General features: G+C 45.5%; 7 protein-coding genes and 1 pseudogene across 13 annotated transcripts in view; 6 read left to right on the top strand and 2 right to left on the bottom strand.

The window, feature by feature from the left end:
• LOC123399161 overlaps window positions 1-2,951 on the top strand; it is a 3,355-nt gene extending 404 nt beyond the window's left edge. Inside the window, exons 2-4 of one of the 3 annotated variants that reach the window (XM_045093588.1) lie at window positions 737-1,049; window positions 1,716-1,904; window positions 2,633-2,951. In XM_045093588.1, the coding sequence (XP_044949523.1) occupies window positions 801-1,049; window positions 1,716-1,904; window positions 2,633-2,710 (516 nt within the window). In that variant the 5' untranslated portion in view covers window positions 737-800 and the 3' untranslated portion in view covers window positions 2,711-2,951. Of the gene's footprint in view, window positions 1,050-1,715; window positions 1,905-2,632 lie in introns of all 3 variants that reach the window. The other 2 variants (XM_045093590.1, XM_045093589.1) reach the window with 2 other exon arrangements.
• A 39,951-nt stretch (window positions 2,952-42,902) lies between these two features.
• Window positions 42,903-45,370, top strand: LOC123399160. 2 transcript variants are annotated; one of them, XM_045093586.1, is made up of 3 exons: window positions 42,903-43,439; window positions 44,069-44,208; window positions 44,897-45,370. In XM_045093586.1, the coding sequence occupies exons 1-3, from the start codon at window positions 43,191-43,193 to the stop codon at window positions 45,030-45,032; spliced, it is 525 nt and encodes a 174-aa protein (XP_044949521.1). In that variant the 5' UTR covers window positions 42,903-43,190; the 3' UTR covers window positions 45,033-45,370. The 2 variants fall into 2 exon arrangements, with proteins under 2 accessions (XP_044949521.1, XP_044949522.1); XM_045093587.1 differs by having other exon boundaries at window positions 42,909-43,439; window positions 44,069-44,277; window positions 44,897-45,064.
• Window positions 45,371-49,731: 4,361 nt separating this feature from the next.
• Window positions 49,732-53,481, top strand: LOC123396913 (annotated as a pseudogene).
• An 8,502-nt stretch (window positions 53,482-61,983) lies between these two features.
• Window positions 61,984-68,234, top strand: LOC123399155 (cellulose synthase-like protein E6). The gene is made up of 7 exons (XM_045093580.1): window positions 61,984-62,463; window positions 64,590-64,908; window positions 65,080-65,220; window positions 65,329-65,460; window positions 66,550-66,762; window positions 66,863-67,435; window positions 67,533-68,234. Exons 1-7 carry the CDS (start codon window positions 62,192-62,194, stop codon window positions 68,076-68,078), a joined length of 2,196 nt encoding a protein of 731 aa, XP_044949515.1. The 5' UTR covers window positions 61,984-62,191; the 3' UTR covers window positions 68,079-68,234.
• LOC123399157 (probable ribosomal RNA small subunit methyltransferase B) lies at window positions 64,081-89,662 on the bottom strand. Of its 3 annotated transcripts, none has more exons than XM_045093583.1 (20): window positions 89,514-89,662; window positions 89,376-89,426; window positions 89,212-89,265; window positions 88,948-88,998; window positions 88,658-88,812; window positions 88,183-88,296; window positions 88,014-88,079; window positions 87,410-87,493; window positions 87,244-87,330; window positions 86,816-86,907; window positions 86,654-86,714; window positions 86,428-86,484; window positions 85,793-85,853; window positions 85,441-85,548; window positions 84,754-84,872; window positions 84,461-84,532; window positions 84,248-84,333; window positions 84,060-84,156; window positions 83,408-83,557; window positions 64,081-64,875 (listed from the first exon to the last, which is right to left on the bottom strand). In XM_045093583.1, the coding sequence occupies exons 1-19, from the start codon at window positions 89,602-89,604 to the stop codon at window positions 83,423-83,425; spliced, it is 1,641 nt and encodes a 546-aa protein (XP_044949518.1). In that variant the 5' UTR covers window positions 89,605-89,662; the 3' UTR covers window positions 64,081-64,875; window positions 83,408-83,422. The 3 variants fall into 3 exon arrangements, with proteins under 3 accessions (XP_044949518.1, XP_044949519.1, XP_044949517.1); XM_045093584.1 differs by lacking the exon at window positions 64,081-64,875 and adding an exon at window positions 74,102-74,189; XM_045093582.1 differs by lacking the exon at window positions 64,081-64,875 and adding an exon at window positions 82,907-83,287 and having other exon boundaries at window positions 89,514-89,660.
• LOC123399156 (cellulose synthase-like protein E6) lies at window positions 70,691-82,953 on the top strand. Its single transcript, XM_045093581.1, has 7 exons — window positions 70,691-71,170; window positions 73,974-74,292; window positions 74,466-74,606; window positions 74,715-74,840; window positions 81,369-81,581; window positions 81,683-82,255; window positions 82,339-82,953. Exons 1-7 carry the CDS (start codon window positions 70,902-70,904, stop codon window positions 82,882-82,884), a joined length of 2,187 nt encoding a protein of 728 aa, XP_044949516.1. The 5' UTR covers window positions 70,691-70,901; the 3' UTR covers window positions 82,885-82,953.
• A 1,915-nt stretch (window positions 89,663-91,577) lies between the features above and the next one.
• Window positions 91,578-101,057, bottom strand: LOC123399154. Of its 2 annotated transcripts, none has more exons than XM_045093579.1 (9): window positions 100,835-101,057; window positions 96,563-99,325; window positions 95,783-96,468; window positions 94,277-95,165; window positions 93,493-93,830; window positions 93,051-93,239; window positions 92,422-92,522; window positions 92,001-92,092; window positions 91,578-91,898 (listed from the first exon to the last, which is right to left on the bottom strand). In XM_045093579.1, exons 1-9 carry the CDS (start codon window positions 100,995-100,997, stop codon window positions 91,861-91,863), a joined length of 5,259 nt encoding a protein of 1,752 aa, XP_044949514.1. In that variant the 5' UTR covers window positions 100,998-101,057; the 3' UTR covers window positions 91,578-91,860. The 2 variants fall into 2 exon arrangements, with proteins under 2 accessions (XP_044949514.1, XP_044949513.1); XM_045093578.1 differs by having other exon boundaries at window positions 93,917-95,165; window positions 100,835-101,044.
• A 1,333-nt stretch (window positions 101,058-102,390) lies between these two features.
• LOC123396912 (protein STRICTOSIDINE SYNTHASE-LIKE 10-like) lies at window positions 102,391-103,417 on the top strand. Its single transcript, XM_045091679.1, has 2 exons — window positions 102,391-102,947; window positions 103,327-103,417. The coding sequence occupies exons 1-2, from the start codon at window positions 102,391-102,393 to the stop codon at window positions 103,415-103,417; spliced, it is 648 nt and encodes a 215-aa protein (XP_044947614.1).
• Window positions 103,418-144,179: the final 40,762 nt, after the last annotated feature.

Raw genomic sequence — 144,179 nt, 5'->3', positions numbered from 1 at the left:
ATTCGAATTCCTCGTCGCTGTTAGCTAGCGGCTATAATCAGTAGTTTCATATATCTTCCGTGAATCTTGATGGATTGATGTACTATTGGCTTTTGTATGCACTGAATTTCCTCACTGAGCTACACATATGCAGTCATTTCCTGCCTTTTTTTTTGTGCATCTGTACCTTACCTTTGGGCTCAGACTTTAAATTGATAGCACATCCATAAAGATCCCAAACTATCTGGTTCATGTCAATCGGAAGAATCACTACAAGAGATTTGGTTTTTTATCACTAGGAATATAATCTACATGTATAAAGTCATCGTCTCATGAGATAGTGGGTAACAAGGCTGTCCTTGATGCAAACACTGTCATGTAGTGTTCGATACATCCGTATCTTGGCAAATCTAAGACAATTAATGTGGGGCAGAGGTACTACTTTAGTGAGCTAAAAGGTCTTATAGGAGTATTAGTTTACAGAGGGAGTAGTAGTTATCATTTATCCATGGCATGCGTGTTAAATAATCTTCTTAAGCTTCCACTTGCGCATTTCATCCATGACATGCCTGTTAAATAATAATGAAATGAACACTGCTTGCATTTTTTATTTTACTAATTTGGAAACATAAAGCTGAGTGTGGGATCGTGGACTGTGGTGTTACAATTTGATGGATTTCCATCCATCATTTCCCCTCCATCTTATCTATTTTCCAGTTAACCTAGTGTTGTAATTTCTACCTTTTGGATTAGGTAGATTTTTTTTTTGAGTGTCCGCACCCTTGTTTTTGTTCCTGGGTCCACCACTGCTGGAGGCAGCGATGCTGCGGGCAGTGCTGCGCCGGGGAGGGACAGCCATGAGGCAGGCAGCGTTGTCTGAGGGATCTACACGGAACCTTCTACGGCTGAGCGTGGCGGAGCGGGAGCGCTCTCGGCGGCGTCGGCGCGACCCAGGGCGCGACGAGTTCTTTGTGCCGACGCCGGAGTCGCTTAAATGGCTCGACTCCGTCACCCTTCCCATGATCCTCACTGCTGCTGCCGTAGCCCTCTTCACCAAGCTGCTCATGATGGTATCCTCCACCCCCACTCCGGTGTTGGCTATGGTTAATTTCAGATGCAACTGCCATGCATTTGATTGAACATGTTTATTTAGTATTGAACACTTAACTAATCATGTGATCTGTATACTGTATACATGTGAAGCACTAAGGTCGATCATTATGCGTTAGTGAATACTTTGGATTTGTAAGATGTGAGGTTTTAGAAATGTAACCTCTAGGATCGAGCTGAATTTTAGAGTGGTTGTTAGTATTCAACAATACATCTAGAGAAGAGACTTACAAGACACTTTTTTTTATTTTGATGAGATGATTCTCTATCCATGGTAGATAAGTAAACAGATCATCTCTAAATGTTGTTATCCAGGTATAGTTGTTTTTCTTCGATATTGCAGTTTCACCTTTTGTGTCCCCTTTTAATGGCTTCATTGAAGAAATGTTCAAACGAATTTGTGTTAGTTGTTTCCTGAAGTAATAGTCACCCCGGTTTTCATGATAAGATGTGTGTGTCCTTGTCTTGTAATCATCAATCCTGATGTTTGCCACATCATCTACCTACTGCATATTGTATATGTTGATCAAATAGTTTAACTCAGCATTGTTTGCATGCATTCAGAAAATCTCTGTCTGTTCTGAATTTGGCATGTTCTGAAGCTTAATCGCATGTTTTCTGGTTAGGAACATGAAGCTACAGACCAAGAAAGGAGAGAACGCAAGATAAAGAATAGTCACCCTGAGCAAGGAACAGTAAGGATGCTTTCACGTGAAGAGTGGGATGAAATCCAAGAAGTCAGACCAAGGACCCCTTTTGAATCAAAGTTAGCTCGTCCACATGCCCGCTTAAGAACTGGAGAAAACGTGCGGCTGGTAAGTAGCAGACATAACTTCCTTGTTATATAATTCTGTGATAGTTGATGGTATATTACATCTCTGTAGAGTGAGTTTACTGGATTCACTGTCTTTCTCCCGTGCTGAAAACTAACGTATTGCTGATTCATAATAGATACTGATGCTTTTTGTTTCAACAACTTGCTGCTACATAGAACTAGCAGCATCACTCGTGCATTTATGCTGCTAGATTTGTTAGATACCATACACATGTTTGGTTTACCTTGTGTCCTCATTAGTTACCTGGTTATATTCTGCATGATTTGAGTGATTGTGGTAGACATTTACTCTGGAGTATAATAGAACCTGAACCTGTGGCCAAAGTACATCTTGAGGAAACAAGCTTGCAGTTTTTGGTATATACATTTTGTTTGATCAGTGTAGTAATTCTCAAAGTCATCAGTCACTCAAACATGCCTTTTATTAGCTTAAGAGCAAGGTTTAAAGCTGTATTGCTTTTCGATATATATATGTTATGTGGGTGTGCGTGTCGGATCAAATTTGTCTTGTTCTCCCTTACCGCACCTCTTTTCACGCCTCAGTGCTCATAGGTTAGGCAACAAGCCGTCTCTTTTCTATTGCGTTGATCTTACACGTGTCCTAGTCTAACTCAGTAGAGTTACAGCCTGCATAAGTTTTTAAGGTTTGACCGACCTTGCGCTTCAGAGCTTGATGCTAAGTCTTATCTTGACATCTCTGCCTTGCAGGAGGATGCCAAGGATTGGGCCGTTGATGTGCTCACTGATGCATTTACTAGAGCGGAAGAGAGTGCTAAGCGGAAATGATTCAGAAGAAAGGCACTTCGAAGTTTTGTTTAGAGGAAACACTGTGGGGTTCTCTTGAATGCACGTTTCTTGTTGTCTTTTGAAGTTTGAGTTCCTGACTCCTGGTAAATGCTAACCTCCGCGGTGAGCTATGGTAGCCGCTTAGAATATATGTTTTCCTTGCTGCAATAAATTTTCCGATATACGATTCTTTCGGTCTGTACAGAACCTTCTCCCTGTCAATTCGATGACCTGAAGTTGATATCGTTTGTTTGGATGCAAACTAACAGTAGTAGTGGATTGTAAGTGAAGGGAAAGAGGGGCTGTATACTTTCAACAGTTCCGTTTAGATCTCAGCCATTCATGCCTTGAGTGACAGGTCTGGGCTAGTAATTTGAGGTACTGTTATGGTTTAAACAGACCCCTTTGTTATCCAGCTTTAAGTACTAACTGCTACTACTCACTAGTGATTTGAAGTACTCCATCCGTTCCTAAATATAAGTCATTTTAGATATTTTAATAAAAGCTACATATGAATGTATATAGACATATTTTTAAGTATAAATTCATTCATTTTGTTCCGTATGTAATCCGCATTGGAATCTTTTAAATAACCTATAATTAGGAAGGGAGAGAGTATATGCCATTGCAAGTTTGTACCATGTGCAACCCAGATGCCTAAGAACATCAATCGTAGTAGTATCAACCGCTTTCGTGCCATGCTGCAATCTTATGAGCTCAAGGAGATTCATCTTCACAATAGACGATTTACTTGGAGGAACGAGAGGGAAAACCCCACCCTTTGTAAGCTTGACTCCTCCTTCTGCAACGGTGAATGGAACACTACCTTCAACACCCACGCGTTGCATGTCCTGCCATCGTCCCTATATGATCATTGCCCTCTGCTGTTGGACGATGACAAGGGTCCTAAGAGGCCATGATCTTTTAAATTTGAGAATGTCTTGGCCTCCCTGTCGGGCTTTCATGAGGTTGTCCATACTTTCATGAGGTTGTCCACACTCCCTTTCTGATCATTGCCCTCTGTTGTTGGCCGATGACAAGGGTCCTAAGAGGCCATGATCTTTTAAATTTGAGAATGTCTTGGCCTCCCTGTCGGGCTTTCATGAGGTTGTCCACACGGCCTGGATCGAGATTGTGTCGCACACGAAGCCTTATCTCATTTTGCACCATAAGCTCAAGAAGGTCGTGTTGCGGCTCACTGCATGGAGCAGAAGACTTTTCTCCAAAGCCAACATTCAGTTCCACGCGGCCCTTGTCGTGATTCTCCCGCTGGATATTGCGCAGGAAGCATGCCTGCTTTCACCGAAAGAGCTTGACCTGCGTGCTAGACTCAAGCGTAGGGTCATCAGTCTGGTGGTTCTTCAGAGGGCCAGGAAAAGTCAATGTGATCGGATTGCCAACCTTAAAGAAGGCGACTCAAACACAAAGTTCTTTCATCATCGCATCAATGCCCGGAGAAGGAAGAATCATATCTACCGCATTAAGCTTGCGAGCGGTTGGGTTACCAACCATGGTGAAAAGGAAAAGGCCATCCATGGCCACTTCTCGGAGGTCATGAGGAAGGGCAACAGTACCGGTGTTGACTTTAATTGGGAGGAGCTCAACGTCTAGACCATAGACTTGCAAACCCTTGATGCCGCTTTTACCGAGGAGGAGGTTTGGGAGGCCATTAAGGAGATGCCGAGTGACAAGGCTCCTCGCCCAGACGGCTTCACAGGTGTCTTTTTCAAGAAGTGTTGGGATATCATGCGAGTCATACAACGGTTTGACTCCCTTCACACGTCCAACCTTCGATGGTTAAACTCTGCCAATGTGGTGCTCCTGCCCAAGAAGGACGGAACATAAGGCATCTGTGACTATAGGCCCATTAGCGTCATCCATGCCATCGCTAAAATTATTGCTAAAGTCCTTCCCTGCGGCTTGCTCCTCATATGGACGCCCTCGTCTCCACCGCACAAAGCGCTTCATAAAAAAGAGAAGCATTCATGACAACTTCATGTATGTGCGAAACTTGCTCGTCGCCTACACAAGCGCAAGACACCCGCACTGTTGTTCAAGCTGGACATTACGAAGGCCTTTGACTCGGTCAAATGGGAATTCATTCTTGACCTTCTGCAACGCAAGGATTCCCTAGCAAATTCAGAGATTGGGTGGTAGCGCTGCTTTGCTCGTCTTCCCCGCGCTTCCTGCTATAGTATTCACGGATCACCTATCAAGCTTGGTAAAGGGTTCCATAGGGAACCGCTCTCCTCGCTGCTCTTCGTGCTCGCCATTGACCCACTCCATCAAATCCTAGAGCTTCCCACTAGCAAAGTTCTCCCCATAAGATTTGCGAACATGACGCTATGATGAGAACCTTCCTGTATGCGGATGACGCAGCTATCTTGATGGCTCCAATTAAGCGTGACATTGACAACCTCTCCACCATCTTGAAGGGATTCGGTGAGGTCGCAAGCATGTACAACAATTTGGAACACATTCTCAGAGGTGTGCTGGTGTCTAGGGCCACATTCCCGGTGAAATACTAGGCCTACCACTCTTGGTCTAGCAGCTAAAGACGACGGATTTCCAATACCTAGAGGACAAAGCGCCCGACAAGCTTGCCACTTGGGACGGGCAAAACATCACCACCATCGGACGCACGCCTCTTGCCAAATCGGTCATTACCTCTCAGGCGGTCTATGCCATTACGCCTCTCATCGTGCCAACACGCTCTCTTCACAACATCAACAAATTAGAGAGGGCTTTCCTTTGGTATGGATCGGGCAGGACGACGGGAGCCAAATGCAAGGTGAATTGGGAGATGGTCTGCCAGCCCAAGGAGTACAAAGGTCTTGGGGTCCTTCAAACTTGTAGGTTTGTCCGGGCTTTGCGTCTCAGATGGCCATGGTTTGAGTGGAAGGAACCAAACAAACTATGGGTGGGGCTCGGGAACCCATGGACGGAGGACGATATGGATTTTTTATGCCTCAACCACCATCATTTTGGGCAACGGAGCAAAAACACCTTACTGGGACTCTCCGTGGCTTCTTGGGCGAAAGCCCAAGTATATCGCTCCTTTAATTTTTGAGGCATCCACGTGCAAGAACTGGAAAGTTCGCGAGGCACTAAATGGGAATGCTTGGATTCTGAAGATCAATAGCAACGTTGTTTCTCCGATGACCTCATCTGCCAATTCTTCACTCCATGGATGCTTGTTCATGACCCGCACCTGGATGAGCACATCGACGATGATATTATCTGGAAACATGCGAACGACATGGCATATTCGGCGGCCTCCGCCTATAAGGCCCATTTTATTGGGTTGACGCTCTCACCCATGGACTTCATGGTCTGGAAAGCTGGGCCCCCTCCCAAGATCAAGTTTTTCGTTTGGTTGGCTATCCAAGATCGGATTTGGATTGCCTATAGATTGGAGCGACACGGTTGGGAGAACTATGGGCTTTGCACTCTCTGTGGGAGGGAGAACGAAACGGGTGCACTCCTCTTCTTCAAATGTCGCTACACCATTCGCCTTTGGAACTCGGTCATCCAAAGTTTCTGGCTAGCACACATGGACACCTCCTCATGGCATCTCGATGGTTCCGTTTTGGAATGGAGGGACAAGCTGTTGGAAATATGCCCTAGAGGCAGTAATAATTAGTTGTTATTATATTTCTTTGTTCATGATAATCGTTTATTATCCATGCTATAATTGTATTGATTGGAAACACAGTGCATGTGTGGATACATAGACAAAACACTGTCCCTAGTAAGCCTCTAGTTGACTAGCTCGTTGATCAAAGATGGTCAAGGTTTCCTGATCATAGGCAAGTGTTGTCACTTGATAACGGGATCACATCATTAGGAGAATCATGTCATGGACTAGACCCAAACTAATAGACGTAGCATGTTGATCGTGTCATTTTGTTGCTACTGTTTTCTGCGTGTCAAGTATTTGTTCCTATGACCATGAGATCATATAACTCACTGACACCGGAGGAATGCTTTGTGTGTATCAAACGTCGCAACGTAACTAGGTGACTATAAAATGCTCTACAGGTATCTCCGAAGGTGTTCGTTGAGTTAGTATGGATCGAGACTGGGATTTGTCACTCCGTGTGACGGAGAGGTATCTTGGGGCCCACTCGGTAATACAACATCACACACAAGCCTTGCAAGCAATGCAACTTAGTGTAAGTTGCGGGATCTTGTATTACGAAACGAGTAAAGAGACTTGCCGGTAAACGAGATTGAAATAGGTATGCGGATACTGACGATCGAATCTCGGGCAAGTAACATACCGAAGGACAAAGGGAATGACATACGGGATTATATGAATCCTTGGCACTAAGGTTCAAACGATAAGATCTTCGTAGAATATGTAGGATCCAATATGGGCATCCAGGTCCCGCTATTGGATATTGACCGAGGAGTCACTCGGGTCATGTCTACATAGTTCTCGAGCCCGCAGGGTCTGCACACTTAAGGTTCGACGTTGTTTTATGCGTATTTGAGTTATATGGTTGGTTACCGAATGTTGTTCGGAGTCCCGGATGAGATCACGGACATCACGAGGGTTTCCGGAATGGTCCGGAAACGAAGATTGATATATAGGATGACCTCATTTGATTACCGGAAGGTTTTCGGAGTTACCGGGAATGTATCGGGAATGACGAATGGGTTCCGGGTGTTCACCGGGGGGGGGGGGGGAACCCACCCCGGGGAAGCCCATAGGCCTTGGGGGTGGCGCACCAGCCCTTAGTGGGCTGGTGGGACAGCCCAAGAAGGCCCTATGCGCCATAGGAAGAAAATCAAAGAGAAAAGAAAAAAAAGAGGAGGTGGGAAAAAGGGGGAAGGACTCCTCCTTCCAAACCTAGTTGGATTCGGTTTGGAAGGGGAGGACTCCCCCCTTGGCTCGGCCGAACCCCTTGGGGGTCCTTGGACCCCAAGGCAAGGCTCCCCCTCTTCCCCCTATATATACGGAGGTTTTAGGGCTGATTTGAGACAACTTTGCCACGGCAGCCCGACCACATATCTCCACGGTTTTACCTCTAGATCGCGTTTCTGCGGAGCTCGGGCAGAGCCCTGCCAAGATAAGATCATCACCAACCTCCGGAGCGCCGTCACGCTGCTGGAGAACTCATCTACCTCTCCGTCTCTCTTGCTGGATCAAGAAGGCCGAGATCATCGTCGAGCTGTACGTGTGCTGAACGCGGAGGTGCCGGCCGTTCGGCACTAGATCGTGGGACTGATCGCGGGACGGTTCGCGGGGCGGATCGAGGGACGTGAGGACGTTCCACTACATCAACCGCGTTCACCAACGCTTCTGCTGTGCGATCTACAAGGGTACGTAAATCGGAAATCCCCTCTCGTAGATGGACATCACCACGATAGGTCTTCGTGCGCGTAGGAATTTTTTTTGTTTCCCATGCGACGTTCCAACAGTGGCATCATGAGCTAGGTTCATGCGTAGATGTCTTCTCGAGTAGAACACAAAAGTTTTTGTGGGCGGTGATGTGCGTTTTGCTGCCCTCCTTAGTCTTTTCTTTATTCCGCGGTATTGTTGGATTGAAGCGGCTTGGACCGACATTACTCGTACGCTTACGAGAGACTGGTTTCATCGCTACGAGTAACCCCGTTGCTCAAAGATGACTGGCAAGTGTCAGTTTCTCCAACTTTAGTTGAATCAGATTTGACCGAGGAGGTCCTTGGATGAGGTTAAATAGAAATTCATATATCTCCGTTGTGGTGTTTGCGTAAGTAAGATGCGATCCTACTAGATACCCATGGTCACCACGTAAAACATGCAACAACAAAATTAGAGGACGTCTAACTTGTTTTTGCAGGGTATGCTTGTGATGTGATATGGCCAACGATGTGATGTGATATATTGGATGTATGAGATGATCATGTTGTAATAGATAATATCGACTTGCACGTCGATGGTACGGCAACCGGCAGGAGCCATAGGGTTGTCTTTATACTAACGTTTGTGCTTGCAGATGCGTTTACTATTTTGCTAGGAAGTAGCTTTAGTAGTAATAGCATGAGTAGCACGACAACCCCGATGGCGACACGTTGATGGAGATCATGGTGTGGCGCCGGTGACAAGAAGATCGTGCCGGTGCTTTTGTGATGGAGATCAAGGAGCACGTGATGATGGCCATATCATGTCACTTATGAATTGCATGTGATGTTAATCCTTTTATGCACCTTATTTTGCTTAGAACGACGGTAGCATTATGAGGTGATCTCTCACTAAAATTTCAAGACGAAATTGTGTTCTCCCCGACTGTGCACCGTTGGTACAGTTCGTCGTTTCGAGACACCACGTGATGATCGGGTGTGATAGACTCAACGTTCACATACAACGGGTGCAAAACAGCTGCACACGCGGAACACTCGGGTTAAGCTTGACGAGCCTAGCATGTGCAGACATGGCCTCGGAACACATGAGACCGAAAGGTCGAGCATGAATCGTATAGTTGATATGATTAGCATAGAGATGCTTACCACTGAAACTATTCTCGACTCACGTGATGATCGGACTTGAGATAGTGGATTTGGATCATGTACCACTCAAATGACTAGAGAGATGTACTTTTTGAGTGGGAGTTCTTATGTAATATGATTAATTGAACTAATTGTCATGAACATAGTCTAATGGTCTTTGCGAATTACGATGTAGCTTGCGCTATAGCTCTACTGTTTTTATATGTTCCCAGAGAAAATTTAGTTGAAAGTTGATAGTAGCAAACTTTGCAGAATGAGTCTGTAAAACCGAGGATTGTCCTCGTTGCTGCACAGAAGGCTTATGTCCTTAATGCACCACTCGGTGTGCTGCACCTCGAGCGTCGTCTGTAGATGTTGCGAACATCCGACATACACGTTTCTGATGACTACACGATAGTTTAGTGCAAAATACTTAATGGCTTAGAAGCAAGGCGCCGAAGACGTTTTGAAACGTCACGGAACATAAGAGATGTTCTAAAGAGATGAAATTGTGATTTCATGCTTGTGCCCTTGTTAAGAGGTATGAGACCTTCGACAAGATTCTTTGTCCACGAAGTAAAGGAGAAAAGCTCAATCGTTGAGCGTGTGCTCAGATTATCTGAGTACGACAATCGCTTGAATCAAGTGGGAGTTGATCTTCCAGATAAGATAGTGATGGTTCTCCAAAGTCACTGCCACCAAGTTGTGAGAACTTCGTGATGAACTATAACATATCAAGGATAGATACAATGATCCTTGAGCGATTTGCGATGTTTGACACTGAGAAAGTAGAAATCAAGAAGGAGCATCAATAGTTGATGGTTTGTAAAACCACTAAGTTTCAAGAAAGGCAAGGGCTAGAAGGGATACTTCGTGAAACAACAAAACAGTTGCTGCACTAATGAAGAGACCCAAGATTAAACCCAAACCCGAGACTAAGTGCTTTTGTAATGAGGGGAACAGTCACTGAGGCGGAGCAACTCTAGATACTTGGTAGATAAGAAGGCTGGCAAAAATCGAAAGAAGTATATTTGATATACATGATGTTGATGTGTACTTTACTAGTACTCCTAGTAGCATGAGGGTATTAGATACCGGTTCGGTTGCTAAGTGATTAGTAACACGAAATGATAGCTACGACATAAACGGAGACTAGCTAAAGGCGAGGTGACGATACGTGTTGGAAGTGTTTCCAAGATTGATATGATCAAAACGTCGCACGCTCCCTCTACCATCGGGATTGGTGTTAAACTGAAATAATTGTTATTTGGTGCTTGCGTTAAGCATGAACATGATTGGATCATGTTTTCTGCAATACGATTATTCATTTAAAGAGAATAATGGTTACTCTATTTGCTTGAATAATCACCTTCAATGGTTTATTGAATCTCGATCGTAGTGTTACACATGCTCATGATATTGGTGCCAAAAGATACGAGGTAATGATGATAGTACCACTTATTTGTGGCACTGCCGCTTGAGTCATGTTGGTATAAATTGCATGAAGAGGCTCCATGTTGATGGATCTTTATACTCACTTGATTTTATATCACTAGTGACATGCAAATCACACCACATGAGCAAGGCCTTGTTTCCATTGAGATGAAACAAGATAGTAACTTGTTGGAAGTGATACATTTTGATGTATGCAGTCCAATGGGTGCTGAGGCACGCAGTGGATGTCATTATGTTCTTACTTCAATGACGATTTGAGTAGATACAAGAGTATTTACTTAATGAATCACAAGTCTGAAATATTGAAAAGTTCAATTCTGTTTCGAAGTGAAGTTCGTCGTAACAAGAGGATAAACTGTCTACGATATGATCATAGAAATGAATATCTGAGTTACGAGTTTTGGTACGCAGTTAAGACAATGTGGAAATTGTTTCGCAGTTCATGCCACCTGGAACATCATAGTGTGATGATGTGTCTGAACGTCATAGCCACGCACTATTTGGTATGGTGCATGCTATGATGTCTCTTATCGAATTACCACTATCGTTTATGGGTTATGCATTAGAGACAACCGCATTCACTTTAAATAGGGCACCGCGTATCTCCGTTGAGATGACACAGTATAGACTGAGGTTTAGAGAAATCTAAACTATCGTTTCTTGAAAGTTTGGGGCTTCGACACTTATGTGAAAAAGTTTCAGTCTGATAAGCTCGAAGCCAAAGCGGATAAATGCATCTTCATAGGATATCCAAAACAGTTGGGTACATCTCCTATCTCAGATCCGAAAGCAAAGTGTTTGTTTCTAGAAACGGATCCTTTCTCGAGGAAAGGTTTCTCTCGAAAGAATTGAGTGGGAGGGTGGTAGAACTTGATAAGGTTATTGAACCATCACTTCAACCAGTGTGTAGCAGGGCGCAGGAAGTTGTTCCTGTGGCGCCTACACCAATTGAAGTGAAAGCTGATGATGGTGATCATCGAGCATCGAATCAAGTTACTACAAATCTCGTAGGTTGACAAGGTCGCGTACTACTGCAGAGTGGCACGGTAACCCTGTCTTTGAGGTCATGTTGTTGAGCAACAATGAACCTACGAGTTATGGAGAAAGCAATGGTGGGCCCGGATTCCGACAAATGGCTGGAGGCCATGAAATCCGAGAGAGGATCCATGTATGAAAACAAAGTGTAGACTTTGGAAGAACTACTTGATGGTCATAGGACTATTGAGTAAAGATGGATCTTTAAAAGGAAGACAGACGATGATGGTGATAAGTCACTATTAAGAAAAGCTCGACTTGTCGCAAAGATGTTTCCGACAAGATCAAACAGTTGACTATGATGAGACTTTCTCACTCGTAGCGATGCTAAAAGTCTGTTAGAATTATGTTAGTAGCTGATGCATTATTTATGAAATATTGCACATAGGATGTCAAAACATTGTTTCCTCGACGGTTTCCTTGAGCAAACATTGTATGTGATACAACCAGGAGGTTTTGTCGATCCTAAAGATACTAACAAGTATGCAAGCTCCAGCGATCCTTCAATGGACTTGTGCAAGCATCTCGGAGTTGGAATATACACTTTGATGAGATGATCAAAGATTTGGGGTTTGTACAAGGTTTATGAGAATCTTGTATTTCCAAAGAAGTGGGTGGGAGCACTATAGAATTTCTGATAAGAATATGTGGTTGACATATTGTTGATCAGAAGTAATGTAGAATTTCTGTAAAGCATACAAGGTTGTTTGAAAGGAGTTTTCAAAGGAATACCTGGATTGCGCTACTTGAATGTTGAGCATCAAAGATCTATGGAGATAGATCGAAAGCGCTTGATAGAAGTTTCAACAAGATGCATGCCTTGACAAGTTTTTGAAGGAGTTCAAAATAGATCACCAAAGAAGGAGTTCTTGGTTGCGTTGTAAGGTGTGAATTTGAGTAAGACTCAACACCCGACCCCGACAGAATAAAGAGAATAGACGAAGGTCGTCTTCTATGCCTTGGCCGTAGAATCTGAAGTATGCCATCCTGGGTACCGCACCTGATGTGTGCCTTGACTCAAAGTCTGTTGAGAGGTACAGAGAGTGATCCATGATTGAATCACTAGCAGCGGTCAAAATTTATCCTTAGTAACTGATGGACTAAGGAATTTTTCTCGATTATGGAGGTGGTTAAAAAGTTCGTCGTAAAGGGTTACGTCGATGCAAGCTTTGACACTAATCCGAATAACTATGAGTAGTGAAACGGATTTGTATAGTAGAGTAGATATTTGGAGTATTTCCGAATAGCACATAGTAGCAGCATCTATAAGATGACATGAAGATTTGTAAAGAACACACGGTTTCAGAACCGTTGACTAAAACCTCTCTCACGAGCAAGACGTGATCAGACCCCATAACTATATGGGTGTTGGATTTGTTGGAATCACATGGTGATGTGAACTAGATTATTGACTCTAGTGCAAGTGCGAGACTCTTGGAAATATGCCCTAGAGGCAGTAATAATTAGTTATTATTATATTTCTTAGTTCATGATAATCGTTTATTATCCATGCTATAATTGTATTGATTGGAAACACAGTGCATGTGTGGATACATAGACAAAACACTGTCCCTAGTAAGCCTCTAGTTGACTAGCTCATTGATCAAAGATGGTCAAGGTTTCCTGATCATAGGCAAGTGTTCTCACTTGATAACGGGATCACATCATTAGGAGAATCATGTGATGGACTAGACCCAAACTAATAGACGTAGCATGTTGATCGTGTCATTTTGTTGCTACTGTTTTCTGCGTGTCAAGTATTTGTTCCTATGACCATGAGATCATATAACTCACTGACACCGGAGGAATGCTTTGTATGTATCAAACGTCGCAACGTAACTGGGTGACTATAAAGATGCTCTACAGGTATCTCCGAAGGTGTTCGTTGAGTTAGTATGGATCGAGACTGGGATTTGTCACTCCGTGTGACGGAGAGGTATCTTGGGGCCCACTCGGTAATACAACATCACACACAAGCCTTGCAAGCAATGCAACTTAGTGTAAGTTGCGGGATCTTGTATTACGGAACGAGTAAAGAGACTTGCCGGTAAACGAGATTGAAATAGGTATGCGGATAGTGACGATCGAATCTCGGGCAAGTAACATACCGAAGGACAAAGGGAATGACATACGGGATTATATGAATCCTTGGCACTAAGGTTCAAACGATAAGATCTCCGTAGCATACGTAGTATCCAATATGGGCATCCAGGTCCCGCTATTGGATATTGACAGAGGAGTCACTCGGGTCATGTCTACATAGTTCTCGAGCCCGCAGGGTCTGCACACTTAAGGTTCGACGTTGTTTTATGCGTATTTGAGTTATATGGTTGGTTACCGAATGTTGTTCGGAGTCCTGGATGAGATCAAGGACGTCACGAGGGTTTCAGGAATGGTCCGGAAACGAAGATTGATATATAGGATGACCTCATTTGATTACCGGAAGGTTTTCGGAGTTACCGGGAATGTACCGGGAATGATGAATTGGTTCCGGGTGTTCACTAGGGGGGGGGGCAACCCTCCCCGGGGAAGCCCATAGGCCTTGGGGGTGGCGCACCAGCCCTTAGTGGGCTGGTGGGACAGCCCAAGAAGGCCCTATGCGCCATAGGAAGAAAATCAAAGAGAAAAGAAAAAAAGAGGAGGTGGGAAAAAGGGGGAAGGACTCCTCCTTCCAAACCTAGTTGGATTCGGTTTGGAAGGGAAGGACTCCCCCCCTTGGCTCGGCCGAACCCCTTGGGGGTCCTTGGACCCCAAGGCAAGGCTCCCCCTCTTCCCCCTATATATACGGAGGTTTTAGGGCTGATTTGAGACAACTTTGCCACGGCAGCCCGACCACATATCTCCACGGTTTTACCTCTAGATCGCGTTTCTGCGGAGCTCGGGCGGAGCCCTGCCGAGATAAGATCATCACCAACCTCCGGAGCACCGTCACGCTGCCGGAGAACTCATCTACCTCTCCGTCTCTCTTGCTGGATCAAGAAGGCCGAGATCATCGTCGAGTTGTACGTGTGCTGAACGCGGAGGTGCCGTCCGTTCGGCACTAGATCGTCGGACTGATCGCGGGACGGTTCGCGGGGTGGATCGAGGGACGTGAGGATGTTCCACTACATCAACCGCGTTTCTTAACGCTTCTGTTGTGCGATCTACAAGGGTACGTAGATCGGAAATCCCCTCTCGTAGATAGACATCACCATGATAGGTCTTCGTGCGCGTAGGAAAATTTTTGTTTCCCATGCGATGTTCTCCAACACAAGCGGACTGACTTGACAAACCTGACCCGACGTGCTCTTGCCTCCCTGACAATGCTTGTCTCCTGGACAATCTGAAACAAGCATAACGCTCGGGTCTTTCACCACAAGAGTGCCCCCCGGCTCCTTTTGCGAAATATCATTGACGCCACCAAGCTTTGGGATATCATGAGTGCTAGGAAGTTAGGAAGTGTTGTGATGCGTGAGTATTTGTCATGCCATGGTTTGGGGTCCGAAAGCTTGGCCCCCTCCCAAGATCAAGTTTTTCGTTTGGTTGGCTATCCAAGACCGGATTTGGATTGCCTGTAGATTGGAGCGACATGGTTGGGAGAACTATGGGCTTTGCACTCTCTGCGGGAGGGAGAACGAAACGGGTGCACTCCTCTTCTTCAAATGTCGCTACACCATTCACTACTGGAATTGAGAAATTTGCCGTCTGCCATGCCTTTGCCGTCTGTTGACGCATGGCAAAGAGGATCTTTGCCATCGGCTGGCACAAAGCAGACGACAAAGAGGCTGCTGATGGCAAAGGTTTTATTTGCCGTCGGCCACCTCTTTGCCGTCTGCTAACGCATGGCAAAGGCCCCATAGGCGGATGACAAAGAGCACCCAGACGGCAAAGGGGCGCCACCCTAACGGCCGAAGCCCGCCCCACCCCACCCACCCCTTTGTCGTCTGCCTCCCAGCTTCTGCAGACGGCAAAGGGGGGCTCCCCCTAACGGCACCCAGCCCCCACCCCCGCTCCCCTAACGGCACGCTCCACCCCCGCTCCCCTCGATCTCCTGCCTCTCTCGCGCGCGCCCCTGCCCACTCCAGGGCCGCCGCCACCACCACCTGAGCTGCTCCAGCCCATCGCCGCCGCCCACGACCGGAGCTCCCCGCTCCCCTCCTCCCCGCGTCCCTCCTCCCTGCGGCCCTCCTCCCCGCGGCCCTCCTCCTCGCCGTCCACGACCGGAGCTCCCCGCTCCCCTCCTCCCCGCAAAGGGGCGCCACCCCCACGGCCGGAGCTCGCCCTCCCATCCTCCCCGCGCACGTCCTCCCCACGCCCCTCCTCCCCGCCACGGAGGGCCGGAGCTCGCCCTCCCCTCCTCCCACTGCCCTCCTCCCACTGCAGGTAAGTTTTTTTTCTTTTTTTCTTTATTTCCTGTTTTTTCTTTTAAACTAGTAGCCTTGCACGTGCACGCACGTCTCTATAAGACACATCTTATGATTCAGTTAAATGACACTTTTGATTTTACATACACAATAGATAGTATATAGTATAGACATATAGTGTGTCATTATTTAGGCTTCACATGTCATGTTTAGGCTTCAACTCAATGGTGAAAATATCCTACTCAATTCAAGCATGTCATGTCATTTATTTAGGCTTCACATGTCATGTTTAGGCTTCACATGGCATGTTGATTTTACATGTCATGTTTAGACTTCAACTCAATCAGAATATCCTACTCTTACTAACCAAGATCAGAATATCGTCCAAACCAACATCTTAACTTCTCAATGGTGAAAATAAAAGAGAAATATGGACAAATTCAAGCATGAAGAAACTGGACTACATAATAAAGACCTCCAAGTTAGTAGTACCTATGAAGAGATGGCTGAAAATATTAAGAGGTTGTCACAATGAAAAATATGAAAGATAATAAATAAAAAAGAAAGATTGCAGCAACAACATTAGAAAAAGTAGATAGAGAAGAAAACAATAGATAGAAAAAAAACTTAGAAGAAAATAAGAGAATAATAAACTAGAAGAAAAAGGAAGAAGAAGAAGAAGAAGAAGAAGAAAGAGGAAAGGAGGAGAAAGATAAAAGAAAGAAGAAGAAGAGGAGGAGGAGGAGGAGGAGGAGGAGGAGAAAGAAGAAGAAGAATAATAATATGATGATCAAGAAGAAGAAGAAGAAGAAGAGGGGAGAGGAGAAGAAGAAAGAAAAGGACCCCGACCCCCGACCCCCGGCCCACGACCCCCGACGCCCGACGCCACCAACCCCCGACCCTCGACCCCCGACCTCCGACGCCACTGAGACCCGACTCCCGACCCCCGACGCCCGACACCACTGACCCCCGACCCCCGACTCCCGACCCCCGACTCCACTAACCCCCGACCCCCGATGCCCGACGCCATTGACCCCGACTACAGAAGCCACTGACCCTCGACCCTCGACCCCCGACGCCCGACGCCACTGACCCTCGACTCCCGACGCCACTGACCCTCGACCCCCGACCCCCGACGCCCCTGACCCTCGACCCCCGGCCCCCTACCCCCGACCCCCGACACCATTGACCCCCAACCCCCGACCCCCGACACCTCTTCGGCCTCTTGTTGACCAAAGAGACCCCAACCCCCGACGCCAGTGATCCTCGACCCCCGACAACACTAACCCCCGACCACCGACACAACTAACCCCCGACTGCCGACGCCACCGACACCCGACACCACCGACCATCGACGCCACCGACACCCGACACCACCGACCATCGACGCCACTAAGCCGACGGGGTCATAATTTTGTAAATTATGAGTTAGGTCACATATTTTCCGATTATGTTAATTATAAAAACATCATATTTGTGTTGATCGGGTGAATTTCAATGTGCAGTTGTTCGACGATCTCCACGTGCGTTGGACGAGCTCCGCCCTTGCGTTTGTTGGTGAGCACAAATGACTTCTCCTCCTACCCCCTTAATTTGCTTTGTCCCGGTCTTCGTGCCGATGAAACTTGCTAGCTATAGGTTTCTTCAATCATGAGTATGCGTGACCAGTATGCGTCTCCCGTTCGAAAGGGCGACATCTATAAATATGCATTTCTTTGCATATTTATAACCGCCATCCTTTCGAATTGTCCAACATTATCCATGGACAACCCGAGTATGTGTAGATTGGGTTTGTTTTCCCGTATGCTGTGCTCCGGATTCGATGCGGAATTTCGTCAGTGCCTCCCCTGTTGTTCTCCGGGTACACATCCTCTCTGCTTATTGCCGAGACGTGTATCAGGAGAACGGCGGGGAGGTGTTGCCGAAATTCTGCGTCGCATCTGGAGCAGAGCATGGGAAAACGAACCCAGTCTACACATACTCGGGTGGGATTAGGACCTATCTTTACCTATTAGCGTGTAGGTTGCATGGACGTAATAAAACTGACAAACTTGATTAGCGTATGAATATAGATGATGAATTATATATTTATTTCTTGTGCCCCCATAGGTAGCTAGGCGACATGAGTGATCGTTCTTGGATGTACACTGGTCACCCTAGTCAGAAAGACATGACCCATGAATGGTTAACAAAAACTAGGGGGTTTGTGAGAGCCGCATTTGCAAATGGCCAACATAAAACATGGTGCCCCTGTCCCAACTGCGACAACTGGAAAAAGCAGACATAGTTTGAAATGGGTAAACACCTGCAGAAGTGGGGTTTTACGCCTAATTATACGGTGTGGACTTTTCATGGTGAGTCTGACCAACGTGCCAGAGCTGAGGTGATTCATCGTCGCACCGACGAGCATGGTACCGGGATTGAAGACATGGTGCAAGACTTTGATGATGCTCGTGATTCGGACGATGAGATGGAGGAATCTGCAAAGGCCTTCTATGAAATGTTGGAGTCTTCAAAACGTCCTCTCCATGAGCAGACTGAGCTTTGTCAGCTGGATGCCATCGCGCAAGTAATGGCTCTGAAGGCTCAATTCAACCTAGGCAGAGAATGCTACGACGCGATGATGACGATATTTGGACGCTTTCTACCCAAAGGCCATGTACTGCCTGCAAACCTGTACCAGTCAGAGAAAATCCTACGTGTACTTAAGATGCCCTATGAGAAGATACATGCCTGTGAGAATGGATGTGACTTATTTAGGCTTGAGTATGCGGCCTTGAACTGTTGCACCATTTGCAATTCTTCCAGGTATATTGTGGTAGACAACGACATGGGTGAGAAGAATCAGACCAAAATCCCCATTAGTATTCTTCGATATCTTCCAATTGTACCAAGACTTCAACGTCTTTTCATGGTCGAAGAGACGGCCAGGCAGATGACATGGCACAAATTGGGCAAAAGAACCGAACTAGATGCGGATGGGAACAAGATGCTGGTACACACTTCAGATGGTTTTGCGTGGAGGCACTTCGATGCATTACATAAGGATAAATCGGAAGATCCAAGGCAACCTAGAGTTGCCATCAGCATGGATGGGTTCAATGTGTATGGTATGACGGCAGCACAATACAGTTGTTGGCCTGTATTTATCATTCCACTAAATTTGCCACCCGGAGAGATTATGAAAAGAAAGAACATTTTCCTGACGTTGATAATTCCAGGGCCCAACTATCCGAGGAAGAATATGAATGTGTACATGCATCCGCTTAAGGATGAGTTGCAAGAAGCTTGGGATAATGGGATCAAGACCTACGACGCGGCTACCAAAACAAATTTCAAAATGCATGTGTGGTACATGTACTCGACGCATGATTATCCGGCGTTTGCGCTATTCGCTGGCTGGTGTGTGCATGGAAGGTTCCTGTGCACCACATGCAAGGCAGCTCTTCAGTTCCGTTGGCTGCAGGCTAGTCGCAAGTATTCTTGCTTCGACATGCATAGACAATTCCTGGATCCTGACCATAAGTTCAGAAAAGACAAGAAGAATTTCATCGAAGGTAGAGTTGTTAAAAACACTGCACCAGCTGCGTTGACAGGCCAACAGACCCTTGATCAGTTAAACGCTCTCGAGCCTGATCCTTTGCGTCCAGGATACTTCAAAGGGTATAATACGGAACACGCCTGGACTCACAAGTCATGCTTATGGGATCTCCCTTACTTCAAAGACCTCCTTTGCCCACACAACATTGACGTGATGCACACTGAAAAGAATATTGCGGAGGCCATTTTTGGTACATTGTTCGGCATAGAGGGGAAGTCAAAAGATAATCCTAAGGCTAGAATCGACCTGGAGGCTCTATGTGATAGACCGTTGCAAAACTTGCGACAACGGAAAGGAAAGCAAAGCATAGCGAAGCCGAAGGCATGGTTCAATCTTGAAAGGCCAGCTATGAGGGAAATGCTATTGTGGGTGAAAATGCGGTTGATGTTCCCCGATGGGTATGCTGTGAATCTAAAGAGGGGAGCGAGTCTTGAGAAATTGAAAATATTTGGGCTCAAGAGTCATGATTGGCACATATGGATTGAGCGGGCAATGCCGGTGATGTTGCGTGGCTTTATCCCTGAGGATGAATGGCTAGTACTGGCAGAGCTGAGCTATTTCTTTCGTTCTCTTTGTGCGAAAGAACTATCGCCTGGCGTGCTAGATGAAATGGAAGAGTTGGCGCCGGAGTTGATCTGCAAATTAGAAAAGATCTTTCCACCGGGCTTCTTTAATCCAATGCAACATTTGATTTTGCATCTCCCGACCGAGGCAAGAATGGGGGGGCCCGTTCAAAATCGATGGTGCTACTCAACTGAGAGGATGCAGAAGACGCTTCGAGCTAAGTGTAAAAATAAACGTAGAATTGAAGCATCGATGGCCGAGGCATTCATTACTGAGGAGGCGGCAAACTTCGTGACAGCACACTATGAAGCCAAAAATCATCATTTGCATAACCCGAAGCCTCGGTACAATGATGGCGATCGAGAAAAAGTTCGATCCAACCTCATCCTATTCAAAGGTAAGCTCGCACCATCCGGTGCTTCGAAAGGGAAATCGTTGGATGTCAAAGAATGGAGGACCATTTCATTGTATATCTTCACCAACCTAATAGAAGTGCGGTCGTACATCGAGTAAGTTCTCGGTAATTTATTGTTCCGCAACTTCTAATTGCTTTGAACTACTCTTATTCCCGGATATTTGATATAGTCGATACGTCGCCGAATTCTCGGATGGAGCGGTCATCGAAAAGGATTTCGTCGAAGAGTATGAGCTTCTCGCAAAGCATGGAGGCGACTATCCCGGTTTCATCTCTTGGTTCAAACAAAGGGTAATTAATTACCATTAAGGGCCCATTTGATTTATTGGTCTAATTTGCGGCTAATGCATCCATTCTTTCGTATTAAACTTGTAGGCTGATGCAGAGTCTATGGACGCCCAGTTGAGACAAGTCGCTAATGGTTTTGACTATAAGGTCCGTTCATTTGACAAATACAACATCAACGGGTATCACTTTCGTACCTTTGGCAAAGAGCTATCTATGCCCGACCTAAAGACTACAAATTGTTCTATCTCTACTATCGGCGAAGGAGACACCGAGTATTATGGAAGAATTGAAGCAATTTATGAACTTTTATTCTATGGTGAAAACCCACCTACCGTCGTAGTCTTCAAATGTTATTGGTTTGAGCCGAGGGAGACTAGAAGGACTCATGAACATATAGGACTAGTCGAAATCAACCAAAACACCCACTTAGATGTTCCCGATGTCTATATTACGACTCAACAGGCGACACAAGTTTTCTATCTACCGTGGGCCTGCCAAACTGATCCAAATCTCAAAGGTTGGGATGTCGTTTATGAAGTGCCACCACATTTTAGACCACCTACCCTCAATGAAGAGGATTACGAACCTCACATTAACCCAGACACATATGAAGGAGAATTCTTCCAAGAAACACGTATGTCCAAGAAACGTTTCAAGAACCGCTCTACTTCACCCCAGAACATTGAAGTAGACAGCGACAGTGAATCCGTCTTAACCCCTGAGCCCGAACAGGAAGAGATGGAAGAAGAAGAGGTTACTGCTGCAGATGACGTGTCACTTCTTGACCGATTACATAATGGTGGCCTTCCACATGTTCTTCGTGATAGTGATGATGATGATGCATTTATTGATGATAGTGATGATCATGATGCATTTATTGACCCCGAAGCATATATAGACGAGGACGATTGTTATTAGTTCATGTCAGGTATTCAACTATTATACTATATATAAATTTTGAGTTCATGTTAGGTATTCAATTTTTATTAGTCATGTTGGTATTTATGACGATAATACACTTAAATTATATACATTTTATTACTCCTGTTGGTATTTATGTTGTACTAATTTCATTTACTCTTTGTCATGACGGGTGTTGAAAGATGGTGGGAAAGGGTCGAAAGCACTCCGCGGCTGCTTCTTCGTCGGCGGGTGATGGGATGGGTACTTCCATTCCTGCCTCGCCTCTTCGGAGAGTGTTGCTCTCTACTTTGCAAGGAGCGCCCCCCGTGAGAGGAGGTCGACCCCCCGCGAAACCGAGAGGCACTAAAGGTACACGTTGTATTCATGTTGGTATTTATGTTGTACTCATGTTGTATGCATATTGGTATTTATATACATTTTATTACTCATGTTGGTATTTATGTTGTACTAAAGGTACACGTGGCCGCGGGAGAGGTAGGGTTACACGGTCTCCGCCACCACCCCAAGCTGATTCACCTGAGCATAGGACTTCTAGGGTGGATTCGTCTGAGGTGGAGGCTACACGGTCTCCGGTTCACGAGCCTCGGGTCGACGAGCCTCAGGTCGACGAGCCTTCGACCCACGAGACTCGTGTCCCAGAGGCTTCCTTCCAGGCGACTCCGGAGCAAAGCAGGGATGAGGGTACGTCCCAAGAGACCCAGTGGGATACCTGGCCTAAGGCAAGTGGCCATGCTGGTAGCGACGAGGAGCTGGGTGAGGGGGCTACCGTCTACCAGCGTGGTAGTTCGGGGCTCCCGCTCGTGCGAGCGACCCCCGAGCAGAGGTGGTCGATTAGGCCAAATGGGGACAAGTAAGTTAATTTACTCTTATTTAACCTTTTGCCTTCGCGTTTTCTCAAATATCTAATGTTTTGGCTTTAATTTGTCATACTGTAGGGGTTGGATTGTTGCCAAGGGTGTCCGCAAGCCCAACAGCGTCCTTGGTGTTCTTTGCCATCAAAACTTCCCAGGGTTTGTTACTTTGCCCGGTCGGGAGCGAGAGGTAGGAATGACCTGGGAGCACTACTTGGGTGCCCCGGCCCCGCCGAAGGTGGAGATCGACGGTGTTTTCTGTGACACGAGTGTTGGGGAACGTCGCATGGGAAACAAAAATTTTCCTACGCGCACGAAGACCTATCATGGTGATGTCCATCTACGAGAGGGGATGAGTGATCTACGTACCCTTGTAGACCGTACAGCAGAAGCGTTAGTGAACGCGGTTGATGTAGTGGAACGTCCTCACGTCCCTCGATCCGCCCCGCGAACAATCCCGCGATCAGTCCCACGATCTAGTACCGAACAAATGGCACCTCCGCGTTCAGCACACGTACAACTCGACGATGATCGCGGACTTCTTGATCCAGCAAGAGAGACGGAGAGGTAGAAGAGTTCTCCGGCAGCGTGACGGCGCTCCGGAGGTTGGTGATGATCTCGTCTCAGCAGGGCTCCGCCCGAGCTCCGTAGAAACGCGATCTAGAGGAAAAACCGTGGAGGTATGTGGTCGGGCTGCCGTGGAAAAGTCGTCTCAAATCAGCCCTAAAACCTCTGTATATATAGGTGGGAGAGGGGGGGCCTTGCCTTGGGGCTCAAGGAGCCCAAAGGGGGTCGGCCGAGCAAAGGGGGGAAGGTCTCCCCCCCCCCCAAACCGAGTTGGACTTGGTTTGGTGGGTGGGAGTCCTTCCTTCCCTTCCCACCTCCTCCTTTTTTTTTCTTTCTCTTTGATTTTTCTTCCAATGCGCATAGGGCCCTTTTTGGGCTGTCCCACCAGCCCACTAAAGGCTGGTGCGCCACCCTCAAGGCCTATGGGCTTCCCCGGGGTGGGTTGCCCCCCTCCCCCCGGTGAACTCCCCGAACCCATTCGTCATTCCCGGTACATTCCCGGTAACTCCGAAAACCTTCCGGTAATCAAATGAGGTAATCCTATATATCAATCTTCGTTTCCGGACCATTCCGGAAACCCTCGTGACGTCCGTGATCTCATTCGGGACTCCGAACAACATTCGGTAACCAACCATATAACTCAAATACGCATAAAACAACGTCGAACCTTAAGTGTGCAGACCCTGCGGGTTTGAGAACTATGTAGACATGACCCGAGAGACTCCTCGGTCAATATCCAATAGCGGGACCTGGATGCCCATATTGGATCCTACATATTCTACGAAGAACTTATCGTTTGAACCTCAGTGTCAAGGATTCATATAATCCCGTATGTCATTCCCTTTGTCCTTCGGTATGTTACTTGCCCGAGATTCGATCGTGAGTATCCGCATACCTATTTCAATCTCGTTTACTGGCAAGTCTCGTTACTCGTTCCGTAATACAAGATCCCACAACTTACACTAAGTCACATTTCTTGCAAGGCTTGTGTGTGATGTTGTATTACCGAGTGGGCCCCGAGATACCTCTCCGTCACACGGAGTGACAAATCCCAGTCTTGATCCATACTAACTCAACTAACACCTTCGGAGATACCTGTAGAGCATCTTTATAGTCACCCAGTTACGTTGCGACGTTTGATACACACAAAGTATTCCTCCGGTGTTAGTGAGTTATATGATCTCATGGTCATAGGAACAAATACTTGACACGCAGAAAACAGTAGCAACAAAATGACACGATCAACATGCTACGTCTATTAGTTTGGGTCTAGTCCATCACGTGATTCTCTTAATGACGTGATCCAGTTATCAAGCAACAACACCTTGTTCATAATCAGAAGACACTGACTATCTTTGATCATCTGGCTAGCCAATTAGAGGCTTGCTAGGGACAACGTTTTGTCTATGTATCCACACATGTAAATGAGTCTTCATTCAATACAATTATAGCATGGATAATAAACGATTACCTTGATACAGGAATTATAATAATAACTATATTTATTATTGCCTCTAGAGCATAATTCCAACAGTCTCCCACTTGCACTAGAGTCAATAATATAGTCCTCACATCATCATGCGAATTACATTGTAATAAATCTAACACCCATACAGTTCTGGTGTTGATCATGCTTAGCCTCTGGAAGAGGTTTAGTCAGCGGGTCTGCTACATTCAGATCCGTGTGCACTTTGCATATGTTCACGTCCTCCCCTTCGACGTAGTCGCGGATGAGGTTGAAGCGTCGTTTGATGTGTCTGGACTTCTTGTGAAAACGTGGTTCCTTTGCTAAGGCAATGGCATCCGTGTTGTCACAGAACAAGGTTATTGGATTCAGTGCGCTTGGCACCACTCCAAGATCCGTCATGAATTGCTTCATCCAGACACCCTCCTTAGCCGCCTCCGAGGCAGCCATGTACTCCGCTTCACATGTAGAATCTGCTACGACGCTTTGCTTGGAACTGCACCAGCTTACCGCACCCCCATTAAGAATAAATACGTATCCGGTTTATGACTTAGAGTCGTCCGGATCTGTGTCAAAGCTTGCATCGACGTAACCTTTTATGGCGAGCTCTTCGTCACTTCCATATACGAGAAACATCTCCTTCGTCCTTTTTAGGTACTTCAGGATATTCTTGATCGTCGTCCAGTGATCCACTCCTGGATTACTCTAGAACCTACCTGCCATACTTATGGCCAGGCTAACGTCCGGTCTAGTGCACAACATTGCATACATGATAGAACCTATGGCTGAAGCATAGGGGACGGAGCGCATATGCTCTCTATCTTCATCAGTTGCTGGGCACTGAGTCTTACTCAATCTCGTACCTTGTAAAACTGGCAAGAACCCTTTCTTGGACTGTTCCATTTTGAACCTCTTCAAAACTTTATCAAGGTATGTGCTTTGTGAAAGTCCTATGAGGCGTTTTGATCTATCCCTATAGATCTTAATGCCTAGAATGTAAGCAGCTTCTCCTAGGTCCTTCATAGAGAAACCTTTATTCAAGTAATCATTTATGCTCTCCAAAAACTCTACGTTGTTTCCAATCAACAATATGTCATCCACATATAATATTAGAAACGCCACAGAGCTCCCACTCACTTTCTTGTAAATACAAGATTCTCCAACCACTTGTATAAACCCAAATGCTTTGATCACCTCATCAAAGCGTTTGTTCCAACTCTGAGATGCTTGCCCCAGTCCATAAATGGATCGCTGGAGCTTGCACACCTTGTTAGCATTCTTAGGATCGACAAAACCTTCGGGTTGCATCATATACAGTTCTTCCTTAAGGAAACCGTTAAGGAACGCCGTTTTGACATCCATCTGCCAGATTTCATAATCGAAAAATGCAGCTATTGCTAACATGATTCTGACGGACTTAAGCATCGCTATGGGTGAGAATGTCTCATCGTAGTCAACTCCTTGAACTTGTGACAAACCCTTTGCCACAAGTCGAGCTTTATAAACGGTCACATTGCCGTCAGCGTCCGTCTTCCTCTTAAAGATCCATTTGTTCTGAATAGCCTTGCGGCCCTCAGGCAGTACCTCCAAAGTCCACACTTTGTTCTCATACATGGATCCTATCTCGGACTTCATGGCTTCTAGCCATTTGTTGGAATCCGGGCCCACCATTGCTTCTTCATAATTTACAGGTTCATTGTTGTCCAACAACATGATTGATAAGACGGGATTACCGTACCACTCTGGAGCAGCACGTGGTCTCGTCGACTTGCGTGGTTCGACAGAAACTTGAACCGGAGTTTCATAATCACCATCATTAACTTCCTCCTCAGTCGGCGTCGCAATGACAGAGGTTTCCCCTTGCCCTGCACCACCATCCAGAGGGATTAGAGGTTCGACAACCTCGTCAAGTTCTATCTTCCTCCCACTCAATTCTCTCGAGAGAAACTCCTTCTCGAGAAAAGCTCCGTTTTTAGCAACAAACACTTTGCCCTCGGATTTGAGATAGAAGGTGTACCCAACTGTCTCTTTTGGGTAACCTATGAAGACGCACTTTTCCGCTTTGGGTTCCAGCTTTTCAGGCTGAAGCTTTTTGACATAAGCATCACATCCCCAAACTTTAAGAAACGACAACTTTGGCCTTTTGCCATACCACAGTTCGTATGGTGTCGTCTCAACGGATTTTGATGGTGCCCTATGTAAAGTGAATGCAGATGTTTCTAATGCATAACCCCAAAACGATAACGGCAAATCGGTAAGAGACATCATAGATCGCACCATCTCTAATAAAGTACGATTACGACGTTCGGACACACCATTACGCTGTGGTGTTCCAGGCGGTGTCAACTGTGAAACAATTCCACATTGTCTTAAGTGAGCACCAAACTCGAAACTCAGATATTCACCCCCACGATCAGACCGTAGGAACTTGATCTTCTTGTTACGATGATTTTCAACTTCACTCTGAAATTGCTTGAACTTTTCAAATGTTTCAGACTTGTGCTTCATCAAGTAGACATAACCATATCTACTCAAATCGTCAGTGAAGGTGAGAAAATAACGATATCCGCCGCGTGCCTCCACGCTCATCGAACCACACACATCGGTATGTATGATTTCCAACAAGTCACTTGCACGCTCCATTGTTCCGGAGAACGGAGTTTTAGTCATCTTGCCCATGAGGCATGGTTCGCACGTGTCAAGTGAATCAAAGTCAAGTGACTCCAAAAGTCCATCGGCATGGAGTTTCTTCATGCGCTTTACACCAATATGACCTAAGCGGCAGTGCCACAAAAATATGGCGCTATCATTGTTAACTCTAACTCTTTTGGTCTCAATGTTATGTATGTGTGTATCGCTATCAAGATTCAATATGAACAATCCTCTCACATTGGGTGCATGACCATAAAAGATGTTACTCATAGAAATAGAACAACCATTATTCTCTGACTTAAAAGAGTAACCGTCTCGCAATAAACAAGATCCAGATATAATGTTCATGCTCAACGCAGGCACTAAATAACAATGATTCAAGTTCATAACTAATCCTGATGGTAACTGAAGTGAAACTGTGCCGACGGCGATTGCATCAACCTTGGAACCATTTCCTACGCGCATCGTCAATTCATCTTTCGCCAGCCTTCGTCTATTCCGTGGTTCCTGTTTCGAGTTGCAAATATGAGCAACAGAACCGGTATCGAATACCCAGGCACTACTACGAGAGCCGGTTAAGTACACATCAATAACATGTATGTCAAATATCTGATTTTTCTTTGGCCGCCTTCTTATCTGCTAGATACTTGGGGCAATTGCGCTTCCAGTGACCCATACCCTTGCAATAGTAACACTCTGTTTCAGGCTTAGGTCCAGCTTTGGGTTTCTTCGTCGGATTGGCAACAGGCTTGCCGCTCTTCTTTGAATTACCCTTCTTGCCTTTGCCGTTTCTCTTGAAACTAGTGGTCTTATTCACCATCAACACTTGATGCTCTTCACGGAGTTCAGACTCTGCGACTTTCAGCATTGCAAACAACTCGCCGGGTGACTTGTTCATCCCTTGCATGTTGTAGTTCAACACAAAGCCTTTATAGCTTGGCGGCAGTGATTGAAGGATTCTGTCAGTGATAGCCTCTTGCGGGAGTTCAGTCCCCAGCTCAGCTAGACGGTTTGAGTACCCAGACATTTTGAGCACATGTTCAGTGACAGACGAGTTCTCCTCCATCTTGCAAGCATAGAATTTATCGGAGATCTCATACCTCTCGATCCGGGTGTTCTTCTGAAAGATAAACTTCAACTCCTGGAATATCTCAAATGCTCCATGACGCTCAAAGCGACGTTGAAGTCCCGGTTCTAAGCCATACAAGACTGCACATTGAACTACTGAGTAGTCCTCCTTACGTGCTAACCAAGCGTTCTTAACATCCTGATCAGCCGTAGCGGGTGGTTCATCTCCTAGCGCAGCATTAAGGACATAATCCTTCTTCCCAGCTTGTAAGATTAGCTTAAGATTACCAGCCCAGTCTACAAAGTTGCTTCCATCATCTTTCAACTTAGCTTTCTCTAGGAACGTATTAAAATTTAGGGTGACTGTCCCGTGAGCCATGATCTACAACACAAATATATTCAAGGTGGACTTAGACTATATTCAAGATAATTAGAGTTTAACTTAATCAAATTATTCGCTAAACTCCCACTCAAAAAGTACATCTCTCTAGTCATTTGAGTGGTTCATGATCCACTTACACTAGCTCAAGTCCGATCATCACGTGAGTTGAGTATAGTTTCAGTGGTAAGCATCTCTATGCTAATCAGATCATCTATATGATTCATGATCGACCTTTCGGTCTCATGTGTTCCGAGGCCATGTCTGCACATGCTAGGCTCGTCAAGCTTAACCCGAGTGTTCCGCGTGCGCAACTGTTTTGCACCCGTTGTATGTGAACGTTGAGTCTATCACACCCGATCATCACGTGGTGTCTCGAAACGACGAATTGTAGCAACGGTGCACAGTCGGGGAGAACACAATTTTGTCTTGAAATTTTAGTGAGAGATCACCTCATAATGCTACCGTCGTTCTAAGCAAAATAAGGTGCATAAAAGGATTAACATCACATGCAATTCATAAGTGACCTGATATGGCCATCATCATGTGCTTCTTGATCTCCATCACCAAAAGCACCGGCACGATCTTCTTGTCACCGGCGCCACACCATGATCTCCATCAACGTGTTGCCATCGAGGTTGTCATGCTACTCATGCTATTACTACTAAAGCTACATCCTAGCAAAATAGTAAACGCATCTGCAAGCACAACATTAGTATAAAGACAACCCTATGGCTCCTGCCGGTTGCCGTACCATCGACGTGCAAGTCGATATTATCTATTACAACATGATCATCTCATACATCCAATATATCACATCACATCGTTGGCCATATCACATCACAAGCATACCCTGCAAAAACAAGTTAGACGTCCTCTAATTTTGTTGTTGCATGTTTTACGTGGTGACCACGGGTATCTAGTAGGATCGCATCTTACTTACGCAAACACCACAACGGAGATATATGAGTTGCTATTTAACCTCATCCAAGGACCTCCTCGGTCAAATCTGATTCAACTAAAGTTGGAGAAACCGACACTTGCCAGTCATCTTTGAGCAACGGGGTTACTCGTAGCGATGAAACCAGTCTCTCGTAAGCGTACGAGTAATGTCGGTCCAAGCCGCTTCAATCCAACAATACCGCGGAATCAAGAAAAGACTAAGGAGGGCAGCAAAACGCACATCACCGCCCACAAAAACTTTTGTGTTCTACTCGAGAAGACATCTACGCATGAACCTAGCTCATGATGCCACTGTTGGGGAACGTCGCATGGGAAACAAAAAATTTCCTACGCGCACGAAGACCTATCATGGTGATGTCCATCTACGAGAGGGGATGAGTGATCTACGTACCCTTGTAGACCGTACAACAGAAGCGTTAGTGAACGCGGTTGATGTAGTGGAACGTCCTCACGTCCCTCGATCCGCCCCGCGAACAATCCCACGATCTAGTACCGAACGGACGGCACCTCCGCGTTCAGCACACGTACAGCTCGACGATGATCTCGGCCTTCTTGATCCAGCAAGAGAGACGGAGAGGTAGAAGAGTTCTCCGGCAGCGTGACGGTGCTCCGGAGGTTGGTGATGATCTCGTCTCAGCAGGGCTCCGCCCGAGCTCCGCATAAACGCGATCTAGAGGAAAAACCGTGGAGGTATGTGGTCTGGCTGCCGTGGAAAAGTCGTCTCAAATCAAACCTAAAACCTCTGTATATATAGGTGGGAGAGGGGGGCCTTGCCTTGGGGTTCAAGGAGCCCCAAGGGGGTCGGCCGAGCCAAGGGGGGAAGGTCTCCCCCCCAAACCGAGTTGGACTTGGTTTGGTGGGTGGGAGTCCTTCCTTCCCTTCCCACCTTCTCCTTTTTTTTCTTTCTCTTTGATTTTTCTTCCAATGCGCATAGGGCCCTTTTTGGGCTGTCCCACCAGCCCACTAAGGGCTGGTGCGACACCCTCAAGCCCTATGGGCTTCCCTGGGGTGGGTTGCCCCCCCCCCGGTGAACTCCCGGTACCCATTCGTCATTCCACGTACATTCCCGGTAACTCCGAAAACCTTCCGGTAATCAAATGAGGTCATCCTATATATCAATCTTCGTTTCCGGACCATTCTGGAAACCCTCGTGATGTCCGTGATCTCATCCGGGACTCCGAACAACATTCGGTAACCAACCATATAACTCAAATACGCATAAAACAACGTCGAACCTTAAGTGTGCAGACCGTGCGAGTTCGAGAACTATGTAGACATGACCCGAGAGACTCCTCGGTCAATATCCAATAGCGGGACCTGGATGCCCATATTGTATCCTACATATTCTACGAAGAACTTATCGTTTGAACCTCAGTGTCAAGGATTCATATAATCCCGTATGTCATTCCCTTTGTCCTTCGGTATGTTACTTGCCCGAGATTCGATCGTGAGTATCCGCATACCTATTTCAATCTCGTTTACCGGCAAGTCTCTTTACTCGTTCCGTAATACAAGATCCCGCAACTTACACTAAGTCACATTGCTTGCAAGGCTTGTGTGTGATGTTGTATTACCGAGTGGGCTCCGAGATACCTCTCCGTCACACGGAGTGACAAATCCCAGTCTTGATCCATACTAACTCAACTAACACCTTCGGAGATACCTGTAGAACATCTTTATAGTCACCCAGTTACGTTGCGACATTTGATACACACAAAGTATTCCTCCGGTGTTAGTGAGTTATATGATCTCATGGTCATAGGAACAAATACTTGACACGCAGAAAACAGTAGCAACAAAATGACACGATCAACATCCTACATCTATTAGTTTGGGTCTAGTCCATCACGTGATTCTCCTAATGACGTGATCCAGTTATCAAGCAACAACACCTTGTTCATAATCAGAAGACACTGACTATCTTTGATCAACTGGCTAGCCAATTAGAGGCTTGCTAGGGACAGCGTTTTGTCTATGTATCCACACATGTAAATGAGTCTTCATTCAATACAATTATAGCATGGATAATAAACGATTATCTTGATACAGGAATTATAATAATAACTATATTTATTATTGCCTCTAGGGCATAATTCCAACAACGAGGGCGAACATGGTGATCCGAAAGTTCTGGGTAATTTCTCTTTCACACAATTATAAATCAACCATAGCTATTTATTGTACTAATCGGTGTTGTCTCGTTTACAGACCTACTACAGGTGTGAGGAGGGATACGAGGAGGACGCGGCAAAGGTTATCGAAACCGAATGTCGCCGCCTACTTCAAAACTTTCGGCACGAGGCTCGGGTGCAGGCTGTTCGAGACTACTATGCCATGCAGTGTATTAGGCTTGACAAGGCGAAATGCCGTGATGCTAAGATGGAGAAGGAGCATTACATGAAGGTAATTACATATTATTAAGGCTTTGTAGTTAGTTTCCTTGATTTGGTTCTTACGTGCTCAAATTTCTCTTTATTAACTTAGGTGCCCCCGAGATGGTGTGTGGATAAGATGGATTGTTGGGAGGCCTTGGTGGATCAGTGGTGCTCCGAAACGTGGGAGGCCAGCCACAAACGCCAAGGAGAGGCGTGGCAAAATGGTTGGCGTGCCACACCATCAAGGGAGCGTCAACTTAATCCAATTTGGCGAGAACTGGGTATGTGGTTTGCTTCATGCCTCATGCAATTCATTCTTAATGCTATCTTGAGCCCTTTACCAATACAACTTTCCTCTCTCTCTCTCTCTTTTAGGCGCGTCACAATAAGACGGAGGTGCCACAGATGTACGACCTGTATGCGATGGCGCATACTGCCTCGTACAAGAAGGTCAAGGCATTCTCTGAGTCTGACCTCGAGCATCCAGAAAACTTCACCAACATCTCCTCCCACGACAAGCTCGTGAAGTACAGAGATCACGGGAAGGCGAGGAAAGGGGAGGACTTTAACCCGAGCGAGGGGCCTATTGATCCAGAGCTGGTGATGATAGCTGGCAACGGGAGGCCCCATGGCTCGATCGCCATTGGAGACGGCCTTATACATTGTCCTAGCTCTCTCCGGCAGATAAAGGCACGCCAAACGAGCTCTTGTCCGGAGATAACACGTCGTCCACGGCCAGTCGAGCTCGCCATCGAGGTTAGTTTAAGGGACTCAACTATCTTTCCGCATTATGTTGTGCGTTGGAACCAATATTATTACATTTCTAACAATGAGTTGTGTTGTAGGCTGCTATTCAGAAAGAGAGAGAGGCAATGCAGGCGGCTATGGCGGAGAAGGATAAGGAAATTAGGGAGATGGAGGAGAGGACGACTGCATTGGTGGAGGCGGAGAGGGCACGGAATGATGCGTCTACCAGGGCCATATACGAGCTCTTCGTGGTAAGTTTCTTCTTCATGTTATTTCAAATCTTGCATTTGAATGTCCGTTTCATTAATAAATAAAAAGTTTGACTTGTCAAAACCAAATGTACAATCTATGTGCGAGAAGAACGGCCAAGTCCCTCCGCCGATGCCAGTCATTAACGTGGCGGGGACGGTGAGTTTCATTTCAGTGGAGTGATCTTAAGAGTGTCCTCATGCTAACTACACATTGCAAACGATGTTTGGTGCAGAATATGTCCCGAAACGCATCGCACGACCCTTCTACAGTCGAGCCTTCTCCAGGGCAGCCTTCTCCAGGTGAAACAAGCCAGAGCCACCGTGCTTGACCCTAACTTAGGTATGTTATTTCTAGTGTTTTAATAAAAGATAGCTAGATGACATAATTAGCTTAGTTAGATCCAAAATGACCTATTGAATAAAAAAATGATCTATACTTAGCTAATTATCCTCGAAATGACATAATTAGCTCCAAAAAGGCAGTCTTAGCCAATTTAGCCCGAAGAAGGGGACAAGAGGAGAAGAAAGAGGAAAAATGAAAGGAAGGAAGAAGAAGAGGAGGAGGAGAAGAAGAAGAAGGAGAGGGAGGAGGATAAGAAGAAGGAGCAGAAGGAGCAGAAGAAGGAGAAGGAGCTCCTCCTTCTCCTTCTTCTTTCTCCTTCTTCCTCCTTCTACTTCTCCTTCTTCTTTTCTTCTTCTTCTCCTCTCCTTCTCCTTCTCCTCCTCCTCCTTCTTCTTTTACTTCTTCTTCTCTTTATCTTCTTCTACGTAGCTTAGACTCATCCAAGAAAGCCTAAATTGGCTAATTATCCATCTAAATGACATAATTAGCTTAGTTAGCTCCAAAATGACCTATTTAATAAAAAATGACCTATACTTAGCTAATTATCCTCGAAATGACATAATTAGCTCCAAAAAGGCATTCTTAGCCAATTTAGCCCGAAGAAGGGGACAAGAGGAGAAGAAAGAGGAAAAATGAAAAGAAGGAAGAAGAAGAAGAGGAGAAGAAGAAGAAGGAGAGGGAGGAGGATAAGAAGAAGGAGCTCCTCCTTCTCCTTCTTGTTCCTCCTTCTCCTTCTCCTTCTTCTTTTCTTCTTCTTCTCCTCTCCTTCTCCTTCTCCTCCTCCTCCTCCTTCTTTTACTTCTTCTTCTCTTTCTCTTCTTCTACGTAGCTTAGACTCATCCAAGAAAGCCTAAATTGGCTAATTATCCATCTAAATTACATAATTAGCTTAGTTAGCTCCAAAATGACCTATTTAATAAAAAATGACCTATACTTAGCTAATTATCCTCGAAATGACATAATTAGCTCCAAAAAGGCATTCTTAGCCAATTTAGCCCGAAGAAGGGGACGAGAGGAGAAGAAAAAGGAAAAATTAAAGGAAGGAAGAAGAAGAAGAAGAGAAGAAGAAGGAGAGGGAAGAGGATAAGAAGAAGGAGAAGGAGCTCCTCCTTCTCCTTCTTCTTCCTCCTTCTTCCTCCTTCTCCTTCTCCTTCTTCTTTTCTTCTTCTCCTCTTCTTCTCCTTCTCCTCCTCATCCTCCTCCTTCTTTTACTTCTTCTTCTCTTTCTCTTCTTCTACGTAGCTTAGACTCATCCAAAAAAGCCTAAATTGGCTAATTGTCCATCTAAATGACATAATTAGCTTAGTTAGCTCCAAAATGACCTATTTAATAAAAAATGACCTATACTTAGCTAATTATCCTCGAAATGACATAATTAGCTCCAAAAAGGCATTCTTAGACAATTTAGCCCAAAGAAAGGGACAAGAGGAGAAGAAAGAGGAAAAATGAAAGGAAGGAAGAAGAAGAGGAGGAGAAGAAGAAGAAGGAGAGGGAGGAGGATAAGAAGAAGGAGAAGAAGGAGGAGAAGAAGGAGAAGGAGCTCCTCCTTCTCCTTCTTCTTCCTCCTTTTTCCTCCTTCTCCTTCTCCTTCTTATTTTCTTCTTCTTCTCCTCTTCCTTGTCCTTCTCCTCCTCCTCCTCCTTCTTTTACTTCTTCTTCTCTTTCTCTTCTTCTACGTAGCTTAGACTCATCCAAGAAAGCCTAAACTGGCTAATTATCCACCTAAATGACATAATTAGCTTAGTTAGCTACAAAATGACCTATTTAATAAAAAATGACCTATACTTGGCTAATTATCCTACGAAATGACATAATTAGCTCCAAAAAGGCATTCTTAGCCAACTTAGCCCGAAGAAGGGGACAAGAGGAGAAGAAAGAGGAAAAATGAAAGGAAGGAAGAAGAAGAAGAGGAGAAGAAGAAGAAGGAGAGGGAGGAGGATAAGAAGAAGGAGAAGAAGGAGGAGAAGAAGGAGAAGGAGCTCCTCCTTCTCCTTCTTCTTTCTCCTTCTTCCTCCTTCTCCTTCTCCTTCTTCTTTTCTTCTTCTTCTCCTCTCCTTCTCCTTATCCTCCTCCTCCTCCTCCTCCTTCTTTTACTTCTTCTCTTTCTCTTATTCTACGTAGCTTAGACTTATCCAAGAAAGGCTAAATTGGCTAATTATCCATCTAAATGACATAATTAGCTTAGTTAGCTCCGAAATGACCTATTTAATAAAAAATGACCTATACTTAGCTAATTATCCTCGAAATGACATAATTAGCTCCAAAAAGGCATTCTTAGTCAATTTAGCCCGAAGAAGGGGACAAGAGGAGAAGAAAGAGGAAAAATGAAAGGAAGGAAGAAGAAGAAGAGGAGAAGAAGAAGAAGGAGAGGGAGGAGGATAAGAAGAAGGAGAAGGAGCTCCTCCTTCTCTTTCTTCTTCCTCCTTCTTCCTCCTTCTCATTCTCCTTCTTCTTTTCTTCTTATTCTCCTCTCCTTCTCCTCCTCCTCCTCCTCCTCCTCCTTCTTTTACTTCTTCTTCTCTTTCTCTTCTTCTATGTAGCTTAGACTCATCCAAGAAAGGCAAATTGGCTAATTATCCATCTAAATGACATAATTAGCTTAGTTAGCTCCAAAATGACCTATTTAATAAAAAATGACCTATACTTGGCTAATTATCCTACGAAATGACATAATTAGCTTAGTTAGCTCCTAAATGGTCTATTTAATAAAACATGACCTATAGGATGAAACTGGTGTAATAGATGAAACTTTGTATGCACGTGGATGCAACTTGAAAGCTGGATATAAGAGGTTATTTTAATATGGTTATGAGTACGGAAAGAAATTTATTTATGTCAAATATATATATATATATATATATATATATTATCCTGATTATTGTTAAAAATGCTGGATATAACAAAAAATAAATAAATAAGGGGTTGGTTCCCCTCTTTGTCGTCTGCCCCCACATGGCAAAGGGGGGAATCTGCCCCCCCCCCCTCTCTCTTCCCTCTTTGCCGTCTACCCCCACATGGCAAAGGGGGGGAGGCAGACGGCAAAGGGGGAAATCTGCCCCCTCTCTCTCCCCTCTTTGCCGTCTGCCCCCACATGGCAAAGGGGGGAGGCAGACGGCAAAGGGGGGGAATCTGCCCCCTCTTTCTGCCCTCTTTGCCGTCTGCCCCCACATGGCAAAGGCGGGGAGGCAGACGGCAAAGGGAGGAGGCCTGCCGTTAACACTTAACGGGGACGTTGCAATATATGTCGTCCCGGTTAATTTGCCGTCTGCCCCCTCATGGCAAAGATTCTTTGCCGTCCGCTTTGGGAAAGCAGACGGCAAAGAACCTCTTCACCGGATTTTTTTTTACCGTCTACTTTGCCGTCAGCTGACCGACGGCAAAGCCTTTGCCGTCCGTGGTTGCACCCTTTGCCATCCGCTTTGGCAGACGGCAAATTTCTGAATTTCAGTAGTAATTCGCCTTTGGAACTCGGTCATCCAAATTTCTGGCTAGCGCACATGGACACCTCCTCATGGCATCTCGATGGTTCCGTTTTGGAATGGAGGGACAAGCGGACTGACTTGACAAACCTGACCCGACGTGCTCTTGCCTCCCTGACAATGCTTGTCTCCTGGACAATCTGAAACAAGCATAATGCTCGGGTCTTTCACCACAAGAGTGCCCCCCCGGCACCTTTTGCGAAATATCATTGACGCCACCAAGCTTTGGGATATCGTGAGTGCTAGGAAGTTAGGATGTGTTGTGATGCGTGAGTAATTGTCATGCCATGGTTTGGGGTCCGTTGTAACACTCTAAAACTCTCCTCTCTTTTTTAATGAATGAACAAATATTTTGCCTCCGATTTAAAAAAGGAAAAGAAAAAACTCAATATGATCTGCTTTCATTTGGTGACAGTGTGGCAGGAAGCTGTACATTACAAGATCTTTTTTGGTAGTTTTAGAATGAAACCTTCGATTGTGTGCAAATAGCCAATACATCACTATGCGCGGGGGGGGGGGGGGCGGGGACGGGGGGGGGTGAAGAGGGGACTGCCCTCACCCCCACCCAACGATCGATTGAACTTCAAGTACATAGTGTACTGTGTCGTTTCACCAGCCGCTAGCTACACTGTATTTACCATGGAATGATCCATCTGCGGCTGAACCTCGCTCGCCAACCCGTGCCACCTTGTTCACGACCCCGACAGCTTGATTGAGGCGGACATTCAGGTTTATTTCGACGCTCAGCCTTGCCCTGATTGGTGATCTCTTAACACTATGCTACTACAGTACTGTCGTATGCCATGATATTGCTCACCGCATGTGCCATGGGCGCGTTTGGTTACCTGCATCGAGCCCAATCAGGCCTACACGGGAAGGAAGAGGCCTATTTGGTTGCGTGGTTTCATTGTTGGGCCTGCATTGCACGCTTCTCAAAGCAGCCCAGAGCCTAGCTCGCTGGAAACACTCGGATCGGCAGTTTCTTGCGAGCCAGGTTGAGTGCGGCGTGAGGTCACACGGGTCGGTGCGAGGCGAGGGCGAGGGGGATGTCGAGAGATGGCTCCCTGTGGCTCTCCTGCCTTGACCCTCAAGTCCCCCGATCTTCTTCTGTTCTGGAAAAATTTATTTCGGGGATTTTATTCCGTTTGGACTCCGTTCCAAAATCAGATCTGAAAAGAGTCAAAAACACACAAAAAAAGGGAACTGGCACTTGGCACTGAATTAATAAGTAAGTCCCAAAAAAGATATAAAAGGTACATAAAACACACAAAGTTGACAAGATAACAGCATGAAACCATCAAAAATTATAGATACGTTTGAGACGTATCAAGCATCCCCAAGCTTAACTCCTGCTCGTCCTCGAGTAGGGAAGTGATAAAGAATGAAATTTTGATGCTTTCATGCTACCTAGCATAGATGTCCTTTGTAACTCCTCTTATGTGACGTGAATGTTCAGATCCATTAGATTCAAAAAAAAATAGTTTGCTATTGACGTGGAGACAATAATACTTCAAGCAAACTAGCAAGGTAATCATGAACTTTTAAAATAATGAGGCCAAAAGAAAGTTATCCCTATAAAATCATATAGTCTGGCTATGCTCTATCATCCTTGCACAGCGAATTTAAATCATGCACAACCTCGGTATTGGCCAAGTAATTGTTTTCACACTTCTACTTTCTCAAACTTTTTCAACTCTCACGCAATACATGAGCGTGAGCCATCGTTTTAGCACTATAAGTGGAATGGAATGTGGTGGAGGTTGCAAGACAAACAAGGAGAAGATGGTCACATTAACTAGGCATATCAATGAGCTATGGAGATGCTCATCAATATATATCAATGTGAAAGAGTAGGGATTGCCATACAAATGATGCACTAGAGCTAAGAGTATGTGAAAGCTCTTAAAGAAAACTAGTGGGTGTGCATCCAACTTGCTTGCTCACGAAGACCTAAGGCAAATTTGAGGAAGCCTATCATTGGAATATACAAGCCAAGTTATATAATGAAAATTTCCCACTAGCTATATGGTGGTGACAAAACGAGAGACTCTCAATCATGAAGATCATGGTGCTTAATAAGCACAAGTGTGGAAGGATAGTAGCATTGTCCCTTCTCTCTTTTTCTCTCATTTTTTTGGTGGGCTCTTCGGCCTCTCTTTTTTTATTTTATTTTTATTTATTTTATTTGGTGGGCATCTTTGGCCTCTTTTTGTAAATGGGCTTCGCTGGCCTCTTTTATTTCCTCACATGGGACAATGCTCCATCAATGATGATCATCACACTTACAACTCAAAACTTAGAGCAATGATGACTCTATATGGAATGCCTTCGGTAGTGTACCGTGACAATGATCTAGCATGGCATAGACATCAATGGAAACATCATGCTAGCTATCTTATAATCATGCAATGGCAATGTAGAAGCTGTGGCACATGTCATGGTGGTAGTTGCATGGCAATATATCTCGGAATGGCTTTGAAAAAGCCATAGTAGGTAGGTATGCTGGCTGTTTTGAGGGAGGCTATATGGTGGGTTTTGTGCACCGACGAAAGTTGCACGACACTAAATAAGATAGTGATGGTGGAAGGTGAAAGTGCATCTAAACCATGGACTCAACATTAGTCGTGAAGAACTCATATACTTGTTGCAAAAGTTTTAGTAGTGATCGAAACAAAGCATTCAACGCATACTCCTAGGGGAAGGGTTGGTAGGTATAAACCATCGCGCGATCCCGACCGCTGCACAAAGGATGACAATCAATAAACTAATCATGCTCAAACTTCATCACATAGCGGTTCACCATACGTGCATGCTACGGGAATCACTAACTTTAACACAAGTATTTCTAGATCCACAACACCATACTAACATAACTTAAATATTACCACAACCACATCTCAAAACTAATTGAGATGAATCAAACTTCTCCAACTACTCAATGCACATCGAGATGGAAGTTTTCATATCCCTTTGGATAACTACCCCTTTTGAGACTACTTTCATAGCATAGATTAACTACCAAGCCACGCGCTTCCGTGCTCTAAAAGATATAAGTGAAGCACATAGAGCAAAATCAACTAGCTCAAAAGATATAAGTGAAGCACATGTGAGCTAAATTGTCTAACCAAAGGATATAAGTGAAGCTCGACAAAATCACGGTGAGTGCATGTCTCTCTCTCTAGGTGTGCAGCAAGGAAGATTGTGACACAACAAAAATAAAAGACTCCTACGATACAAGACGCTCCAAGCAAAACACATAACATGTGGTGAATAAAAATATAGCCCCAAGTAACGTTACCGATGGATTGAAGACGAAAGAGGGGATGCCTTCCCGGGGCATCCCCAAGCTTAGGCTTTTACGGCATCCTTGAATCAACTTGGGGTGCATTGGGCATCCCCAAGCTTGAGGTCTTGCCACTCTTTATCTCTTTGTCCATAAAAACTTCACCCAAAACTTGAAAACTTCACAACACGAAACTTAAACAAAAACTCTTTGTTCATAACTCTTATCTTGACATCTCTGCCTTGCAAGAGGATGCCAAGGATTGGGCCGTTGATGTGCTCACTGATGCATTTACTAGAGCAGAAGAGAGTGCTAAGCGGAAATGATTCAGAAGAAAGGCACTTTGAAGTTTTGTTTAGAGGAAACACTGTGGGGTTCTCTTGAATGCACGTTTCTTGTTGTCTTTTGAAGTTTGAGTTCCTCACTCCTGGTAAATGCTAACCTCCGCGGTGAGCTATGGTAGCCGCTTAGGATATATTTTTTTCCTTGCTGCAATAAATTTCCAGATATATGATTCTTTCGGTCTGTATAGAAGCTTCTCCCTGTCAATTCAATGACCTGAAGTTGATATCGTTTGTTTGGATGCAAACTAACAGTAGTAGTGGATTGTAAGTGAAGGGAAAGAGGGGTTGTATACTTTCAACAGTTCCGTTTAGATCTCAGCAATTCATGCCTTCAGTGACAGGTCTGGGCTAGTAATTTGAGGTACTATTATGGTTTAAACAATCCCCTTTGTTATCCAGCTTTAAGTACTACTACTACTACTCACTAGTGATTTGAAGTACTCCATCCGTTCCTAAATATAAGTCTTTTTAGAGATTTCAATTAAGACTACATATGGATGTATGTAGACATATTTTAAAGTGTAGATTCATTTATTTTGCTCCTTATGTAATCCGTATTGAAATGTCTAAAAAGACCTATCACTACTGGAATCCGAGAATTTACCATCTGCCTGATCTTTGTCGTCTGCTCCCTGATGGTAAAAAGACTATTTGTCATCAGCTGCCAACAAACAAACGGCAAAGAGCTGGCTGATGGCAAAGATAATGTTTGCCATCAGTGCTGGCAGACGGCAGAGAGCCTATGCAGGTCCCACTGCACCGTCAATTAAGTGGGCGGGTGTGCCCCCCTCTTTGCCATCTGTCTCCATCCTCTTTGCTGTCAGCTGCAGCTTTGTTGTCCGCCTCCCCCTCTTTGTCGTATGTCTCCCCCTCTTTTTCGACAAAGGGACGGTCACATAAAGGTCACTTTGCGCCCCCATCTCCCCACCTCACTTCTCTCTCCCTCCAGCCACCTCTGTGTCTCTCTCCCACCCCCTCTCCGTGTCGCCCCACAACCACCACCGCGCCGCCCCCTCCCTGTCATGCACCATCGGGCCAGCCCTCTCCCTACGCCGCCCCCTTCACCATGCCGCCCGCTCCCCGTGTCGCCCCACAACCACCACCGTAGCTCCCCCCTCTCGGCGCCGTCCTCTCCACCGCGGCTCCACCTGCGTTGACAAGCCAATAGATCCTAGATCAGTTAAACGCTCTCGAGCCTGATCCTAACTCTCGAGCCTGATCCAGAGCGGCCACGGTATTTTAAGGGGTATAATTCAGAACACACGTGGACCGACCCACATGAGGCTGCTACGAGCGCCAGCCAAGCCTAATGTCGTGTTGTGCTTGGTTCGTCTCTCTTCTCCCTCCTGAAGCGTCGGCGAAACACGACCGTCGCCGCGGCCGAGGGGAATCAGGCAAGCAGCGGAACATGTGTCATTAGGTGCTCCTAGGAGCGAGCGGACGGTGATGGACGCGCACCTCCTTTAAGACGGCTCCACTTCCCTCGCCCCGTCGTCCCGTCTAAATCGCCGGCGGCGTGAATGCAGCGATGCTGCGGACAGGCTGCGCTGGGGAGGGGCGGCCATGAGGCATGTCGTGCTGGCCGAGGGATCCACGGGGAAGTGAATATGGATTTGTAAGATATGATCTATGGTGTATGCATGTGAACCACCCCTTTCTTCCATTCTCTCAAACGGACGCACACCCCCTCTGTCGCGTTGGATTGATCCATTTTTGATTTATTTTTTCTGTATCTAAATTATGTGAGAGTTGGGATACGATCCCACGATGAGCGGGATTAGTGTAAGATGCGACAACCACCTCGACCACTTGACTTGTCGTGATTACTTACATGTTTTGTTTTGTTTTCTTCTTTCTCCTTTGTTTTTTTCCTTTATTCTATCCTTTTTTTAATTTTATTTTACCTAATTCGAGAAACTTTCTTTCTTCTTGATTTTTTTGGAAAATTTATGAACATTTTTCAAAAATTTATGAACCTTTTTAAATTCGATGAATTTTTCTTTTTAAAATTAGTGAGCTCTTTTCAAATTTGATGTTGTTTTTTAAATTGTGATGAACTTTTTCCAATTTCCATGAACTTTTTTTGCAAATTTGTGAACTTTTTTCAATTTTTCATATCCCATAATTTTGTTTCACATTTGATGAACTTTTTCCAAGTTCGATGAAAATTTTCCAATATTTTGCGAAATGTGTTTCAAAATTGATGAACGTATTTCTAGAATTGATGGAACTTTTCAGTTTTGTGAACTGTTTTCGAATTCATAATTTCTTAATCCACGTTTTTCAGATTTGTGAACAAAGGGCCGAACACCTGCGTCGAACGAAAGGGAAAGATCGAGCGCGCAGCTGGGCCGGCCCACATGAGGCTGCTACGAGCGCCAGCCAAGCCTAATGTCGTGCTGTGCCTGGTTCGTCTCTCTTCTCCCTCCTGAAGCGCCGGCGAAACACGACCGCCGCCGCAGCCGAGGGGAATCAGGAGAGCAGCGCAGCATGCGTCGTTAGGTGCTCCTGGGAGCGAGCGAGCGGACGGCGACTGACGCGCACCTCCCCTAAGACGGCTCCAGTTCCCTCGCCCTGTTGTCCCGTCTAAATCGCCGGCGGCGTGGACGCAGCGATGCTGCGGACAGCGCTGCGCCGGGGAGGGGCGGCCATGAGGCAGGCCGTGCTGGACGAGGGATCCACGGGGAGCCTTCTACGGCTGAGCGTGGCGGAGCGGGAGCGCTCTCGCCGGCGTCGGCGCGACCCAGGGCGCGATGAGTTCTTCGTGCCGACGCCGGAGTCACTTAAATGGCTCGACTCCGTCACCCTGCCCATGATCCTCACCGCCGCCGCCGTCGCTCTCTTCACCAAGCTTCTCATGATGGTATCCTCCACCCCCACTCCGGTGTTGGCTAGGGTTAATTGCAGATGCAACTGGCGTACATTTGATTAAACATGTTCATCTAGGATTTAACACATGATTAATCATGTGATCTGTGTTGTATGCATGTGAAGCGCTAAGGTCGATCATTGTGCGCTAGTGAATAATGGATTTGTAAGATGTGAGTTTCTAGAAATGTAACCTCTCTATGAACGAACTGAATTTTATTGTGGCTGTTAGTATTGTCAACAGCGCATAAAATACATTTGGGGAAGAGACTTTACAAGAAACTTTTTATTGGATGAAATGATTCTCTACCAGTGGTAGAGTAGTGAATAGAGCATCTCTAAATGTTGTGTTATCCACGTATCGTTGTTTTTCTTCCATATCACAGTTTGAGTTTGTGTGTCCCCTTTTAATGGCTTCATTCAAGAAATGTTCAAACGAATTTATGTTAGTTATTTCTCTTCATGAACTAATCACCCAGATTTTTTGCCAAATTATCTACCTACTGCATATTGTATATGTCGATCAAATAGTTTAACTCGGCACTGTTTACATGTATTCAGAAAATCTTCTGCCTGTTCTGAATTTGGCATGTTCTGAAGCTTAGTTGCATGTTTTTTGGTTAGGAACACGAAGCTACAGACCAAGAAAGGAGAGAACGCAAGATTAAGAATAGTCACCCTGAGCAAGGAACAGTAAGGATGCTTTCACGTGAAGAGTGGGATGAAATCCAAGAAGTCAGGCCAAGGACCCCTTTTGAGTCAAAGTTAGCAGACATAAATTCTCTGTTATCATCTCGTCGATTCATTTGTATACAATTCTGTTATAGTTGATGGTATATTACGAACATCTCTTTGGAGTGAGTTTACTGGATCCACTGTCTTGCTTCCGTGCTGAAAACTAATGTATTGCTTGTGCATGGTAGATACTGATGTTCCATGTTTCAACAACTTCCTGCTATATATAACTAGCAGGGTCACCTGTGCATTTCGGTGCTCGATTTATTAGATATCATACACATGTTTGGTTTACATCGTGTTCTCATTAGTTATTTGGTTATATTCTGTTGGATTTGAGTGATTATGATAGACACTTATTTAATTTAGAGTATAATAGAACCTGTAGCCAAAGTATATCTTGAGGAAACTATAGCTTGCAGTTTTCGGTATATATTTTTTGTTTCATCAGTGTAGTAATTCTGAAGGCATTAGTCACTCAAACATGCCGTTATTTTAAAAGCAAGTATTATACATATTGTATTGCTTTTCGATATATACGTGGCTGTGCCTCAGTGTTGGTAGGTTAGGCAGCAGGTCATCTATTTTCTAGTATGTTTATATTACCTTCATCCTTATCTAACGCAGTAGTTACAACCTGCATACATTTTTGAGGTTTGACCTACCTTCGCTTTAGAGCTTAATGCTAAGTCTTATCTTGACATCTCTGCCTTGCAGGAGGATGCCGAGGATTGGGCCGTTGATGTGCTCACTGATGCATTTACTAGAGCGGAAGAGAGTGCTAAGCGGAAATGATTCAGAAGAAAGGCACTTTGAAGTTTTGTTTAGAGGAAACACTGTGGAGTTCTCTTGAATGCACGTTTCTTGTTGTCTTTTGAAGTTTGAGTTCCTGACTCCTGGTAAATGCTAACCTCCGCGGTGAGCTATGCTAGCCGCTTAGAATATATTTTTTCCTTGCTGCAATAAATTTCCCGATATACGATTCTTTCGGTCTGTACAGAACCTTCTCCCTGTCAATTCGATGACCTGAAGTTGATATCGTTTGTTTGGATGCAAACTAACAGTAGTAGTGGATTGTAAGTGAAGGGAAAGAGGGGCTGTATACTTTCAACAGTTCCGTTTAGGTCTCAGCCATTCATGCCTTGAGTGACAGGTCTGGGCTAGTAATTTGAGGTACTGTTATGGTTTAAACAGACCCCTTTGTTATCCAGCTTTAAGTACTACTGCTACTACTCACTAGTGATTTGAAGTACTCCATCCGTTCCTAAATACTCCCTCCGTCCCAAAATTCTTGTCTTAGATTTGTTTAGATATGAATGTATCTAGTCAAGACAATAATTTTGGGACGGAGGGAGTATAAGTCATTTTAGAGATTTCAATAAAAACTATATATGAATGTATATAGACATATTTTAGAGTGTAGATTCATTTATTTTGCTCCGTATGTAATCCGTATTGGAATCTTTATTAAAAGGACCTATAATTAGGAACAGAGAGAGTATATGCCATTGCAAGTTTGTACCATGTGCAACCCAGATGCCTACGAACATCAATCGTAGTAGGATCAACCGCTTTCGTGCCACTCTGCAATCTTATGAGCTTTCGTGCCACTCTGCAATCTTATGAGCTCAAGGAGATTCATCTCCAGAATAGGCGATTTACTTGGAGCAACGAGAGGGAAAACCCCACCTTTTGCAAGCTTGACTCCTTCTGCAACGCTGAATGGAACACTACCTTCAACACCCACGCGTTGCATGTCCTGCCATCGTCCCTATCTGATCATTGCCCTCTGTTGTTGGCTGATGACAAGGGTCCTAAGAGGCCACAATCTTTTAAATTTGAGAATGTCTTGGCCTCCTTGTCGGGCTTTCATGAGGTTGTACACACTCCCTATCTGATCATTGCCCTCTGTCGTTGGTCGATGACAATGGTCCTAAGAGGCCACGATCTTTTAAATTTGAGAATGTCTTGGCCTCCCTGTCGGGCTTTCATGAGGTTGTCCACACTTTCATGAGGTTTATCCACACGGCCTGGACCAAGATTGTGCCGCACACGAAGCCTTATCTCATCTTGCACCATAAGCTCAAGAAGGTCGTATTGCGGCTCGCTGCATGGAGCAGAAGACTTTTCTCCAAAGCCAACATTCAGTTCCACGTGGCCCTTGTCGTGATTCTCCCGCTGGATATTGCGCAGGAAGCATGTCTGCTTTCACCGAAAGAGCTTGACCCGCGTGCCAGACTCAAGCGTAGGGTCATCAGTCTGGTGGTTCTTCAGAGGGCCAGGAAAAGTCAATGTGATCGGATTGCCAACCTTAAAGAGGGCGACGCAAACACAAAGTTCGTTCATCATCGCATCAATGCCCGGAGAAGGACGAGTCATATCTACCGCATTAAGCTTGCGAGCGGTTGGGTTACCAACCACGGTGAAAACGAAAAGGCCATCCATGGCCACTTCTCGGAGGTCATGAGGAAGGGCAACAGTACCGGTGTTGACTTTAATTGGGAGGAGCTCAACGTCTAGACCATAGACTTGCAAACCCTTGATGTCGCTTTTACCGAGGAGGAGGTTTGGGAGGCCATTAAGGAGATGCCGAGTGACAAGGCTCCTCGCCCAGACGGCTTCACGGGTGTCTTTTTCAAGAAGTGCTCGGATATCATGCGAGTCATACAACGGTTTGACTCCCTTCACACATCCAACCTTCGATGGTTAAACTCTGCCAATGTGGTGCTCCTGCCCAAGAAGGACGGAATAGAAGGCATTTGTGACTATAGGCCCACTAGCGTCATCCATGCCATCGCTAAAATTATTGCTAAAGTCCTTCCCTGCGGCTTGCCCCTCATATGGACACCCTCGTCTCCACCGCACAAAGCGCTTCATAAAAAAGAGAAGCATTCATGACAACTTCATGTATGTGCGGAACTTCGCTCGCCGCCTACACAAGCGCAAGACGCTCGCCCTGTTGTTCAAGCTCGACATTACGAAGGCCTTTGACTCGGTCAAATGGGAATTCATTCTTGACCTTCTGCAACGCAAGGATCCCTAGCAAATTCAGAGATTGGGTGGTAGCGCTGCTTTGCTCGTCTTCCTCGTGCTTCCTGCTTAATAGTATTCACGAATCTCCTATCAAGCATGGTAAAGGGTTCCGTGGGGAACCGCTCTCCCCGCCGCTCTTTCTGCTCGCAATTGACCCACTCCATCAAATCCTAGAGCTTCCCACTAGCAAAGTTCTCCCGCATAAGATTTGCGGACGTGACGCTATGATGAGAACCTCCCTGTATGCGGATGACGCAGCTATCTTGATGGCTCCAATTAAGCGTGACATTGACAACCTCTCCACCATCTTGAAGGGCTTCAGTGAGGTCACGGTCATGTGCACCAATTTTTACAACAGCTCGGCCATCCCTATTAGTTGCGCTGGCATCAATTTGGAACACATTCTCAGAGGTGTGCTGGTGTCTAGGGCCACATTCCCGGTGAAATACTGGGCCTACCACTCTTGGTCTAGCGGCTAAAGACGATGGATTTCCAATACCTAGAGGACAAAGCGCACGACAAGCTTGCCACTTGGGACGGGCAAAACATCACCACTATCGGACCCATGACTCTTGTCAAATCGGTCATTACCTCTCACGCGGTCTATGCGATTACGCCTCTCATCGTGCCAACGCGCTCTCTTCACAACATCAACAAATTAGAGAGGGCTTTCCTTTGGTATGGATCGGGCAGGACGACGAGAGCCAAATGCAAGGTGAATTGGGAGATGGTGTGCCAGCCCAAGGAGTACAAAGGTCTTGGGGTCCTTCAAACTTGCAGGTTTGTCCGAGCTCTGCGTCTCAGATGGCCATGGTTTGAGTGGAAGGAACCAAACAGACTATGGGTGGGGCTCGGGAACCCATGGACGGAGGACGATAAGGATTTTTTTTCTACGCCTCAACCACCATCATTTTGGGCAACGGAGCAAAAACACCTTTCTGGGACTCTCCGTGGCTTCTTTGGCGAAAGCCCAAGTATATCGCTCCTTTAATTTTTGAGGCATCCACGTGCAAGAATTGGAAAGTTCGCGAGGCACTAAATGGGAATGCTTGGATTCTGAAGATCAATAGCAACGTTGTTTCTCCGATGACCTCATGTGCCAATTCTTCACTCCATGGATGCTTGTTCATGACCTGCACCTGGATGAGCACATCGACGATGATATTATCTGGAAACACGCGAACGACATGGCATATTCGGCGGCCTCCGCCTATAAGGCCCATTTTCTTGGGTTTACGCTCTCACCCATGGACTTCATGGTCTGGAAAGCTTGGCGCCCTTCCAAGATCAAGTTTTTCGTTTGGTTGGCTATCCAAGACAGGATTTGGATTGCCTATAGATTGGAGCGACGCAGTTGGGAGAACTATGGGCTTTGCACTCTCTACGGGAGGGAGAACGAAACAGGTGCACTCCTCTTCTTTAAATGTCGGTACACCATTCGCCTTTGGAACTCGGTCATCCAAAGTTCCTGGCTAGCGCACATGGACACCTCCTCATGGCATCTCGATGGTTCCGTTTTGGAATGGAGGGACAAGCGGACTGACTTGACAAACCTGACCCAACGTCCTCTTGCCTCCCTGACAATGCTTGTCTCCTGGACAATTTGAAACGAGCATAACGCTCGGGTGTTTTGCCACAAGAGTGCCCCCCGAGTCCTTTTGCGAAATATCATTGACGCCACCAAGCTTTGGGATATTGCAAGTGCAAGGAAGTTAGGATGTGTTGTGATGCGTGAGTAATTGTCATGCCATGGTTTGGGGTCCGTTGTAACACTATAAAACTCTCCTCTCTTCTTTAATGAATGAGACAAATATTTTGCCTCCGTTTTAAAAAAGGAAAAGAAAAATCTCAATATGATCTGCTTTCATTTGGTGACAGTGTGGCATGAAGTTGTACATTACAAGATCTTTTTTGGTAGATTTAGAATGAAACCTTCGATTGTCTGCAAATAGCCAACACATCACTCTGCGCAGGGGCGGGGACCGGGGGGGGGTGAACAGGGGACTGCCCTCACCCCTCACCCACCGATCAATCGAACTTGAAGTACATAGTGTACAGTGTCGTTTCACCACCCGCTAGTCAGGGTGTATTTACCATGGAACGATCCATCTGCGGCTGAACCTCGCTCGCCAATATGTGTCGCCTTGTTCATGCGACGACCCCGACGGCTTGATTTAGGCGGACATTCAGGTTGATTTCGGCGCTCAGCCTTGCCCCAGATTGGCGATCTCTTAACGCTATGCTACTACAGTACTACCGTATGCCATGATATTGCTCACCGCATGTGCCATGGGTGCGTTTGGTTACCCGCATCGAGCCCAATCAGGCCTACGCGGGAAGGAAGAGGCCTGTTTGGTTGCGTGGTTTCATTGTTGGCCCTGCATCGCACACTTCTCAAAGCAGCCTAGAGCCTGGCTCGCTGGAAACACTCGGATCGGCAGTTTCTCGCGAGCCAGGCTGAGTGCGGCGTGAGGTCGCACGGGTGGGTGCGAGGCGAGGGCGAGGGGGGATGTCGAGAGATGGGAAATCTGGCGCGCCGTCCCAGCGCCAAATTAGCCTCACCCCCCTACTCGCTCACCCATAGCCACTTTCTACCCTACTGCCTCACCACCAGCGGCGGCTGTGATTTCAGATCTGCGCTAGAGGCCACGGCGACGGTGGTAGCGGCGGCGGAAAAGTCACCGCCATTTGCGACGGGTCTGGTGTTCCCGTTGTTGTTGGCCATGGCTCCCCCTATGCCGTCCTTGTCTCCGATGCCGGTAAGCAGCACCCCCTCCCCCCTTTGTTAGGTCGGTGGTTAGGCCTTAGGCTTCGACTTCGGCTATGACCAATGCCCCACCTAGCTGAATAGGCGTAACAAAGCTACCTGAAAAAGGCAAGGTGCACCTTAGATTGAAATCGACAAATTTCGTTTTGCCAGATGGATTCTTTATAAAGATTCCCGGATAAAGTTCGGTATAATATTTAGTTAGAATATAAATAAAGGCGCATACGTGGGCGGACAGGGGGGCCCACTACTCTCCCCCTATGTCGTCCTTGTCTCCGATGCTGGTAAGCAGCACCCCTCCCCCTTTGTTAGGTCGGTGGTTAGGCCTTAGGCAAGGTGTATGATCGATTTCTCACTGTACGAACCGTCGATGTCGACTAGGTTATGGACGCAGGGATGAGTCTGATATTTCAGGTAGCACCACTGATAAGTGTGATTCAGGCATGGGTCATGTTCATGCACCAGAGAGCTGTTCGTCGTGTTGGGAGACCTTTGATCCGTTATGGTCCAATGTTTATCCGGGGTCAGGAGAGGATCCAAAATCTGAACTACATCTACAACTGCAATGACGGCGATGCTCTGTGGATGCTTCGAATGAAAAGAGCACCATTTGCCATGCTTGTCTAGACCTTCAAGATCAGGGGGTTGTTGGAAATATGCCCTAGAGGCAATAATAAATTAGTTATTATTATATTTCCTTGTTCGTAATAATCATTTATTATCCATGCTAGAATTGTATTGATTGGAAACTCAAATACATGTGTGGATACATAGACAAGACACTGTCCCTAGTGAGCCTCTAGTTGAGTAGTTCGTTGATCAAAGATGGTCAAGGTTTCCTGTCCATAGGCAAGAGTTGTCACTTGATAACGGGATCACATCATTAGGAGAATCATGTGATGGACAAGACCCAAACTATGAACGTAGCATATTGATCGTGTCGTTTTATTGCTATTGTTTTCTGCGTGTCAAGTATTTGTTCCTGTGACCATGAGATCATATAACTCACTGGCACCGGAGGAATACCTTGTGTGCATCAAACGTCGCAACGTAACTGGGTGACTATAAAGGTGCTCTACAGGTATCTCCGAAGGTGTCCGTTGAGTTAGTATGGATCAAGAATGGGATTTGTCACTCCGTGTGACGGAGAGGTATCTCGGGGCCCACTCGGTAATACAACATCACACACAAGCCTTGCAAGCAATGTGACTAAGTGTAAGTCACGAGATCTTGTATTACGGAACGAGTAAAGAGACTTGCCGGTAACGAGATTGAAATAGGTATGCGGATACCGACGATCAAATCTCGGGCAAGTAACATACCGAAGGACAAAGGGAATGACATACGGGATTATATGAATCCTTGACACTGAGGTTCAACCGATAAGATCTTCGGATAATATGTAGGATCCAATATGGGCATCCAGGTCCCGCTGTTGGATATTGACCGTGGAGTGTCTCGGGTCATGTCTGCATAGTTCTCGAACCCGCAGGGTCTGCACACTTAAGGTTCGGCGACGTTTCGGTATAGTTGAATTATAGGTGTTGGTAACCGAAAGTTGTTCGGAGTCCCGGATGAGATCCAGGACGTCACAAGGAGCTCCGGAATGGTCCGGAGGTAAAGATTGATATATAGGAAGTCCTGTTTTGGTCATCGGAAAAGTTTCGGGCTCATCGGTAGTGTACCGGGAGTGTCGGGAGGGGTGCCGGGGACCATCGGGACGGGTGTCACGCCCCAAGGGGTCTCATGGGCTATGGGAAGAGATAAACCAGCCCCTAGTGGGCTGGAATAAGTTCCCACTAAGGCCCATAAGGTTTGATAAGGAAAAAACACAAGGTGGAAAGAGTTTTCAAGTGGGAAGGTGGAATCCTACTCCAAGTAGGATTGGAGTAGGACTTCTCCACCTTCAATTTCGGCCAAACCTTGAGGGTTTGAGGCTGCCTCCTCCCCTCCCTCCCTCCTATATATACTAGAGGTATTGAGGGTTTTTGAGACACAACTTTGCCACGTGCTGCTCAACCCTATACCACGCAGTTTTTCCTCTAGATCGTATTTCTGCGGAGCTCGGGTGGAGCCATGCAGGATTAGATCGTCACCACCACCGGAGCAACGTCACGCTGCCGGAGAACTCTTCTACCTCTCCGCCCCTCTTGCTGGATCAAGAAGGTGGAGATCGTCATCGAGCTGTATGTGTGCTAAACGCGGAGGTGACGTCCGTTCGGCACTAGATCGGAACGGATCATGAGACGGATCGCAAGACGGTTCGTGGGACGGATCGCGGGACGGATCGTGGGACGGATCGCGGGACGGTTCGTGGGACGGTTCGTGGGGCGGTTCGAGGGACGTGAAGACGTTCCACTACATCTACCGCGTTTTTTAACGCTTCCTGTTGTGCGATCTATAAGGGTACGTAGATCCAAATCTCCTCTCGTAGATGGACATCACCATGATAATCTTCGTGCGCGTAGGAAATTTGTTGTTTCCCATGCGACGTTCCCCAACAGGGGCTGCTACAAGATAACATCAACACCTGTGTGGAAGAGCAAGTGACAATGTTCCTCCATGTTGTTGGCAATAACCAGAGGTTCACGGCCATTCACAACACGTTCAAAAGATCAATGGAAACCATCTCTAGGTACTTCAAGCAGGTGCTTTTTGTTGTTGGGGAGCTTAGAGGAGAGATGATCAGGAGACCATCTCGCCGGACTCCACCCAAGATTCGAGGAAGCCCAAGATGGTATCCATACTTCAAGGTGAGCATTGAAAGTATACACTTTTCATGGCTTGATATGCTTGTATTGTCCAAGTTGAGCACTAACACAGGCTTGTGATGTCATTTTCAAGATTGCATTGGGGCAATAGATGATACTCATGTCACTGCCAGAGTTCCTAGATCACAGTATGCATCATACAGGGGGAGGAAGCACTGCACAAGCCAGAATGTGCTTGTTGCCGTTGACTTTGATCTAAAGTTCACGTATGTGCTGGGTGGCTGGAGGGGTCAGCGCATGATGCTGACATTCTCAGTGTCAGCATTACTCGACCTGATGGGATCAGCATCCCAAACGACAAGTTCTACCTTGGAGATGCTGGCTATGCATGCCGGCCGGGTGTTCTTCCACCCTTCAGGAAAACCAGGTACCATCTCAACGACTTTAGTGGTAGGAATTACCCTAGGACTGCACAGGAGCTGTTTAATTTCAGACACTCCGGACTTTGAGTAACTGTTGAGAGGGCATTTGGAGCTCTGAAGAATAGGTTTAAGATCCACGATCAGAAGCCATTTCACCCATACCCCATTCAGGTTAAGCTTGTTCTTGCTTGTTGCATTCTGCATAACTGGATCCTCCAGTGGGGCTTTGATGAACACGTGCGTGAGAAGGAAGAGGTCGAGCCTGACCATGTTGTTAGCTCCGGCCATGGTGTGGAGGCATTTGACAATGACGCTTGGAAGAACAAAAGGTTGGAGTGGGCAGAGGCAATGTGACTTAACAGAGGTTAGTGCATGATTTGAAGAAGAGGAAGAAGAAGCAGCAGCAGAAGAAGAGGAAGCTAGAGAGGAAGATCTGGTAGCAGCAACACCGATGAACTGTGCCCTATTTAGCCAATGGCTCTTAATAATTTGTTCTGTCATTTGATAATAGTTAGGATGAACTGTTATTTGTTTAACTAGCTGGCACTATATATTCACATTGTGTGGGGTAAGCTCATCACTAGTTACAATTGGTGACAACAACTCATGCAGGTTGCAACCAAACACCGTGTCATATGTGCGCCTAATGCAATGCGGGCAACCAAACACCGGACCAAAAACGATTGTCCCAAAACAACTAAGATACATGCAGACAACCAAACTATATGCATATAGGGTCTTTTTACGTGCATCCCCTCAAACCGGTTCATTAGAGCCAGGCTAACCGAATCTAGCTCGATCGCCGATGTAACCAAACGCGCCCCATGTGTATGGTTCCCGGCCGGTGGTCAGTTCTCAGTTGGGTCGCCAGTCCGGAGTAGCCAGACAGAGTAGCGGCCACATCCGTCCGTGGCCCGTTGCATTTCCCATTTCTCCCCCTCGTCGTCTCTCTCTCTCGATATTATCAACTCTTACTTGCCATTCGCTGTCTAGACCACCAGACTAGATGTGTTTGGGTTTACTCGCTCGACCTCGACGTGGACAAGCACGACTCCGACACAAAACGGATTGGGTTCTTGCGCGCGCGCGCGCGCGGGGGGAAGAAAAATTCCGGGCACGAGCTTTTTACCGGTCTACGGCGCTGCGCGGCGCGTCTCGCTGTCTGGACTGGAAGCAGCGTGGATGGATGGATGGATGGATTGTCCAGAATGGCACGACAGTCGTCAATTACTCTTCCTTTTTTTTATTGACGAACCGCAGGAAAGCTGCGTGATTCATTCAGAGGGAAACGGCTGACAGCCAACTATACAAAGTCCGTCGCCCGACGAGACGGAAAGAGACGAAAAAACGAAAGCAGAACGGTCAAGTACTCTGGCCGTGGAGCGTCTGGCCAGTCGAGATCGTCAAGGGGACAAACAGTTTCATATAGCATTGGTACACTGGACGCCTGGAACGGCGGGTCGGAGGTGGGTCCCCCGGCTGCTAACCGCTGATAAATAACACTGTTAGTTCATGTAAGTACAGCTAGCAAACAAGTTTATCGCTAGCCGGCTGCGACGCTTGAGGAATTCGCTTACCACCCGTAACTCCGGCCTCGCTGACGATGCAGACTTTCATCTTGGCTCCCGGCCCACGTGGGGAGTGCTACCCGATAGCTCGCTCAATTATCGCCCGCATCCGGCAATGCACGCCGGCGCATACGTGGAGCCGGTGCAGGGAAACGGTCCTTGTCTCGGTGGAAAAAGGCGGCTGATACGCAAGCATCCTGAACGGAGGACGGATCTCATGTTGGAGTAGCATACTCCCTCCGTTTTCAAATACAAGTTTTTTTTAAAAAAATATTATGGATTACATACAAATCTCTACCTAATCTCTATCTATCTATATATAATATAAATAATAGTAAATAAAAAATAGTAAAGTAAATAATGTTTCTTATCGTTCGTCATTGAAAATACCCTCAAAGCTATAATAAATTACCCACTATGCCATCCATAAGTAACAGAAAAATGGTTCGTATTTTTTAAATTGTAGCCCGTCGCGTATATTTCATATAAAGCTATCCCTAGCTATGGACATAAGAGAACGTGTGGTCGATTGGCTACATCAATGAAGTTACACTCAGGAGAACCGAGTTCCAGTCCCACTTCTTCTCCTTTTTTCTGTTCGCTTTTCTTTTTAACTTGCAGCCCAAGGATGGTTCACTACTTTCTTTTTTCTGTATTTTGAATCCCAGTTGCACAAAAGTGTTATAACTTCATTCTAGATTAATCTTTTCTTGACAGATTCAAGTACTTTAAATTTTTTTCATATCTTCGAAGCCCTGACTCTAATTTAACATGTTACATCTGAAAATCACCCACAAAATTATGTAGATTCCAAATATAAGATTATCATGCATTTTATCATTTTGATAATTACATTTACTCCTACACATTTAAATTGACTAGCTAGGATAGATTGATACTCTCATAAAATCGATCATCGACACATTAGCAATGTTCATTCCTATCAATTACCATATGCAAAAGGTCACAACAAGCACATAATAATTCTCTCTAATTCGTCGAGTGCACAATAACCAACCCATGTACGATGATGTACACTGAATTGCTAATGTATGTTTGAAACTAAGTTAAGTCTTCACATGGATACAGTTGCAAAAACATATATCAACAAGACAAAAATAATGTTGTTATGCACATGCTATCATTTAGTACTAAAATGTACTTGGCTATTTTCAACCTAACGCACTATTTGTTGGGCATCAGTGAGGAGAAACGCTGGCAAAGGCGTGAATTGATACCAGCAACTAGATGGGTATTTTTTTTGTTTAATAAATTGAACACAACTTCAGTACACTTATAACACCGTATCACCTTCATGTTTTTTGCACAATACCATTTATCATGTTGTTTTAAATTTGACCTTGTGAAAGATTTTATGGGATTTTCTGATAACGTCTAATGTATGTATGATGAATGATATTTTTTTTCCGTTGCAACGTACGGGCATATCTGCTAGTATATACAAATATATCTTATAGTGTAGATTCATTCATTTTATTTCGTATATATTCCTTTTACATCTAAATAATTATAGTTGGAGAGAACTAAATTACTTCGTTTCAACTATAATTATTTAGGTATAGATGGAGTTGTTCTTAGAGAAATCTTTTAAAAGACGTATACTCCATCCCTTTCTAAATATAAAATATTTTAATAATTTTATTATGGACTACATACGAAGCAAATAAATAAATTTATACTGTAAAATATGTCTATATATATGTGTATGTAATCCATAATAATACCTTTAAAAATATATTTAGGAAAGAAAGAAGTATTTAAAAACGGAGGAAGTAACGGTCGAGTACTCGTTTGCGGACACGGATGGATTGGATGCACATAGAGACTTCATTGGCTCTAAACTGTAGCAACTGTGTGCCGCACACATTCTATCTCCACACCACTGGGCTCCTCATGGTTTGTCTCGCTTAAAAGTGCAACACTTATTTTGAATGAAGGGAATAGAATTTTTTTAGCTGTTGATCAAGAACGCACGTGTTTGCCTTACCACTGACGCTAAGAGAGACATGTGAAAGAGGAAGAGGTGTGCCTGGGCAGGTGCACTGTTCCCTATCATAATATGTATGGGCATGCGTGTAGGAGAATCCGTTCTCAACATATGTGCATACTCGCATGATACATCCATCCGTCCATCCATCGCTTGTCTGCATTTACTAGCTCGACGTGGACGCTCAAACAGATGGAGCAGGGGACGAGGAGGCTGATATGGACGACAAACGATCTGATTTGGTGATTGGATGGGGAGGCTGAATTATCGCTTCTTTGCTCGATCGTGGAAGCAAATACTGCATACATTTACCTTTGTCTTTAGCGGCACGAGACTTTTGCTTGCGGTACGATACAGTGACACAGTGTGGACATCCATCTCCCCAAGCAGACTCTCTTATTAATTATCATGCAATAAAAGCATCTACAGTCGGACCCGTTAAATTCTTCTAACACACCGTTCGAACACTGTTCGATCATGAAAATACTCCATACATTTACCTTTCTCTTTAGCGGCACGAGAATTTTGCTTGCGGGTACGGTACAGTGACACTGTGACACACTGTGGACATCCATCTCCTCAAGCAGACTCTCTTATTAATTACCATGCAATAAAAGCATCTACGGTCGGACCCCTTAAATTCTTCTAACACACCGTTCAATCACTGTCCGATCATGAAAGATTGATTTACACAAACTCGCTAAACGTGTCTCAAACGTCCGGGCTGATCGGCACCCCATTTCCAACCCAAATATTGGACAGATATGGGGAGCCCGGGCACGCCAGCCTGACTGCCTGGCCCACCACCGACCCCATCAACACGTCAATCCGGCCCACCACGGACCCCCACTAAATCAAAATGGGGTGCGGTGAGTGGCTGTTGCAACGGTCAGATCGGGATTAGGCGTGGGGTGGATTCAAAATGGGTTGGGTATGCTTCAAAATGAGGCCCCAGGCCGGCCCCACCCGAGCCCCACTCATGAGCGCGATGAGGTGCCCCATGCCGACCCCACTAGTCGGGCCAAGTAACAGTCAAAGGAGGTTGATCCGGCAGAAACGGTCGCTTGGCCGCCTGCGAGAGTGGGATAGAGCGAAGTAGGGCAAAAACGAAGAAACTTAAACGAGCGGGGCACAAACGAGCAAAACTAAGCGAAATGGGGCACGGAAATAAATAACCCAAATATATTATGGTTGATGTACAAACGAATCAGACCTACTACCTTTCTATGCAGCACTCTCCATTCTTCTTTCCTGACTCCTCTCGGTATCTTTTCTTTCACAATTGACTCATACAAATCCTTACAATAAAGTATGTCTTTCATCATGGGCTTCCATAATAAGTAGTTGGGAGAATGAAGTTTTATCACGCCACTTGTGGTAGCGCTTTCGTCCAAAGGCATTGTGAGCGGCACTTTCAACAATAATCAAGCAACTCAGATTAGCAACCTTCTAAGAAACCAAGGCTTTGATGCCACTCTGTTGGGAATTAGCACAAAAATACACTTGTAGTTGACTAAAAACTGCAGCAAAATCAAAGTAATCTCAACATCATATCATGTACTAATTCAAGGATCATTGCTTAGCACGGAAGGAAACATATGCAACAACCTATATGGAGGAAAAATGTTACCCATCACACAAGACACTCTTTAGACAAGTGTCGTATGGCAAGAATAACTTCCTCGACAGCAACAAGCATCAACAAAAGAGACATCAGATTTTTACGTGAAATCCCCTCAACTTGAGAGAAAAAAACCACGGGCCGAAGCCACCCAAATCCTCTTTCACTATTATCAAATGTGGGATACAACAAGTTTCTTCTCTGGGTAGCACTAGACGATCTCATACATCAAGATTTCTGAATCTTGGATGAACACAACAAGATTTGGGGTTCAAGAGCTAGGGATTGGAACAATCTCATCAAAATGGTGGAACCGCAACTTGAAGGAGACAAGGTAGTGGATCTGGATCATCACAACCATGGGGAGGAGCTCCCTTTGCTTCTTCCTTCAATCTTTCTCTTCTTCCCTTTCTCACTTGGTTTTCTCTCTTATTGTCCAATGAAGGCTGAACTGATTTTTCGTCACTCTAGGTGGTGATTGCTGGATTGACGGTAAAGCATCCCCATCCACTCACATACGAAGACCAGAATGACATTGGGTCATAATCCTAGTGGATAGTGGGCTTATGCACCTCTTTTGGAGTGCCTACAAGGTTTAAAATGATCATCTCCTCACAGACCACATGAGTAGGATATCCCAACAGTTATGATGCAAAGAAATATATGCGAACAACCCATCAATATACAGATGATACTTTTTTACGTGCATATGCTCAGCTATACCTTAGTGGGTCAAGCATGCAAATGATAAAGAAAAAAGCCATGCAGTTAACCAAACGCGTCCCAGTCAAACGTCTGGCCCGCGCTGCAATAGTCACTGCAGTAGAGTACTACTAGTACTAGGCATCATCTTTTGTATTGTACTAATCTGGTCCAGGGATTGGGTGACGATCGGGGTGTCCCTCGCCGTCGATGATGGAGAGCTCTTCGTCAGGTAACCCATGCCCCGGGTCCGCGGCGACTGCCCGATCACCGAATCGTGGCCCGCACCCGTAGAAAGAGGCGGCTGGTACACGACGCATCGTAGACGGCGACGGAGTACGTACTCGCGGCCGGACACGGCTGGACGAGCTAGCAGGACGTATGCTTCTTCGTTGGCCGTAGGCTGTAGCGACTGCCTGCCGCACACGTTCTATCGCCCCGTACACACACACCAAGCATGCAGTAGAAGAGAAGCCATATAGCCTTTTTTTTTTTTTGAATGAAGAAGCCATATAGCCGATCACCAGTGACTGAGACATGCAAAATCCGGCCCAGGAATCCAGCAATCATGCATCGACGACGCATCCCGTATCCCCAGGAATGGACCGGCCGGGACCCGGATGATCACTCGATGATTGTTGACCTCCCCGGCCGGCCGCTCTCGCGCGCACGTAACAGTACGTCAGGTAACGGACCCACGGTTTTTATCCGTGGATTCGGTGTGGCTGACGATGATCGGTTCAAGAGCATCATCCATGTACGTATTTCCCTACAAAAAACAAAAACAAAAAAAAGAAAAAGAGCATCCATTTATGTGCATGGCAGATGGCACTGCTGGTTCAAGTTCAAGGATAGCCAGGCTTATCCATTCATGTGCGTGACGTGATCGCGAGCCTCGCAATGAAACACGTACTACGTAGTACGCTGGTCGACACATCCATCCAAGGGACAAGAACAACAATGGATGAGAGCATCTCCCACAACAGCAACATAAAAATATCACGTCCAATAAAAATTTTAGCGCGCCACTCTAGCACTTTTGAAGTGCGGGGATCGAAGTATCTTCAACAGACGCGCACTAGTGGGGCGACCAATCCAGCGACCCCACTGGCAGCGACACAAAGTTTGCTGCGCGCGCAAGCCGGCGAACCAAATGTGCTGCGCGCGATAGCGCTTTTCAACGCGCGCCCAAAAGTTTTTAACGCGCGCATTGTTTTGCAGCGTCTGTTGGAGCTGTCCGGCGCCAAAAAACGAATCTTTTAACGCACGGAGTATTTTTTGGGCGCATGTTGGAGATGCTATGACAACGCAATAAAAAAAACCTTATCCTCCCCCGCGCCGCCCCTCCTCTGGCGACCCGGGGGAACCCCCCAACGCGTCGCCGAGTTCGGCCCCTCCCTCCCGCCAGCCTAGCCGCCACCCGAGGACGCCGCTGGCGAAGGCCGCGCACGCTCCAGTGAAGGTGGTGGCCGGGCGCTTTCTCCTCCCGTCCTTTCCTTCGCTCAAGGAGGGGCGACGCGCCATGCTGGATCTGGAGGCCGTGCTCGGGGTCAGGCGGCGGCGGCTGGCCCGTCGGCGACTGAGGGGTGGTGGTTGGTCCGTCTGCGCAGAGGTGGTGGCTGGCCCGTCTGTGCAGAGGTGGTGTCGGAGGCTTCGTGTGTGGGGCATCTTGGGGCGGCACGGCAGTGCTCCCAGGCACCAGATGGCGTGGATCTGACGAGGCCACGACGGCTATCTTAGCCGACAGGCGGCGCAGGTCATGATGGTGGCTCCTGCGTGGCCATGGCGTGATGGCTTGGTGAGAGGCGTGCTAGCTAGTGGAGGTGTTGTGCGTGGGGTTGTGGTGTTGATCGAGAGGTGCTCCGGGCGAAAGCTTGCCGGGCAAGAGTTTGCCGGCGGATGGTACCGACGCCTGTGGATGCTGTCTAACCTTCTTGGAGGCACCGTTGAGGAGTTCTCTTCCTGCACACCCTCGGATCCAGGTCTTCGGGTGAAAACATTAGCCCCGGTTGGGTCGGACGACGGCGTCGGCATCGTCGCTTCCTCCTTGGTGGTGTCGTCTTGAAGAACTTTGGATCTCGTTTGCACTCTCCAGGGTCTAGACGCTCGCGACATTGCGATCGGATGGGGCTCGTCCGGTAATGTGGTTGATCTGCGTAGCTTCTTGTGTGGCAACGATGGCCCCTTCAAGCGGAGCAGGATTTGTTGTTGGGCTTTGGTAGTCGGTCTCATCCGGCGTGTTCGAGGGGTCGCCGTGCCTCTCTTGTCTTCTGAAGTCGGAGCTGTTTGAGGAGGAACCTTGCGGCAACGATGACGTGAAGACGGATGGTCGGTTCTGGCGCTGGCTCGGCGCAGGTCCAGTGCTTTTTATCCTACAATGCTCGTCGGCTGAGTCGAAGCTGCCTGGTCGCTGGCGCGTGTGGTGGACTGTTTGGCGTTGTCCGACGCAGGCCTCTACGCTCGTCTGCGGTGGAGGTTACATCGGTGGTCGTCGATGGTGAAGTCGAAGTCGCCCTCGCGGAGGCGTGATGACGATGACGCTGGAGTACAACCTCGACGGAGCTCTTCCCCTTGACGGCGTGTATGCGTTTTTGTGTAGGTTGCCACGTCGCCCTGTGTGCCTTGTTATGGCGGACGCATTGTGACGGTTTTAGCCTGGTTATTCGATTATTAACCGGACAACTTTCTTCGACCTTTTTTTAATGAGATCGGTAGGGAGCGTGCTTTAAAAAAAAAGAACAATGTTGGGTTGAGTCAGTCACACAGGGACAGTGGCGGCCGTGAATGGACTCAGAGCCGTGCACTGCGCCAGGACCAGGAGACCGCCGCCACGTGCACGTAACGCAGGCGCACGTTTACGATGGCATCGCAGCACAACACAGAGCGAGCCCAGAGCGAACCGTGTCCTCTTATGGCCATGCGCGGGCGGGTGGCCCCTGGCCACTGGCCAGTTAGACGCGATACGATGGAGCACGCACGGCACCGCACGGTCCATGGACCCATCCAACCATCGAGAGAGCTGGACCGGCCGGCTAGCCGCTAGCGTCACTGCTGATTGCAAGGCCGCCTCCTCCGCGACCATATATGCGCGTACGCGAGCGCGCTCGGCGCCTCCAGCCTCCATACAAGCGTTTGACACAGCTCGACGAGAGAGCTTGAGAGAGTGAGCCAGTGGCAGAGATGGAGGAGAAGGCCACTCGTCTTCGTCTGTTCGAGACGGAGACGCACGGGGGGCGCGCGGCGTACAGGCTCCACGCCGTCACGGTGGCCGCGGGGGTCCTCATGCTGCTCTATTACCGGGCGACGCGCGTGCCGGCCGCCGGCGAGGGCAGGGCGGCGTGGCTGGGCATGCTGGCGGCGGAGCTCTGGTACGCCGCCTACTGGGCCGTCACGCAGTCCGTCCGCTGGAGCCCCGTCCGCCGCCGCCCCTTCAAGGACCGGCTCGCCGCCAGGTACGTACGACCACGAACCACGTCCGTCCGCCCGTCCGTGTTACGACCGGCCGACGACCCACGAACGGCATGATCGATCGAGGGAGATGGATGGCACGCGGTTTTCTTCTTCTTTTCTTCTTTGATTTGAAGCAAGAGATAGTGTCATGCAGATGCGCGCAGGCGTACGTACGTGTTTGCGTTTCCCTTGTTAACTACTGTACTACTACTACTAGTCTGGTCCTTAATCCGTACGTAGCTGTGGTGATACGTCGTCGTCGGACCTACTCCTGTTGATGTGGCGACGAGGAGTACAGTACGTTTTTCATCACCGGGAGTGGGAGTAGAGCTTGTGTAGCACGAGCACGAGAGGTCTGCTCGTCATGCCTTGTGTAACGGCTGCCGGGCAGGACAGCTTTGCTTATTTATTACCGTACGTGCGAGGCAGCGGTCAGCCAGAACGGCAGTAATTAATGGCGTCCAGCGCACGGGAAACTGCCTAGCTAGTCAGCACGTCAGCTGCAATGGATGCAGAACAGACGTGTGCTGTCGTGGCATGACAGCACTGCTGGACGCCGGTAGCTACACGACCACACGAGTGCTGCTGCCGCCGCCGCCTCCAGTGTAGCGCGGCGTACCGATTAGTTTTGCTGGCCTCGTGCACCACGCGGTCCACGCCGAGGCGGACTTGCACGGCCGCGTACGTCAACGCCCAAAAACGATCTTTGGTTAATGCATGGACTGTGTGCCAACGAGAAGGCGACATCTCATCAGTTTCATGCACAACAAGATGGTATGAGTTTCTGTTTCTATTTTTTACTTTCCGACAACATTCCTTAATTTCGACAAGATATATGGGAAATACAAGAGCAGTTGGTTAGGACTTCCGGGAAATAGTGCTTCACAACACTGCAACGACTAATGTTTTAAGATTTCTAAGCCAGTTTTTTGGTAGGCTTCTAGTGGTTTTCCACCTGGTGGATATTAAAAAGAGATTACTGCCATCTGATCACTAGTGGACTCGGCTCAAACGACAAGCAGCTGTTCGATTATGTTGCCCCAAGAAAACAAACAATCTAAAGTAATAAGATGCGCAATTTGTCATAATTCGAATGGAACCAGGCCCATAATCTGCAGTTTTGCACAGTACATGGAGGCTTGGACTTCACCGACTGACGTAGAAAGCCAGTGCGATTTCGGGTTGGAAAAACGACTGAGACCGCCAAAGAAAAAAAGTTTGATTACGTGAGAATTAGCAAAGGCGATAAAATATAGCTAATTACTAATGCCACAATATGACACGCTATAGCATATGATTATTTTGAAATCACGGGTTTATGTTCTTATTTGATCAATTAATTTTGTTAAGTCTCAGTCGAACAAGACTTTGTTATGTATGAGTCGATACTATCTTCATGTGATCTTGCATAGAGATTCACACAATTTTTTTTCCTTCTTCTTTTTACAAAAAAAAAAATAAAAAAAAAATGAAACTCCATGGGCATTAGCACCCATGGTTTTATTAATATAGAAGAAGCATCCCTCATGAGAAACCAGAAATTCGTCTCCGACGTGGATCAAACCCTGGTTGCTGGAGACGCCACTGCGTTCCCTTGCCACTAGGCTACAGCCTAGTTCTCCTTCTTCTTTTTACATATTGTATCACTGAGGATTGGTTAAATCGTTGTCGACTGAGACCTAGCTACACCTTGATCAATACACGGCAATAAACTTTAAACATGCCAAAAGCATTGTTAGAGAGGCAAAGATTGCTTTTGACACTAGATTAATCTTGTGAAAATGATGGAAGCTGACGGTGATGTCTGTTAAGCCTGATGTATACAAAAACTCCTAGTAAACTAGAGCAGATGCGTTTAACAAGTCGGGGGTACGACTGAACGACGCATGCCACCCACCAGGTCGAAATCAGCGCGTAACACGCTGCACAATTTAAATTTCAGCACGGTTGGCTGATCTGGCCCAAGCTCCGGGACTCATCAGCTGATAGGCACACGGTCCCATTATTTTTTCTAGGATTTAAAACCCAGTTAACCAGAGACCTGTTTTCAGATACTTCATCATTCAAACACATAGTACTGTATTTGTCATGCTCAGCATTAACACGGTTAACTTCTCATTTGCACAAGGCACGGAGAAAGGCTACCTTGCGTGGACATCTTCGTATGCACCGCGGACCCCTATTCGGAGCCGCCGAGCCTCGTCGTCTCCACCATCCTATCGCTCATGGCGTACAATTACCCACCGGAGAAGTTAAGCGTGTACCTTTCTGACGACGGAGGCTCGATTCTCACTTTCTATGGCATGTGGGAGGCCTCCTTGTTTGCGAAGCACTGGCTGCCATTCTGCAAGAGATATAACATTGAGCCAAGGTCGCCGGCCGCTTACTTCTCGCAGTCCGATGGGCATCAGGAACTGTGCACCCCAAAAGAATGGACATTGATCAAGGTAAGCAGATATTGCAAACACCTCCTTTTTTCAAACAAAAAAAACACGTGCATCAAATGGCTATTGAACAGGGAATGAATTGTGCTGACACGCTGGCCATGACAAGATTATTATGTATATATAGTGCTCAACATTTGGTATGCAACTGATACTGTTTCATCTTTTGGGCAGGACATGTTTGACGAAATGACCGAGCGAATAGACACGGCTGTCATGTCGGGCAAAGTTCCCGAAGAAATCAAAGCAAGGCATAAAGGATTTCATGAATGGAACCAGGAAATCACCTCGAAGAATCACCAGCCAATTGTTCAGGTAGCTTTCACGCCATCGAGAATGGAGCAAAGGTTTCCATGATTTTGGAGTAAATAAATGTCATGGTATTTGGGAGTTTGAAGTTCTAAACTTGTTTTCTTTTGATAGATTCTGATAGATGGCAAGGACCAAAATGCAGTTGATAATGAAGGAAATGCGCTACCAACACTTGTTTACATGGCGCGTGAGAAGAGGCCTCAGCACCACCATAACTTCAAAGCTGGGGCCATGAATGCTCTGGTACTCACTAAACTTTTCCCCATGACACTAAGTAGACAGTTTACTCTAAGCTTTCATAGTTCTTGGCGACATAATAATGAAGTGAATGTGTGCTTAATATATGTTGGTACAGTCTGGAATCCTCAATAGGAAAATAGTCCCTGGGCTGATTGTCACTGGATGTGTTCGCAACGAGATGTGTGCCAGAATCAATTAGAAAATGTTGATTGATGCCCCATTATTCCCTTACCAGATGTCTACAGTATAAAGCAACACAAAGCACAAGGACTACATGCCTCTCGTCGCATTGCTCAAGTTAGGCGTGCTGGTTCTAGTATGCATTCATACGAGCAGCCCCTGCAATCAAATCAATGTCTGCTGCACAACGCTGAAATCCAAGTTTCTAGCCGGTCTACTTTTATATACACACAAATATAAATAGATGTTCTCTGCTCATCTTCTAGTAGTGACTCAAAAGACAGAGTAAAATCCAAAATAGTCACCATGTTCATGGATGCATACAAAGTTACAAACACAATTGCCAATGCATGAAGGCAAAGGTATATTTGGCATCACACATCGAATACTTTTTTTTTAGGAAGACAGTAGGTTTCCTTACTGTTTTTTTTAAATTGTGGGTTTTTGCTTTACAAATGCTGTAAAGAAGCTAGCTAATACCATACACCCAATGTAAGCACTCGGTGTGATGCACTGATTCCAATATGTTCTTCTGCCTTCCGCAAAATAGAAGAGAGTGAGAGTAGCTTCACAACACACTAACTTAAGCTTAGCGGAGTGGAATCAATGTCTTTAAGTATCCTTCAATCCCGATGTATAGGGTTTGCGTGTGCTTCTAGGCTAATGATTTGACTAATCAAATACCCTGTCATATGAACCACAGTGTTTAACCATGGTATGTGTTGCACAAATCTCTATGTATAATTGAACGGTACATGAAACGAGGGGATCTATCCCCCCAGGGTAGGAAATCCACACTCATCCTCAATAACATCATGGCCAATTAGATGACAATTTTATTCCATGAAAGGTTGCAATGCTTTCGTCATAATGGACTTAAATAAAATGTGTCAATTTTCTACTGAAATGCAGATAAGGGTATCATCAGTGATAAGCAACAGCCCTATCATCATGAATGTGGACTGTGATATGTACTCCAACAACAAAGATGCGGTCAGAGATGCGCTGTGCTTCTTCCTCGACGAAGAAACAGGTCACAAGATCGGATTTGTGCAGTACCCTCAGAACTACAATAATCTGAGCAAGAACAATATATATGGGAACTCCCTCCATGTCATCAATGAGGTCAGCAGTGCCAAATTGTAACTTCAGTTACATTCTCATGTTCTCCATAGTCCACATATATTATATTATTGGCACTAACATGGCTACTTCAATCTAATAGGTTGAGATGGGTGGTATGGACAGTTTGGGCGGCCCTCTGTATATTGGCACCGGATGTTTCCACAGAAGGGAGATCCTTTGCGGCAGGAAGTTCACCAAAGACTACCAGGAAGACTGGAATGCAGGAATCAAGGACAAATTACAAGAGAGCATAGATGAGACTGAAGAGAAAGCAAAGTCTTTGGCAACCTGCACATATGAACACGGCACGCAGTGGGGAGATGAGATTGGGGTAAAATACGGTTGCGCAGTGGAGGATGTGATCACCGGATTGGCAATACATTGCAGAGGATGGGAGTCGGTCTACAACAATCCTGAAAAACCAGCGTTTATGGGTGTTGGTCCAACAACGCTTGCTCAGACGCTACTGCAGCACAAGCGATGGAGCGAGGGTAATTTCTCGATTTTCCTTTCCAGGTACAACGTCTTCTTGTTTGGGCATGGAAAAACCAAGCTACGGCATCAGATGGGCTACCATATCTATGGACTGTGGGCACCTAATTCACTCGCTACACTGTATTATGTTATCATCCCTTCACTGGCCCTCCTCAAAGGCACCCCCCTTTTCCCAGAGGTAAATGGTTCATACTACGGAAAAGCCTCACCTTGGTTGCATATAGGGGTATATGTTTTGTATTGAAAAACTGATGCAATATTCATGTGTCATTCAGATTACAAGTCCATGGATCGCACCCTTCGTATATGTCTTCTGTGTGAAGAACATGTACAGCCTATATGAGGCGGTCTCATCTGGAGACACACTGAAAGGATGGTGGAATGGACAGAGGATGTGGCTGGTTAAAAGAATGACCTCGTACCTCTTTGGAGTCCTTGACAATCTCCGGAAGTTGCTTGGACTGTCGAAGATGACATTTGTGGTTTCACCTAAGGTGAGCGATGAAGACGAGTCCAAGAGGTATGACCAAGAGATTATGGGATTCGGGTCGTCGGAACCGGAATATGTGATCATCGCGACTATCGCGTTGCTCAACCTTGTTTGCCTGCTGGGAGGGCTAAGCAAAGTCATGAAAGGTGGATGGAATGTACACCTGGATGCACTTTTCCCCCAGCTCATTCTCTGTGGGATGGTGGTGATCACCAGTATCCCATTCTATGAAGCAATGTTCCTGAGGAAGGACAAAGGCAGAATACCATTCCAAGTTACACTAGCTTCTATTGGCTTTGTGATGTTGGCCTTACTGGCTGCAATGGTTTAAGGCCCAACAAGAAGCACAGTGTGTGATTAGGTACTCAAGTTGGTATGGTTTATGGTTCTCTCGAAACACATGATCTGATAGTTTCATGTGCAACTGTATTCATATGTGGCTATCACCAGGTTGGGCAGAGGCAATTTGCGTAAGCCCTTCGACTCAGGATTAACCATGGATCAAATTACCCCTGTGAAAATTAAAATACCCAAACAGAAAATGTCAAGAAGGCCAATGCAATTCAGGACAGATCTAACTTAATCTCCTCTAGCACTAGTAAAATCCCAGTGTGGGAGCAACTTGTGCAGAATCAGGGCTTTAGGTGGACACATGAATACATAGGATCCAATCGTCTGCACCATTGCATAATGAATGAGCTGTCCAGATTTAGCAAGGTGGACACATGGACATTTCGCTTAAACCCTCTATTTTATCCACAATGCTGCACCTAACTCCTTCTCATCCCACCTGTGCCCGCCTCAAATTATGATCCCCTTTCAACCACCTCTCCATCTCTTGTATCCTGTCATTTCTTAGATCTTGCCAACGAGAGCGCTAACGAAGAAGAAACTCTTCACAATAATTAAGCAAAGTTGTGCCAATGAAAATAGTTTCACAATACACTTTTTTCTATATTTTCTTACCAACATATTTGTGTGAATATTAACTATGAAAGTAACTTGTTGAAGATTGTGCAGTGCCCAAAATCACCAAATCTATGTGAATCGAAATAGTAGAGATTTCTTCACGAAACATTTTACTGTGGAGCAACTTGTATAGGATCAGACCATTAGGTAGATACATAGGATCTAGACATTTGGACCATTGGACAACGATCCTAATGCAGAGACAAAGGAAGGTGGCACTGGGTTGTACATATCACATTCGAATCAATGAGTGTTCTCACTGTGGCTTTTAGATCTTTCTCTCACTTAGTTTTGTTGAATGAGTGTAAGGTGCCTGTTGTATATTGCACTCTATGACCAATTTGACGTGTCCAAAGCTGTCTCCATAATTTCCCCCGTCCAGAACATTTCAAACACGAATTACACATGAAATTAACCCTAGTGTGATATACAATATATTACATGCATATTACTCCCTCCGTTCTTAAATATAAGTCTTTTTAAGGTTTCACTAACGGACTGCATACGGATGTATATAGACACATTTTAGAGCGTAGATTCACTCATTTTGCTCCGTATGTAGTCTCTAGTGAAATCTCTAAAAAGACTTTTATATTTAGGAACGGAGGGTGTACATAAGATTTAACAAGTTCCATCCAAAATACTCAGAATTTAACTTAACATGACTAAACTAAAACTAGGCTAAGTAGCGCACGACCACCTCGTATGCATGGCCTCCAAGCCCACCGGCACCGCGGTATTCGCCGCCATCTGAGTCGTCATAGTCCCGCCAATGGAGGTTACAACCCCAACCATCACGGCATCCGTCCACGGCCAGGGCATCGCGCTCACGGCGCACACGCTCGGCCGCCTCTTCCACCTTGGTTCACTTCCTGTTGGCTCGGAGGCAGATCGAGCACTCGGTCTCGGCCAGCCCAACACGGAGGAGCTGCTCGTTAAGACAACGCCAACAGAGACAAACCATCTTATTGGTGGTCTTGCACCGGTCGGAGCCCCAAGCCTCCACGACGACCTAGGGCGGCGACACGTCGGTCTTGGCAAACACCGCCAAGCGCTGCAACCGGTGCCGCTCTGGCACGCCTCCGCCTTGGTGAGGCATCTCACCACCCCCCGACAACGAGGATGATGCGCACGCAAGTCACCATTGCTCAGATAGTAGTTGAGGCGGCTGAGCAGCTTCAGCTGGGATGACTCTTGCTTCACTAAGGTCGGGCACCATTTGGCATCCGGGTGGAAGGGACGACTGCATGTGGGGTCCGATCTGGACATCGCGGTTGCATAGAGGGGATGACTGCGCCAGACCCTAGTTGATCATCGAGTTTCGCAGTGCGATCTGCATATTCTAATGGAACTCGCCATACATCGCCGTTGTGGCGGCTCCTTCGCCGAGTCCTCGTCGCAAGCTAGGCCTAGTCGATCTCCGCCCCGTCAACCCGATTCTCCTTCACAACGGACGAAGATGGACATGGCGACAAGGGGCATCGCCACATATTGGATCCGGAGCTCTCCTTGGATCCGGAGTCCTGGCATGGCGGAGGCTGCATTAGCCGCCGAGCAGCCACCATGCTCGGGTGCGCTCCTTCTCCTCGGACATCTTATTACCCATCATGGTGGCCATTGAAGGTGCGACATATTTGGGAGAAGGGGAGGACTGGCTGAGGATAGGGTTTGGGAGGGGAGGTTCACCGACTTTAAAGCTACTTTATTACTTTATTACTGGCTGAGGATAGGGTTTGGGAGGAGAGGAGGATCACCGATTCAACGGGTTAACCGGTCATGCAGGTCCGTACTCAGACGGCAAGAACATTGACGTCTCCCATGCAAACCAGACGTTACAGACGTTGGCATCATTAAAAAAAAATCAGATTTGATTTTTTTCAAATAAGATCAATTTCAAAATTTGTTAAGCCAAAAGGTTATAAAAAAAAATGTCCGTGTCACCGTGTAGGGGAGTGTGCGTGGGGTGGGTGGTTGGGCGGGCACTCGAGTCCACCAAACCATTGGAGCGTGAGGTGGGTGAGGTCCACGCCTCCACCTGGTCGGCTGCACGCAACAGCTACAGGAGTTCCAGATCCTCCCGAGCAGGCCCCTCACTACATGCGTGTGCTCCTGCCCATCATCATCTACAGGAGTCCCGAGGCAGACACAACACCAGGCCGAGAGAGCGACAGCGCGAGCGTGGGAGATGGAGAGGACTAGTCGTCTTCGTCTGTTCGAGACGGAGACGCGCGGTGGGCGTGCGGCGTACAGGCTCCACGCCGTCACGGTGGCCGCGGGGATCCTCCTGCTGATCTACTACCGGGCGACGCGCGTGCCGGCCGCCGGCGAGGGCAGGGCGGCGTGGCTGGGCATGCTGGCGGCCGAGCTCTGGTACGCCGCCTACTGGGCCGTCACGCAGTCCGTCCGCTGGAGCCCCCTCCGCCGCCGCCCCTTCAGGGACAGGCTCGCCGCCAGGTCAGTACGCACGACGTCATCCCCCGGTGGCTGTATGCTCCGGCTGTGTCGTGACAAAAAAAATGGGTTGTTTCCCAAAATTTCAGATTTTATATGCGTATATATTTGACATAGACAGACTGTTAAAAGCCAAACTAGTCCTGCGATGGTGATGGAGCTGACAGTGACGCCTATTTGTTTTTTTTTTGGGGGGGGTTTTAGGACAAGTAACGCCTGCTGTATTTGTTAGTCTACTGTGAGTTTGTGACCATAGCACCCACCAGGCCAATAATGTAAACAGTGAACATGCTTTTTTTAGCAAAAACGATGAACGTGCCGCGTATTTCAGTACTACTAAAGTTGGCTGATTTTTTTCTAGCTCCTGGACTCAGTTAGGTACACACGAGCCAACTGTAACAACTCACAATAACGAATCACATATATTCAAGAAAAAAAATGTACCAGGTTCAACAAAACACAACGGACAGTTTCTAAGGGTGTTTTGCATAGGTATTCTAATTCTCGTAATTTAGTATTCCCTCTGTTCCTAAATATAAGACTTTTTAGAGATTGTACTATAAACTACATACGGATGTATATAGACATATTTTAGAGTGTACATTCACTCATTTTGCTCCGTATGTAGTCTTCTAATGAAATCTCTAAAAGGTCTTATATTTTGGAACGGAGGGAGTATAAGTCTTTTTAGATGTTTTAATAAAAAACTACATACGGATGTATATAGACATATTTTAAAGTATAGATTCATTCATTTTACTCCGTATGTAATACCCTAGTGGAATCTTTAAAAATACTTATGTTTAGGAGCGAATGGAGTATTATTATATACTTGTAATTATCTTCAGCGTTATTCCTAACTCTCTAAAACAACGACACTTATTTTAGAATGGATGGAATATCTTTTACTCCTTATGAACACGATACTTGAGTGCACTGAGAATCTGCATTAGGCTGGCTTTTTTTTTTTTTGAAACGAGGCAAAAGCTTTGCCTTATATTGATAAAGAAGGAGCAAGAACAACAGCAAGGTGGGGATGGCTTAGGCCATCCCAAAGGAAAAGGAAAAAACAAAAACAACAAACAGATCAGCCCACAAGATCCGCCAGGTTTTTTGCTCCCGCTAGAATCCAATCTTTTGCTACCTCTCTTATCTTGTGCATGACCACCACCGGCAGAGAGGATTTCTTGTTGAAGACTCTCTCATTTCTTTCCTTCCAGATTTCCCAGGTGATGAGCATGATAGCCGTTTTTAGACCTTTGGGAGAGGAAGAGGGCGACCTAGCTAAGGCCTGCCAGTAGTCCACCACCTTGGGGCGACCAGAGCCCATGCTAAGCAGTAATTCCGGGCAGGAGAGCCAGGATGCCGCCGCGGACCAGATCCTCTTGGAGTAACGGCATTCAAAGAGCATGTGTCTCGCCGTCTCAGGGGAGCACCGGCATAGCTGGCAGGAGGGCTGGTGTGGCCATCCACGTTTGGCCAGGCGATCCGCGGTCCAGAGGCGATTTTGGACGGCGAGCCAAGCGAAGAAGCGGCATTTGGGAGGCGCCCACGTTTTCCAGACAATCGAGCCGAAGGAGCAAGGCAGCGCGGTCATGAACTGCGCCTTATAGGCGGAGCTCGCAGAGTAGCATCCATTTGGGGAGAGGGTCCAGATGATGGAATCTTCTATATCTGGGGAGAGCTGGATATCTGAGATGAGATCCCATAGCTGGACGAACTGGCCAATGTGCACTTAAGACTTAGGCTGGCTTTAAAGTGACGCAGCCAAAGAACAGAGCCGTCTTTCTGTTAACAAATTAGACAAAAGTGCACTTAAGACTTAAGTATCGTGTGGTATGGAACTCATTGGCTACCATCTTGTCAAAGTAAAAGATATTAGGAATCTCGATGATGCTTTTGATTTGTGAACTTGGAGTCCAGCACAAAGGTTTCTATTCTATGGTACAATGGTAAAAAGCAAATGATCAGATTGTTGAGAATTATGATTGCCAAGATAGAAGACATATTATCAACGGCAAAGGGCTTACATTGATGATCAGACATCACTAACTTAGAAGGTGAATAAATAAGCTGGACCAAGAGGCCTTTTCTCTATAAACAAAAGAAGGTAGATAGTTTTTTTTTAACACTCAAGGTAGATAGATGATAAAGGTAGCAAAAATACAAAGGTGAACATATTGGTTCCACACACATCCACGTGAATAGTAAAATCAGAAAAAGAATACTAGAAGAAATAAAAAAATTATGAAATTTTGGGGCATCAAATTTGGTCGACCATTCTACTCATGTGAGAAGTTTCGTGAGTGAATGACACCCGTGGTATTCTTAGTGAAGAAAATACAATAAGGTTCTTACTATTCATTCAAACAGTGTTTATAATAGCATTGATTTTGTCATTTTGCCTAGAATACTACGGATGACATTTCTTCGTGAAACTTCATACGCGAATATACCGGTCGACTACAGAAAAAACAGTTTTATTTTATTTTTTCTAGTATTTTCTGAATTAACTATTCATAAGGGGTTCCTGTGGAACCATGTTCCAAAAGTCCGTAAAGGTAGGGACTAAATCAAGGGATAGTTTCTTGTAAGAATAAGTCCATTTTAACAGCTCCACTCTTTCCCGACTCTGGAATAAACCCTCAACTAATAAACCAGGTACTTCAGACTCATTCATGTCAAAGCTGGGTCCAAAAGTAGGGACCTGTTTTGATAGTTTAAGGGTGTCAAGTGTACGGTGTTACTGCTTTAAGACATGTGTTACTGCTGAGGATTAACACAGTTACTATGTCATTTGGAGAAGGTACGGAGAAAGCCTACCTTGTGTGGATATCTTCGTATGCACCGCAGATCCACACTCAGAGCCACCAAGCCTTGTCATCTCTACCGTCCTATCGCTCATGGCATACAATTACCCAGCCGGAAAAATTAGTGTGTACCTTTCTGACGACGGAGGTTCGATTCTCACTTTCTATGCTCTGTGGGAGGCCTCCATATTTGCAAAGCATTGGATACCATTCTGCAAGAGATATAACATTGAGCCAAGGTCACCAGCCGCTTACTTCTCAGAGTCAGATGGGCATCAAGATTTGTGCACCCCAAAAGAACGGTCTCTTATCAGGGTAAGCAGATTTTCCAAACTTCTTTTTTTTAACACATGTAATCAAATGGCTATTGAACAGGGAACGGCATGGCACACACATGTGACTAGATAAGATACTTAGTGCTAAGTGCAGTCTGTCCTTGGTGCTCAACATTTGGCATGGCAACTGAATTTTATTAAAATTTTGGGCAGGAGATGTATGAAGATATGACTGAGCGAATTGATACGGCTGTTTCGTCAGGTGATATTTCGGAGGAAATCAAAGCAAATCACAAAGGATTTTATGAATGGGGCCAAGAAAATACCTCAAAAAATCACCAGCCAATTGTCCAGGTACCTTTCATGCTCTCCAGATCCGAGTAAAGGATTGCATGATTCTGGAGTAAATAACTTGCATGCTACATGGGAGTTTTCCAGTTCCAAATTTCTTTCTTTTGCTAGATTCTGACAGAGGGAAAAAATGCAAATGACGACGAAGGAAATGTGCTGCCAACACTTGTGTACATGGCACGTGAGAAGCGGCCTCAACACCACCATAACTTCAAAGCTGGGGCGATGAATGCTCTGGTGCACTCACTGACCTTGCCCCATCATATACTAAGCATACAATTTATTGTTAAATTCTGTAGTTTTCATTAGCTCATTTCTTATACTAATGCAACATATTGGTTGTAACATATTCATTTTCAATTTGGAGGTTCTAGTGAACGGTGATGTTAGCAAGAGTAACCAAATTCGCAAAATGTTGTCATGCAATTTCTTGTCCTTGGAGAAAATTGTACTACCACCGAGTTTTTTCGAGAAAACGCAAAAGACTTTTGCGTTTCATTGTATTGAAAAGATAGGGTTTAGGTTACAATTCTCCTAGGAGGTGGTTACAGGGCCAGGAAAAGAAAAAGAAAATCAGTGAACATCCCAAGTCTGCGGGATCGCGGCTTTGAGGCCTAGCGCGCCTGCCCTGGCCCAAAGCGTCGCTTCCTCCTTGATCTTCGCAATCAAGCTCGTGGTTGAGGGTCGTTCATTGTCAAACACGCAGCCATTTATGTGTTTCCATGTCATCCAAGGTACGAGCAGTGTCATTGATGTGAGTCCTTTGCGCATAAGCGTCGGCGCGGCTCGTCTCGCGGTGGACCACCAAGCATTGAGCGATTCCTCGCCATCAGGTGGGCGACAGGGGATCCTTAGCCAGGCCAGTGTCTCATGCCATACTTGTCGGGAGAATGGGCAGGCGAGGAGGAGGTGGTGCATAGTTTCCGGTTCTTGGTCGCAGAGGAGGCATCGTGGGTGGTGCTGCAGCCCTCTCCTGGCTAGCCTGTCTGCCCAACAACGATCGAGCCGGGCGAGCCAGTGGAAGAAGCGGACCCACGGCGGCGCCCAACACTTCCAGGTGAGCTTCCAGGCATCGCATGGGATGGAGCCGTGGAAAGTGGCCTTGTAGGCCGATTGCGCGGTGTAAGTGCCGCTAGTGGTCCACTTCCAGATCAAGCGATCAGGCTCAGCAGAGAGTGCCGCGGGTTCGATCTTGTGCCATAGCTGAAGGTATTGTCCAACCTCTTGGATCCCAAGCACACCATGGATATCACGTGCCCACTTATGAGCCTGCAGCCCATCGGCCACAGTTCGCATCTTGCGGCGGTGTTTGGGGATGCATGCATATAGCTGGGGTGCGATTTCTCGGATGGCATGCCCCTCCAACCATCTGTCCTCCCAAAAAAGGGCCTGCTGGCCGTTGCCGAGCTGCATGGTGGTGGAGGCGAAGAAGAAGTCGCGCTCCTCCGTCGAGAATTGTAGGTCGAGGCCGCTCCAGGCTCTGGTGCTGTCAGTGCGACTAAACCAGAGCCAGCGCAGGCGCAGTGCCAGGCCGGAGCGCTCCAGGTCCCGGACGCCGAGGCCACCCAAGGAAATTGGCCGCGCGACGCGTTGCCAATTGACATGGCAGTTACCGCCCTGGGCATTGGCGCGCCCCGCCCACAGGAACCCTCGCTGGATTTTCACCAGCGCTTGGACTGTCTTCTTCGGTGGAGCTAGCACGAGGAGCTGGTGGATAGGGATCGCGCTCAGGACGGCTTTGACGAATGCGAGGCGACCCGCCTTGTTCATGAGGTGTGCCTTCCAGCACGGGAGCATACCGGCGGTCCTGTCGACAACGGGCTGTAGCTGGGCAGCAGTTGGGCGCCGTAGTGTCAGTGGGATGCCCAAGTAGGTGATGGAAAGGTCCACGATGGGGCATCCCAGCAGGTTGACAACAGGCGTGGCTGTGGCGGGGTCGCAGCGGATCAGCGTGGCCGTGCTCTTCAGGAAGTTAACCTGGAGTCCAGAGGCGCGCCCGAAGAGTTGCAGGATGCTCTTTATCACCTCGATGTCGTTGTGCGAGGGGTGGCATAAGAGGATCACGTCGTCGGTGTAGAGCGAGACGACGGGGAGTGAGCGGCGGGGGTGAAGTTGCCATAGGATGCCGAGCTCGGTGGCGCGGTGCAGCAGGCGCCCCAGGGTGTCGACCGCGAGGACGAAGAGCTGGGGCGACAGGGGGTCGCCTTGTCTCAGGCCGCGACGGTGCCAGATTGCAGGGCCAGGCGCGCCATTCAAGAGCACCTTGGTGCTGGCTGTGGAGAGGAGGATCGCTAACCAGTCCAGGAAGCGATTGCCGAAGCCGTATTGGCGCAAGACCTCGAAGAGGAACGCCCAGCTGATCGAGTCGAAGGCGCGTGCCAGGTCCAGTTTCAGGAGCACGCGCAGGGCTCCGAGTTGGTGTAGCAGGCGCGCAGATTGCCGGACGAGGACGAAGTTGTCGTGCAAGCTGCGCCCAGGGATGAATGCGTTCTGGTTCGTGCTGACGAGGTCATTGAGCTTGGGGGCGAGGCGAAGAGACAGGGCCTTAGCAAAGACCTTGGCCACGAGGAGAGCCTGGTTCATGGAGAGCCTGGTTCATGGAGCCTGGTTCATGGTTCATGGAGAGCCTGGTTCATGGAGAGCCTGGTTCATGTAATCGGCAAGGCCAGCTGCATCCGCGCGCTTGGGAAGCAGTGTGAGGAGAGCCTGGTTCATGGAGCTGAAACCGCGCCCCCTTAGCGCGTATAACTGCTGGAAAACGTCGAGGAAGTCCTGTCGAACGGTGGGCCAGCAGGTGTGCAGGAACTCGGCAGTGTAGCCATCTGGGCCTGGCGCCTTGCGCGCCGGCAAGCGCTTGACCGCCTGCCAAATCTCTTCTGCGCAGAATGGCGCATCAAGGTCGGCCAGGTCAACCGGCGTGATGAGGTCTGACAGGTCGAGGGTGCACTCTCGGTGCACTGTGGAGCCAAGCAAGTCGTCGAAGTGCGCAAAGGCCAATGCTGCCATGTCGCTCAGGCTGGTGACCGTGCCATCGGCCACGGCGAGGCTGTGAATCCTGTTCTTCTGCTTCCGGTATGTGCATTGGCGGTGGAAGAATGATGTATTGGCGTCGCCGTCTTTGAGGAACGCGACGCGTGCGCGCTGGCGGGCGATGGAGCGCTCGAGGGAGGCGAGGCCAAGGTAGGATGCTTTGATCTGTCGGCGGAGCCAGTCCTCATGCGGGGAAAGCATCCTGCTCTCCTGCGCAGTATCGAGCTTGAGGAGGATTTCTCTAGAAACTGCAAGTTTCAGGTGCACGTTGCCCACAGTTTTGGAGCTCCAGCTCGTCAGCTTTCGTGCAGTAGCTTGCATGCGAAGCATGAGGCGTCGGAAGGGATCGTCGTCGTGGACAGAGACCCAGGCCTCCGCAACTATGTCCTGGAAGCCATCCAGACGAGTCCAGAAGTCCTCGAAGCGGAAGCGCCGATGGGCTGGCGCAGCCGGGGAGCAGTCGAGCAGGAGAGGGCTGTGGTCGAAGACGACCGAGGCGAGGCAGCGCAGGTGGCACTCGCCGTGGAGCTCCTCCCAGTCTACAGTGCATAGGATTCGGTCCAGGTGAACAAGTGTCGACGGCGATTGCCCGTTCGACCATGTGTAGCGGCGTCCATTGAGGTAGATCTCTTTGAGCGCTAGGTCATTGAGCACGCGACGGAAGCGGCCCATCATCCGGCGGTTGACGTTGCCATTGTTCTTGTCTTCGTCCCGGTAGATGAGGTTAAAGTCGCCACATAGCATCCACGGACCAGGGCACTCGATGCGGGCGTCACGGAGTTCCTGCAGGAAGGCGATCTTGCCAGCATCGTCTTGCGGGCCGTAGACGGCAGTGATCCACCAGGGAGTGCTAGCTCCGGCCGTGGTGGAAACTTTAGCAGATAGCGTATTGGCAGTGAAGGAGGGATCAGTGATGACCACCTCGCGGCTTTTCCATGCCAGCAGGATGCCGCCCCGGGTTCCAACCGCGGGGAGGTAGACTTAGTCATCGAATTCCGAGCCTAGGGTCTCGAGGACAATCGACGAACAGATCAATTCCATCTTCGTTTCTTGAAAGCAAGCGATGGAGGCAGTAGTGGTTACAAGCAGAGATCTAATGGCGAGGCGGCGGGCGCGCATGTTCAAACCACGCACGTTCCATACAAGAATCTTGGGGCCGTAATTCATGGGACAAGGTATCGACGGGAGGGCAGGCCGTAGGGCGCGGCTACGCCTCGATCGGGCTGCCCGCGATCACCGTGGTGATCGGCGCCGTTGTGGGATTGGAGGGGAGCTCACGATCAACCAGCGCGGCTATGGCGGCGAGGACGGTGGTGGGGAGCGGGGTGGCGAAGAGCCCGTCGTAGGTTTGCATCTCGGCGTCGGTGATCCTCTGATTGATCCCGACGATTCCCAGTGTGTGCAGGATGTGGACTTGTGCACGCCGCTCAGCCGTAGGGGGGGCGGCTACCTTGCATGGCACAGATGATGCAGAACGCCCGCGACGAGGGGTGGAAAAGCTTGGCGGGCGGCCACGCTGCCTCTTTCCTGGGGTCGGCAAAGCTGCGCAGAGCTGCCTGGATGCTGCAGCTAGGAAGTCGCCGAGCGTCAATGCCGTGATGGGCGCGGTGCGCGGGCGGGAGCGGCGCATGGTGATCGGAGGCGATGCGAATCGTGCAGGGGATCCCAGAGTGGGCCTTCCGCTGGTGTGGCCGGACTGTGGGTTGTCCAGCAGAGGCGGCGTGGTAGGCCTGGTGCTTGGGCCGCTCTGGGTCGCGGGCTGTGTCGTGGTGGGGCTACCAGCGCGCAGGCACGTCCCAGCGGAAGCATCCAGAAGATCCTCGTGTGGCGGGGCATGATCCGCGTTTTGAAATACATTCGCCTTTTCCCGCGCATTCTCCCACGGTGGGCTGGTTGGCGCCGTAGGTTGGTCGTGGGTGGGCCATGCCGCTGCAGGGGCTGATGCAGGGGGAGCAGGGGAAGTGTCATCTTGCCGGGCCAGCAAATTTGCATCAGGGCCCAGCGGCAGAGCTAGGGATCCCACAAAAAGCGGCGGAACCGGCTGGGCAGGAGGGGCTGGCGCGTCGCTACGCGGTGTCTCGTTGTGCGCCACGACCGCATCGTGCAACTGTTGATGCGAATCTGCGCTGGGGTCCTGGCCAATGACGGAACCCAGCGAGCAATCCTGGCCCGCGGGGGTCATGAGGGTGGGCTCCACCACTGCGGCTTCCGATCCTGTCGGCCCGGGGATTGTTGGCAGCGTCGGTTTGACCGCTTTATCCAGCGCTTTTGCAGGAGGCTGATGTGGGCGGTTGGTACGACGGGCCCCGCGTAGGCCAGGCCATGGCCGGATGATGCGGAACGGCCGGGGCACCGCAGGGCGCGCGGCCGTACGCCGGGCATCACCGTTGGAGGTCCAACCAGCCACCATGGCGATGTTGTCGGCACGCTGCGGGCGCGGGTTGCGCGGCCAGGGGAGGTCATCCATTTGCATGCCGTCGGCGCGGCCGGCAGGGGTTGAGCCGGTGCGACGTCTCTTTCGACCGCGGCGGCGCTGGCGGGCGCGTCTGGCGGGGTCGTCGTCGCGGCGCTCATGGCCACCGCCCTGGCCATCATCGGGGTCATCCGCAGGGGTGGCGCTGCATCGCGCTGGTGCGTCGAGCTCGACGCGAGCGAGCGTGATGAACACCGGGTACGAGAGGGTGGAGATGGCCGGGGCGTCCGACTGGTGGCGTGAGGGGTGCATCTCGACGATCTCCAGGATGGCGTGGCGGCGAATGCTTGCCGGGTCCGCGGTGCGTGCAGAGAGCCGGAACGTGGCGAGATCAGCGCGGGAGCGCGTGCTCGGGTGAAGCCTCTCGATCCAACAACAGCTGCCCAGGATGTGCTCCGCCGTGGATAGGTGCCAGGCGTGGGCGGGGATCCCGCGGAGCTCAAGCTCAACGCGGTATGCCAACCTGCCGGAGCCGGCATGTGCAAGCTTGCATCATGGGCGCAGCGAGAGGGAGAAGTGGGGGCCGGAGATGAAGTGGACACCGGCAAGGCGGTCCTTGAGCTCGCGGGAGGCGAGGACGATGAGGAAGTCTTCCGGGCGGTGGAGGTGCACAGAGAAGTCGTCGGGGTGCATGTCGAGGGACGCGTGCAGCAGCTCGGACACTTCTTCCGCGGAGACGGCGGGCCGCGTCCCGGTGATGGTTGCCACCATGGCTCGGCGCAGGACGCCCTCCGTCTCCTCCATCTCAACGGAGCGGGCGAGGATGACCCGCACCGCAGCGGACGAGGTCTCGGGACGATCCGGGGTCTCCATGGGGGGGAGCAGCGGCGGTGTGGTGGTCGCCACGGTGCGCAGCGGCCACAGAGTTGACACGCTAATGATCCATTTCGTGTCACTGGATCATCTGTTAACAGAGAGTTGAGGAAGTGTAAAAATCTCCACTTCTTGGCATTTTGTGAAATACATGCAATGATGTAAGCTTAAATATGTTGGTTTTAGATATAAACAATAACTTACTCACAACTGCTAGTCATTTTTTTCTCGAACGCGCACCCAAGTGCACATCTTTTGTATTAGAAGAAACACCAAGATGGTGTCGGTCTTACAGTGAAAACAAGCAAAAGCTAAACGGACACCAAGGCACAAAAGACAGGGCAAAATGAAAAAAAAAAAAACTTATTCACAAGTGTTCCATTAAAGGTTTGAATGCTATGACCATAATGAGTATTTCTAAATGTATCAATTTTTCTACTGAAATGCAGATAAGAATATCATCAGTGATAAGCAACAGCCCTATCATCATGAATGTGGACTGTGATATGTATTCCAACAACTGCGATACAATAAGAGATGCATTGTGCTTTTTCCTTGATGAAGAAGTTGGTCACAAGATTGGATTTGTGCAATTCCCCCAGAACTATAAAAATTTGACCAAGAATAATATATACGGGAACTCCCACCAAGTTACCAATCAGGTCAGCGGTGTCAAACTGTAACTTCAGTTTCATGTTCTCTATAATATGAGCAATCATTATGCATGTATGTTCTACCACTAACATAGCTACCCAATCTAAAGGTGCTGATGGGTGGTATGGACAGTGTGGGTGGTCCTATGTATGTTGGCACTGGATGTTTCCACAGAAGGGAGATCCTTTGCGGAAGGAGGTTTACCGAAGACTACAAGGAGGACTGGAACGGAGGAATCAAGGACAAAACACAAGAGAGCATAGACAAGATTGAAGAGAAAGCAAAGTCTTTAGCAGCCTCCACTTATGAACATGACACACAGTGGGGAGATGAGGTTGGGATAAAATATGGTTACCCAGCAGAGGATATAGTCACCGGACTGGAAATACATTGCAGAGGATGGAAGTCAGTCCACAGCAATCCTCCAAGACCAGCATTTCTGGGTGTAGCTCCAACAACACTTGCTCAGACACTACTGCAGCACAAAAGATGGAGCGAGGGTAGTTTCTCGATTTTTCTTTCAAAGTACTGCCCCTTCATGTTTGGGCATGGAAAAATCAAGTTACGGCATCAAATGGGCTACTCAATCTATGGATTATGGGCACCCAATTCAATCCCTACACTATATTACGTTATCATTCCTTCACTAGCTCTCCTCAAAGGCATCTCCTTGTTCCCAGAGGTAATGTTTCATAATAGGAAAAGCCTCACTTTAGTTTCATATCCTTTCTATTAAAACCAATACGATCTTCCTGTGTCATTCAGATTACGAGTCCATGGATCACACCCTTCATATATGTCTTATGTGTGGAGAATATGTATAGTCTGTATGAGGCATTATCATGTGGAGACACATTGAAAGGATGGTGGAACGAACAAAGGATGTGGATGGTAAGAAGAATAACCTCATATCTCTATGGCTTGACTGACACTGTCCGGAAGTTACTAGGACTGTCGAAGATGACATTTGCAGTTACATCGAAGGTAAGTGAAGAAAATGAATCCAAGAGATACGAGCAAGAAATCATGGAATTCGGGTTATCAGCTCCAGAATATGTGATCATTGCAACTGTCGCATTACTCAACCTTATTTGTCTGGTTGGAGGGCTTAGTCAAATTATGACAGGTGGCTGGAATGTACTCTTGAATGTATTTTCCCCCCAGATCATTCTTTGTGGAATGCTAGTGATCACCAATATTCCATTCTATGAAGCAATGTTCGTGAGGAAGGACAAAGGCAGAATACCGTTCTCAGTTACATTAGCTTCTATTAGCTTTGTGATATTGGCCCTGCTGGTACCAATAGTGTAAGGTCCTACAAGAGGCATTGATGTCTAACAAAGTAGCATATATTTATGGAATTATGGTTCACTTGAAGTACACTTCATCTGATAAACTTCTAGACATACTTCTATGTATGATCATCTACCTTGAGATTATCACTTGGTACTGCACAAGAGACATAATACATAACAAACACACTTTATCAGGGAATTTCACTAGGGCCTACCTAATACAGATGCTCAGGTATCGACCAGGCACAACTCCAGGTATATCTAGCTCGCAACACACATTATCGTGGCACTCAACATCAAAATGGTGGAGCGTGCCTATAAGGATGACCTCAGCATTACTGTCTATGATACAACTTACTATATGCAGTCCAAGAAGCAAGATGGACCGCAGAGCGCAGAAGACTACCCCCTTCTAAAAACTGTAAATAGGAAAGGTAATTTTTAGAGCATGTGTCGATAAACATCTTGAAGGGGAAATTCAGTTCATATAAACATTAGGAACTATATTTAGTTTTTGGTTCTGCTTATCACATGCTCACCTAGTTGTACGAGTCCTAGTGCATTGACCGGACAAGACGAGCAGCAAATGCCCCATCCAGAGAGTGCTTAGTTGGACTTGAGGAATAGAAACCATCACCTGTGATGAATTCTGCAGGAACATATCCATGTACACCCTGTAGGGTAAACTCCTGTAGCATATCATAGTAAAATGAATATACAACATGATTAGATGTCAGTAAATGTTGTCTAACATGCAATAATCACTGAGTAAGAAAAGGATAAAAACAAAAATATTCCATTGCCATTCTTTTGATTGTATATATGTAGAACTGATTTGACGGACAGTGAACATAACCAACCAGTAAGGTTGCAGAGATGATATAGATTATAACCCTCGTTTTATCTGTAACTGAACAGTCTATATCATTGTTAAACCTGAAATGGTAGGGCTTACATATAGTAGGAATGACAGCAACTTTCAGTTGTTAGATAAGGATTGAAGTTCAGTTCATGCTAAGACTAGAAGACGACTAGAAGTTTGGTGATAATAATACTTGGGAGAATGCTTAATAGTACCAAGTTACCAACAGGACCCCAAATTGTAAGGACAAACATATTGCCTATATCAATTGAACTTTGAGTTTGTATCTTTGGTGATGGATCATGAATAATTTAAATATGAACTCGTACCGGATGCCTCTGAACAAAATCAGTAACCCGGTTCTCATTTTCTTCATGATCAATGGAACATGTACTGTAGATTAGTACGCCACCAGGTTTTACCAACCTGCAAGTAAAGTCATTGAAAGTAATCTTAGATGCTGTCAATATGAATTTGCTTGCACAAATTTTTTAACTTGTAACAATAAGAATCTCACAATGACGCTGAATCAAGGAGCTCATCTTGCAAACACACCAACTCCTCCAGATCTTCAAGTTGCCGATTCCAACGCAAGTCTGCCCTCTTGGGAAAAGAAAAGGTGACTTTAGTTCATCACAAAATTTGCCAACTTGTACTTCCAGATTCGGATAAGTGCAATGCTCTGTGATGGAAGTTCTCGAAAAAAAGTGAACTTGATAAAGAGAGTTACCTTGGAAAGGACACCCAGCCCAGAGCATGGAGCATCCAATAATACCTTGTCATATTTGGTAGTGCTTTCCTTCTGCAATACAAGTCTACATGTGCATAAATTTTCAAAAAAAAAAACATGTGCATAAGCCTCCTTGCCATATGTTTGGATAAAACATTAACCATAAGTCTGTAACGGTCAATAGGCATATTCCTGATAAATATTTCCACTGGAGGTGCATTATTCTTGGATATACGGAACTTTCTCTTTCTGCTTTTTATGGACTAGTAACTATGAAGTTCTTGCAAACTTACAGCATATAGTCGAAGATCACCATGGATGTCAGTGATTATATCATCAAGATTGTGGCACTTTGCTGCCTCCATGAGAATTCTCAAGCGGCCTTTGTTTATGTCAAGAGCCGATACCTTCCCTGTATAATAGTACATGATCAAGTCAAGTATACTATGTATTCCATACTTAGAAGCTCGCTCCGCATCGATGACATAATGTGTTAACAAGATCAGATCTGGTAAAACTTAACTATTCTGGACCTGTGAGTACTATTTTCTTGTTGGTGTTGAGTGTATAATTTCACAAATGCTAGTTTTCAGTGGAGATGAAAGAATGAAGAATTTTTATACCAGATAACCATTAAATAGCATCGGATGTTACGTTTGAAGGACATAAACGTAATAAATTGATTGATTTATATCTGACAAAAAGTTAACAACGGCAGCCACTGGCATACGTTACTGGGTCATAACAACCAAATCTACCTGCGGTGCGCGGCACCCCGAGCAGGTTGTCAAGAATAACATGTGAAATGTGATTCATTTGAGCATTTGCTCATAAGTTTTTTTGCAAAAATCATAGCATGCTAACAGAACACATTATAGATGGATGGCCAGAAAGGAAAAGATAGACACTAGCACAAGATCTCACAGTTCTCCAGTTGCAATATCAACAAAAGATTGAACTCCCTCATTTCAATCTCTCACCTTGTCCTGCCAGCCGGGATGCCATGAACAAAGTCTTCCCGCCAGGTGCAGCACAACAATCCATGATTGTTTCCCCAGGTTGCGGATCAACCACAGACACAACAAAACCTGCAATAGGTTCTGTAAATCTTAGTATGGGTTATCTATAGGATCTTCAATGAAACTTGCTGTTGTTACCAAAATTTGGAACCGTATAAGGAAAAGGGGTAAATACTTAACGTAATGGAGTATAAAGCATAATAGTGAATAGTTCTTTCTACATCAGCATGTAGTCATAGTGAAAATCATTTGAATATCATGATCCCATTTACAATAAATAAAAGGTGGTCAACAAGTAACGTTCACGACTTGCCTGCACTCTCATCCTGCACGGCACACATGCCTTCTTTCAGTAATCCAGCTTGTAAGACTGCCTGCAAGGAAGAAATTAAGATATCAAGATACCAGCCAGTATCTCGGGAGGCATTATAAGAAAAGGTGCAGACCTAATGCAATATTCCAATTAAAAATCACTAGAGTTTCTTATGGATTAAGGGCAAATTGGGGAGACTGCGCACACAGATGCTGCATAGGTTACTTCTTGAATATGAATGAAATTGTATGATACACAACTAAAATTTTCCAAAATGAAATGTATGGTGGGTTATAGTGCTTTGCATTCCATAGTAATAGCATCAAAATAATATCTAAAGACACCAGACGTATAACACTATCCTTTCCTTTCTAGCTAATAGTATCAAAATGCAGCATTTCAGTTTTATTTCTTAAACATTCATTTTTAGTAGCTCTCGGCGTCTCACTTCCTTGGACTGAAGTCAAGCATGGTATCTGTCTAGATCCAATTTAGAAGGCTTTGAATAGTGCTATTTATAAGCATCCTAAACAGATTGTGTTTAAAAAGAAATTAAGAGGATATGAATAGAACAGATTGGTCTGGCAAACACCAGTTGAGCAGTGATCACGGAATTAACTATTCAGCTTCCTTACCTGCATGCCCTCACGAATGCGGACAAATTCATCCATAATTGACTTTTCATAGTGAACCTACACAAGAAAATCAAGTGATGAAACCCAATGCAAATAATCAAGGCAGAGTATGACCCCAACATGACTACTAAATTGGATAAATCCTATGTAGCTAAATAGCATGGCTCTTATATTTTTCCTACCTTAGTCATGAATAGGATGGAGTACTAAGAATTATCTTAAGTACCTGCAAATCTTCCAATCGGGTAACAAGATCATCCCTTGTGTAGCCATTTGTTGTGTTCACCCTATGGCACAAAGATCAGTCAATCAGAGAAACCCATGCATAAAAAGAGCAGCGGAGCAGGTAATTTGCAATTCGCAGAAGAGCACGCTTAAGAATTAAAACCTTAGACTGAAATAAGGGTCACTGTTATTCCAGTTCATCAATTTTAGAGCTTCTTCTTTTCCAAGAAATCGAATCCACCTTCTCACCATCCACTGCAGAGCAGAAAACATATTACAGTTTTCTTTTAAGATGCATATTACAGTTTACAAAACATGTCTACCAATCTTCTATATTATGCTCTTAAGAAATGTCAGAAACAGCAAGTACATTGAAGTCCCCACAGGTACATTACTCCAGTTAACAAGGACATTGGTTGATAACAGGCATGAGTTCAAGTGGAATGTTATCAACAGAGCAGTAAATCTACTGATTGTACAAACAAAAATTTGATGCTTTAAAAAATTAAAACAGAAGTCAACTAAGTTTAGGAAGTAAAGCAAACTTACAACATGATGAGAACTAAAGCTTAGGAAGTAAAGCAAACTTACAACAGGATGAGAATAAATTATGGAAAGAGCACGAGCTTGGGCACGATCATCACCTTCTATCTTTGGAAGAGGAAGAGAATCTGTCTCCTAATTATAAAAGCAAAACAATGACGTTACAGGCTTACAGCATAACCCTACTGATAAGTCTGAGTAGACCAGGTTTTACCTTCAGTAACAGAAGTTTACGCAGAATCGCATTCACCATGTTCCCAGCACCGGGCCTTAAAGCTACTTTTGCAAGCCTTACGTTCTAAAATTCGGTTTGCAAGACACATTATCAGGTTCCTTTTGAAAATAAAGCGAATATATTGTCTGGTGACATTGGCTTCAGACTTTAGTAGAACTGACAACAATAATATAATACTACATGTCAACCTCAAATAATGGACACACCAAGTTTGAAAACCACCATCTAACAAAGACCAGTAACAAAGTAGATCTTCAGGATATTAAGATAGGAACGTAACCACATCATCCTTTTGGGGGTTCGGGTGTAGCATACTGGCTATTGTCGTAATAATTTATATCCAGCATGCCAACTACCAGAGAACAGAAACACAACCATCTACATCATTTAACTTTAGTGTTATGAAATGATAAGAAAAAGAGCTCAGTATCACATGCCCACATTTTTCTTTGGAACTTAAATAAACAGGAAGGAAACCACTTTAATTAAGCAATACCAGTTGCCACATTTAACATTCTGGTCAACCAAAAACCAAACGAAGGGGTAACTTAATTCCAGTACATGTTAAATACTATCAACATACCTCATCAACGACAGCATAAGCTGGTACGTTAAGTTTGAGAATTTCATAGAAGCCAATTCGCAATATCTGAAATCAGAAGTATTAACCTCAAATATTTTACAAGCAGTAGTAAACTTCTACAATAGGTATTCAATGAGATTATATACTGTATAAGAAATATAGGACAAACCTGCAGCAGCAGTGGTTCCATGTTGCTGAACACCTTCTCTTCACTACAGAGTGACATGATAAGATAATCAATGTAGCGTTTCCAACGTACAGTTCCAGCTACTATGACAGTAACCTAACAATCCAACCATAAGAGAATCAAAAGGTTTGAATTCCGACACAGGCATAGACAAGCTGTCTTAGGTGTGCTGTACTGTTACAGTGTTGCTGAGCCATTTGTGCAATATGTTCATCATGACACCCTATATCACAGGTAGAGTGATAAAGAAAATGAAGAAACAAAACTGACAACTAGTTAGCTATGTGTTCATCAAATATAAATAACATCATTATGTTGCTGCAATAAAAGAGTCATTTCTCTCACAGCATCACATTCATATTTCCCAGCAATAACCCAACACAGTGTAAGTGCCCGTAACAAACTGAAATTCATAGACAGAACAAACATTTCAACATGTGAAATATATGAATTTTACCAATCTTATATCCCTGTCATCCAAATGCCGTGTACTGAACCCTAACGTCCTTTCTACATAGCCCATCTCATTTTCCCCAGAATCGTTTGCTTTCTCATTTAAAAGATCAACAAACGCCTTCCCCTTATCAGCTCTTAGCAACCTCACTGCTGCAACTGCTCCAACATGGCAACAACACAAACATTACGAATGATTAAAATAATTCCAATCAATTAGATCATCGCCAGAGATTCATACAAGTAAGGCAAATATGATTAGCAAAATAAAAAATCATAACATCAACATTTTACCTGCTCTGTGATGAGAAACCTCGAAATTAACAATTGGAACCTTACTCGTCCCTGCGTAAACACAGAAAATCCCTGTTATGCTAGGTGAGGCCCTTTGGTTATTTACTCTTTCTTGCACATATAAAATAGTTTATCACCGTGTGCATCACGATGATGCAGAGGCCTCCTTTTGGGAAAAGAATGTATATAAAGTTATATGAATAAGGGGTAACAGGCGTCAGGGATAAAATACAGCAATTTACCGCCATAGCAGCATTTTGTTACCTGTTCGTCGAGGTGGAGCCTCCGGATCATCGCGCTTCCAGGCCCCGCCCCTCCCTTCAGAAAAAGGAGGAAATTCACGGCGATTCATCAGATAAGCAGCCTGCGGAGCAACTGACCGAACAAACAGCAAAATTAAGCCGCGACATCGGTTCCCCCCACTGTACCTGCCCTGCTCGGAGGCGCTCCCGCGTCGTACCTCGAGGCCCTGCTCCTCCCTGCCCAAAACACGCACGGCGAAACAGTCCCCCGATTAGCCCCGCGCAAAACAACAGCCTGCGATTCCACGGAGGAATGCGGAGTACCTGGCGCGGCGGAGCTGGCGTCCGCGGAGAGGAGGAGCGGCGAGCCCGCCCGCGCGCGGAAGTGCGAGAGGGGGAGCGCCTTTGCCTCCATTTCTGCTGGGGTTTTGGAGGGAGGGAGCGGAGTGGAGGGAGAGAGGGGACAGGGAGACGAGGAACGAACGAAGGCGACGGAAGAGGATAATATGAAGATGGGCCTGGGCCGGGCCTCGTGGAGGTCCTGTTGGACTTTGTTCTCTCTATCGTCTACTCAATACAGCTGATTCTCAAAATTACCCCTTAAAAAATGATTCTCAAAATTGCCTCGAAAAAAATGATTCTCGAAATTGCCTCGGAAAAAAAATGATTCTAAATAAAAAACATTATTCTCGAAATTGCCTCAAAAAAATGGTTCTCAAAACTGCCTCATAAAACAATGATTCCAAAAAAAAAATATACTCGATATAAATTATCACTAAAAACATTATTCACAAAATTTCCTAGAAAAAAATGATTCTCAAAATTGCCTCGTAAACAAAATATTGTAAAAAAAAAGGCTACTCAACACAAATTCTCTCTAAAAACATTCTTCTCAAAATTGCATCGAAAAATATGATTCTAAAAAAATTCTACTCGATACAAATTCTCTCTAGAGGTCCCCTCGAAAAAATAAAAACAGTTTACAACGAGCCCCAACAATCTTACCTGGAAATCCAGGTAACGAAGTTATTTGATTAACTTTTTGAATTTAACCAACTAAACCCATTCTTCATTTTTGATTATTTCAATGAGATAAATTTTGGAAAAATGAAGAATTCCAGTATTTTTTCTTATTCTTTTTATTTATTCTTTCAGAAAGAGATAAGAATAGTTTAGAAAAATTGAAGTAAAAATTGCAATTTCTTTTCTTATGGAACATACTTATCAATATGCATGGGTAATCCCTCTTTTCCCACTTCCAGTTATTATGTCAATGGAATTTGGCCTTATTCTTATTCCGACAGCAACAAAAAATGTTCGTCGCATATGGGCTTTTCCTAGTGTTTTACTCTTAAGTATAGCTATGGTATTCTCAGTTCAACTGTCTATTCAACAAATAAATGGAAGTTCTATCTATCAATATCTATGGTCTTGGACCGTCAATAATGATTTTTCTTTATAATTTGGATACTTGATTGACCCACTTACTTCTGTTATGGTAATACTAATTACTACTGTGATGGATAATTTCTGTCTTAGGAGAGAGTAGATGCAACAAGAAAAGACTGTCTTCTTTTAACTAGTATATGTAACAATTGTTTTGAATGAGAGATACGACCATTCTCTCTATTATCAGGTGAAAAGCACAAACAATGGGTTCTCTTCTATGCGTTCTGCACATCAAATGGAGTGGGAGTCTCAGTTCGGTGCTACACTCCGACGTGCTGATGGTTCTGGCTCAACTGGAAGAACGAGTAAGGTTTGCCAAGAATTGTGGAAGTGTTGGGTTCCAGCAAAAAAAAGGTATTTGGGTGGAAATGTCTACTGTACATGGCATTTAGCCGTGTTTTGGTGTTCTTGCCAACCATCCCCTGACAAAATAAAAATATTGTCCCCGGATTGTTCTACTCATTGCGAATACATAACACATTTCATTTTTTTAGTTGATATAAAACACACTTCATTCTTATCTGAAGGAGATAGGAAATCTGGTGAAAGATTGGGTTGTGGGTAATACTCTCTGAAGCATGTGCTAGAGATAGATCAGCAGGTATTATTTTTTTTCGTTGCTGCTAGCTCCTGTCCAATTTCTGATGTGCTCGATGCGGCAACATCGGGAGCACATGCTGTGTTAATAAATGGTGTTTACCCATCAAATCAGCTTGGCTGTCAGAAGTTAACTATCCAATCCGACTGCATGGAGGTCATCATCAACCCACTGAAAGAGGGTGGATTCTCGGCGACAGCAGCTGCGCCAATATTACCAGGATATTTGCATCCAGGTCTCGTCTTTCGTCAAACTGGAGTTTTTGTTCTGCCCAGGAGAGGCTAATTTTGTTGCACACACACCTTGGCTAGCAACTCTACTGATCGGACAAAACAGCTCCCTTCCCTGGTACGTACATACTAAATCCGCGTCAAATATAATGTGACGGGAGCCGTTATAAACAAACAATAAGTTTGCCGAGCAATGATCGATGCTAGGTAAGTAGTCAAGTGGTACAGCAATGTTCTCCTACATACTAGAACATTCTTCCTAGCTTACGGGTTACTAAAGATAGAGAGACTGCTGGTCAGCTTATACACATCACTGACTGCCAAGGGCGAAACGGAGGCCAGCAGAACAACGGTAATGACATATTGCCACTACTTCATCAAATGCAATGGAAGGCTATCTTAAGCCGCGCTGCGGAACGGGCGCCGGAAGGACTGCACACAACAGGTAGGAAGGAGGCAACAAGGTCAACACTAGCAATTATAGGAATAGATAGATTTGTTGGCAAAAAAACAAGAATGGAATGGACATATTACCTTCAGGTATGTTGAAGGACAGCTTCCGTGCAAAAATTTCTCTAGGGTTTAATGTTTTGTTGGATAGTAAGATGTTATCCAAGTTTTCTTTCCTGCAAATTGAACATGAAGACTGATTAATAAGCTTAATATGCAATACCAAGCAAAATGGAACACCAAAAAAAAATTATACTCCCTCCGTCCCAAAATAACTGTCTTAAGCTTAGTACAACTTTATACTAGAGCTAGTATAAAGTTGAGACAGTTATTTTGGGACGGAGGGAGTATTAAAAAAAGTTAGCAAAAGGTAGACACCATTGATTGAAGGATCACAGTGGAAGATACTTTTAGTTTGTCGTTCACATCAAAGTGCTTATATCAGTATTAAAACAGAGAATCCTGCTTTCTATTATGTGCAAAATTCCGTAGTCAGTTCACGTACCGAGCCCAAGAAGGAACAAATTTCCTTCTGCGCCTTGCTTCTTGTTCATGTTCGTCGTAATCATCATCATCAGAATCTTTATATGGAGTCATTGTGTAGGACTGGCAAAAGTTCCATTAACATCAGAGCATATGATTCAAAAATTAGAGTGATTGCTGATACTAGAGTGAAATCAATGAAAAGCACTACAAACTGATACTATTGTCAAACGAGAAACCAAAAACAGCTCAGGTTGACAACCTATTTCTGCTTTGTCCCAGCTGCTATTACACTACAGATGTTTGTACATTCTAACAATTTTGCCGCTTTCTAGGAATTATGGCCTCAAATTGAGAAAAAAATATTTAGGGTGCCATTACTCATGTCTTCCAAAGTCTTCTCTTAGCATGTTAATAACAAACTGATGAGCATGCATTATGGCGTAGAAGCCACTATCATGTGACCATTTCAAAAGAACTTCCATTAATATATCTGTATACGAGTATATTGACTTGTGATACTGTTATTGTTTGCACGCATTTTACATATCAGTCGTGGATCAATATCAAAGATGAATGAGTAGTACCAACATATGCAGATTTACAGACAACAACATTCTGCATGATGAAGTTTTAAATAAAAAAGCATACCTCCTCAAGACTGTTCAGGATATTTTCCTTAGCATCAGATCCAAAACTTGCATTCCTGTCCTCTACAACAACACCTTTCTCATCCTTACTTTCATTGGCCTTGTATCGAAGGGCGTGTTCAGTAGTCTCATCAGATTTAACTTGGTTTTTGCCTACATCAACCAAATTCTTCCTTGGCTCCATATTATCCTGCCATGATTTTAAATATTAAAAAACAGATACCTCCTCTGTTCAAGAATATATCACATGATGCTTGGGAAAATACATTTTTAAAGCCCTATGCACAAATTTCATATGATCAATCTGAGAGTTTTGCCACTTAAATTACGAAAATAACATATATTTTCTAAACAGCATACTATCTGAAGAGGGAAAAGGTAGAAATAAGATATTTTACACACACACACACACACACACACATATATATATAGCTTATACTCACAGAAACTTTTTGACGAGCATCTTTCCCATCCTTCATGGCTCGTTGTCTTTCCATAGGCTGCTTCTGTTGCTTTCGAGCTTCATCCATGCATTTTCTTTTTTTCATTGTTTCCCGCTTTTCTCCTTCTTCCCTCTGCCGCTTCTTAGTGGCCACATCAACTTCCCGTTTCTTTTTCCGTTCGTCTTCAAGTTTTTGTTTTAATTCCTTCTCTTGCTTCAGTCTTTCGCGCTCTGCTTTTGCAGCCGCTTTGCGTTTTTCTTGCTCTTTTTGTTTCTTCTCTTCAAGACGTTTTGCAGCTTCAGCTGCCTTAAGTGCCTTCACCTTGACATCTTTTTTCACTGCAAGACAGCAACCCCAGTTCGAAATAACTAATGCAATTAAACAGATACACTTACTGCATTCGCGGAAAAAAAAATACACTTACTGCACACTGTTGTAGATTGCATCTTTTGTTTTACAAGAGGTACAAAAGATGTCACATTGGCAACAATATTGCTAGGCTTAGGTTGTCTGTCAACATTGGCTTCACTCCTGTGTCTTCCGTTTCTGCTCTTTAGTTCTGTTGTGCCTTGTTTGTCAACATTTACTTCACTCCTGTGTCTTCCATTTGTGCTACTGATTATTTCTGTCGTGCCTAATCTGCCATGAAGAGAACGGGATGCTTTCCCTTCTCTCTTAACTGAAGTAGGGTGATTGTATTTTCGCTTAATGCTATCATTTTTTATATTTGAATGATGAATGAGCTCACTACTGACAGATTCTGCACTCAAGTCTATGTTTTTACCTTTATCCATGCATCTCATCGAAAGAGACGGAGAATTTCCATTGTTTTGACATAATCCAGTAATATCCTTAAGTGCTGTTCTCTCAGAGGGCCGCTGGCATGAGTAATTCACATCCACAGATCCAGGAGTCCTGTCTTGGTACTCATCTTCTTCCAGAATGCTGTTATCTTCATCAATTTGGAAGATTTTAAGTTCAGGAATAGAACCCATATGTTTTGAACCAGATCCAGATCTTACTGAAAATTTCTGGAGGCTATATTTTTCAACTGATGGAGTCAACGGAGTTTCACTAGTCTCTTGTCTGCTGCTAGCATTTGAAGACCATGAGGCTACGTCATCAGAAATGAAAAACGAATCAAGTTTCGATCCATATCTGAAAGAGTCCATAATGCTAAGGCTGTTTTTTGGTGGCATGGTTGTCAATAGCTGATGCAAACTACTTGCTGTGTTGGTATTATACTTGTTTGGAGGATCTGAGCTGATGGTGCCTAATTGGCGAGAATCATGGAAGGACTCAAATGACCTTTTTCCGATAATTGGGCTGTCAAATTGGCCAGGAACATCAAATCTCTCGAATACTGGCATTGAAATGGCAGCACCAGGCAGCAAATGTCCATTTGCATCGTAACTTTTATGTTTCCTACCACGTTTAACATTGGATTCATAACATAATTTCCTAGGAAACAGTGCATTCGGAGCAGATGCTTGTTCACCATGTTGATCTAAAGCATAACCCGGGAATTGAGTAAATGGCTCCCTTCCAGAATAGTTTTCTTGATTTAATATTGCAATTGGAGATGATAAGCTATCCGTCTCAAGAGCCATTTCCTGGTCTGCCATACTTGCAGCAGTGACATTTAGGTCCTGACCTTCTAAGCAAGTACCTTCCTGCCAACAAAAAGAACAACAGTAAATACGCTGAGGACTTAATAGTAGCACACATAAAATAGCAAGTGCAATATAGCCTGATGAGTGGACATTACCCAACTCTACTAATTATAAATGCCAACAAAGTCAAATCTAATACTAACGGGTGCAGTACTACTGTAGAATGGCCATCAAATCAATATGGATGTTACAAACTTGCCAGGCCATATACAGAATTTGTATGCTCATCAGTACAAAATCATGATGAAATACTCATGGATATTCCTATCAGCTATCCCTTAGAGAGATAATTAAAACAAGAAATAGAGAAGCTACATGACTGGATTCGAATTTGTCAGACCAAAGCATCCAAAGAAAAGGCTCCACTAATAATGCAGACAGATTGAGCATTACCACTAATAATGCAGACAGATTCAAATTTGTCAGACCAAAGCATCCAAAGAAAAGGCTCCACCAATAATGCAGACAGATTGAGCATTACCACTAGTTTACTACTTCATGACATATTTTGAAAGGAAAAAGAATACAACCGATTCTTCCGTAATAAATAAATAAACATTTATACTATTCAGAGAGGAAAGGGAACTGGTGGTCCGGTACACTTGCTGAGCACATACCTGTTGTGTGCAGTTTTCCTCGTTATGAGATAGGATGCCAGAGCAATAAGGCAAAGCAGCAGCCGTCGTCATAAACTCAACTTCCAACTTATTTTGTTTCTGTTCTTGAGAAGTTTTGAAGACCATTCCCTCAAATGCACTCCTGCTGGTGCTTGCAGTAGGAGAGTTATCAAGGACAACATTTAATAGGCTAGTTGCATTTCTTCTTCCCCGTGAAGAATTCCCATCGCCACAAACGTCACTTGCAGCATTTCCCCCCTCTGACTCCAGAGACATGCTCTTGCAAGATCCTGAACTCCTTGAGAAGAAAGGACTCGAAGGATGGGATTTCTCTGAGAAATTTGTCGCGGTTAACATAGGACCAGAAATGTCAACTTGGTGGTTCAGAGACAATGAATTTGTGCAAGGTGTCCTTGAAAGGTCAAAGTCTGATCGGCGCCTTATTCTTCTTCTTTTAGATGACAAACTATCATTTACTTTAACTCCATCTTGAACAGACCTCTTCTGGTCACAAGCAGCACTGCTTATGTCTGACTTGAGCAAATTAATTTTCTCATGCGATGCTGCACTACCTAAGAAATACTGAACAGAAGGTTGTGAAGAATTCTGCTTATCGTTTTCTGCTGTACATGAATCAACATTTTCTTTAACAACATTCTCAAGAAGAGAGGTCTTTTGTTCTGTTCCTGCAAGATAAGAAACGATGTAAGGACATGGCACAATAACTTCTGCTACCAAAAAACTTAGCAAACATATATTCTACAAATAGAAGCATGGTACCATTTTGTTGCAGATCTTCGGCCGAAGTTATACTGTTCCTTTCAGTTGAGTGCATTTCGCTGGTTCTTCTAACTGAAGCACTGCTGATAACTTCTGGCACTGCAGACTCGTCTTTTTTGTTGCTGACAGAAATGTTGCATGCTTTGGTCAAAGCTGAGAATTTTACCTGAACATCATCCAACTTTCCTGAATGGCAGTTGACTGCATCATATGCTGCCTTCCCATTGAGCGTCTCATTTTGTGTGACCGGGGAAGCAGGGCCAAATGGAGTTTCCACATCGGTCTCCTTGAATTCTAAAGATGTTCTGGCCAACAAATGTTGCTCCTGAGATAAGTCATTTTCTTCAGATACAGAGACATTTACAACAGGACAACCATTGGAATGTGTGTCATTACTTTGTATTTCGAAAGGGGAGAGGCTTGTTTTATAAGCATCATCCAAAGGACCAGTCTGAGGTTGAAGCTGCTCAGGGCATTCAACAGACTCCAATTGGGAGCAGTGGTTATCCACATCATTTACAGGTGAATGTGAGAGGTCCTCACAGTCGGCCTCCTCTAACAGACCATCCAGCAATATTTGTGATGACGCATGAGCCCCAAAACTAGTACCAGCTAGTTGGGTAAGTGACTGCAGAGTTTCACTGTATGGAGGATGTGAAACATAACTATCAGAGCACTGTTGTTCGAAAGACAAAGAACTCCAAGTGATGATCCCATCTGAAGAACTGTCAGGTCTCGTCATTCTTTCAGTATCTTCTATAGTCTGAGGTTGAATCTGCTCTTGGCATTCAACGGATTCCAATTGGGAGCATTGGTTATCCACATCATTTACAGGTGAATGTGAGAGGTCCTCACTGTCGGCCTCCTCTAACAGACTGTCCGGCAATATTTGTGAAGCAGGAGCCCCAAAACTAGTATCAGCTAGTTGGGTAGGTGACTGTAAAGTTTCACTGCATGGAGGATGTGAAACATGAGAATCAGAGAACTGTTGTTCGGAAGACACAGAACTCCGAGTGATGATCCGATCTGAAGAACTGTCAGGTCTCTTTATTCTTTCAGTATCTTCTACAGTCTGAAGTTGAAGCTGCTCTGGGCATTCAGCAGACTCCAAGTGGGAGGATTGGTTATCCACCTCAATTACAGGTGAATGTGAGAGGGCCTCACTGTCGGCCTCCTCTAACAGACTGTCCGGCAATATTTGTGATGCAGGAGCCCCAAAACTAGTATCAGCTAGTTGGGTAGGTGACTGCAAAGTTTCACTGCATGGAGGATGTGAAACATGAGAATCAGAGAACTGTTGTTCGGAAGACACAGAACTCCGAGTGATGATCCGATCTGAAGAACTGTCAGGTCTCTTTATTCTTTCAGTATCTTCTACAGTCTGAAGTTGAAGCTGCTCTGGGCATTCAGCGGACTCCAATTGGGAGGATTGGTTATCCACCTCAATTACAGGTGAATGTGAGATGTCCTCACTGTTGGCCTCCTCTAACAGATTGTCCGGCAATATTTGTGATGATGCAGGAGCCCCAAAACTAGTATCAGCTAGTTGGGTAGGTGACTGCAAAGTTTCACTGTATGGAGGATGTGAAACATGAGAATCAGAGCACTGTTGTTCAAAAGACACAGAACTCCGAGTGATGATTCGATCTGAAGAACCGTCAGGTCTCGTTAGTCTTTCAGTATCTTCTACAGTGTGCAGTGTATCGCTTTCAATCAGTATGCCAGTAGGATTAGGTGCTTCAAGTGAGCTGGTCGGAGATTGGTCCCCCTTTCTAGAATGCACGCCAGTAAGATCAAGAATGGCACATTCCAAAGCACTTTTCTGCTGCTGCTTCACTGGTGCACTGTAAGGGTTCAAATATCCTGATTCCACACCATCAAGCAATAATCTGCCCATAAAACGAGGAACTTGAGAATAGCTGGTAGAAGATGGGTCTTCATTTAAGGGATGTGCCTCAACAAGATCAAGATTGGCACCTTCCAGGGCACATACTGGTTGCTGCATCATCTGTTCACTTGCAAGATTCATGCAAACTGATTCAACACCATCGAATTGAAGTTTTTTCGGCTCAACTGATAGATAAGTTTCAGGGAGTGCATGGCACACACTGCCTGTAACTTGCACTCCAAAAGAACTTTGAACAGAAACCTTGACATTATTATCAGAACTGACAATCTGGTTTTGAGAAGAATCTAACTGAACTCCTTGATTTCCAAGATCACCATCTTTACAGCACATAACGAATTCAGCTGATCTATCCTGATTGGCATAAAAACCTTTCCCCTGACCTGGCAACGAGGTCTTTGTTCCAGCATTGTTTTCACCATCACCACATGGTTTGGAGGATAATGATGCAGTTGTTTTGTTCGAACCCGCAGTTGCAAGTTCAGACCTCTGCATCCTGTCTTGCATAACATCATTGGTTCCAGTATTTGTCGCTTGACCCTTCTCACGCGAGCGATCTTCAATATGCCGCTGCCTTGACCTGGAACGCTTTACCACAGAGAACATGTTGATTCCAGAACCAGCCTCAACAACCTCCTGGTCAACTGAAACCTGCTTTTGCTGAGACACTTCATGTTGGTTAGTATCTACCGTGTCACAAATAGTCTCCAGACCAGCATATCCATTTGGAACCTCCACATTTCTTAGTGAAATACTAGGAACAGCTGGTGGCTGAAATACAGTTCTGTTGGTTGCTGGTGTAGTAATCTGGCTTCCAGAGAAAAGTAACCCCGGAACAATTGGTTTACCATTTAGCTCTACAAGTAAACGAGCGGTTCAGTTAACGAATAAAAGGTGTCAAAAGCAATGTGTAAGGATTAAAATCGGATATCAATGGTGAACAAAAGGCTAAATAAACAAAGAATCAGTGTATTTCCGGCAAATTTCTGAATCACTAGCCAACCAGTTAGCAACCCATGAGTGTTTATATCATGCACCCTGCAGGTGTGTTCCTCCGGGGTTCTAATAAACAGACAAGATGTAGAACCAACAGCACTAAACTGGCACACTCGAGATTTCCCAATGCAACACATAAAAGGATTGCTGAGCAAAACAAAGCAGCTAATCCTGTACAAAATATTGAACCATGCTAAACCAAAGACATATAAGATGGCCTGCTAAAATGAGCCTGGGTGGTTATTTGCATTAAACTGCATCCGTAAATAAGTGGTACTGGTTATGTAGGCCGCTAATTACGTGGGATTAACTACCAATCTGCACCTTTGGTGCTTGGTCTTAGGAAACTAAGTAATTGCGAATTTGTATTTGTAGGAAGCAAATCTTTTGGGCTCAGGAAACTACTTGCAGTTTTGAGGAAGCAAATCTTTTAACTAATTTTATTCAAACTTGCTTCAGATGCAACTAATACTAGAAGAACAAGTGCGCTTTGCTGCGGCCGCTTGTAGCTTCATTTAGCCTTTCTTCTCGCAGATAACAACACGGCCGCAATCATGAAATCGCCGCAGAGTTACACAGTATGTCCCAAACTTACAGTACATCACATGAATAATGCAGGTAGTTTCTCTAACAGTAGATGGCAAGCAGGTGGTGATGAAACATGAAAGCATTGACAATGGACGAGCAGACAACAACAGAAAAATAGCTAAGATCCATCATTGAGCCAGCAATATAACACGAATTGCACCAGCTAAAAGGAAAGGCTACTGAAGAATATGAGCATATAGCATGGCATCTTTTAGTTCATTTATTCATTGACACCTAGAACCATTACAAGTTCATATCTGGGGTTAGCCAGGAAACAAAATGGTTTCTGTAGACACGATTTAGAGGAGAAACATAGTACCTCACAAAGTCACCATCAAATCAAGAGGATGGTACCATCCGTGAAGTTTCTAATCATAGCCTGACAGAAGTCTGTTCCACTAGCTTTCAAACACTCATGTTTTCTTGCTCCATTATATGCCGCAGGAAAAAGTAGTATAAAGCATACATTGCCCAAAATAAACATCTTAATAACCAAATTAACATTAGGACATTGTCGAATCTCGTTAGCACAACCAACATGCCCTTGGCATGCATGGCCATCGGTCCTACTGAGATTTGTTGCAGGGAAGGTAGCACGAGCAGTTGGGTATAGTCGCTTGCACAGAACACCATACTTTCTCCTCGTGTGGCTAATACGGGGAAGTCTAGGCTTGCATCACCGAGGAGCTACTCAGTCCCCTACCCCAACCCAATCCAACCCTGAGGAGCGAACGAGCAGAGCGCTAACGACCATGGGGAGGGAGGGAATACCGGACGCGCACCTTGCGGGCCGGCGGCGCAGGAGGGGAGGAGCCACGGCGGGGGGCGGTGGCCGGCGGCGAGGAAGGCGCAGGCGAGGGACTCGGCGTAGGAGTCGACCTGCTGCCGCATCTGCCCGGTGACCCAGTCCCGGCGCTCGAAGACCTGCATGAAGAGGTTCTCCATGGTCGGCTGCCGGAGCGGTGGCGGAGGCGGACGGGGGAGGGGGGGCTAGGGTTTGGGCATGGAGGTGGATCGGCAGCGGGGTTGGGGGAGAGGGAGATGGGGAACGGAATTTTTGAATCGGGGCGAGGGGGAAGAGAGAAATCTGATGAGCCGGCCAGCCCCCCCAAGTGGAAGTGGGTGGTGCTCCAGTGCCAGCAGGTGGGGGTTTTCGTCTTGGCCAGTACTACGCGCCGGTCGGCCGGCTAGGGGTTCGGCCAGTCGCTTCCGAACGGTCGGATGCAAGCACTGGTAACGGTCAGATTAGCCTTATCCCTTCACACAAAATCATTTTCTTTTCTTTTTTTTCTCCATGCGAGCACTCCTGGCAAGAAGGGAACGACTCGGCACGTGCGGCCCGTACACGCCACCAACCGTGCATCTCTCGGCCATGGCCACGGCACCGCTTTCTCGCATGTGTTAAACAAGATAGATAAGATAGGATTTTTGTTAATCTTTAGTTTAAACTCTTCTCTTCAACTCATAATGTATAACTAGCAAAAAGGGCCCGTGCATTGCAACGGGAAAAAAAAATATCACACGCTTTTAATTTTTTTATAATCATTTTGATTTATTAAAATAATAAGCTAACTAACTAATGTAGTCAGTTCTATTCTATTTTGTTGAGAAATCAACCCGACCATTGTTAATTCCACCATGATGAGAAATTGAGCGGGACAAGCAAAGCAAAACAAAGAGGCTACGTGAATTGATCAATGGACTGTTATCTTATTTCACTCATGGGGTAGAGAATGTGGGATCAAATGACAAACTGAATGTGGTGTTCCATTCTCTCTCTACAGCAATGCAATCTTACATTCAATACATTAATTCATCAGCAAACAAATTCCCACAAAACAAAATTTATTACCGGTGCTTGGCACACGGTTGGAGGCATGGGGAGGGGATCTCACCAGATGATGAGTTCCTGTCGGAGGAGGGGATACGATGAGGGGAGCAAGGGTTAGACGCCTCTATCTCGCCATAAGGAGTCGCCGTTGCCGCACCATAACCTCGGAGTTCCCCGTGTGAGCCATGAAGGCCCGTCTTCACCTGCAAGTACTTCGCTCCGTCGCGCCTTATCCGCGCCGCCGCCGTTCTGCATCGAGCAGACGCATCATCCCAAGTCGTTGTAGCTGTCGCGTTGATTTGATCCAGAAGCTGTGCTCGAGCGCCGAAACGAGGGCAGCAAGCGGACAGAGGTACGACCGCGGAGGCAGATGGGTTGAGATCGACAGCAGTGGTGGTTGAGGTCGGCCGCGGGCGGAGAGTGGTGTGGCAGCGGCCTGGGCACGAGCGCCGCAACGGGGGCAGTGTCGCAGCGCTTGTTCCGACAAACCCACCGGCGCCGCGGCTCATGGGGCGCCGCGGGTCCGCGAGCGGGTGGCTCGTCCTCCTGGCCGCTCTTCTCGCCGCCTCTCTAGTCCCGTCGTGTGCAGCCGCTGAGGTGAAGACCAGCCCGACAGAGTGGAGCATGAGCCTGAGCCTCCCCCTACCCAGCGGCGTCACCGGCGCCGAGAGCCTGGCCTTCGACGCGCGCGGCCAGGGCCCCTACACCAGCGTCTCCGACGGCCGCGTCCTCAAGTGGGGCGGCGGCGTCATCGGTTGGACGACCTTCGCCCACCACGCCAACTACAGGAAGTTCCCCATGTGCACCATGCCCGTGGCGCCGTCGCAGGACACGGAGGGCCTGTGCGGGCGGCCGCTGGGGCTCGCGTTCCACCGCAAGTCCGGCGACCTCTACATCGCCGACGCGTACAAGGGGCTCATGAGGGTCGGCCCCGACGACGGCGAGGCCGAGGTGCTCGCCACTAGTGCCGACGGCATCCCGTTCAACTTCGTCAACAGCATCGACATCGATCAGGACACCGACGATGTTTACTTCACCGACAGCAGTGTGACGTATCCACGAAGGTACGTACAATACAATGAGGACTGGTGTAATCGTATGTGCAATGTACATGCTTTAATTCATCATCATAGAACTAATTAAAACTACTGACCCATATGCAGGTTTAATACGGAGAGGAAAGGACAGCTCTGGCTCGGCTCCGTCGAGCTCGATTATATTGGCCTAGTTGCCTGGCGACGAATCTTTTTTCCTTTTGCGTTGCAGATAAATGATGGAGCGCGGGTTGAATAACAAAAATTACAGGGTTTTTTTTATAAAAATGTTGTTGTGGGTTTTCCGACGGAAGCAATAGCCGCTTTATTATTAGGTATAGATATATTTGGACGCATCCCTGCGATAGTCCACAACTTGTAAGTCAAGGCAAATTTTCTATATATTCAGATGTGGTCCGGACGAGGGGTTTAATGCTTCCAACCAAATTCTACATGGTAATCAGAGCATCTTCCTCTTAGATCACGGAGATCGCATCTAGCTATCAAGAGTCATGTCTTTCGTCGCGCCCACGCTAGCCACCGCTCCCAACACGCTCGTCATAAAGAATGCATATAGTTATTGCAAAGTTTTATTACTCTTATCACAGATCAAAGTACTATTCGCATGCCCCGAGGGATAGGGTTGGTAGGAATTAGCCATCGTGCGACTCCTACTCGAACCAATACTAGGTTTTCAACGAGGAATAGAAATGCTCACACATCATCACCATGCCCTTTTAATTTTTTAGATGTTCAAGAAGTTTTGAGATCTATTAATATCGACACCTCTCTGAATTAATGATTATGCACTCACACCCTTTCATATCACCACATCAATATCATTAACCATAATTTCTCCATATGTGCTACATGATGGTTTAATTATCATTCATTGAGCACTCATTATTTTTTATCTAGTCTTATGACCCATGCAAATTATTGTCATTATTTATTAACTCTCAAACAAATATAAGTGAGGAACGAGAGCATATTATTTCTATAAAATCTACATGCCACCATGCTCAGAAAGATATAAGTGAAGTACTAGAGCAACTGCTAAGCTCAAAAGATATAAGTGAAGCACATAGAGTATTCTAACAAATTATGATGACGATCTCTCTCTCTGAAATAGGTGTGTCCAGAAAATAGTGATTGTGGCAAACATAAAGTAAAAGTAAACAAAAGCAAACAACTCTCCAACAAAACTCATATCATGTGATAAATAAAAATGTAGTTCCAAGTAACATACCGATGGATTGAGACGAAAGAGGAGATTCCTTCCCGGGGTATCCCCAAGCTTAGACACTTGAGTCTTCCTAGAATATTACCTTGGGGTGCCTCGGGCATCCCCAAGCCTAGTCTCTTGCCACTTCTCATTCCTTTGTCCATTGAGATAATACCCAAAACTTGAAAACTTTAACCATATAAAACTCAACAAAAATTCGTGAGATCCGTTAGTATAGGCAATATAATAGACAATTTTAGGTAATGTTATAAATTTACTCTTCTTTTATTTTTTGCATAAGATACTTTATTCTAACTTCTCCATGGCTTATACCCCCCTCCATATAATCCATAGCTTAATCAAAACAAGCAAACTATGCATGCAAAAACAGAATCTGTTTAAAACAGAACAGTTTGTAGTAATATATTTAATTGCCATATTTTTTAAACTCCAAAAATTATGAAGAAAATAGGAAGATCTGAGAAATTTGTATATTAGTTCTATGTATAAAATTCAGCTTAAAAATATATTCTAGTAAAATCAGAGAAATTCTGCATTGGGCGTCAAAGTTTCTGTTTCTACACCGTATCAATTCTACTCATCATGCAAATCATCCCAAAGGCTTTACTTGGCACAAACACTATTTAAAACATAAAAACACAATCATTATAGAGGAAATAATCATGTTATCACACATTAACAGAAAGTGGAAAGCAAAAATAAAGATAACTATTGGGTTGCCTCCCAACAAGCACTATTGTTTTACGCCCCTAGCTAGGCATATTGCATAGTTTCAAGTGTTGTCATCCTTGACATTGAATCCATAAGTGGACCTCATGATAGATTTGTAAGGTGGTTTTATATATTTCTAGGGAAGTGTTCCATCCCTTCCTTTAATGGGAATTGGAACCTTATGTTGCCTCTTTCATATTAATGATTGCACCTATAGTTCATAGGAAAGGTGTTCCAAATATAATGGGACAAGTAGGATTGCAATCAATATCAAGCACAATAAAATCTACAGACACATAATTTTTGTTTGCAATGATAAGTACATCATTAATTCTACCAAGGGTTTCTTAATAGTAGAATCCGCAAGATGCAAGTTAAGGGAACATTCTTAAATATTAGTGAGACCAAGCACATCACATAAAGCTTTAGGTATAGTTGAAACACTAGCACCAAGGTCACACAAAGCATTGCATTCTTATTTATTTATCTTAATTTTGATAGTAGGTTCCTACTCATCATGCAACTTTCTAGGAATAGAAATTCAAGCTCAAGTTTCTCATCATAAGCTTTTACCATAGCTTCTACTATATGTTGAGTAAAAGCTTTATTTTGTTCATAAGCATTGGGTGAGCTAATAATGGATTGCAACAAGGAAATACATTCTACTAAAGAGAAATTATCATAATTAAAGTCCTTGTAATCCAAGATAGTGGGCACATCACTAGTTAAAGTTTTGACCTCTCCAAACCCAGTTTTTTCAATTTTATCATTTGAATCATCACCCTCCAAGCAAAGGGAATGCTCCTTAACTAAAGTTGACTCATATCCAGTACCTTTATCTTAAGTATTCACATAACTAAGGGTGTTCCCTCGATGGAAGGTCCGTCGATGACTTCTTCGTCTAGATATGCTGTGGCGGGGGGGTGGTTTGCTCCGCCCTGTCGGCTGTTTTGCCTCCCGAATCATCCTTCCATACCTCGGACGGCTTAAAGAGCCTTTCCAGGTATATGTTATTGGGGACGGGGTCGCGTGCTGCGCCTAAACGGGCGAGGACGTCGGCGTCTTGGTTATTATCCCTTGAGACGTGATGGAATTCTAGCCCCTCGAATTATGCTGAGATTTTTAGGACGACATCTGTTGGGAATGTGGCAGTAATTCAAAAAAAATCCTACGTCACACAAGGATCTATCTAGGAGAGACCAGCAACGAGCAAAGGGGTAGAGCATCTTCATACCGTTGAAGATGCATAGCGGAAGCGTTACTGAACGCGGCCGATGGAGTCGTATTCGCGGCGATTCAAATCACTGAAGATCCGATCTGAACACCGAATGTATGGTGTTTCCATGTTCAACACACCTACAGCCCGGGGACGTCTCCTCCTTCTTGATCCAGCAAGGAGGGAGGAGAAGTTGAGGGAGAACTCCGGCAGCATGACGGCGTGGTGGCGGTGGAGTGTGTGGCTCTCCGGCAGGGCTTCGCCAAGCACCGCAGAGGAGGAGAAAGAGGTGGAGGTAGGGATGCACCATGGGGTGATCAAATCATGTGTGTAGCAGCCCCAAAACCTAGCATATATATAGGAGGGAGGGAGAGGGGGTGTGCCAACCCTAGGGAAACCCTAGGAGGTGGTGGGGCAGCCCTAGAGGAGGAGGTGGAGGCGCCCTAGGTGGCTTGCCACTCAAGGCAACCCCTAGGGTTTAGCCTTGGGCCCCTTCCCTTGCGCCTTGGGCCTCCTCCCCTTGGCACACCAGCCCACCTGGGGCTGGTTCTTCTCCCCTTTCAGCCCATGCGGCCCTCCGGGACAGGTGGACCCTCCCGGTGGACCCCGGGTACCCTTTCAGTGATCCCGGTACAATACCGATAAATCCTGAAACCCTGCCGGTGACCGAAACTGAACTTCCCATATATAAATATTTACCTCCAGACTATTCTGGAACTCCTCATGACGTCCGGGATCTCATCCGGGACTCCGAACAACCTTCGGTAACCACATATACGATCCCCATAACAACTCTAGTGTCACCGAACCTTAAGTGTGTAGACCATAAGGGTTCGGGAAACATGCAGTCATGACCGAGACATCTCTCTAGCCAACAACCAACAGCGGGGTATGGATATCCATGTTGGCTCCCACATGTTCCACGATGATCTCATCGGATGAACCACGATGTCAAGGATTCTCAATCCCGTATGCAATTCCCTGCGTCTACCGGTATGACACTTGCCCGAGATTCCATCGTCGGTATCGCTATACCCTGTTCAATCTCGTTACCGAGAAGTCTCTTTACTCGTTCCGTAACACATCATCCCATGACTAACCCCTTAGTCACATTGAGCTCATTATGATTATGCATTACCAAGTGGGTCCAGAGATACCTCTGTGTCACACGGAGTGACAAATCCCAGTCTCGATTCGTACAACCCAACAGACACTTTCGGAGATACCTGTAGTGCACCTTTCTAATCACCCAGTTACGTTGTGACGTTTGATACACTGACGACCCACAAGTGTAGGGGATCAATCGTAGTCCTTTCGATAAGTAAGAGTGTCGAACCCAACGAGGAGCAGAAGGCTCTGATAAATGGTTTTCAGCAAGGTAATAACTGCAAGCACTGAAAGTAGCGGTAACAAGTGATGGTGTAGTGAGGTGAAACGTAGCAGATGAGTAGTAGCAACGGTGCAGCAAAGTGGCCCAATCCCTTTTGTAGCAAGGGACAAGCCTGAACAAAGTCTTATAGGAAGTAAAGCGCTCCCGAGGACACACGGGAATTTCTGTCATGCTAGTTTCATCATGTTCATATGATTCACGTTCGTTACTTTGATAGTTTAATATGTGGGTGGATGCTACTGCGACAACAGACCTTCCCTGGCAACGGCGCCAGGAATCGTTCTGTCACGGGCTACGCCTGTAGGGACTTCCTTGGCAAATATGCAAAGGATTTCCCCGCGGTCTTGTAGCCTTGTGTTGGTGTTCCCTTGAAGAGGAAAGGGTGATGTAGCACAGCGGCGGTCAGTATTTCTCTCAGTTTGAGAACCAAGGTATCGATCCAGTGGGAGGTGCACGTCGAGTCACAAGTACCTGCACAAACACAAAGAGCTTGCACCCAACGCTATGAAGGGGTTGTCAATCCCTTATAGATTGTTTGCAAATTGAGAACTGAAAGCAAAAAGTAAACAAAGCAAAGTAAAAGTGAAAGTGGAGACGATAGTTGTGAATATACCCGGGGTCGTAGTGTTCACTAGTGGCTTCTCTCATGAAAGCAAGTAGACGGTGGGTGAACGAATTACTGTCGAGCAATTGATAGAACCGCGCAAAGTCATGACGTTATCTAAGGCAATGATTATATCTATAGGCATCACGTCCAAAACAAGTAGACTGATACTTTCTGCATCTACTACTATTACTCCACATGTCGACCGCTATCCAGCATGCATCTAGTCTATTAAGTTCATAAGAACAGAGTAACGCCTTAAGCAAGATGACATGATGTAGATGGACAATCTCATATCTACGATAAAAGCCCATCTTGTTACCCTTGATGGCAACAACATGATGCGTGCCTTGTTGCCCCTTCTGTCACTGGGAAAGGTCACCACACGGTATGAACCCCAAACCAAGCACTTCTCCCATTGCAAGAATCATAGATCTAGTTGGCCAAACAAAACCCAAGACCCGGAGAGACTTACAAGGATATCAAATCATGCATATAAGAAATCAGCAAAGACTCAAATATAATTCATAGATAATCTGATCATAAATCCACAATTCATCGGATCTCGACAAACACACCACCAAATAGGATTACATCGGATAGATCTCCATGAAGATCATGGAGAACTTTGTATTGAAGATCCAAGAGAGAGAAGAAGCCGTCTAGCTACTAACTACGGACCCGTAGGTCTGAAGTGGACTACTCACGAGTCATTGAAGAGGCGATGATGTTGATGTAGAAGCCCTCCAACTCCAAAGTCCCCTCCGGCAGGGCACCGGGAAGGGTCTCCAGATGAGATCTCGCGGAAACGGAAGCTTGCAGCGGCGGAAAAATGTTTTCGTGTATGCCCTGATTTTTTTCTGGATTTTAGGGAATATATAGGCGCAAGAGCTAGGGCAGGGGAGCGCCAGGGAGGCCACAAGCCTGGAAGCCGCCGGCCCCCTGGTGGCGGCTACAAGGCTTGTGGGCCCCCTGTGGCTCTCCTGCCTTGGCCCTCAAGTCCCCCGATCTTCTTCTGTTCTGGAAAAATTTATTTCGGGGATTTTATTCCGTTTGGACTCCGTTCCAAAATCAGATCTGAAAAGAGTCAAAAACACAGAAAAATCAGGAACTGCCACTTGGCACTGAATTAATAAGTTAGTCCCAAAAAAGATATAAAAGGTACATAAAACATCCAAAGTTGACAAGATAACAACATGAAACCATCAAAAATTATAGATACGTTTGAGACGTATCAAGCATCCCCAAGCTTAACTCCTGCTCGTCCTCGAGTAGGGAAGTGATAAAGAATGATTTTTTGATGCTTTCATGCTACCTAGCATAGATGTCCTTTGTAACTCCTCTTATGTGATGTGAATGTTCAGATCCATTAGATTCAAAACAAGAGTTTGCTATTGACGTGGAAACAATCATTCTTCAAGCAAACTAGCAAGGTAATCATGAACTTTCAAAATAACAAGGCCAAAAGAAAGTTATCCCTACAAAATCATATAGTCTGGCTATGCTCTATCATCCTTGCACAACGAATTTAAATCATGCACAACCCCGGTATTGGCCAAGTAATTGTTTTCACACTTTTACTTTCTCAAACCTTTTCAACTCTCACGCAATACATGAGCGTGAGCCATGGTTTTAGCAATATAAGTGGAATGAAATGTGGTGGAGGTTGCAAGACAAACAAGGAGAAGATGGTCACATTAACTAGGCATATCAATGAGCTATGGAGATGGTCATCAATAGATATCAATGTGAATGAGTAGGGATTGCCATACAAATGATGCACTAGAGCTGGGAGTATGTGAAAGCTCTTAAAGAAAACTAGTGGGTGTGCATCCAACTTGCTTGCTCACGAAGACCTAAGGCAATTTTGAGGAAGCCTATCATTGGAATATACAAGCCAAGTTATAAAATGAAAATTTCCCACCAGCTATATGGTGATGACAAAACGAGAGACTCTCGATCATGAAGATCATGGTGCTTAATAAGCACAAGTGTGGAAGGATAGTAGCATTGTCCCTTCTCTCTTTTTCTCTCATCTTTTTTTGGTGGGCTCTTTGGCCTCTTTTTTTTGGTGGGCATCTTTGGCCTCTTTTATTTCCTCACATGGGACAATGCTCCATCAATGATGATCATCACACTTACAACTCAAAACTTAGAGCAATGATGACTCTATATGGAATGCCTTCGGTAGTGTACCATGACAATGATCTAGCATGGCATAGACATTAGTGGAAACATCATGCTAGCTATCTTACGATCATGCAATGGCAATGTAGAAGTGGTGGCACATGTCATGGTGGTAGTTGCATGGTAATATTGTTGGGTAACGTAGCATAAATTCAAAATTTTCCTACGCATATTTAGATCTTCCTGTGGAGAGACCAGCAACGAGAGAGGGGTAAGAGCATCTTCATACCTTTGAAGATCGCTAAGCGGAAGCGTTGCTAGAACGCGGTTGATGGAGTCGTACTCGCAGAGATTCCGATCTAGTGCCGAACTACGGCACCTCCGCGTTCAACACACGTGCAGCCCGGTGACGTCTCAGTCGGTGTAGGCGCCACAGGAACAACTTCCCGCGCTGCGCTACTATCCTGTTCGAGAGGGGGTGTAATTACCTCATCAAGTTCTACCTTCCTCCCACTTACTTCTTTCGAGAGAAACTCTTTCTCTAGAAAGGATCCGTTCTTTGCAACAAAGGTTTTACCTTCGGATCTAAGATAGAAGATATACCCAATAGTTTCCTTAGGGTATCCTATGAATACGCATTTCTCCGCTTTGGGTTCGAGCTTTTCTGGTTGAAGTTTCTTCACATAAGCATCGCAGCCCCAAACTTTAAGAAACGACAACTTAGGTTTCTTGCCAAACCATAGTTCATACGGTGTCGTCTCAACGGATTTAGACGGTGCCCTATTTAAAGTGAATGATGCAGTTTCTAATGCGTATCCCCAAAATGATAGCGGTAAGTCGGTAAGAGACATCATAGATCGTACCATATCTAATAAAGTGCGATTACGACGTTCAGACACTCCGTTGCGTTGCGGTGTGCCAGGCGGCGTCAGTTGTGAAACGATTCCACACTTCCTTAGGTGTGTGCCAAACTCGTGACTCAAATATTCTCCTCCACGATCAGATCGTAGACATTTAATTTTTCTGTCATGTTGATTCTCAACCTCACTCTAAAATTCCTTGAACTTTTCAAACGTCTCAGATTTGTGCTTCATCAAGTAGATATACCCATACCTACTCAAATCATCGGTGAGAGTGAGAACATAACGATAACCACCGCGAGCTTCAACGTTCATTGGACCACACACATCAGTATGTATTATTTCCAATAAGTCGGTTGCTCTCTCCATTATTCCTTAGAATGGAGTCTTAGTCATCTTGCCCATGAGGCACGGTTCGCATGTGTCAAATGATTCAAAATCAAGAGACTCTAATAGTCCATCAGTATGGAGCTTCTTCATGCGCTTAACGCCGATGTGACCAAGGCGGTAGTGCCACAAGTATGTGGGACTATCATTATCAACTTTACATCTTTTGGTACTCACACTATGAATATGTGTAACATCACGATCGAGATTCATCAAGAATAAACCATTCACCAGCGGAGCATGACCATAAAACATATCACTCATATAAATAGAACAACCATTATTCTCTGACTTAAATGAGTAGCCGTCTCGCATTAAGCAAGACCTTGATACAATGTTCATGCTTAAAGATGGTACTAAATAACAATTATTAAGGTTTAAAACTAATCCCGATGGTAGATGTAGAGGTAGCGTGCCGACGGTGATCACATCGACCTTTGAACCATTCCCGACGCGCATCGTCACCTCGTCCTTGGCCAGTCTCCGCTTATTCCGCAGTTCCTGCTTTGAGTTGCAAATGTGAGCAACAACACCGGTATCAAATACCCAGGAGCTACTACGAGCGCTGGTAAGGTACACATCAATAACATGTATATCACATATACCTTTAACGTTGCCGGCCTTCTTGTCCGCTAAGTATTTGGGGCAGTTCCGCTTCCAGTGACCCTTTCCCTTGCAATAGAAGCACTCAGTCTCAGGCTTGGGTCCGTTCTTTTTCTTCTTCCCGGCATCTGGCTTACCGGGCGCGGCAACAACTTTTCCGTCTTTCTTGAAGTTCTTCTTACCCCTGCCTTTCTTGAAACTAGTGGTCTTGTTGACCATCAACACTTGATGCTCTTTCTTGATTTCTACTTCTGCAGACTTGAGCATCGAGTACAACCCGAGAATGGTCTTCTCCATCCCTTGCATGTTGTAGTTAAGCACAAAGCCTTTGTAGCTTGGTGGGAGAGACTGGAGGATTCTGTCAATTATAGCATCATCCGGAAGTTCGACTCCAAGTGAAGTCAGACGACCGTGTAACCCAGACATTTTGAGTATGTGCTCACTGACAGAACTGTTCTCCTCCATCTTACAGCTAAAGAACTTATCGGAGACTTCATATCTCTCGACACGGGCATGAGCTTGAAAAATTAGCTTCAGCTCCTGGAACATCTCATATGCCCCGTGTTGCTCAAAACGCCTTTGGAGCCCCGTTTCTAAACTGTATAACATGCCACATCTAACCAGAGAGTAGTCATCACTCCGCGTTTGCCAGACGTTCAGAATGTCCTGGGCTGCTGCGGGAGCGGGAGGGTCACCTAGCGGCGCATCAAGGACATAAGCCTTTTTAGCTGCTTCAAGGATGAGCTTCAAGTTGCGAACCCAGTCCGCATAGTTGCTACCATCATCTTTCAGCTTGTTTTTCTCTAGGAATGCGTTGAAATTGAGGTTGACGTTGGACATCTACAATATTTATAAAGACAACTTTTAGACTAAGTTCATGACAATTAAGTTCATTTAATCAAATTAAGTATGAACTCCCACTTAAATCGACATCCCTCTAGTCATCTAAGTGATACATGATCCATGTTGACTAACCCGTGTCCGATCATCACGTGAGACGGACTAGTCACCATGGTGAGCAACTCCACGCTGATCGTATTCAACCATACGACTCATGTTCGACCTTTCGGTCTCTTGTATTCGAGGTCATGTATGTACATGCTAAGCTCGTCGAGTCAACCTAGGTGTTTCGCGTGTGTAAATCTGGCTTACACCCATTGTATGCGAACGTTAGAATCTATCACACCCAATCATCACGTGGTGCTTCGAGACAACGAACCTTCGCAACGGTGCACACTTAGGGGAATACGTTCTCGAAATTTTAAGAGGGATCATCTTATTATGCTACCGTCGTTCTAAGCAATAAGATGTAAAACATGATAAACATCACAATGCAATCATATAGTGACATGATATGGCCATTATCATCTTTGCTCTTTCGATCTCCATCTTCAGGCATCGCATGATCATCATCGTCACCGGCGTGATACCATGATCTCCATCATCGTGTCTCCGTGAAGTCGTCACGCCAACTACTACTATCACTACTACTATGGCTAACCGTTAGCAATGAAGTAAAAGTAGTAAGCACATGGCGTTGCATCTCGTACAATAAATTAAGACAACTCCTATGGCTCCTGCCGGTTGTCATACTCATCGACATGCAAGTCGTGAAACCTATTACAGTAACATGATCATCTCATACATCATACATGCAACATCACAACTTTGGCCATATCACATCACATGTCAAACCCTGCAAAAATAAGTTAGACGCCCTCTAATTGTTGTTGCAAGTTTTACGTGGCTGATTTGGGTTTCTAGCAAGAACGCCTTCTTACCTACGTGACAGCCACAACGATGATATGCCAAAGCTATTTACCCTTCATAAGGACCCTTTTCATGAAATCCAATCCGACTAGAGTAGGAGAGACAGACACCCGCTAGCCACCTTTATGCACGGTGTGCATGTCTGTCGGTGGAACCAGTCTCACGTAAGCGTACGTGTAAAGTCGGTCCGGGGCGCTTCATCCCACAATACCGCCGGAAAAGAATAAGACTAGTAGCGGCAAGCAAATTGACAAATCATCGCCCACAACTTTTGTGTTCTACTCGTGCATAGAATCTACGCATAGAAAACCTGGCTCGGATGCCACTGTTGGGTAACGTAGCATAAATTCAAAATTTTCCTACGCATATTCAGATCTTCCTATGGAGAGACCAGCAACGAGAGAGGGGTAAGAGCATCTTCATACCTTTGAAGATCGCTAAGCGGAAGCGTTGCTAGAACGCGGTTGATGGAGTCGTACTCGTAGCGATTCCGATCTAGTGCCGAACTACGGCACCTCCGCGTTCAACACACGTGCAGCCCGGTGACGTCTCCCGCACCTTGATCCAGCAAGGAGGAGGGAGAGGTTGGGGAAGAACTCCAGCAGCACGACGGTGTGGTGTCGATGGAGAGACGAGGTCTCCCGGCAGGGCTTCGCCAAGCACCGGCAGAGAGGAGAAGAAAGAAGAGCAGGGCTGCGCCGAGGGAGAGGGAAAAGTCTCGTCCCCAATGGCCAAAAGTACCCACTATATATAGGGGAAGGGGAGAGGGGGTGCCACCCCTAGGGTTCCCACCCTAGGGGGTGTGGCAGCCCCCCCAGATGGGAGGTGCGGCGGCCAGAAGGGGGAGGAGGGGGTGTCGCACCAACTCGTGGGCCTTAGGCCCACCTGGCTTAGGGTTTGCCCCCCCCCTTTTCTCTCCCTTGCGCAATGGGCTGAGTGGGGAGGCGCACCAGCCCACCTAGGGGCTGGTTCCCACCCCCACTTGGCCCACCTTACCTCCCGGGGTCGTTGCCCCCCTTCGGTGGTCCCCCGGGGCCACCTCCGGTGGTCCCGGTACGTTACCGGTGATGCCCGAAACACTTCCGGTATCCGAAACCATCCGTCCTATATATCAATCTTTATCTCCAGACCATTCCAGAGCTCCTCGTGACGTCCGGGATCTCATCCAGGACTCAGAACAACTTTCGGTAACCTCGTATGATAATTCCCTATAACCGTAGCGTCATCGAACCTTAAGTGTGTAGACCCTACGGGTTCGGGAGACAGGCAGACATGACCGAGACACCTCTCTGGCCAATAACCATCAGAGGGGTCTGGATACCCATGGTGGCTCCCACTTGCTCCACGATGATCTCATCAGATGAACCACGATGTCAAGGATTCAATCAATCCCGTATACGATTCCCTTTGTCCGTCGGTATAGAACTTGCCCGAGATTCGATCGTCGGTATACCTATACCTTGTTCAATCTCGTTACCGGTAAGTCTCTTTACTCGTTCCGTAGCACGTCATCGTGTGACTAACTCCTTAGTCACATTGAGCTCATGATGATGTTCTACCGAGTGGGCCCAGAGATACCTCTCCGTCACACGGAGTGACAAATCCCGATCTCGACTCGTACCAACCCAACAGATACTTTCGGAGGTACCCGTAGTGCACCTTTATAGTCACCCAGTTACGTTGTGACGTTTGATACACCCAAAGCACTCCTACGGTATCCGGGAGTTGCACAATCTCACGGTCGAAGGAAAAGATACTTGACATTAGAAAAGCTTTAGCATACGAACAATACGATCTAGTGCTATGCTTAGGATTGGGTCTTGTCCATCACATCATTCTCCCAATGATGTGAGCCCGTTATCAATGACATCCAATGCCCATGATCAGGAAACCATGATCATCTATTGACTAACGAGCTAGCCAACTAGAGGCTTGCTAGGGACACATTGTGATCTATCTATTCACACATGTATTATTGTTTCCTGTTAATACAATTATAGCATGAACAATAGACGATTATCATGAACAAGGAAATATGATAATAACCATTTTATTATTTCCTCTAGGGAATATTTCCAACACTATGTGGGGGTTTGGTGTGCTTCCATTGGACTTGCGTCAAAAGGAAGATCTCATACAACCCATGAAGGATGACGTCAAGTGGTGATCGTCATCAAGATTGTGGTGTGCAAGTTCAAGCGGATCAGCACGAATATATCATTGAAACTATTGCCAATGATCATGTGCTGACAAGGACAACCTCATGTGCTAACAAGGACAAGATCAAGATAAGCATTCCTGAGCTCTACATGCTTGATTCTTGTGGATGTTCACATGGTGGACAGGACAAGATCAAGATAAGCATTCTTGAGAACTTCATGCTTGATTCTTGTGGATGTTCACATGGTGGACAAATGAAGATGAATACATAAGCTAGGCTTTCCGCATTGTGTATGGGAAAGCTACTTGAAGACTTCATCATGTCTTGCTTCCAACTTGAGCCAAGAAGGTGCAACAACATCAAGCTCAAGTGAAAGGGCTAACTCAAAGGTATCAGTTCCTTTGACGTTAGTTGTGCGGAGTGATGATCAGCGAATAAAAGTATACACTCAAGTATGGATCATCCGTACTCTTTTATGATTATTGAGTCCTTAGGGATCCCGCACTATTAAGAGGGGATCACAGGTTTTGCGATGAACTTGCTCAAACTACATCTTCACTTTCTGTTCAGACCACATCTCCACTGCTCTGCTGTTATCTGAAAACAGAACCAGTTCCTTGGACATCCGGCCTCCTCCGGACGTCCGAGGACCGGACGACTGACTAGTTCGGAAATCCGGAATCCTATACCAGAGAAATCAGAGCCATATAACTCGGACTTCCGGCTACCTCCGGACGTCCGAGGCACGGATGTCCGGCCAAGTCCCGGAAATCCGGAACCTACCACCAGTAGAAGTTGAGTTCTATATCTCGGAAATCCGGATGAATTCAGAAGAGTTCCAGTCATGCCTAAAAGTCTCGAACGTCCGACCCCTGTCGGACGTCCGGCCCCTCACGGACGCCCGGACTTCCGACAACTGTCGGACGTCCGGACCCTGTGTGACTTAAAGTGTCCCCAACGGCTCTTTTTCTCTCCGCACTATAAATACCCATCTCCCACTTCGTGAGAGGGTTTCCCAACACAGCCTTATCCTCATAAGAACACATTTCCACCTCACACACATTTGCTCACTCCAAATCTTAGATCCCAAGAGCATTTGTGACCTCCTTTGAGAGTTGTTCCAATCAAAAGATAGATCTTCTCCCTCTCCTTCTCTCAACCCAAGCTATTTGTGATTTGAGCAAGTTTTGAGCATTCCCCGTGATCTTGTTACTCTTGGAGGTTGGAGACTCCTAGGCGGTAGGAGTTCTTCGGAGAGGAATCAATCCGTGTGATTTCCCCCGGAAAAGTTTGTGAGGGTTTGGAAGCCACCTCAAAGGCTTACCACTAGTGGTTGAGAAACGCCTTCGTGGTGTTATCTCAAAGGGAGAATAGGGTGAGCCTTCGTGGCGTTGGTGTGCCTTCGTGGTAACATCCACCTCTATAACGGTGACTAGCTTCCCTCCAAGGAAGTGAACATCGGGATACATCTTCGTCTCAGTGACCTTGGTTATCCTTAACCCTAACTCCTTACTTGTGGTTTACTTGTGTTATTTGAGCTTACATACATTGCATATTGTTTGTGCTCATTACATTGTGTTGGATATTTCTTGTACAAGATTAACCATTCAAGCATACCCTCTATATTCACATGTACATACTTGCACCCCTTGATATATCGTGTGATATAGTGTGATCTAGTATCTTGTGTTGTTCACCTACTTGTCGTGTGATATAGCTCAAGTAAGTTTGTGTAACTTACTTGTGCTTGTTAGTAACTGCATTGTGTCCATCTTAGTAGATCGTGTTGTTGATACACGTTGCAGTGCCTAGTGCATTTAGGATTTGTGCTTGACAAGTACCCTCTTACTTTATTTCCGCATTAGTTTCAAGCCAAATCCGAAGAAGTTTTTAAATAGCCTATTCACCCCCCCTCTAGGCGTCATCGAGGTCTTTTCACACCCCCTGGCCGCGGCAAGCAAGCTTGTGGGGCCCACAGGGGGCCCCTCCACTCATTCCAGCTCCCATCCTCTTCTTCTTCCTCCAGAAAAAATTGTTTCGCAGCTCAAACCCGTGTTCTTTCTCATTTGGCTGTGATTTTCGATCTCCTTGCTCAAAGCATCATTCTTCGAACTGTGTTGGGGAAATTGCTCCTTGGTAAGTGACTCCTCCATTGGTCCAATTAGTTTTTGCTCTAGTGCTTTATCCTTCGCGTATTCTTGCTACCTTGGTGACCCTGTTCTTGAGCTTGAAATGTTGATTTTAGCTGGTCCCAAGTAGTTTTAGCGCATGATACGGTCTCTAAGCACTAGTAGGAGTAGTTGCTACGAGTTGGGTTAATCATTATTCACTTTTGTTTCGAAGTCTCTAAAAATTTCAGAATTTTTCAGAGCTAGAAAAGGAAAAAGATGAGGAGGTTCTTCAGAGGCTCTTCAAGCCGTAACCCCAGGGAGGATGAGAAGAACCACCCCAAGTATGTGGTTCCTCGAGTCACAGAAGTTCGAGCGTGCGAGTGGCCAAGTGATGAATTTTTGCGCGCCGTCGGGCTTTATGAAGCTTTCATTACTTGGTGGAGAACGCAGGTCTTACCGCGTTCGTTGAAGATAAGTGCTCACAATACCTCCTCCTCACCAATATTTTCGTTCAAAGCTTCAACTTTTATCCGAGGAAGAATCCTCCCATGGTTGAGTTCATGTTGTACGATATCCCCCAGCGCATGACACTACAGGACTTTGCAATGCATGCAAATTACCTTATGTTGGGGATATTCATGATCCTCGTCCACGGGACCTGGAGGATTGCATAGGTACTATTGCTGTTGGAGAGGAGAGAGGAGTGTCTCGCGCTAGAATTGCTAGCATACATTTTCCTGTGCTTCAGTACTTCTCATTATTTGTGGGAAAATGTTTGATTGGCCGTGGGGAGGTTGGATCACTTAGCTCTCCATACCTTGCGGTTTTGCACGAAGGCCTTTATAGCACTAAGACTTATAGCCTAGGTGCTATAGTAGCTCAGCGGTTGAACACAAACCGTTCCAAAGGTGTTGTCTATGGAGGTATCTATGCTACTCGTCTTGCTAGACACTTTGAGATACCCATTAGACTTCGCGAGGAAGAAGAGATGCTTCTTCCTGAGAAATATATGGATTATGACAGCATGGTTCGCCATGATTTGCTGGGTAGAGATGCTAGTAGATGGATGATTTATAACCTGGTATTTAGTCAGGGTACTCGATGTTGGAATTATGCCCTAGAGGCAATAATAAATATGGTTATTATTATAATTCCTGTATCAAGATAATCGTTTATTATCCATGCTATAATTGTATTGAATGAAGACTCATTTACATGTGTGGATACATAGACAAAACACCGTCCCTAGCAAGCCTCTAGTTGGCTAGCCAGTTGATCAAAGATAGTCAGTGTCTTCTGATTATGAACAAGGTGTTGTTGTTTGATAACTGGATCACGTCATTAGGAGAATCACGTGATGGACTAGACCCAAACTAATAGACGTAGCATGTTGATCGTGTCATTTTGTTGCTACTGTTTTCTGCGTGTCAAGTATTTATTCCTATGACCATGAGATCATATAACTCACTGACACCGGAGGAATGCTTTGTGTGTATCAAACGTTGCAACGTAACTGGGTGACTATAAAGATGCTCTACAGGTATCTCCGAAGGTGTTAGTTGAGTTAGTATGGATCAAGACTGGGATTTGTCACTCCGTGTGACGGAGAGGTATCTCGGGGCCCACTCGGTAATACAACATCACACACAAGCCTTGCAAGCAATGTGACTTAGTGTAAGTTGCGGGATCTTGTATTACGGAACGAGTAAAGAGACTTGCCGTTAAACGAGATTGAAATAGGTATACGGATGCTGACGATCGAATCTCGGGCAAGTAACATACCGAAGGACAAAGGGAATGACATACGGGATTATATGAATCCTTGGCACTGAGGTTCAAACGATAAGATCTTCGTAGAATATGTAGGATCCAATATGGGCATCCAGTTCCCGCTATTGGATATTGACCGAGCGGTCTCTCGGGTCATGTCTACATAGTTCTCGAACCCGCAGGGTCTGCACACTTAAGGTTCGACGTTGTTTTATGCGTATTTGAGTTATATGGTTGGTTACCGAATGTTGTTCGAAGTCCCGGATGAGATCACGGACGTCACGAGGGTTTCCGGAATAGTCCGGAAACGAAGATTGATATATAGGATGACCTCATTTGATTACCGGAAGGTTTTCGGAGTTACCGGGAATGTACCGGGAATGACGGATGGGTTCCGGAAGTTCACCGGGGGGGGCAACCCACCCCGGGGAAGCCCATAGGCCTTGAGGGTGGCACACCAGCCCTTAGTGGGCTGGTGGGACAGCCCAAAAGGGCTCTATGCGCCAAGAACAAGAAAATCAAGAGAAAAGAAAAAAAAAAGGAGGAGGTGGGAAGGAAGGGGGACTCCCTCCCACCAAACCAAGTCCAACTCGGTTTGGGGGGGGGGAGTCCTCCCCCCTTGGACTCGGCCGACCCCCTTGGGGCTCCTTGAGCCCCAAGGCAAGGTCCCCTCCCTCCCACCTATATATACGGAGGTTTTAGGGCTGATTTGAGACGACTTTTCCACAGCAGCCCGACCACATACCTCCACGGTTTTTCCTCTAGATCGCGTTTCTGCGGAGCTCGGGCGGAGCCCTGCTGAGACAAGGTCATCACCAACCTCCGGAGCGCCGTCACGCTGCCGGAGAACTCTTCTACCTCTCCGTCTCTCTTGCTGGATCAAGAAGGCCGAGATCATCGTCGAGCTGTACGTGTGCGGAACGCGGAGGTGCCGTCCGTTCGGCACTAGATCGTGGGACTGTTCGCGGGATAGTTCGCGGGGCGGATCGAGGGACGTGAGGACGTTCCACTACATCAACCGCGTTCACTAACGCTTCTGCTGTACGATCTACAAGGGTACGTAGATCACTCATCCCCTCTCGTAGATGGACATCACCATGATAGGTCTTCGTGCGCGTAGGAAATTTTTTGTTTCCCATGCGACGTTCCCCAACACTCGAGAGACTATTACTTTGCCTGCTCCTTCTTTGTTCGATCTTCATGCAGGCAGGTACACTATTATGCCCTCGGACATCTACGCATATTGGGGCTTAGCCCAACCACACGTGCCTGTACCCGAGCCGCCAGTCGAGTACCAGACGCCAGTTTATCAGTGGGAGCCAGAGGAGCTCACACAGCACTGGCATCAACAGTCCGCTCCGGAGTATCCCGGAGCTGGTTATTTCCCGCCTTGGGAGTAGACCAAGCTAGGCCAAAAGCCTAAGCTTGGGGGAGTACGTGTTCTCACCGACCTTACATTCATGCTTATGCTTTCACTTTGTTCGTCGGTGTTTACACTTTGCCAATGTATTATCCATGCTAGTCTAATTTCGTTTTCTTGTTTTCTTGTTTTTTTGTGTCCTTTTGAGAAAACCCAAAAAGATTTTCCTTTCTTCTTTTGCTTGTTGGGAGCTTTCCCGTGTAAATAGTTTTCTTTTTCTTTGGGTCAAGGTAGAATATATTGGTTACAATGTTTAGTGGCTCTTGCATGCATACCTGTTTAGCTTTCAAAGAGCCATATTACTTTGTCTTCTCCTTTGTGTTTGCCTGCAGATTCAGCTCAGTCCAATGCACGAGCACTCTTATTATTGTTCACATCGTTCGATCGTGCAAGTGAAAGGCAATAATGATGATATCTGATGAAGTGACTAAGACTGGAAAAGCTGGTATGAACTCTATCTATTTTGTTTTTGTAAATATGACTAGCTTGTCGTCCGAGATTAAGCTTTGTTGTGAGAGAACCATGTTTGCAATGACAACTTAGAGATCATAGTTTCTGATGCCATGCTTATTTAGCTAGGAGCTTATAATGGTTTGTCTTGAATGCCAACATAGATTTTGGGATGACTATGATGTAGTATGATAGGATGGTATCCTCCTTTGAATGATTCAAGTGGCTTGACTTGGCGCATGTTCATGCATGTAGTTGAAACAAAATCAACACAACCTCTATGACGTTCGAGTTCATGGTGATTTATATCAGGTTCATGCTTGCACTCCATGTTAGTCAAACTCATTGCATCTTGATGACTGTTGTCGCTCTCTAGTTGGTCGCTTCCTAGTCTTTTGCTAAGCCTTCACTTGTACTAAGTGGAATACTGCTTGTGCATCCACTTCCATAAACCCAAAAGTTTTTCCATGAGAGTCCACCATACCTACCTATTTGCGGTATTTACTTGCCGTTCCAAGTAAATTTGCATGTGCCACTCTCTAAACCTTCAAGAAATAATCTGTTTTGCATGCCCGAACCGCTCATGTGGTGACAGGGGCTATTGGTATCTTCCATGTTAGGCGTGTTATCCTCGAAATGTGTTTATTAACTGTCATTCACGAGAAAGGGGCGGGTATTTGGAATGCCCAGTTCCACACTTAAATCGAAAACATAACTGTAAAACAAGACTCCCCCCGGATTGATGTTAGTATGGACGGTACCCGAGGATTCGGCTAGCCGTGGAGTGTGATTGATTGGTGGTGGGGGAGTTAAAACTTTACTTTTCTGTTTGGGAACCGCCTATAGCATGAGTAGCGTGGAAGATATTGAGAACTCTTGGTCATTGCGTTGACAATGAAAGCATGCCACCCAAAATTATTATCTCTGTTTTCAAAGCTTGAGCTCTGGCACCTCTGCAAATCAATGCTTCCCTCTGCGAAGGGCCTGTCTATTTATTTTCCTGTTGAGTCATCCTCTTCTTATATAAGCACCAATTAGAGAGCACCTCTGTCATTTTTATGCTTTTGCTTTTGATTGATATTGAGTATGACTGTGACTGGATCTTCGTTGCTATGAATTACAATGTTTAGTCAGCCCTTGATCTTTGAAAGTGCTCTGCATTTATGTTCTGCGGTCTCAGAAAGAGCTAGCGAGATACCACCTATTCATATTGCTTCACGCTTGTTTTGATTGAATTGTTGGTATCTCAAACTCATTATTATTTGCTCGCTAGCTGATTATGCCATTGATATTAGTTTAGCGTGAGACCTTTGTGTCGCTTGCTTATGTGGTTAATTTGTGATCTTGCTGAAATTCTGGTTACGAGTTAGACATAGTTGCAACAACAAGATCAAACAGAGTTTGTCAAAGTTTTTCTTTCTCTTTCAGTTTGTCAACTGAGTTGCTTGAGGACAAGCAAGGTTTTGATCTGGGGGAGTAGATACGTCTCCATCGTATCTACTTTTCCAAACTCTTTTGCCCTTGTTTTGGACTCTAATTTGCATGATTTGAATGGAACTAACCAGGACTAACGTTGTTTTCAGCAGAATTGCCATGGTGTTGTTTTTGTGCAGAAATGAAAGTTCTCGGTACGTCCTGAAAATTTACGGAGAATTTTTCTGGAAAATATGAAAAATACCTGGGGATGGGCCAGTGGACCACAAGCCCTGTTGCCACGGCCTCCCCCGTGGCCGCGACAACCAAGCTTGTGGGGCCCACGTGGCTCTGCCACCCCCAAACTCAGCTTTACAAATTTACTTTCGCCGAGAAAAAAAAATCAGAAGAGAAGATTTCATCGCGTTTGCGATACGGAGGCGCCGCCACATCCTGTTCTTCATCTGGAGGACAGATCTGGAGTCCGTTTTGGGCTCCGTAGAGGGGAAATCGTCGCCATCGTCATCACCAACCTTCTTCCCTCTCCAATTCCATGAAGCTCTTCATCGTTCGTGAGTAATCTATTCATAGGCTCGCTGGACGGTGATGAGTAGGATGAGATCTATCATGTAATCGAGTTAGTTTTGACGAGGATTGATCCCTAGTATCCACTATGTTCTGAGATTGATGTTGCTACTGCTTTGCCATGCTTAATGCTTGTCACTAGGGCCCGAGTGCCATGATTTTCAGATCTGAAATTATTATGTTGTCACCAATATATGTGTGTTTTAGATCCGATCTTGCAAGTTATAGTTACCTACTATGTGTTATGACCCGGCAACCCCGGAGTGACAATAACCGGAACCACTCCCGGTGATGACCATAGTTTGAGGAGTTCATGTGTTCACCAAGTGCTAATGCGTTGTTCCGGCTCTTTATTAAAAGGAGAACCTTAATATCCTGTAGTATCCTTTTGGACCCCGCTGCCATGGGAGGGATGGACAATAGATGTCATGCAAGTTCTTTTCCCTAAGCATGTATGACTACACACGGAATGCATGCCTATATCACATTGGCGAACGGGAGCAAGCCACGTATCTCTCCGTGTTATAACTGTTGCGTGATGAAGTCATCCAAACAATCACCGACCCATTGCCTACGAGTTTGTTCCACTGCTGCTGTTACTTGCTCTGCTGCTACTGCTTTTACTACTGTTGCTGCTATTGATACTTGCTACTGCTGTTACTTGCTAGTGTTGCTACTTGCTACTGCTGTTACTTGCTACTGCTGTTACTTGCTACTGCTATCACTACTGTTGTTCCTTTGCCACTGTTGTTACTCGTTACACTGCTGCTACGTGCTACAATACTTGTTTGCACGACGTTGACGGGGAAGAATATTTCCCGTCCACGGGCAACTTCTGGCGCCATTGATACAACAGTTAGGAATAGTCTGCCGTCAACAGATCGTTTCTGACACCGTTGTTATCATAATACTTTGCTGCTGATACCTTGCTTGCAGATACTAATCTTTCAGGTGTGGTTGAATCTGACACATTCAGCTGCTAATACTCGAGAGTATGCTCTCACTTCCTGCCTGGCGAACCAACAAATTTGGGTTGAATACTCTACCCTCGAAAACTGCCGCGAACCCACGCGCTTGTGGGCCATTGCAAGACAATTGTTAATTGTTGAGCAACTGGGAGCAGTTCTGGCTCTGTTGTCGCGAAGGCATCAAGCCAGGGACACGTCAACAACATTTTTCTAGTGTCGTTGTCGGGGACTGCCGTTAGCACCTCCCAACAAGCGCTATTGTTTAACGCCCTTAGCTAGGCATTGATAATTCAATGATGCTCACACAAAAGACAAGAATTGAAGCACGACGAGAGCATCATAGAGCATGTGAAAATCACATCTAAGTCTAACATACTTCCTATGCATAGGCATTTTATAGGAAAACAGATTGTCAAGACTACCAATAGTTACCATATGCAAGGAAGGAGAAAGAGACAATATCAATCTCAGCATAACGAGAGGTGGTTTAGTGATATGAAAGTTTCTACCACCATATTTTTCTCTCTCATAATAATTACATGTGGGATCATATTCGAATTCAACAATGTAACTTTTACATAGGATATTGTTTTCATGATCCACATGCATGCAAAGTTGACGCTCTTCAAAAATAGTGGGATTATCATCAACTAAAGTCATGACTTCTCCAAACCCACTTTCAATATTATTGCAAATATCATATTCATCATGAGGTTTGAACAAATTTTCTAGATCATAAGAAAGATCATCACCCCAATCATGATTATTGCAACAAGCAGTGGACAAACCAAAACTAGCATCCCCAAGCTTAGGGTTTTGCATATTTTTAGCATGATTGTCACTAATAGGATTTATAGTGAAATCATTGCAATCATGCTTTTCATCCAAGGAGCCCTCGTGAATCATTTCATAAATTTCTTCATCACGATTTTCAGATTCACGCGTCTCAAGCAAAACTCCATAGAGAAAGTCAAGTGCACTCAACTCACTAGCAATTGGTTCCACATAAGTGGATCTCTTAAAGAGATTAGCAAGTGGATGAGGATCCATATCAATGGATTTTCAGCAAGCGAAGATGCAAGCATATTGAAGGCACATAGCCCACAAGCGAACATAAAGCAAGCGAGAAAAAGGGCGAACGAAAAGGCGAACGAAAAAGGCAAATGAAAACGACAAAGGAGAAAGGCAAATGAAAACGGCAAATGTGAAGTGGGGGAGAGGAAAACGAGAGGCAATTGGCAAAAAAGGTAAATGCAAGAGATGAGTTTGTGACACCTACTTGGATAGATCTTGACTTGATCTCTCCTCGGCAAGCGATCCTCCTCCCCGGCAACGGCGCCAGAAATCCTTCTGCTACTACGACAACAGACCTTCCCTGGCAACGGCGCCAGGAATCCTTCTGTCACGGGCTACGCCTGCAGGGACTTCCTTGGCAAATATGCAAAGGATTTACCCGCGGCCTTGGAGCCTTGAGTTGGTGTTCCCTTGAAGAGGAAAGGGTGATGTAGCACAGCGGCGGTAAGTATTTCCCTCAGTTTTAGAACCAAGGGATCGATCCAGTGGGAGGTGCACGTCGAGTCACAAGTACCTGCACAAACACAAAGAGCTTGCACCCAACGCTATGAAGGGGTTGTCAATCCCTTATAGATTGTTTGCAAAGTGAGAACTGAATGCAAAAGTAAACAAAGCAAAGTAAAAGTGAAAGTGGAGACGATAGTTGTGAATAGACCCGGGGCCGTAGTGTTCACTAGTGGCTTCTCTCATGAAAGCAAGTAGACGGTGGGTGAACAAATTACTGTCGAGCAATTGATAGAACCGCGCAAAGTCATGACGTTATCTAAGGCAATGATTATATCTATAGACATCACGTCCAAAACAAGTAGACCGATACTTTCTGCATCTACTACTATTACTCCACACGTCGACCGCTATCCAGCATGCATCTAGTGTACTAAGTTCATAAGAACAGAGTAATGCCTTAAGAAAGATGACATAATGTAGATGGACAATCTCATATCTACGATAAAAGCCCATCTTGTTACCCTTGATGGCAACAACACGATGTGTGCCTTGCTGCCCCTTCTGTCACTGGGAAAGGTCACCACACGGTATGAACCCAAAACCAAGCACTTCTCCCATTGCAAGAATCATAGATCTAGTTGGCCAAACAAAACCCAAGACACGGAGAGACTTACAAGGATATCAAATCATGCATATAAGAAATCAGCAAAGACTCAAATATAATTCATAGATAATCTGATCATAAATCCACAATTCATCGGATCTCGACAAACACACTTCTCCCATTATATCGGATAGATCTCCATGAAGATCATGGAGAACTTTGTATTGAAGATCCAAGAGAGAGAAGAAGCCGTCTAGCTACTAACTACGGACCCGTAGCTCTGAAAGTGGACTACTCACGAGTCATTGGAGAGGTGATGATGTTGATGTAGAAGCCCTCCAACTCCAAAGTCCCCTCCGGCAGGGCATCGGGAAGGGTCTCCAGATGAGATCTCGCGGAAACGGAAGCTTGCGGCGGCGGAAAAGTGTTTTCGTGGATGCCCTGCATTTTTTTTTCTGGATTTTAGGGGATATATAGGCGCAAGAGCTAGGGCAGGGGAGCGCCAGGGAGGCCACAAGCCTGGTAGCCGTCGGCCCCCCTGGTGGCGGCTACATGGCTTGTGGCCCCCGTGTGGCTCTCCTGCCTTGGCCCTCAAGTCCCCCGATCTTCTTCTGTTCTGGAAAAATTTATTTCGGGGATTTTATTCCGTTTGGACTCTGTTCAAAAATCAGATCTGAAAAGAGTCAAAAACATAGAAAAAATAGGAACCGGCACTTGGTACTGAATTAATAAGTTAGTCCCAAAAAAGATATAAAAGGTACATAAAACATCCAAAGTTGACAAGATAACAACATGAAACCATAAAAAATTATAGATACGTTTGAGATGTATCAGTGGACCGGCGCTTGGGTATTGCCCTTACTTGGACAAGCATCCCACTTATGATTAACCCCTGTCGCAAGCATCCGCAACTACGAAAGAAGAATTAAGACAACGTATAACCATATCATTAAACTAGTGGATCCAAATCAGCCCCTTACGAAGCAACGCATAGACTGGGGTTTAAGCTTGTGTCACTCTAGCAACCCATCATCTACTTACTACTCCCCAATGCCTTCCTCTAGGCCCAAATATGGTGAAGTGTTATGTAGTCGACGTTCACATAACATCACTAGAGGAAAAACAACATACAACATATCAAAATACCGAACGAATACCAAATTCACATGACTATTATTAGCATGACTTATCCCATGTCCTCATGAACAAAAGTAACTACTCACAAAGCATAATCATAATCATGATCAGAGGTGTAATGAGTAGCATCAAGGATCTGAACATAAACTATTCCACCAAGTAATCCAACTAGCATCAACTACAAAGAGTAATCAACACTACTAGCAACCTTACAAGTACCAATCGGAGTCGCGAGACGGAGATTGGTTACAAGAGATGAACTAGGGTTTGGAGAGGAGATGGTGCTGATGAAGATGTTGATGGAGATGACTCCCCTCCGATGAGAGGAGTGTTGGTGATGACGATGACAATGATTTCCCCCTCTGGGAGGGAAGTGTCCCCGGCAGGATCGTCCTGCCGGAGCTCTAGATTGGTTCTGCTCAAGTTCCGCCTCGTGGCGGCGGAGAATCCACGAAAAAGCTCCACCCTGATTTTTTCTCGGACGAAACCCTTCATATAGCAAAAGAGGGGGCCAGTGGGCCACCAGGGTGCCCACAAGCCCTGTTGCCGTGACCAGGGGGGTAGGCCGCGGCAACCAGGCTTGTGGTCCCCTGGCAGCTCCCCTCTGGCACTTCTTTCGCCCAATATTTTTTATATATTCCCAAAAAATTCCACGTTGATTTTCAGGGCATTTGGGGTTGCGCAGAATAGAGGACTCAGACTTGCTCCTTTTCCAGTCCAGAATTCCAACTGCCGGTATTCTCCCTCTTCAAATAAACCTTGCAAAGTAAGAGAGAAAAGGCATAAGTAAGGTACCACAAAGTATAATAGCAGTCCATAAAGCGATAAATATCAACATGAAAGCATGATGCAAAATGGACGTATCAACTCCCCCAGGCTTAGACCTCGCTTGTCCTCAAGCGAAAACCAAGATCCATAAACATGTCCACATGTTTAGGGATGAAGGTGTCGATAAAACATAATACGGGCATGAGGGCATCATGATCACACATAGAACAACAATACATCATAAAGATTCTTATGGGAAAGTAACAATTCCTTCACAAAGCAAAGTATGAAACAAAAACCTTACCGAGAAGTAGCCAACAACAGTCCATAGTCATTGAAGCAATTGCAATTTATCATATCATCAGAAAGAGTCAAATAAGAGCTTGTAAGGCAAATCCACATACTCAATCATCTCTTTTGTTTTCCACAATTGTTACAACTCACGTGGTACTCATGGTATCAAAGTTTCAGTTGGACACAGAGAAAGATAGGGGCTTATAGTTTTGCCTCCCAACCATTTACCTCAAGGGTAAAGTCAACAATAATAAAGCATAAGTACTCATCTCCAAGTTGATATATGAATATAGATCTTTCCCAAGCATATGACGTTCACCAAGAAAAAGGCTAAATAAGGAATTGGTGAAGATCACCATGACTCTTACAAGGGCAAAAAGTAAAGGTACAAGATAGGCCCTTCGCAGAGGGAAGCAGAGGTTGTCATGCGCTTTTGAGGTTTGGATGTGTGTCCTCTTAGTGCGGAGGAACGTCACTTTATATTGCCTCCTGTGATAAAGAAATTTATTATGCAGTCTGTCGCTTTTATGCCTTCCTCATCACAGGTTCGTATAAAGCTCATTTTCCACACATTAATAGATCATACATATTAGAGACCAATTTTTATTGCTTGCACCGATGACAACTTACTTGAAGGATCTTATTCAATCCATAGGTAGGTATGGTGGACACTCATGGCAAAACTGGGTTGAAGGTTTATGGATGCACAAGTAGTATCTCTATGTGCGGGAGTTTTGGCTAATATGAGGTGGAAGCAATCGTCAGATGCTAAGGGATTTCTAATCATATAACATTGTTCAGAGCCAAGCAAACACAATTCATTATGTTGTCTTCCTTGTCCAACATCTACTTCTAGGCATGCAATAGTTTGGTGAGTGTTCACAATCATAGATGGTGTCAGAGATGATATATGTATATATGAATCTCTCTTTCCTTATTACTTCTTATTAATTGCAACAATGACTGGGGTCTATGTTGGTCTATTCTCAACAAGTTTCAATCAACATACTTGTTATATGTGAAGCTATCACTTTCCATAAGATCATCTCATGATCTTTCATGCTATCGTTCTTTTCATACTTTTGATCACGGCACAAAGCAAAGCCCTTGACTAAGATACTCTTTATTATATAGCTCGCAAGCTCGAATACATCGGGTGAGACACAAGGCAAAAGACTCAAACTAAACACTAAAGACTTATTCCACTAAGAGAAGAAATAAAAACTGAAAAGGAAAGAACTAAAACAAAGGTAAAAGCAAAAGATATAAAGGTGATACGATACCAGGGCAACTCCCCCAAGCTTGGCAAAAGCCAAGGGAGTTGCCCATACCAATGCTTAGTTGTCTTCCTTTGGTGGTGATGGTGGTGGAGTCTTTGCCTTTGATTCCAAGAGAGCTATCAATCTTTGATTTATACCTTGGAGATCCGCGACATGGTTTTCCAGCAAAACAACTTCACGAGAAAGGGAAATATTGCGAGCACGAGTTGTTTCACAAAACCTCAAGAGTTCAATCAAGGATGGAGATAGCACGTGGAGGAAGGGTTGGAGAAAATCCACTCCTTCAACGTCTTCAATGTTGAACATAGGTTGAACTTCCTCCCTAGCTTGGGTTTTCTCCTTAGCTTTGTCCCTGGCTTCCGTGCCTTCTACTCTTTCCAGATTAGCATCTACTTCTTCATGAACTTGAGGGAGATTATTCTCCCCAACAGATTCCTGAGACATCTTTGCTCTAAATCTGCGGCAGACAACATGCTCGAAACGAAAACAAAGGAAAACTGCGCGATACGAAGATCAAAACGCTCGGGCGTATATATAATGATTTTTTCTGAACCAGAAGGAGTGCTCCGCAAGAAAACGGAGTCCGGGAGGCACACGAGGTGCCCACAAGCCCTGTTGCCACGGCCAGGGGGAGGCCACGACAACCAAGCTTGTGGCCGCCTCGTGCGCTCTTCGGACTGCTTTTTATTTTTCTATTTTTCCATAAATTCCAAAACGTAGAAAATTTCCTATTGGAAAAGTTTCGGACTCCAATTACTTACCGGAACACATACCTCTTCGTTTTCAGGGTCTGAAACAGGCTGATAAACATCCCTTATGTACTCCTCAGGAGTTAGGATATTGGTCTCAACATTTATGGGAGTACCAGAGATATAATGCTTGATTCTTTGCCCGTTTACCACCCTAGGAAAAATTACCTTCCGTGTTATTGATTTTGATGGCACCGGAACGATATACTTCCTCGACAACGTAGGGACCTTCCCATTTGGAGAGAAGCTTTCCTGCGAAGAATCTTAAGCGAGAATTGTATAGCAGGACATAATCACCTACATTGAACTCTCGTTTTTCTATTCTTTTATCGTGCCATCTCTTAACCTTTTCCTTGGACAACTTGGCATTCTCATATGCCTGGGCCCTCCATTCATCTAATTGATGGGGAACGTAGCATAAATTCAAAATTTTCCTACGCATATTCAGATCTTCCTATGGAGAGACCAGCAACGAGAGAGGGGTAAGAGCATCTTCATACCTTTGAAGATCGCTAAGCGGAAGCGTTACTAGAACACGGTTGATGGAGTCGTACTCGCAGCGATACGGATCGCGGTGTGATTCCGATCTAGTGTCGAATTACGACACCTCCGCGTTCAACACACGTGCAGCCCGGTGACCTCTCCCGAACCTTGATCCAGCAAGGAGGAGGGAGAGGTTGGGGAAGAACTCCAGCAGCACGACGACGTGGTGTCGATGGAGAGACGAGGTCTCCCGGCAGGGATTCGCCAAGCACCGGTAGAGAGGAGGAGGAAGAAGGGCAGGGCTGCGCCGAGGGAGAGGGAGAAGTCTGTCTCCCAAGGGCCAAAACCCCTCTCTATTTATAGGAGGAGGGGGAGGGGCTGCGCCACCCCTAGGGTTCCCTCCCTAGGTGGTGCGGCATCCACCAGATGGGAAAGGAGGGCGGTGGCTAGGGTGGGAGGGGGTAGCGCACCACCTGGTGGGCCTAAGGCCCACCTGTGCCTAGGGTTTGCCCCCCTTTTCTCTCCCCACGCATTGGGCTGAGTGGGAAGGCGCACCAGCCCACCTAGGGGCTGGTTCCCTTCCCCACTTGGCCCACCTTACCTCCCGGGGTCGTTGCCCCCCTTCGGTGGACCCCCCGGGCCACCTCCGGTGGTCCCGGTACGTTACCGGTGATGCCCGAAACACTTCCAGTGTCCGAAACCATCCGTCCTATATATCAATCTTTACCTCCGGACCATTCCGGAGCTCCTCGTGACGTCCGGGATCTCATCCGGGACTCCGAACAACTTTCGGTAACCTCGTATAACAATTCCCTATAACCCTAGCGTCATCGAACCTTAAGTGTGTAGACCCTACGGGTTCGAGAGACATGCAGACATGACCGAGACACCTCTCCGGCCAATAACCATCAGCGGGGTCTGGATACCCATGGTGGCTCCCACTTGCTCCACAATGATCTCATCGGATGAACCACGATGTCAAGGATTCAATCAATCCCGTATACAATTCCCTTTGTCTGTTGGTATAGAACTTGCCCGAGATTCGATCGTCGGTATACCAATACCTTGTTCAATCTCGTTACCGGTAAGTCTCTTTACTCGTTCCGCAGCACGTCATCGTGTGACTAACTCCTTAGTCACATTGAGCTCATGATGATGTTCTACCGAGTGGGCCTAGAGATACCTCTCCGTCACACGGAGTGACAAATCCCGATCTCGATTCGTACCAACCCAACAAACACTTTCGGAGGTACCCGTAGTGCACCTTTATAGTCACCCAGTTATGTTGTGACGTTTGATACACCCAAAGCACTCCTACGGTATCCGGGAGTTGCACAATCTCACGGTCGAAGGAAAAGATACTTGACATTAGAAAAGCTTTAGCATACGAACAATACGATCTAGTGCTATGCTTAGGATTGGGTCTTGTCCATCACATCATTCTCCCAATGATGTGATCCCGTTATCAATGACATCTAGTGCCCATGGTCAGGAAACCATGATCATCTATTGACTAACGAGCTAGCCAACTAGAGGCTTGCTAGGGACACCTTGTGATCTATTTATTCACACATGTATTACTGTTTCCTGTTAATACAATTATAGCATGAACAATAGACGATTATCATGAACAAGGAAATATGATAATAACCATTTTATTATTGCCTCTAGGGCATATTTCCAACACTAATGAGCTGATATCAAACAACCGCTTCTCACCGGTAAGTTTGAAATCGAAGTTGAGCTCTTTGATTGCCCAATAAGCTTTGTGTTCTAGCTCAAGAGGTAAATGACAGGCCTTACCGTAAACCATTTTATACGGCGACATGCCCATGGGATTCTTATAAGCAGTCCTATAAGCCCATAGTGCATCGTCAAGTTTGCTAGACCAATTCTTTCAAGATCTATTGACAGTCTTTTGTAAGATCAATTTGATCTCCCTATTGCTCAACACCACTTGACCACTAGACCGAGGATGATAAGGAGATGCAACTCTATGGTTGACATCATACTTAGTGAGCATCTTGCGGAAAACACCATGAATGAAGTGTGAACCGCCATCAGTCATCATATATCTAGGGACTCCAAATCTTGGGAAAATGACTTCTTTAAGCATCTTAATAGAGGTGTGGTGATCAACATTTCTAGTGGGGATAGCTTCTACCCACTTAGTGACGTAATCCGCAGCAACTAAGATGTGAGTATACCCATTGGAACTCGGGAAGGGTCCCATATAATCAAAGCCCGAGACATCAAATGGTTCAATGACAAGTGAATAGTTCAAAGGCATTTCCTGACGCTTACTGATGTTCCCTATTCTTTGGCATTCGTCACAAGACAAGACAAACTTACGGGCATCCTTGAAGAGAGTGGGCCAATAGAAACCTGATTGCAATACCTTATGAGCAGTTCTGTCTCCAGCATGGTGTCCTCCGTAGGCCTCGGAATGACACTTCTGCAGGATCTGTCCCTGTTCATGTTCAGGCACACAACATCTAATAACACCATCTACTCCTTCCTTATAAAGGTGAGGATCATCCCAAAAGTAGTGTCTCAAATCAAAGAAGAATTTCTTCTTTTGCTCGTAGGTGAAACCGGGTGGTATGTATTTGGCTACGATATAGTTTGCGTAATCAGCATACCACGATGCACTATGTGAAGTACGGATGACATTCAGTTGCTCATCGGGAAAGTTGTCATCAATAGGTCGTGGGTCATCAAGGACATTCTCTAGCCTAGACAAGTTATCTGCTACAGGGTTATCAGAACCCTTTCGGTCAACAACGTGCAAATCAAATTCCTGTAGCAGGAGAACCCATCCGATTAGCCTAGGCTTAGCATCCTTCTTCTCCATAAGGTACTTAATAGCAGCATGATCAGAGTGAATAGTGACTTTGGAGTCAACTATATAAGATCTGAACTTTTCACATGCAAACACGACTGCTAAAAACTCCTTCTCCATAGTAGCATAGTTTCTCTGGGCACTGTCTAGAGTTTTACTAGCGTAGTGAATAACATTCAACTTCTTGTCAACTCTTTGTCCTAGAACAGCACCAACAGCATAATCACTAGCGTCGCACATGATTTCAAAGGGCAAGTTCCAATCAGGTGGTTGAACAATAGGTGCGGTTATCAAGGCCCTCTTAAGTATTTCAAAAGCTTCCTCACAATCCTCATCAAAAACAAAAGGAACATCCTTCTGCAAGAGGTTTGTAAGAGGCCTAGAAATCTTAGAGAAGTCTTTAATGAACCTTCTATAGAAACCTGCATGACCTAGGAAACTTTGTATACCTCTGATATATGTGGGGCAAGGCATTTTCTCAATTGCATCAACCTTAGCCTTATCAACTTCAATGCCTTTCTCAGATATTTTGTGTCCTAAGACGATGCCTTCATTAACCATGAAGTGACACTTCTCCCAGTTCAAGACGAGGTTGGTATCTTTGCATCTCTGTAAGACTCGATCAAGGTTGCTGAGGAAATCGTCAAAGGAAGAACCCTAAACGGAGAAATCATCCATGAAAACCTCAACAATCTTTTCACAAAAGTCAGAGAATATTGCCATCATACATCTTTGAAAGGTGGCAGGTGCATTGCATAAGCCAAAAGGCATACGTCTATAAGCAAAGGTACCAAAGGGGCAGGTGAAAGTGGTTTTCTCCTGATCTGATTCTACAACAGGTATTTGCGAGAAACCTGAATAACCGTCTAGAAAGCAGAAGTGTGTGTGTTTAGATAGCCTTTCTAGCATTTGGTCGATAAACGACAAAGGATAACGGTCTTTCCTGGTTACCTTGTTCAGTTTCCGGAAGTCTATCACCATCCTATAGCCAGTAATAATCCTCTGTGGGATTAGTTCATTCTTATCATTAGGAACAACGGTGATACCTCCTTTCTTAGGTACGCAATGTACTGGAATTACCCAATCACTATGAGCAACATGATAAATGATTCCTGCTTCCAGAAGCTTTAATATTTCTTTTCTCACGACCTCTTTCATCCTCGGATTTAATCTCCGTTGATGATCAGCAACTGGCTTAGAATCATGATCGATTTTAATCTTGTGCTGACATAGAGTGGGACTAATACCCTTAAGATCATTAAGAGTATATCCAATAGCAACACAATGTTTCCTCAAAGTTTTTAATAACTTCTTCTCTTCGTGATTCGAGAGGTGAGCACTAATAATAACAGGATATATCTCCTTCTCGTCAAGATAGGCATACTTAAGTGTATCTGGTAACTGTTTTAGCTCGAACACAGGATCACCCTTTGGTGGGGGAGGATCCCCCAGCAGTTCAACAGGCAGATTATTCTTGAGAATAGGATATTGTTCTAAAACAGTTTTATATATCTCATCTCTTTCATCCATATGCATATCATTTTCATGCTCAAGCAGATATTGCTCCAAAGGATCCGTAGGAGGTACGGCAATAGAGGCAAGAGCAATGATTTCATCCCTACCAGACGACTCCTTTTCATGAGGTTGTCTTCCAAACTTGGAGAAGTTAAATTCATGAGACACACCCTCGAAACTAACAGTGACAGTCAGTTTAACACAATCAATATGAGCATTGATAGTGTTGAGAAAGGGTCTACCAAATATGATGGGACAAAAGCTATCTTGTGCAGTAGCAAGGACGAGGAAATCAATAGGATACTTCGTCTTACCACACAGGACTTCTACGTCTCTCACAATTCCCATAGGGCAGATAGTATCTCTATTAGCTAGCGTAATAGTGACATCAATGGGTTCTAACTCAGCAGGTGCAATCTCATCTTTGATTTCATCATATAGGGATCGGGGTATTGCACTAACACTAGCACCCATATCACATAAACCATGATAACAGTGATCTCCTATCTTGACAGAAACAACGGGCAGGCCAACTACAGGTCCGTATTTATCTTTCGCGTGAGGTTTAGCAATTCTAGCGGAGTCCTCACAGAATTTGATAACATGCCCGTCTATGTCTTCGGTTAAGAGATATTTGATAATAGAAACACTAGGTTCAACTCTAATTTCCTCAGGGGGTGCAAGTGGTCTAATGTAACCCCTACGTATCAAAGTTGGAGCTTTAGAATAATCCTTTTTCCTAGCAGGGTAAGGTGGTTTCTCGTGTAGGCACAAGGAACAATAGGATCACTAAAGGCAATGACTTTCTCTCCAACTAGATTGGGTTTAACTATGTTGACTTCTACAGGAGGATGATACTTAAACCACTTCTCTTTGGGAAGATCAATATGAGCAGCAAAAGATTCACATAGAGAAGCTACTATCTCAGAGTCAAGTCCATACTTAGCGCTAAAATCTCTAGAAGTGCTTGTTTCAACAAAAGATTTAACGCAATCAAACTGGAAATTCATACCTGACTCCTTACCTTCTTCAAGCTCCCAATCTTCAGAGTTACGTTTGATTCTTTCCAATAAATTCCACTTGTGGTCAATATCCTTCTTCATAAAAGAACCGGTACAAGAAGTATCAAGCATGGTACGATCTTCATGAGAAAGCCGAGCATAAAAGTTTTGAGTGATAATTTCTCTCGAGAGCTCATGATTGGGGCATGAATATAGCATTGGTTTAAGCCTCCCCAAGCTTGAGCTATGCTTTCCCTCTCACGAGGCCAAAAGTTATAAATATAATTCCGATCACGATGTACTGAATGCATAGGATAAAACTTTTGATGAAATTCCAATTTCAACCGATTGTAGTTCCATGATCCAGTATCATCACATAGCCTATACCATGTCAGCGCCTTATCCTTCAAAGATAAAGGAAAGACTTTCTTATTTACCTCATCCTCGGGAAACCTGCAAGCTTAAATAAACCACAAACTTCATCTACATAGATTAGACGCAAGTTTGGATGTGAAGATCCATCTCCTGTAAAAGGATTAGCCAACAGTTTCTCAAGCATACCTGAAGGAATTTCATAAAAGATATTTTCAGTAGGTACCTCAGGTTGAGGAGCAACTCCTCGTGCCTCCGTTCGTGGTGAAGATACCCCGAACAAATTTCTCAAAGGAACAATTTCCATAGTGACAAGTGACAATAAATTTCAGCACAATATATAAATGTTTCCTTACCAAATTCCACTTACCAAAGGCGCGTCACTCCCCGGCAACGGCGCCAGAAAAGAGTCTTGATGACCCACAAGTATAGGGGATTAATCGTAGTTCTTTCAATAAGTAAGAGTGTTGAACCCAACGAGGAGCAGAAGGCTCTGATAAACGGTTTTGAGCAAGGTAATAACTGCAAGCACTGAAAGTAGCGGTGACAAGTGATGGTGTAGTGAGGTGAAACGTAGCAGGTGAAAAGTAACAAGTAACAAGTAGTAGCAACGGTGCAGCAAAGTGGACCAATCCCTTTTGTGGCAAGGGACAAGCCTGAACAAAGTCTTATAGGAAGTAAAGCGCTCCCGAGGACACACGGGAATTTCTGTCATGCTAGTTTCATCATGTTCATATGATTCGCGTTCGTTACTTTGATAGTTTGATATGTGGGTGGACTGGCGCTTGGGTACTGCCCTTACTTGGACAAGCATCCCACTTATGATTAATCCCTCCGCAAGCATCCACAACTACGAAAGAAAAATTAAGACAACGTCTAACCATAGCATTAAACTAGCGGATCCAAATCATCCCCTTACGAAGCAATGCATAGACTGGGGTTTAAGCTTCTGTCACTCTAGCAACCCATCATCTACTTACTACTCCCCAATGCCTTCCTCTAGGCTCAAATATGGTGAAGTGTTATGTAGTCGACGTTCACATAACACCACTAGAGGAAAAACAACATACAACATATCAAAATACCGAACGAATACCAAATTCACATGACTATTATTGGCATGACTTATCCCATGTCCTCAGGAACAAAAGTAACTACTCACAAAGCATAATCATAATCATGATCAGAGGTGTAATGAGTAGCATCAAGGATCTGAACATAAACTATTCCACCAAGTAATCCAACTAGCATCAACTACAAAGAGTAATCAACACTACTAGCAACCTTACAAGTACCAATCGGAGTCGCGAGATGGAGATTGGTTACAAGAGATGAACTAGGGTTTGGAGAGGAGATGGTGCTGATGAAGATGTTGATGGAGATGACTCCCCTCCGATGAGAGGAGTGTTGGTGATGACGATGGCGACGATTTCCCCCTCCGGGAGGGAAGTGTCCCCGGCAGGATCGTCCTGCCGGAGCTCTAGATTGGTTCTGCTCAAGTTCCGTCTCGTGGCGGCGGAGAATCCACGAAAAAGCTCCACCCTGATTTTTTCTCGGACGAAACCCTTCATATAGCAAAAGAGGGGGGCCAGTGGGCCACCAGGGTGCCCACAAGCCCTGTTGTCGCGGCCAGGGGGTAGGCCGCGGCAACCAGGCTTGTGGGGCCCTGGCAGCTCCCCTCTGGCACTTCTTTCACCCAATATTTTTTATATATTCCCAAAAAATTCCACGTTGATTTTCAGGGCATTTGGAGTTGCGCAGAATAGAGGACTCAGACTTGCTCCTTTTCCAGTCCAGAATTCCAGCTGCCGGTATTCTCCCTCTTCAAATAAACCTTGCAAAATAAGAGAGAAAAGGCATAAGTAAGGTACCACAAAGTATAATAACAGTCCATAAAGCGATAAATATCAACATGAAAGCATGATGCAAAATGGACGTATCATACACCCAAAGCACTCCTACGGTATCCGGGAGTTGCACAATCTCATGGTCTAAGGAAATGATTCTCGACATTAGAAAAGCTTTAGCACACGAACTACACGATCTTGTGCTATGCTTAGGATTGGGTCTTCTCCATCACATCATTCTCCTAATGATGTGATCCCGTTATCAATGACATCTAATGTCCATGACCAGGAAACCATGACCATCTATTGATCAACGAGCTAGCTAACTAGAGGCTCAGTAGGGACATGTTGTGGTCTATGTATTCACACATGTATTACGGTTTATGGTTAATACAATTATAGCATGAATAATGGACAATTATCATGAACAAGGAAATATAATAATAACCAATTTATTATTGCCTCTAGGGCATATTTTCAACAGTCTCCCACTTTCACTAGAGTCAGTAATCTAGTTCACATCACTATTATCATGGAAATTTGCATGGAAATTTTATTAAAAATATTAAAAATCTTATAATTTCCATGGAAATTTTATTTAAAAATTTAGTAATTTTTTAACTCTCGAGGAAAATCACATAATTCATGTACTGGACGCAAAAGTTTCTGTTTTTGCACGGAATCAAACAAACAAGTATCCACACTATCCCAAAGGATTTACTTAGCACTTTACTGAAATAAAAGCTATAAAACATGATTACCACAATATCTTAATCATGTGAACACACAAAAACAGAAAGTAAAAATGTTGGGTTGTCCCGAACAAGTGATTTTCTTTATTTCCTTTTAGGTAGGCATGATGATTTGAATGTTGCTCACATAAAAAGTAGTAAATTGAAACATGCAAGAGAGCATGATGAAGCACATGACAGGCACATTTAAGTCTAACCTAGTTCCTATGCATAGGTTTTTGTGAGCAAATAATTTATGGGAGCAAGAATCAACTAGCATAGCAACGGAAAACAAGCATGACTTTGAAACTTTGAATAGATAGGGAGGAAACTTGATATTATTGCAATACCTACAAGCATATGTTCATAATAATTTTCAATAGCATCATGAATGAATTCAACAATATAATTATCACAAAAAGCATTATTTTCCTAATGCACAAGCATAGAATTTTCATTACTCTCCACATAGGCAAAATTCTTCCCATTCATAGTAGTGGGAGCAAACTCAAAAAGATAACTATCATGAGATACTTGATTGATATAATCCAAAAGAAAATTAAAATCATGATTACAAGTCTCATGTTTATCATTATTCTTTATAGCATACTTGTCATCACAATAATCATCATAGATAGCAACTTTGTTATCATAGTCAATTGAAACCTCTTTCAAAATAGTGGACTCATCACTAAATAAAGTCATGACCTCTCCATCCACTTTTATTATGATGGAAAGATTCAACACCCTCGAAAATAGTGGGATCATTAGTACCTAGAGTTGACACTCTTACAAACCCACTTTCATCAATATAATAATCATAAATAGGAGGCATGCTATCATCATAACAAATTTTCTCATCAAAACTTTGGGGGCAAAAAATATCATCTTCATCAAACATAACATCCCCAAGCTTGTGGCTTTGCATACCATGAGCATCATGGATATTTAGATAATTCATACTAACAATATTACTGGCATGCTCATCATTCAAGGAATTCACATTAAGCATTTCAATAAATTCGCCCTCTAGCAATTGTGCACAATTTTCTGAAGCATCATTTTCACAAAAGACATTACACAGACGAAGCAAATGAGGCAACCTAAATAACCTCCTTTTGTAGTTTTCTTTTATAAAACAAAAATAGTTAAAAAAAACTAAAAGATTTAATTGCAATATCTAAAGATATACCTTCAAGCACTCACCTCCCCGGCAACTGCGCCAGAAAAGAGCTTGATGTCTACTACACAACTTTATTCCTGTAAACTATGTTCGGCCTCCAAGCGCAGAGTTTTGTAGGATAGTAGCAATTTTCCCTCAAGTGGATGACCTAAGGTTTATCAATCCATGGGAGGTGTGGGATGAATATGATCTCTCTCAAACAACCCCGCATTCAAATACAAAAAATCTCTTGTGTCACCAACACACCCAATACAATGGCAAATTGTATAGGTGCACTAGTTCGGTGAAGAGATGGTGACACAAGTGTAGTATGGATAGTAGATATAGGTTTTGTAATATGAAAATATTAAAACGGCAAGGTAGCAAGTCTAAAACAGCAAGCAAAATGTTGTATAAATGCTTGGAACTAAGGCCCAGGGTTCATACTTTTACTAGCGCAATCTCTCCACAATGCTAATATAGTATATATAATCATATGATCATCCCTCAACGTGCAAAAAATAATCAATCCAAAGTCCATAAGAAACGGAGAACATAAGATGAAATTGGTGTAGTTTAGGTAGTAGAACCACCTCAAAGTTATTCTTTCCGGTCAATCTTTTGAGCTATTCTAGTATGTGTCACAAACAACCCTAGAGTTTGTACTAGAATAACAACCATGATACATATCAATCAACCCTAATGTCACCTAAATACTCCAACGTCACCTCGAGTATCCGTGGGCTAATTATACGACATGCATCAAACAATTTCACATTCATCATATTCAATACAACACAAAGAACTTCAAAGAATACCCCAAGATTTCTATCGGAGAAAGTAGTATGAAAACGTGTAATCAACTCCTATGCATAGATCTCCAAGGTCACTGAAATCCGCAAGTTGACACCATAACATATATCAAGTGAATCACTTGAATACCATAATGTCACTACGGGTATCATGCAAGACATACATCAAGTGTTCTCAAACCAAAATATTCAATCCAACATAACGAGAACTTAAAGGGAAATATTAAATTCATCACAACAAGGTAGCAAGGGAATAACATCATATGATCCAAGTAGATTAACAAGGCCCGTGATACATCAAGATCGTGCCATCTCAAGAACACGAGAGAGAGAGAGAGAGAGAGATTCAACACATAGCTACTGGTACATACCATCAGCCCCGAGGGTGAACTACTCCCTCCTCGTCATGGCCTCCACTAGGATGATGTAGATGGCCACCGGAGATGATTTCCCCCTCCCACGGGGTACTGGAAAGGCTCCAAATGATTTTTTTTTGTCGAAATAGAGAGTTGCGGTGGTGGAGCGGAAGTTCTCTTCTTATTTCTGAGATTTCTGGTATATATAGGATTTTCAGCGTCTGAATCATGCCAAACGAAGTTACATGGCCCCACAAGCCATCAGGACGCGGCCTAGGGGGCCCTGTTGGGCTGTGGCCCACGGGTGGCTCCCCTCCGATGGTTCTTCCCTCCAATATTGCTTATTTCCTCGAGAAAAAAATATAAAAAAGTTTTGAGCGATTCTGAGAACTTCCATTTTCTGCACAAAAACAACACCATGATAATTCTCCTGAAAAAAATGTCAGTCCGGGTTAGTTCTGAATAAATCATATAAAATGCATCAAAACCATATAAAAGTATTGTAAAAATAGGCAAACATTGCATGAATACTTCATAAATTATCGATACATTGTAGACGTATCATGATGCAGGCCCAATAGTATATGCTAACAATCAATCAACCTGTTTTCTTCTCGGACGGGCTGGTTGGACCTTATGCGGGCAACCAAACACGCCCTTAGCGCAACTCCAAGCGGGGCGCATTCATCGTCTCGCGTCCATTTGGGTCCACGTGGCCACAAACCACGACCCAACGTGACCACCCATTTCATTAATCTATGAGTTTCGTATTTATGAGGATGTAAATCTTTTATAGATTTTGGTCACGTTTGCGTTCACATGGACACGAGACAGACATGTCGCGTGTCCGCTTGGTGGCCTCCACGGCCCCATGCTCCAGCCGGCCAACCACCACATGCTGGTCATTTTTAAATGCCACACATACGGGGGCGGCCCACTCCTCTCCTTCCGCTACCCCACCCCCTCCCAGTCACTCGACAACGACCCTAATCACCACCACTGCCCAGCCGAGAGTGCAAAATGTCATGGAAGTGGATCCGTGGGAAGACCGGGAAGCACAACCACGAGGTCGACTCCTCCTCGGGGCGGTGTGACACGACCCCATTCATCATCACACTCCCAGGGCTGCGGCGCCTCAGTGGGAACACATGTACGTGCCCGTTGACCAGTGCAAGCGCTATCGGGAGCAGGCCATCCCCCGTGCCCTGGTCGGACTTACACTTGTTGAACGGCTCACATTTGAACCCGGAAAGGGTTCCAGTGTTAGTTGTTCTGGCCTCCAAAAGCACGCGGGAGGCGGAGATCCCACGCCATTGTGCTTAGCTCCTCAACAACCTCCGTCACGACCCAATGCCCACCCAAGACAACCTATATTGGGACACCTAGTTCCACGACGAGCGCAACCAACGGCGTCGGTCGTGCTTTGCCGCTCCAGCGCCGCGATGCGCACGTGGTCCAATGCATGAGCCACCATGAAAACCCGTGGTGAAGGAGGAAGAGGCCACGGAGGACAACGAGGCCCTCAAGAAGGCCCTCGGGGGACTCCTAGCTCACCCAATGTGTGAGCTGCCACTGACGCTGGCCGCGTCGGTCATCGCGCCCCACCCTCGGCTCGAGTTGGAGCAACTAGAGCCGTCGCCACTAGCGTTGATGGTGGGGAACGTGTTTGCGTGGACATCCATGGCCCCTTGCATGCCCGAGTGGGTGGAGCCGGAGCAACATGAGGCGCCAACTACGCCACCACACACGCGGTCACTGGGAGCTATTCATGGTCGGCTCTGGTCTACATCAACCTCATCAATGATGACAAGGGTGAAAACTAGTAGACTAGTAGATGGAGGTATAATTTATTTTCTTTACTTATGTTTTTATTTAATTAATGTAAACAAACATACTTTTGGCGGATTTTTTAGTTTCAAATTTAGCCAAAAATTAAATGTGGTCTCTCACACTTGATCGCACTTGCGGGCCGGCGAACACTCGCAAACAGTCCGTT

The sequence above is a fragment of the Hordeum vulgare genome, chromosome 5H, assembly GCF_904849725.1.
Source record: "Hordeum vulgare subsp. vulgare chromosome 5H, MorexV3_pseudomolecules_assembly, whole genome shotgun sequence".
NCBI classification, from domain to species: domain Eukaryota; kingdom Viridiplantae; phylum Streptophyta; class Magnoliopsida; order Poales; family Poaceae; genus Hordeum; species Hordeum vulgare.
Note: the sequence above shows the minus strand (reverse complement) of the source record. Positions and strands in the feature narration are given on the sequence as shown.

Coding starts and splice junctions, on each gene's coding strand:
- LOC123399160 (XM_045093586.1), top strand. CDS start 43,191: ATGCTGCGGACAGCGCTGCGCCGGGGAGGGGCGGCCATGAGGCAGGCC. Junction 43,440..44,068: donor TCACCAAGCTTCTCATGATG/GTATCCTCCACC, acceptor TTTTTTGGTTAG/GAACACGAAGCTACAGACCA. Junction 44,209..44,896: donor AGGACCCCTTTTGAGTCAAA/GTTAGCAGACAT, acceptor TCTGCCTTGCAG/GAGGATGCCGAGGATTGGGC.
- LOC123399155 (XM_045093580.1), top strand. CDS start 62,192: ATGGAGGAGAAGGCCACTCGTCTTCGTCTGTTCGAGACGGAGACGCAC. Junction 62,464..64,589: donor AAGGACCGGCTCGCCGCCAG/GTACGTACGACC, acceptor CATTTGCACAAG/GCACGGAGAAAGGCTACCTT. Junction 65,461..66,549: donor CTGGGGCCATGAATGCTCTG/GTACTCACTAAA, acceptor ACTGAAATGCAG/ATAAGGGTATCATCAGTGAT.
- LOC123399156 (XM_045093581.1), top strand. CDS start 70,902: ATGGAGAGGACTAGTCGTCTTCGTCTGTTCGAGACGGAGACGCGCGGT. Junction 74,293..74,465: donor AAGAACGGTCTCTTATCAGG/GTAAGCAGATTT, acceptor AATTTTGGGCAG/GAGATGTATGAAGATATGAC. Junction 74,607..74,714: donor ATCACCAGCCAATTGTCCAG/GTACCTTTCATG, acceptor TTCTTTTGCTAG/ATTCTGACAGAGGGAAAAAA.
- LOC123399157 (XM_045093583.1), bottom strand. CDS start 89,604: ATGGAGGCAAAGGCGCTCCCCCTCTCGCACTTCCGCGCGCGGGCGGGC. Junction 87,331..87,409: donor GTAAACTTCTGTTACTGAAG/GTAAAACCTGGT, acceptor TTTTATAATTAG/GAGACAGATTCTCTTCCTCT. Junction 84,334..84,460: donor GGCTGGGTGTCCTTTCCAAG/GTAACTCTCTTT, acceptor TCTTTTCCCAAG/AGGGCAGACTTGCGTTGGAA.
- LOC123399154 (XM_045093578.1), bottom strand. CDS start 100,997: ATGGAGAACCTCTTCATGCAGGTCTTCGAGCGCCGGGACTGGGTCACC. Junction 93,240..93,492: donor ATGCTCGTCAAAAAGTTTCT/GTGAGTATAAGC, acceptor AAATCATGGCAG/GATAATATGGAGCCAAGGAA. Junction 92,093..92,421: donor TTTGTTCCTTCTTGGGCTCG/GTACGTGAACTG, acceptor TTCAATTTGCAG/GAAAGAAAACTTGGATAACA.
- LOC123396912 (XM_045091679.1), top strand. CDS start 102,391: ATGGGGCGCCGCGGGTCCGCGAGCGGGTGGCTCGTCCTCCTGGCCGCT. Junction 102,948..103,326: donor AGTGTGACGTATCCACGAAG/GTACGTACAATA, acceptor CTATATATTCAG/ATGTGGTCCGGACGAGGGGT.